Source organism: Macaca mulatta, chromosome X (genome assembly GCF_049350105.2).
Source record: "Macaca mulatta isolate MMU2019108-1 chromosome X, T2T-MMU8v2.0, whole genome shotgun sequence".
In the NCBI taxonomy this organism is placed as follows: Eukaryota; Metazoa; Chordata; class Mammalia; order Primates; family Cercopithecidae; genus Macaca; species Macaca mulatta.
In genome coordinates this window covers 82,104,137-82,248,315 of record NC_133426.1, presented here as the reverse complement: position 1 = coordinate 82,248,315, position 144,179 = coordinate 82,104,137, and the positions used below count along the sequence as shown (strand labels likewise).

The 144,179-nt window shown below is 40.5% G+C and overlaps 1 protein-coding gene, 1 long non-coding RNA gene and 2 pseudogenes across 2 annotated transcripts; 2 read left to right on the top strand and 2 right to left on the bottom strand.

Moving 5' to 3' along the window:
- Positions 1-3,245: 3,245 nt before the first annotated feature.
- MAGEE2 (MAGE family member E2) lies at positions 3,246-5,575 on the top strand. The gene is made up of 2 exons (XM_077989454.1): positions 3,246-5,418; positions 5,489-5,575. The coding sequence occupies exon 1, from the start codon at positions 3,449-3,451 to the stop codon at positions 5,018-5,020; it is 1,572 nt and encodes a 523-aa protein (XP_077845580.1). The 5' UTR covers positions 3,246-3,448; the 3' UTR covers positions 5,021-5,418; positions 5,489-5,575.
- Positions 5,576-25,624: 20,049 nt separating this feature from the next.
- LOC144338765 (uncharacterized) lies at positions 25,625-143,246 on the bottom strand. Its single transcript, XR_013413137.1, has 2 exons — positions 142,622-143,246; positions 25,625-27,629 (listed from the first exon to the last, which is right to left on the bottom strand). It is a non-coding gene; the product is annotated as an uncharacterized LOC144338765 (long non-coding RNA).
- On the top strand, positions 45,807-53,763 carry LOC704690 (E3 ubiquitin-protein ligase TTC3; annotated as a pseudogene).
- LOC704592 (serine/threonine-protein kinase B-raf-like) lies at positions 133,856-136,246 on the bottom strand (annotated as a pseudogene).
- Positions 143,247-144,179: the final 933 nt, after the last annotated feature.

The window sequence follows — 144,179 nt, the reverse complement described above, 5'->3', positions numbered from 1 at the left end:
AGACAGGACATAAACAAATGGAAAAACATCCTATCGTCATGGATAGAAAGAATCAATATCATGAAAATGGCCATACTGCCTAAAGCAATTTATAGATTCAGTGCTATTCCCATCAAACTACCATTGACATACTTCACAGAATTAGAAAAAAACTACTTTAAATTTTATATGAAATCAAAGAAGACCCCATACAGCCAAGACAACACTAAGCAAAACCAACAAAGCTGGAGGCATCATGCTGCCGAACTTCAAACTATACTACAAGGCTATGGTAACAAAAATAGCATGGTACAGGTACAAAGACAGACATATAGACCAATGGAACAGAACAGAGACCACATATGTAACACCATACATCTACAACCATCTAATCTTTGACAAAGATGAAAAAAAACAAGCAATGGGGAAATTATCTCCTATTCAATAAATGGTGCTGGGATAACTGGCTAGACATATGCAGAAAACTGAAACTGAACCCCTTCCTTACACCTTATACAAAAATTAACTGAAGATGGATTAAAGACTTAAATGTAAAACCCAAAACCACAAAAACCCTAGAAAAAACCTAGACAATACCATTCAGGACACAGGCATGGGCAAAGACTTCATGACAAAATTGCCAAAAGCAATTGCAACAAAAGCCAAAATTGACAAATGGGATCTAATTGAACTGCACAGGGCTCTGCACAGGAAAAGCAACTATCATCAGAGTAAACACGCAACCTACAGAATGGGAGAAAATTTTTGCAATCTACCCATCTGACAAACGTCTAATATCCAGAATTTACAAGGAACTTAAACAAATTTACAAGAATAAAACAAGCAACCCCATCAAAAAGTGGGCAAAGGATATGAACAGACACTTCTCAAAAGAAGACATTTATGTGGCCAAAATGAATATGAACAGACACTTCTCAAAAGAAGACATTTATGCGGCCAAAATGAATAGGAACAGACACTTCTCAAAAGAAGACATTTATGTGACCAAAACATATATAAAAAAAAGCTCAACATCACTGATCATTAAAAAAATGCAAGTCAATAAGACAATACCACAAGGAGATACCATATCTCACCACTCAAAATGATGATTATTAAAAACTCAAGAAACAATAGATGCTGGTGAGGCTGTGGAGAAATAGGAACACTTTTACACTGTTGGTGGGAATGTAAATTAGTTCAACCATTATGGAAGACAGTTTGGTGATTTCTTAAGGATCTACAAACAGAAATACCATTTGATCCAGCAATCCCATTACTGGGTATATACCGAAAGGAATATAAATCTTTCCAGTATAAATACACATGCACATGTATGTTTATTGCAGCACTATTTAGAATAACAAAGTCATGGAACCAACCCAAATGCCCATCAATGATAGACTGGATAAAGATAATGTGGTATGTATACACCATAAAATACTACACAGCCATAAAAAGGAATGAGATCATGTCTTTTGCAGGGACATGGATGAAGCTGAAAGCCATCATCTTCAGCAAACTAACACAGGGGCAGAAAACCAAACACTGCATGATCTCATTCATAAGTGGGAGTTAAACAATGAGAACATGTACATTCATTTGTGAAAACATTGATCTCTTTAGCCTAGTTTGACTAAATTCGTGGCCCTGAGCTACCTACTTCAGTACTGAAGAAAGCATCTGGGATGTAGACAATTTCAGAGGTGAGTAACCCCCACATATGAAGACAGTGGCCTCTGAAAGAATTCCAGGGCATAAGATTACTGAATGTAATATTCTGTGGAATGTAACAGTATTCATTACCATCAAGAATTTAAGGAAGAATTTCAGTTGTAACTGCAGATGGCAACCCTATATAAATCTTTTATCTTTCCAATGCCCCACTGAAAAATGCAACCATCATAGTCTTCAACTTGGTGACTGAAGTCTAGGATTACAGCTATATTTTAGCCCAATTATTTTAGTAGAGCTCTCAGAAAATAAAGCAGCTGACTCACCTCTTCCTGGATAAAGTGTTTGGATTATGCCTCCCCAAATACACATGTGTGCTGGCATGCATACACATACATAAACCCTCTGAATAAATAGCTTCTATTCTGATGCGGCCATTCCTGCCCTGTGGGGCCACAACAAACTTTGACATACTAAGTGAAGAATAGAAAATCCAGTCCTTACTGTCTAGCAACCTTCATCCTCATCTCCCACCCATTCTAGTGCACTCTGGCTCTAGTCACCCTGGAGAGTGGCTGTTACACAAACTTGTAACTACACTCCTCTAGGCCTTTCCTGTTGCTGTTACTTCGGGTTAGAATACTACTAAAACCCTTCCCATGTATTCATCACTTAGAGTTCAACTTCTTCTTGAGGCTTTATTGGAAACTGTCCACAATTTAACATACCCCAGACTAAGCTGTAATTAATTACTTACTTCTGCGTTTGTATCACATGTTAATTGACCCTCCACCAGAGCATCTATTTTATGAGTCATGTTTAATAAATAAGGTTAAAGATCAGATGGTGTGAGAGAAAGTAATATGCTTGAGACTGACAGACCTGAGTGGTCTCTTTCTTTTATTGCTGCTTGACTTTGGACAGGTACATTTACCTCCATGAACCAGTTTCCTCATCTGTAAAATAAGGATCATTAAGAGTAGCTACCTAATAGCTAGCATTATATGAATTAGTACGAGGAAAGTGAAGGACCAGAAACAGTGCCTGCACAGTCAGTGCTCCATAAGTGCTATCTCTCATTATTATTACCATTGTTTGAACCTATCTCAGAATGTAAGCACCACACAAAAAGGGAAAAATCACTATGTTTGTACTCTCATATACAGCACTGTGCCTGGCATGTGGCATGTGGTCAGTAAATATCTGTTGAGTGAATGGATGCTTTAACGAGTCTGTAAAATAATTCTCATCGTTAGCGTCCTCCTCCTCCTCCTCCCTTCCTCCACCTTCTGCTCCACCTCTTCCTCTCTGAATCCTCTACCACCTGATAGCATGGTGCTTTATGCCCCACAGAAAAACTTCAAGTGGAGGGAGCATCACTGAATGCTCCTCATCCCTTGACCCTTTTGCTGTATCTGTTACTCCCTTTCTTGAATTCTCTTCTCTAACAAGTTCAAGTTCAGCAGCAACCACTTCAACCAGCCTAGCCTGCCCTTCAGAGGTGAGGGGGAGGGAATGAGAGGCAAGGCAAGGAAGACAGGGAATGGGGCGTGGCCACTACGCTGCAAAGCCTGACTGCGCCTGCGTAGGCTGCGGCAAAATAACGTTCTGAGGCTTGCAGTCGTTGCTGGCCAGCGCTTGTGTAGAAAGATCGCTCTTCACACCAGATATCACTTTTGATCCTTCCAGCTCCAGGGTCTCGGGCTTCAGCTTTGTGCCGAGGCACCAACACTGCTACGGTCCTCTCTCCGACTGATCGCTGATCTCACCCTTCCCCCTCCTGTCTCCTGGAAACATGTCTCTGGTAAGCCAGAATGCACGCCGCTGTAACGCAGAGATCACTGCAGATTACAGCGACGGCAGAGGTGAAATACAAGCTACTAACGCCTCCGGGCCCCCCACCCCCATGCTAGTCGTTGATGTCCCCCAGTGCCCTCAGGCACCAATCAACCCTCAGTGTGTCAACACTTCCCAGGCCGTTCAGGACACGAATGACCTGGAAGTCCTGATCGACGAGCAGTCCAGACGTTTGGGGGCGCTCAGGGTCCACGACCCTCTAGAAGACAGGTCGATTGCTTTGGTGAATTTCATGAGAATGAAAAGCCAGAAGGAGGGGTCTATTCAGCAGTCCGAGATGCTGGAGTTTCTCAGAGAGTACTCAGATCAGTTCCCTGAGATCCTCAGACGAGCCTCAGCTCACCTGGACCGGGTCTTTGGGTTGAACCTGAGAGTTATTGATCCACAGGCTGACACATACAATTTAGTCAGCAAACGGGGTTCCCAGATCACCGATAGGATAGTGGAGTCCTTGGACATGCCAAAAGCAAGTCTCCTGGCCCTAGTCCTAGGCCACATCCTCTTGAATGGGAACCGAGCAAGAGAGGCATCCATTTGGGACCTGCTGCTAAAAGTTGATATGTGGGATAAGCCTCAGAGGATCAATAACCTCTTTGGGAACACAAGGAACCTCCTCACCACTGACTTTGTGCGCATGCGATTCTTGGAGTACTGGCCGGTGTATGGCACTAATCCCCTTGAATTTGAGTTCTTGTGGGGCTCTAGAGCCCATAGTGAAATCACAAAGATGGAAGCCCTGAAGTTTGTGTCAGATGCCCATGATGAAGAACCCCAGAGCTGGCCAGAAGAATATAACAAGGCCCTGGAAGCTGACAAAACCAAAGAAAGAAGCCTGACTGCTGGCTTAGAGTTCTGGTCGGAGGACACTATGAATGATAAGGCAAATGATTTGGTCCAGTTGGCTATTAGTGTCTCTGAGGAGTTGCTGCCTATACATCAGGATGAGCTATTGGCTCACACTGGCAAAGAATTTGAGGATGTGTTCCCAAATATCCTCAATAGAGCTACTCTAATTCTTGATATGTTCTATGGGTTGTCTCTGATTGAGGTTGATACCAGTGAGCACATCTACCTCCTTGTCCAGCAACCAGAATCAGAGGAAGAGCAAGTGATGCTAGAGAGCCTGGGGAGACCCACTCAAGAATATGTAATGCCAATCCTAGGTTTGATATTCTTGATGGGCAACCGTGTCAAAGAGGCCAATGTCTGGAACTTGCTTCGAAGATTTAGTGTGGATGTAGGGAGAAAGCATGCCATCACCTGTAAGCTTATGAGACAGCGCTATCTGGAATGCAGGCCACTGTCCTACTCTAACCCAGTTGAATATGAGCTTCTATGGGGTCCTCGAGCTCACCATGAAACCACCAAAATGAAAGTCTTGGAGTACATGGCCAGGCTCTACAGAAAGCGACCACAGGACTGGCCAGAACAATATAGGGAGGCTGTGGAAGATGAGGAGGCCAGAGCCAAATCTGAGGCAACTACCATGTTCTTCCTTGGTCCCATGTGAAGTCTAGGGAATATGTATCACTTCAGCTGAGTGGCATCCATTAAAGATGCCTTGGTAAAATTGGCACTGGGGCTCTAAATTAGAATCCGGGGAGGGATTGGGTGGGAAGTACACATTGTGCTTACTGTCTGTGTTCCAATTCTAGTAGTATTTCCTTCCTTTTAATATACCCTTGAATTAGGTTAATGATCAATATTTATAAATGGAATTTTTCATTTGCCATCCCTGTCTTGTTTCAGTATAAAAGTTCAGATATCTCTGTAAAATGAATTGATAATATTTACATCTTTGAAATAATCAGTAAAATGGTCTGGTACAGGAGTTAAATAACAATAACACACACACACACAAACACAAAACCACTGATCTGTGATTGCTTTCCCTTTGTGTCTACTGTCGTATACATATATACAACTATATATATAATATATATAACTATATAATATATATATATAACTATATATATAGTTATATACATATATACAACTCTCTCCATATATATATACATATAACTGTCATTTACCTGTATTTACAATAAAAGCATAATGAATTAGACACCATGCTTATGCATTCATTTATTCTATAAGCATTTATTAAGCACCTGCCATGCTCTGAGAACAGTGCTGTGTGCTGGGAATATAAGAGTGAAGAAGACCCAGCTGGGCTCCAGGGCTTAAGGGGGAGGGCTCATGGAAGTAAACCAGCAATTATATTATGCTATGGAAAGTTGCATAATAGGCATAAGCTCAGAGTTCTATGAGAGTCCACAGGAATAACTCCTGATTTTAAGTGCTGGGAAGGATAGTGGGAAGGTGATGGCATCTAAGAAAGTCTGGGGAAGGTGCAGAGGTGTCAAGCCTGGATGAGTGGGAAATTAGTCAGGAATAGTGGTGGGGAGGATGAAGTGGTATGGAGGGCTGGGGACAAGATGTGCTTAAGTGACGTCTATTGTAAGATCTGAGGTTGGGGAGAGGAAGTGAAGGACTGCTAGTGAAGACAGAGGCAGTGTGTAAAGCACCTATGAAGAATTTGAAATAGCTCAGAAAGACAATGACTTTAAGGGAGGAGTAGGAGAAATAAGTCTGTGGCAGAGGTAACAAGGGCCCATATCCTCAGAGTGACTCTTGAGAGCCAACAATGGCCTTGCACCTTCAGTCAGACTGAACAATATACCTGGAGGAACTCTGCAGGGGATCCTCTGCCAATGCAGTTTATTTCAGCACCCAAGCTGTTGAGTGTTCGCATTTAGGCTCTCTTCGTTCTGATCCCCCTTACCGCTTCTAACCTGGCTCATAGCTCCCCATAAGCGTTCCCTAGAGAGTCGGCAGGTAACAATTTCTGAGAGGGAGCCCTGGTAGAAGGATGAGTGTCATATGGAAAATCACTTATTACAGAGTGGGGGCTGCTGCCTACCGGTAGCGTAGGATCTATGTCTTCATTTCCTTGCACACGCCAGCTTTCTGCCTTTTTCATCCATCTGATCACCGGTGGCTACTCCCATCTGCTACCTCCTATCAGATGGGAGGGAGTTGGAAGACATTCCTCACATTTTCATCAGCCTCAGGAAGAGAACAACACAATCGTCTCGCTGGAGGAGTGGCAGGGAGAAGGAAGATATGTCCTTTTGTATCCAAAGTCTGGCCGGCTGAGATGCAGAAGCCTAATTAGAGCTGTCGGCTTGGGGATGCCACTGCGCAGGCGCACTCCGCGGTTGCTAGGGAATACAGCCCAGTCTCAGTGATCTTCCCATCAGTAGCATTCCAAAGTCTGAATGCTAAGGGCAGGGCTTCTAGCAACGAGAAAATGAGTAATTGGAGAGTCCCATCTGAAAGGGTTATTGAAAATGGGGTGGGGTGGGGTTGTCAGGCGGGAGAGTATCCAACTCAAAATCTGGGACCTTGGAGCAGAGTCTTGCTTGTGTGCTAAACAGCAATTCTCTCTTTTTTTTTTTTTTTTTTGTGACGGAGTCTCACTCTGTCACCCAGGCTGGAGTGCAGTGGCCGGATCTCAGCTCACTGCAAGCTCTGCCTCCCGGGTTCACGCCATTCTCCTGCCTCAGCCTCCCGAGTAGCTGGGACTACGGGCGCCCGCCACCTCGCCCGGCTAGTTTTTTGTATTTTTTAGTAGAGACGGGGAATTCTCTCATTCTTAACCTGTACATGCTTGTGAGACGGGAGAGGGGATGGAAGCAAGCACGTTAAGTTGCCAAGATTTTTTTACTCTGACTTTTTGGATTGGTGCAATTTCTGGGTTCACAAACATGTCAGCTCTTCTGGGGGGCTCCAGTAAAGAGAGACAGAAATCTGCCACGGGGAACGTGTAGCATCTGGACAACAATGATCAATGTAATGCTGCAAATTGTTTTAATACTAAATATGCGCCAGGCACTGTGCTGGGTTCTTCATGTTCTTAGATCTAATCTTTCCACCATTTCTCTAAGAAGCATTTTAATAGTCCCACTTAGCACTAAGGGAAACTGAGGCTTAAGTAATATGTCCAAGGTCACACAGCCAGTCAATGAGAGCTGGGCTTGGAGTCCAAGGAGCCCCACTCCAGGCCTGCCCAATGTTCCCCCTCAAATTTTCTGACTTTCGGGATATACAAAGAAAGGCTGCATGGTCAGAGTGGAGAGGCAAGATGATAGCACTCAGGAGAATGAAAGTGAAGCTGAAATTTCTCCAGGCTCTTCCTTGTTCCACCACTGGGGCTCCATGAGAGCTGTCTTGGTATAGAATATACATTTCTGTCCAATCTCCTTACTCTGCCCTATGAGTCTTCGCCAGCTGAACCTCTTCAAGCCTCCAGCCTTATCTGCTTATCTCATTCAGAGAGTGTCAAATATCATCTTTTCTGGAGCTCCAGAAGTGTTAAGTAATTTTTTTTGGAATCCTGAACAAACAATGACCTGAAAGAACTTCTGACCTGCCCGGGGTTGCTCAGAGTGCAAGAACAGAAGTGGGAAATAGTCCTGTGTCACAGAGACCACATGCAGTTTCCCAGAAGTGACAAGAGTGAGACTTGCAGGGCACATGCCTATGGTGTAGGAAAAGGTATAGTCTCTCTGTGGCCACAGCCATTCCTTTGAAGACCAAGAGAGATTTGAGTACTCCCATCCTTCAGGCACCAATTTAGAATTAACACCCACTAAGAAATATTTAGGGGTAGAAGTGAGTGTCTGGTAAACAAGACTTACAGAGGATGCTGTACAAATTACTACAATATAAGTCAGTCGCTATTAAGCCTTTAGAACACCAGACAAAATATCTTTCTTATCTTTGTGAACTCATTTGGAAGATGGAAAGGCCTGAGTTCATTTGCAGACTGTGGGCCATCAACATCCAACAAGTATTGAAGTTTTGGCCACATTGGCTTGCAGAATAGGTATTGGTTAGATATGGATTCATCATCCTGTATATATTCCATCCAGAGTCCTCTTTAACCTATGATTTGGATCATAGTTTTGATCCTTCTTAGAGAGATAAGATGGAGAATATAATCACTTTCAGTGATTTGGATCCTTCTTAGAGAGATAAGATGGAGAATATAATCACTTTCAGTTCCTGAGTCCCAGGAGTACCCTCTTTCAGGGATGAGTGGTTAGAAAAGCCTTGCCTGCACTTTCTCTCCATCCGCTTCTGTATACACACACAAGCCATCCAGAAATAAACATACAATCCAAGGAAAACCTGAGCTAGATTTCAAGGAAATTCCCCCTGCTCCAAGGATTGCTGCCCCTAAATCCTCCAATACTGACAATATAGACCAACTCATAAGTGTCTTTCATGTTCAGACAAGACCCCCACAGTCTCCTTCTTTCTTCCTAGAGGGGATCTCCAGACAGTAAGATTTCTCACTGAACAAGGTTTGTTTTCCATCTCAGTGAGTGCTCAACAATATCTTTAGGAATTCTCTGCAGGCAGGATTTGAAGCTAGTTGCCAAAAAAAAAAAAAATAGTTGCGAAAAAGTGTACCCTGAAATATTAATACCCTTGCTCTCTAGACACCATAGTAATAAACAAGCACCTGATAAAGATGGGACAATATATTTGGAATGGTTAAGAACTCTAGATCTGGACGGTACTTTTTCTGTCACTTACTAGCTGTGTGAACTTGGTAAAGTTACTCACATCTTTCTAAGCCACTTAATGCTGTTTTCAATAAATTGATAGAAAATCCCAGTCACACATCTACCATTTGATGATGTCGGAACTGTGACCCAAACCAGTTGTACCTTAGTCTAGTGATATTTCCATGCCATACAACTGCTTTTAAAACTACTACTTGTCAACACCTGGGTAGCTGAAGTCAAACAACTCCTGGGTTGTTAGAATCACTAGTCTTTGTTTTCTTTAGAAAATACTTCAGGCAAATGTTAACCCCAGGTGGTTATGAATTAGTGAGGTTTAGGTGCATCAAGAATATATTATTTGTAGACTCCAATACACAAGATATTTTTATGGACGCTTATGGGTGGTCTATTTAAGCAGACCTCAGTGTCCTACAGGAAACCACCTGCTTAGTTGCCACTCAGGGCATCAGTCAGTGAGGATGATTTCCTTTCTAAAGGGGAAGAGTTAGGGAGGGAGTTGGGAGCTGAGGCCTAAGGTCCAAGCAGCTTCTCTCAAACTGCTCTTCTCTTGAGAGCATCTTCTTTGGCATGGGCTAGACAGGATAAAGTTTCTGTCCTCTAAGTGTTCACTTCTTTTGTAATATAGAAGGGAAGGAGGATAGAGAAAGGGAAGACACAAGAATAGCCACTGTTTCTAAAGTTGACCTCTCTACTGAAGACTTGACCTGCTTAGGCCACAGTTCAGACAAATTTATTTTCCTGTAGAGTCTGCAGGAAAATGGTGCCCTGGCGAAGGACCAAGCCTGGATTGCCTCCTTCTGCAAGATAAAGAGGGCTGCTGTCCTGGAAGAAGGTATTTATCATTCCAGCTGGTAAAGGAGATCACCCTGAGATCCAGCTGTGGGGGCCAGGTGTGGAGAGCTGGTTGCACACAAGATTGCTCCCCTTTCTCTGGAATGTTGGGGGGTGGGGGTTGCAAAAGGCCTAGGAGGGAGGGACTAAGAAAAATAATCTTTGGCAGGTTGTTAACATCAACCATTTATATAATGTTTCCTCACATAAATAGAGCCATGGACATCCTTATAGTTTCTAACAGGGGAGAACTGCAGAACTCCTAGAACTAACACTTTTGTCCAAACCCCTGTAGTAGTAAGAGATCTAACTAAACTCTTGCATGTTTCTCACAGCCTAAGGCTGGGTTCCTATAATTGACCCCAAACCCCACTAAAATGACTGCCTGGGAAAGTTCAATGCTGCCAGGAAAATACACTGTTTGTTCTTGCCCAAATCTGATGATAAGACCCTGAACTCCCTTTTTTAGAGCACATAGTAAAAAGGGCTTATTACGGTGAATATGTATCTCTTACAATTCAGAAGTGACTCTCCCAAGGACCTGAGAGCCATTCCTTTGAAATGTAATCAAGAAAGATAGGAACTCTGTCTTCTAGTCTCTGTGGAAGGACAAATCCTAACTTTGATAACTGCCGACTAACAAACACAGCTGGCCTAAACACAGTGCATTTACACTGACCAATCTTTTGTAATTTTCACTTCTCTGACTCTACATAGCCCCCAACATCACTCTCCCTTTAAAACGCCCAAACCACCTTTGCAAAAATTGGAATGGAGCTCAGCTTTTTTCAGCATTGTTAGTAGTTACTGAGTAAGATCTGTTTTCACTACTTTAAGTATCTTTGACACAGGGAGGATGAATAGTAGCCAGACATGTGCGAAATGAAGAGAATTCACTCTCCAGCTCTGAGAGGGAACAAACTAGCTAGTCCCTGAGGTGAGTGATAAAGCCAATACCTCTTTTTCTAGATAGCCTTTGTTGCCTACTCCACCCACAAGGAACCATACCCAGCTCAGCTCAGCCCTCAGGGAGTTCCACTTGAGGCTGTCCTGCTCCCTGGAACCCCTATACACTGGAGAAGCCCAGAGATGTCCGGCCTATCTGAAGACCACTTACCCAGTTCTATTTAATAAGCAATTTTGAAACGCTTGTTATATGCTGGCCTTATTGTATTAGACACTGGGGTACAGGGATGAATTAGATGTGACCCCTGTCTAATCTGTGTTCTAACTCAATACTCAGCCTTGAGTCTGTCAAAATATATAAGCAATCTATTAATGGTTTTATTTCAATGCATACCTGTTTCATTTATAAATTTTCCAGTTGTTTCTTTTTTAAAATATACCTTTTTGTTAAAGAAGATTCCTGTTTCTGTCTTACAAATTATAGTCCCTTTTTCATCTCTTTCAATATTTAAATCAGATTTATCTTAAAGTTATTTTTACATTGATCTACTATTGCGCATTTCATTAATTGTGAATTCTGCCATTTGTTGATTCTGATAATTATCTAACACTTCAAACTATAAAACTACTACAAGAATAGGAACAGCTCCAGTCTCCAACTCCCAGCGCGAGCGACACAGAAGACCGGTGATTTCTGCATTTTCAACTGAGGTACTGGGTTCATCTCACTGGGGAGTGCCAGACGATCCGTGCTGGTCAGCTGCTGCAGCCCGACCAGCTAGAGCTGAAGCAGGGCCAGGCATTGCCTCACCTGGGAAGCACAAGGGGGAAGGGAATCCCTTTTCCTAGCCAGGGGAACTGAGACACACAACACATGGAAAATCGGGTAACTCCCACCCCAATACTGCGCCTTAAGCAAACAGGCACACCAGGAGATCATATCCCACTCCTGGCCGGGAGGGTCCCACACCCACGGAGCCTCCCTCATTGCTAGCACAGCAGTCTGTGATCTACCGGCAAGGCAGCAGCGAGGCTGGGGGAGGGGCGCCCGCCATTGCTGAGGCTTAAGTAGGTAAACAAAGCCCCTGGGAAGCTCGAACTGGGTGGAGCTCACAGCAGCTCAAGGAAACCTGCCTGTCTCTGTAGACTCCACCTCTGGGGACAGGGCACAGTAAACTATAACAAACGCAGCAGAAAACTCTGCAGACGCAAACGACTCTGTCTGACAGCTTTGAAGAGAGCAGTGGATCTCCCAACACGGAGGCTGAGATCTGAGAAGGGACAGACTCCCTGCTCAAGTGGGTCCCTGACCCCTGAGCAGCCTAACTGGGAGACATCCCCCACTAGGGGCAGTCTGACATCCCACAGCTCACAGGGTGGAGTACACCCCTGAGAGGAAGCTTCCAAAGCAAGAATCAGACAGGTACACTCGCTGTTCAGAAATATTCTATCTTCTGCAGCCTCTGCTGCTGATACCCAGGCAAACAGGGTCTGGAGTGGACCTCAAGCAATCTCCAACAGACCTACAGCTGAGGGTCCTGACTGTTAGAAGGAAAACTATCAAACAGGAAGGACACCTACACCAAAATCCCATCAGTGCATCACCATCATCAAAGACCAGAGGCAGATAAAACCACAAAGATGGGGAAAAAGCAGGGCAGAAAAGCTGGAAATTCAAAAAATAAGAGCGCATCTCTCCCGGCAAAGGAGCGCAGCTCATCGCCAGCAACGGATCAAAGCTGGACGGAGAATGACTTTGACGAGATGAGAGAAGAAGGCTTCAGTCCATCAAATTTCTCAGAGCTAAAGGAGGAATTACGTACCCAGCACAAAGAAACTAAAAATCTTGAAAAAAAGTGGAAGAATTGATGGCTAGAGTAATTAATGCAGAGAAGGTCCTAAACGAAATGAAAGAGATGAAAACCATGACACGAGAAATACGTGACAAATGCACAAGCTTCAGTAACCGACTCGATCAACTGGAAGAAAGAGTATCAGCGATTGAGGATCAAATGAATGAAATGAAGCGAGAAGAGAAACCAAAAGAAAAAAGAAGAAAAAGAAATGAACAAAGCCTGCAAGAAGTATGGGATTATGTAAAAAGACCAAATCTACGTCTGATTGGGGTGCCTGAAAGTGAGGGGGAAAATGGAACCAAGTTGGAAAACACTCTTCAGGATATCATCCAGGAGAACTTCCCCAACCTAGCAGGGCAGGCCAACATTCAAATCCAGGAAATACAGAGAACGCCACAAAGATACTCCTCGAGAAGAGCAACTCCAAGACACATAATTGCCAGATTCACCAAAGTTGAAATGAAGGAAAAAATCTTAAGGGGAGCCAGAGAGAAAGGTCGGGTTACCCACAAAGGGAAGCCCATCAGACTAACAGCAGAACTCTCGGCAGAAACTCTCCAAGCCAGAAGAGAGTGGGGGCCAATATTCAACATTCTTAAAGAAAAGAATTTTAAACCCAGAATTTCATATCCAGCCAAACTAAGTTTCATAAGTGAAGGAGAAATAAAATCCTTTACAGATAAGCAAATGCTTAGAGATTTTGTCACCACTAGGCCTGCCTTACAAGAGACCCTGAAGGAAGCACTCAACATGGAAAGGAACAACCGGTACCAGCCATTGCAAAAACATGCCAAAATGTAAAGACCATCGAAGCAAGGAAGAAACTGCATCAACTAACGAGCAAAATAACCAGTTAATAGCATAATGGCAGGATCAAGTTCACACATAACAATCTTAACCTTAAATGTAAATGGACTAAATGCTCCAATTAAAAGACACAGACTGGCAAACTGGATAAAGAGTCAAGACCCATCAGTCTGCTGTATTCAGGAGACCCATCTCACACGCAGAGACATACATAGGCTCAAAATAAAGGGATGGAGGAAGATTTACCAAGCAAATGGAGAACAAAAAAAAGCGGGGATTGCAATACTAGTCTCTGATAAAACAGACTTTAAACCATCAAAGTTCAAAAGAGACAAAGAAGGCCATTACATAATGGTAAAGGGATCAATTCAACAGGAAGAGCTAACTATCCTAAATATATATGCACCCAATACAGGAGCACCCAGATTCATAAAGCAAGTCCTTAGAGACTTACAAAGAGACTTAGACTCCCATACAATAATAATGGGAGACTTCAACACTCCACTGTCAACATTAGACAGATCAACGAGACAGAAAGTTAACAAGGATATCCAGGAATTGAACTCATCTCTGCACCAAGCAGACCTAATAGACATCTATAGAACTCTCCACCCCAAATCAACAGAATATACATTCTTCTCAGCACCACATCATACTTACTCCAAAATTGACCACGTAATTGGAAGTAAAGAACTCCTCAGCAAATGTACAAGAACAGGAATTATAACAAACTGTCTCTCAGAACACAGTGCAATCAAACTAGAACTCAGGACTAAGAAACTCAATCAAAACCGCTCAACTACATGGAAACTGAACAACGTGCTACTAAATGACTACTGGGTACATAATGAAATGAAGGCAGAAATAAAGATGTTCTTTGAAACCAATGAGAACAAAGATACAACATACCAGAATCTCTGGGACACATTTAAAGCAGTGTGTAGAGGGAAATTTATAGCACTAAATGCCCACAAGAGAAAGCAGGAAAGATCTAAAATGGATATGCTAACATCACAATTAAAAGAACTAGAGAAGCAAGAGCAAACACATTCAAAAGCTAGCAGAAGGCAAGAAATAACTAAGATCAGAGCAGAACTGAAGGAGATAGAAACACAAAAATCCCTCCAAAAAATCAATGAATCCAAGAGTTGGTTTTTTGAAAAGATCAACAAAATTGACAGACCACTAGCCAGACTAATAAAGAAGAAAAGAGAGAAGAATCAAATCGACGCAATTAAAAATGATAAAGGGGATATCACCACCGACCCCACAGAAATACAAACTACCATCAGAGAATACTATAAACACCTCTATGCAAATAAACTGGAAAATCTAGAAGAAATGGATAATTTCCTGGACACTTACACTCTTCCAAGACTAAACCAGGAAGAAGTTGAATCCCTGAATAGACCAATAGCAGGCTCTGAAATTGAGGCAATAATTAATAGCCTACCAACCAAAAAAAGTCCAGGACCAGATGGATTCACAGCTGAATTCTACCAGAGGTACAAGGAGGAGTTGGTACCATTCCTTCTGCAACTATTCCAATCAATAGAAAAAGAGGGAATCCTCCCTAACTCATTTTATGAGGCCAACATCATCCTGATACCAAAGCCTGGCAGAGACACAACAAAAAAAGAGAATTTTAGACCAATATCCCTGATGAACATCGATGCAAAAATCCTCAATAAAGTACTGGCAAACCAGATTCAGCAACACATCAAAAAGCTTATCCACCATGATCAAGTGGGCTTCATCCCTGGGATGCAAGGCTGGTTCAACATTCGCAAATCAATAAACATAATCCAGCATATAAACAGAACCAAAGACAAGAACCACATGATTATCTCAATAGATGCAGAAAAGGCTTTTGACAAAATTCAACAGCCCTTCATGCTAAAAACGCTCAATAAATTCGGTATTGATGGAACGTACCTCAAAATAATAAGAGCTATCTATGACAAACCCACAGCCAATATCATACTGAATGGGCAAAAACTGGAAAAATTTCCTTTGAAAACTGGCACAAGACAGGGATGCCCTCTCTCACCACTCCTATTCAACATAGTGTTGGAAGTTCTGGCTAGGGCAATTAGGCAAGAGAAAGAAATCAAGGGTATTCAGTTAGGAAAAGAAGAAGTCAAATTGTCCCTGTTTGCAGATGACATGATTGTATATTTAGAAAACCCCATTGTCTCAGCCCAAAATCTCCTTAAGCTGATAAGCAACTTCAGCAAAGTCTCAGGATACAAAATTAATGTGCAAAAATCACAAGCATTCTTATACACCAGTAACAGACAAACAGAGAGCCAAATCAGGAATGAACTTCCATTCACAATTGCTTCAAAGAGAATAAAATACCTAGGAATCCAACTTACAAGGGATGTAAAGGACCTCTTCAAGGAGAACTACAAACCACTGCTCAGTGAAATAAAAGAGGACACAAACAAATGGAAGAACATACCATGCTCATGGATAGGAACAATCAATATCGTGAAAATGGCCATACTGCCCAAGGTAATTTATAGATTCAATGCCATCCCCATCAAGCTACCAACGAGTTTCTTCACAGAATTGGAAAAAACTGCTTTAAAGTTCATATGGAACCAAAAAAGAGCCCGCATCTCCAAGACAATCCTATGTCAAAAGAACAAAGCTGGAGGCATCACGCTACCTGACTTCAAACTATACTACAAGGCTACAGTAACCAAAACAGCATGGTACTGGTACCAAAACAGAGATCTAGACCAATGGAACAGAACAGAGTCCTCAGAAATAATACCACACATCTACAGCCATTTGATCTTTGACAAACCTGAGAGAAACAAGAAATGGGGAAAGGATTCCCTATTTAATAAATGGTGCTGGGAAAATTGGCTAGCCATAAGTAGAAAGCTGAAACTGGATCCTTTCCTTACTCCTTAGACGAAAATTAATTCAAGATGGATTAGAGACTTAAATGTTAGACCTAATACCATAAAAACCCTAGAGGAAAACCTAGGTAGTACCATTCAGGACATAGGCATGGGCAAAGACTTCATGTCTAAAACACCAAAAGCAACAGCAGCAAAAGCCAAAATTGACAAATGGGGTCTCATTAAACTAAAGAGCTTCTGCACAGCAAAAGAAACTACCATCAGAGTGAACAGGCAACCTACAGAATGGGAGAACATTTTTGCAATCTACTCATCTGACAAAGGGCTAATATCCAGAACCTACAAAGAACTCAAACAAATTTAGAAGAAAAAAACAAACAACCCCATCAAAAAGTGGGCAAAGGATATGAACAGACATTTCTCAAAAGAAGACATTCATACAGCCAACAGACACATGAAAAAATGCTCATCATCACTGGCCATCAGAGAAATGCAAATCAAAACCACAATGAGATACCATCTCACACCAGTTAGAATGGCAATCATTAAAAAGTCAGGAAACAACAGGTGCTGGAGAGGATGTGGAGAAATAGGAACACTTTTACACTGTTGGTGGGATTGTAAACTAGTTCAACCATTATGGAAAACAGTATGGCGATTCCTCAAGGATCTAGAACTAGATGTACCATATGACTCAGCCATCCCATTACTGGGTATATACCCAAAGGATTATAAATTATGCTGCTATAAAGACACATGCACACGTGTGTTTATTGCAGCACTATTCACAATAGCAAAGTCTTGGAATCAACCCAAATGTCCATCAGTGACAGATTGGATTAAGAAAATGTGGCACATATACACCATGGAATACTATGCAGCGATAAAAAAGGATGAGTTTGTGTCCTTTGTAGGGACATGGATGCAGCTGGAAACCATCATTCTTAGCAAACTATCACAAGAACAGAAAACCAAACACCGCATGTTCTCACTCATAGGTGGGAACTGAACAATGAGATCACTTGGACTCAGGAAGGGGAACATCACACACCGGGGCCTATCATGGGGAGGGGGGAGGGGGGAGGGGGAGGGATTGCATTGGGAGTTATACCTGATGTAAATGACGAGTTGATGGGTGCAGCACACCAACAAGGCACAAGTATACATATGTAACAAACCTGCACGTTATGCACATGTACCCTACAACTTAAAGTATAATAATAATAAATAAATTAAAAAAAAAAACTACTACAAGAAAATATCACAGAAATTCTCCAAGACACTGGACTAGGCAAAGATTCGAGTAGTACCTCACAAGCACAGACAACCAAAGCAAAAATGAGATAATATCTAGTTAAAAGTCTCCAAAAGTTAGAGGCAAGGTGGCTCACTCAATGCAGCCAAGAGAAATATCTGCCACCAAGAGACTAGGACATTGGGAAGACGGGCACACTCCAAGCAGAACTTTGGAGGGAAGACAATGAGAACTGATGGAGGGAAGATGTAGATGCTGGGCTATAGAGAAAGGAAGCTGGGAACCCTTCGAGGGACTTCCATGCACTGGGAGTTTTTCCTGGCCACCAACCACTCCCAGGGAAAAGGTAAGCTGAGCAGGTGAAGAGCAACCCACCCACGCCATGGATCTCTGGAATTCTGGCAGCAGGAGACCCCATAATCTGCATGGACACTTGTACTGGCAGGCAGAGCTGCTTAGAGAAGTGGTAGAGGCAGAAGACCAGCCAGTGTGGAACCCAAAGGATTTGGTGTGAGTATCTTCAGTGGAGTACAGCCAGGGATGTCTATCCCCCAAGGTTCACCTTTACTCCCCTAGGAGACTTTAGCCTTAGGGAAACTGTTGGATCTGAACAGAGCAAGATGATCTTGCCTGTGAGTCAGGACTGGTCCAACCTGAGGAAACTCCTGTTTGCTGGGGCCTCAGGCTGGCTGCACATGCTTGCAGTGCAGCCTTGGGTGCCCAGCTGGAGTGCCTCCTGGAGACACACATCACAGCTCCTGCACTGACAGACCATGCCTGACCTTTGCAGAGCTTCAGCAGAGCAGCTCCTACTGGTACACACAAGTCCACCCACACATTCCCCCCACTATGGCCTCCTCTGTGCCCCTTTGATAGCACAAATTTGCCCACGGCTATCCCTGACATTGCTTTGTCAGTGCATGTGCATGCTGGTTGACCTCAACTCCCTTCCCTGCCAGCATGCATTTATGTGTGCACCCCACTATGCCACTACTCTGGATGTGAGCACACCCTGCCCACTCCTGCTGCACTGCCATTGCTTGCATGAATGTGTGCATAGAGACCAGCAGCCCTGGCCTCCACCCTGTGTTGCCACTGCTGCTTGTGTGAATGCGTGCATGGAGGGCACTAGCTTCCTATCTGCCAGTGTCATGCTTCCACACCAACATTGCCACCAACATGAATGCATGAATGGACATCAGCAGCCCCATCCCTCCTACATACTGTGCCACCACCACTGCTACTATAAATGCCCACATGGAAGCTGGCAACCCTGTGCCTTCCAGACCCCTTATCCAGCCAATGCTGTGATTCCACCACTGCTGGCATGTGGGAATTAGCATAGATTCCACTGCCACCACCAAATGAAGTGTTTGATTGGCACCACCCATTGGAGTGTTGTAACCCAGCAGCCTTGGAATACATCAACCCCTCTAGTACAGCAGGTTCCTAATATCAAGAAGCCAAAGAACAAAGGTGGGGACCTAATACCAGCCCCCCAGGGTTAGTACATGAGGCCCAGGAGTCCTGAGGTGAGCCTTGGCCTCCTAAAATCTTCCAGAAACAAAGTCTGTTGACTGAATCTACCACAGCCAAACCCCTAAGGACATCAAAGAAGACAAAAAAATCTACCCAATGCTTTCCAAAGAAACAGGAACATCAATTACTGAAGAAACATCAGCCCACAAAAATGAGAAAAAAAGCAGATCAAGAAGTCTGGCAACTAAGAAAGCCACAGTGTCTTCTTCCCTTCAAAACACTGCACTAGTTCCCCAGGAATGGTTCTTAACCAGGCTGAAATGGCAGAAATGACAGAAATAGAATTCAGAATAGGGATAGGAATGGAGATCCTTGAAATTCAGGATAAAGTCAAAACCCAATCCAAGGCTTCTAAAGAATACAATAAAATGGTAAAAGAGATGAAAGGCAATATGGCCACTTTTAGAAATAATCAAAGTGATATGATAAAACTTAAAAACTAACTTCAAAAATTTCACAATGCAATCACAGTATTAACAGCAGAATTGACCAAGATGAGGAAAGAACCTCAAGGCTCAAAGGCTGGCTCTCTGAAAACAAAATAAAGAAAAAACAATAAAGAAGTATAAACAAGCCTCCATGAAATATGGGATTACCTAAAGACACCAAAACTATGACCTATTGGTATCCTTGAAAGAAAGAAAGAAAAAGCTTGCACTTCCCCTTTGCCCATTGGATTCTGCTCAACAATATTCACATTTGGTCAAAATTAGTACAAAGTTCAGCCAGAAGCTTCTTTCACCCTGTGGCCCTTCCTTAATTTCAGTGGCTGTACCCCCAAGGAATCCTGTGAGATAAAGACAAGGATGAATTCCACAAGCTCAAGCTGGAAACCAGGAGTGCCTACAGGGCTCTTTCCACTACTTCTTCTACTTTTATATTTTGCTAAGCTTCCTAAATCCGTTTCAGCTCTAGGTAAGGTAAAATCTTTCTCCCAAGATTTATCACTTCTTTGGTTAAGTTAATTTCTAGGTATTTTATTTGTGGCTATTTTAAATAAGATTGCCTTTTCGATTTCTTTTTCAGATTGTTCACTGCTGGCATATAGAAATGCTACTGATTTTTGTATGTTGATTTTGTATCCTGCAATTTTGTTTACTAGTTCTAATAGATTTGGTGGAATCTTTACACTTTTCCAAATATAAGATTATATCAATTGCAAACAAACATACTTTGTCTTCTTCTTTTCCAATATAAATGCCCTTTACTTCTTTTTCTTGCCTGCTCTAGCTAGGACTTCCAGTACCATGTTGAATAACAATGATGAAAGTGAGCATCATTGTCATGTCCTAGATCTTAGAAAAAAATAGCTGGCAGGTTTTCCCTACTCAGTATGATACTAGCTGTGTGTCTGTGACATATGTCTTTTATTGTGTTGAGGTATGTTCTCTCTGTACCCAGTTTTTCAGGTTTTTTTTTTTTTTATCATAAAGGGATGTTCAATTTTATCAAATTTTTTCAGCATCAATTGAAATTTCATTCTGTTGACATGATATATCACAGTGATTGATTTGCATATGGTAAGCCATCCTTATATCCCTTGGATAATTCCAACAGGGTTATGATGAATAATTAATATGTCATTAAATTTGGTTTGCTAGTATGTAATTGAGAATCTTTGTGTCAATGTTCATCAAGAATACTAGCCTGTGGTTTTCTTTTTTTGATGTGTCTTTGTCTGGTTTTGGTATCAGGGTAATACTGTCCTTGTACTGTGCATTTGGAAGTATTCATCCCCCTATTTTTCAGAATAGTTTGAATAGGATTGGTATTAGTTCTTCTTTAAATGTCAAATTTCAGCAGCGAAGCTATCAGGTCCGGGACTTTTCTTTGCTGAGAGACACTGATTATGGCTTTGATCTCATTACTTGTTGTTGCTCTGATCATGTTTTGGATTTCTTCTAGGTTCAATCTTGGTAGGTTGTATTATCTAAAAATTTATCCACTTCTAGGTTTTCCAATTTATTGGCATACAGTTGCTCATAGTAGCCTCTAATGATCCTTTGAATTTCTGCAGTATCAGTTGTGATGTCCCCTTTTTCATTTCTCATATTATTCATTTGGGTTTTCTCTCCTTTTTTTAGGGTAAAGGTTTGAGAATTTTTTTATGTTTTCAAAAGACAAACTTTTCATTTTGTTGATCTTTTGTATTATTTTATTTGTTTCCATTTTATTTATTTCTGTTCTGATCTTTATTATTTCCTTTCTTCTACGAATTTTGAATTTGCTCTGCTCTTGCTTTTCTAGTTCTTTAAGATGGATCGTTTGGTTGCTTATTTGAAGTTTTTCTAATTTTCTGATGTAGGCACTTATAGCTACAATCTTCGCTCTTAATACTGCATGTGTGGTATCCCATAGGTTTTGTTATGTTGTATTTGCATTATCATTTGTTTCAGTAATTTTTGATTTCCTTTTTAATTTCTTTATTGATCCACTGGTCATTCAGAAACACATTTTTTAAATTTCCATGTATTTGCATAGTTTCCAAATTTCTCTAGTTATTGATTTCTAGTTTTGTTTCATCTCTGAAGTCAGAGGTGATACTTGATATAAAATTTAATTTTAATTTTTTAACACTTGTTTTTTAGCCTAACATACGATTTATCCTTGAAAATAATCCATGTGCTGAGGAGAAGAATGTGCATCTGCAGCCATTTGATAAAATGTTCTGTAAACATCTATTTGGTCCATTTGATCTATAGTGCAGATTAAGCCTGATGTTTCCTTGTGGATTTTCTGTCTAGATTATTTGTCCAATGATGAAAGAGGAAGTCAAAGTCTCCTGTTCTTATTATATTGTAGTCAATCTCTGCATTTAGCTCTAATAATGTTTGCTTTATATATCTTGATTCTCCAGTGTTGAGTGCATATATATTTACAATATCCTTTTGCTGGCTCAACCCCTTTAACATTATGTAATGACATTCTTTATCTCTTTTTACAGTTTTTGTCTTGAAATCTATTTTGTGTGATATATGTATAGCTACTCCTGTTCTTTTTTGGTTTCCAATGGTATGGAATATCTTTTTTTCATCCTTTATATTCACTCTATGGGTGTCTTTATAGGTGAAGTTTGTTTCTTGTAGGCAACAGATTCTTAGGTCTCTCTTTTTTTTAATCCATGCACCTACTCTTTGCCTTTTGATTGAAGTGCTCAGTCCATTTACATTGAATGTTATTATTGATAAGTGAGGTCTTACTTCTGCAATTTTGATTTTTTTTTTTCTGGTTGTTTTGTGATCCTCTCTTTTCTTTCTTTCCTTCTTGTCTTCTTTTAGAGGATAATTTTCCCTGGTGGTGTATTTCAATTTCTTGCTTTTGTGTGTGTGTGCATTGCTGTTAGCATGAGGCTTGCAAATACTATCTTATAACTCAGTATTTTAAACTAATTACAACTTAAAACTGAGTGCATAAAGAAACTAACAAGCAAAAAGATAACCAGTATCAACTACACTTTTTAATTTCATTCTTGGACTTCTTAAGTTTTTGTTCCTATTTATATCTTATTGAACTGTTTATGTCTTGAAAAGTTGTGGTGATTATTTTTTATTGCTTTAGTTTTAGTCTTTCTACTCAAGATATCAGTAATTTATACACCAATAATAGTGTTATAATATTCTTGCTTTTGTGTTTACTTGCTATTATCAGTGAGTTCTGTACCTTCAGATGATTTGTTCTTGCTCATTAACATCCTTTTGTTTCAGACTGAAAAACTCCTTTTAGCCGTAGAATTGTAGGACAGTTCTGCTGTTGGTGAAATCCTTTAGCTATTTTTTTTTTTTTTTTTTTTTTGGTCTGGGAAACTCTTTAAATATTTTTACTAGATATATTATTCAATGATGCATGATTTTTTTTCCTTTAGCACTTGAAATATGTTATGTTATGTCATGTCATTCTCTCATGGCCTATAAAATTTCTGCTAAAAAATATGCTGCTTGACATATTGGAGCTCCATTATATGTTATTTGTTTCTTTTCTCTTGTTTCTATTAAGATCCTTTGACTTTTGGGAGTTTGAGTATTAATTGCCTTGAGGTAATCTTCTTTGGGTTAAATCTGCTTGTACTTCTATTTAAATATTGATATCTTTCTGTGGTTTGGGGAAGTCTTCTGTTATCATCATTTTGAATGAACTTTCTATACCCATCTATTTCTCTACCTCCTGTTTAAGATCAATACCACGGGTTTACCCTTTTAAGGCTATTCTCTAGATCCTGTAGGTGTGCTTCATTCTTTTTTATTCTCTTTTCTTTTGTCTCCTCTGGCTGTGTATTTTCAAATAACCTGTCTCCAGGCTCACCATTTCTTTCCTCTGATTGATCAGTTTTGCTGGTAAGAGAGAGTGATGCATTCTTCAGTACTGCAATGGTATTTTTCAGCTCCAGATTTTCTGCTTGATTCTTTTTACTTATTTCAATCTTTTTGTTAAATTTATCTGATAGTATTTTGAATTCTTTCTCTGTGATATCTTGAGTTTTGTTCATTTTCCTCAAAACAATTATTTTTCATTCTCTTTCAAAGAGGTCACATGTCTGTCACTCTCTCTCTAAGATTGCTCCCTGGTGTCTTATTTAGTCTGTTTGGTAAGGCTATGTTTCCAGGATAGTCTTGATGTTTATGTATGTGGATATTCCATGATGTCTGGACATTGAAGAGTTGACTATTCATTTTAGTCTTTACAGACTGGAATTGTTTGTACCCATTCTTCTTGGAAAGTCTTTCCAGGTATTTGAAAGGACTTGGGTTTTGTAATCTAAGTTTCTGGCCACTGCAGCCATATCTGCATTAGGAGGTACACCAAGCTCAGTAATGCCGTGACTCTTGAAGAGTAGTAGATGTATCACCTTGGTGGTCTTGGGTACAATCCAAAGGAATTCTCTGTATTACAAGGCAAAGGCTCTTGTTCTCTTTTCTTACTTTCTTCCAAATAAATGGAGTCTCTGTCTTGCAGAGCTGCTTGGAGCTTGGGGAGGAGGGACATTAGAAACCCTGTGGCCACCATCACTTGAACTGTGCTTGCTCAAACCTGAAGCCAGCAAGGTGCTGGTTCTCTCTCAAGGCTCATGGTAACTATGATCTACCTACCACTTATGTCTGCTCAAATCTCTAGAGCTGTATAATCAGCAGGTAGCAAAGCCAGCCAGGCATCTGTCCATCCCTACAAGTTGGCAAGTTCTCATTCTCAGGCAGGTCCAGAATTGTCATCCAGGAGCCAGATCCTGAAATCCCCAATCTTAGGAATCGACCTGGTACCCTGGTTTACTGTGGCTGAGGTGGCACCCAAGCCACAAGAGAAAGCCATTCCTACCCTTCCATCCTCTTTTCACGAGAAGTGGAGTTTCTCTCTCTGGCCATCACCATCCCAGGACCATGGTGAGTACTGCCTGGACTGGAACCCTCTCTTCCAGGAAGTGAGATACTCTCTGTATAAGGGAAGTTTCATAAATGCCTTCCACAAACCAGTGCCTGGTATGTGAAACCCCAATTGCCCTCTTGGTGCTCTACCTCATTGTGTCCAAGCTGGTATCCAAGCTGCAATACAAAGTCCCCTTTACTTTTTTCTCATATTTCCTCAAGCAGAAAGAGTCTTTTCTGCATAGCCACCAGAGCTGGGAATGTGCTGGGTCAAATCTGAAGCTATTACATCTCTGTGTCTAACCCAAGGCCCATGGAAAGTACTGTACTGCCTGGATATTGTTGCTGATTACTCAGGGCCCAGGGGATCTTTACTTGGAAGGTGATTAATCCTGTCTCCACATTGTTTTCTAAGCTACTGCTATCTTCTCATGGAGACATATATTTACATTTTAAAGCTGTTCTATCATTTCTGCTTGTAACAGAAATGATATGTTTTAATGTTTTCATAATTTTGCAGGGTATCACTGTGATAAACATTACGAGAGTAAAAACTTTGTTCTCATAAACGACTATTGCCTTACAATAATTTCCACTAGACAATATCTTCAGGGTCAGAAGATATACAAAGTTTTAAGGTCGTAGCAAATATTTCCTAGGGCAAACCCAGAGTGATGCATATAAATTTGCATTTGAATCAACAGGATTTGAAAAGACCAGTCAGCAAGCCAATAGCCAGTGTAAAGGAAGATGATAATCTTTTATTCTTTTTTTTTTTGTATTTTAACTGCTTTATTGAGATATAATTCACATACTATATTACTGGCCTATTTAAAGTGTATAATTCAATGGTTATCAGTGTACTTACAGACTGGTACAACCATCATCACAATCTTATTTAGAACATTTTAGTCATTACAGAAATAAAACCCATATCCATTAACAGTCACTCCCCATTCACTTCTTTCTTGAGACCTAGGCAACCATAAGTATACTTTCTATATCCATAAATTATTCTATTCTAGACATTTCATATAAAAGGAGACATGCATTATATTGTCTTTTGTGACTGACTTCTTTTTTCTATATATTTATTTTTAATTTTTAAGTTGAGGAATACATATGCAGGCTTATTACATCAATAAACTTGGGTCACAGGGGTTTGGTGTACAGATTATTTCATCATTCAGGTATTAAGCCTAGTATCCATTAGTTAGTTTTCCTGATCATCTCCCTCCTACCAACCTTCACCTTCTGATAGACCCTAGTGTGTATTGTTTCCCTCTATGTGTCCATGTGTTCTCATCATTTAGCTCTCACTTATAAGTGAGAACACATGGTACTTGGTTTTCTACTCCAGCATTAGTATACTGGGGATAATGACCTCCAAATCCATTCATGTCCTTGCAAAGGAAGTAATTTTTGGGTTTTTTTATGGCTGCATAGTATTCCATGGTATATATGTACCACATTTTCTTTACCCAGTCTATCACTGATGGTCATTTAGATTGATTCCATATCTTTACTATTGTGAATAGTGACTGCAATAATATATATGCATGCATGTGTCTTTATAATAGAATGATGTATGTCTCTTTGGGTATACACCCAGTAATGGGATTGCTGGATCAAGTAGTATTTCTGTCTTTAGGTCTTTGAGGAATAACCAAACTGTCATCCACAATGGTTGAATGAATGTACACTCTTAGCAAAAGTGTATCAGCATTCCCTTTTTTTGCACAACCTCACCAGCATTGATTATTTTTGACTTTTTAATAATAGACATTCTAACTGGTGTGACATGGTATCTCATTGTGGTTATGACTTGCATTAATCTAATGATCAGTGATGTTGAGCTTTCCTTCATACAGTTTTTGTCCACATGTATGTCTTGTCTTGAAAACTGCCTGTTCATGTTCTTTGCCCACTTTTTAATGAGTTTGTTTTTTACTTGTAAATTTATTTAAGTTCCTTATAGATGCTGAATAGCAGATCTTTATCAGATGCATAGTTTGCAAACATTTTCTCCCATTCTTTTGGTTGTCTGTTTATTCTGCTGATAGTTTATTTTGCTGTGCAGAAGCTCATTCATTTAATTAGTTCCCATTTGTCAATTTTTGCTTTGGTTGTAATTTATTTTGTCATTTTTGTCATGAATTATTTGCCCATGCCTATGCCCCAAATGACATTGCCTATGTTGACTTTCAAGATTTTTCTTGTTTTCAGTTTTATATTTAAGTATTTTTAATACATCTTGAGTTAATTTTGTATATAATGTAAAGGAGTCCAGTTTCAATCACCTGCATCCACCTAGCCAGTTATCCCAGCATTATTTATTGAATAGGGAATCCTTTCCCCATTGCTTGTTTTTGTCAAGTTTGTCAAAGATCAGGTAGTTGTAGGGGTGTGGTCTTATTTCTGGATTCTCTATTCTGTTCCATTGGCCTATGTGTCTATTTTTGTGCCAGTACCATGCTGTTTTGGTTACTGTAACCCTGTAGACTAGTTTAAATTCAAGTGGTGTAATGCCTCAGGCTTTGTTCTTTCTGCTTAAAATTTCCTTAACCAGTTGTGCTCTTTTTCTTTCCATGTGATTTTTAAAATAGTTTTTTTTCTAGCTCTGTTCATGTGATTTTTAAAATAGTTTTTCTAGCTCTGTGAAGAATCTCAATGGCTTTAAAAAATAGGAATAGCAGTGAATCTATAAATTGCTTTGGTCAATATGGCCATTTTAGAGACAATGATTCTTCCTATCCACGAATGAATGAAATATTTTTCATTCATTTGTGTCATCTCTGATTTCTTTGAGCAGTGGTTTGTAGTTCTCCTTGCAGAGATCCTTCACCTCCCTAGTAAGCTGTATTGCTAGGTATTTTATTCTTTTTTGTGACAATAGTGACTGAAAGTTCATTCTTGATTTGGCTCTCAGCTTGACTCTTGTTGGTGTATAGGAATGTTAGTGATTTTTGCACATTGATTTTGTATCCTGAGACTTTGCTGAAGTCATTTTTCAACTTAAGAAGCTTTTGGGCTGAGATGATAGAATTTTCTAGATATAGGATCATGTCATCTGCAAAAAGGGATAGTTTGACTTCCTCCCTTCCTATTTTGAATGTCCCTTATTTCTTTCTCTTGCCTGATTGCGCTGGCCAGGACTTCCAATATTATGTTGAATAGGAGTGGTGAGAAACAGCATCCTTGTCTTGTGCTGGCTTTCAAGGGGAATATTTCCAGCTTTTGCCCATTCAGTATGATATTGCCTATGGGTTTGCAATAAATGGCTCTTATTATTTTGAGGTATGTTTTTTCAATACATAGTTTATTGAGAATTTTTAACATGAAGAGACATTAAATTTTATTGAAAGCTTTTTCTGCATCTATTGAGCTAATCATGCGGTTTTTGTCTTTAGCTCTGTTTATGTGATGAATTGTATTTACTGATTTGCATATTTTGAACAAACCTAGAATCCCAGGGATAAAACCTACTTGATCATAGTGGATAAGCTTTTTGATGTGCTTCTGGATTCAGTGTACCAGTGTTTTGTTGAGAATTTTTGCACTGATGTTCATAAAAAATACTGTTCTGAAGTTTTATTTTTTTGTTGTATCCCTTACAGGTTTTGGCATCAGGATGATGCTGAATATTGGTCTGAAGTTTTCAGACCAATAACATCAGTTAGGGAGGCCCCATAGCATGAGTTAGGGAGGAGTCCTTCCTTTTCCATTTTTTTGAATAGTTTCAGCAGGAATGGTACTAGCTCTTCTTTGTACACCTGGTAGAATTCAGCTGTGAATCTGTCTGGTCCTGAGCTTTTCTTGGTTTGTAGACTATTTATTACTGCCTCAATTTCAGGACTCATTATGGATTTGTTTAAGGACCCAATTTCTTCCTGGCTAAGTCTTGGGAGGGTGTATGTGTCCAGGAATTTATCCATTTCTTATAGATTTTCTGGTTTATGTGCATAGAGGAATTCATAATATTTTCTCATGGTTGTTTGCATTTCTGAGGTGCCAGTGGTAATATTCCCCTTATCATTTCTATTTATTTATTTATTTATTATATATATATTTTTTGAGACGGAGTCTCGCTCTGTCGCCCAGGCTAGAGCACAGTGGTGCAATCTTGGCTCACTGTCAGCTCCACCTCCCGGGTTCATGCCATTCTTAAGTGAGTCTTCTCTCTTCTTTATTCATCTAGCTAGCAGTCTATCCATTTAATTAATTTTTTCAAAAAAAAAAAAAAAAAACAGCTCCTGGATTCTTTGATCTTCTGAATGTTTTTTTTTTTTTTTTTTTTTTTTTAATGCCTATCTCCTTCAGTTCAGCTTTGATTTTGGTTATTTCTTATCTTCTGCTAGCTTTAAAATATGTTTTCTCTTTGTTCTTTAATTCTTTTAGTTGTGATGTTAGGTTGTTAACTAGAGATTCTTCTAACTTTTAACGTGGGCATTTAGTGCTGTAAATTTTCCTCTTAACACTGCCTTAGCTGTGTCCCAGAGATTCTAGTATGTTTTCTTTTTGTTCCATTAATGTCAAAAAACATATTGGTTTCTGCCTTAATTTCATTATTTACTCAAAAGTCATCTAGGAGCAGGTTATTCAATTTCCATGTCATTGTACAGTTCTGAGTAAATTTCTTAATCTTGATTTTGAATTTGATTGCGTTGTGTTCTGAGAGACTGTTATGATGTGAATTCTTTTATGTTTGCTGAGGAGTGTTTTACTCCTGATTATTTGATTGATTTTAGAGTAAGTGCAATGTGGTGATGAGAATAATGTATACTCTTTTGGTTTGAGGTCAAAAGTTCTGGAGATAACTATCAGGTCCATTTGATCCAGTGCTGAGTTCAAGTCCTGAATATCATTGTTAATTTTCTGTCTCAATGATCAAAGTAATATTGTCTGTGGGGTGTTAAAGTCTCCCACTGTTGTTGAGTGGGAGTCTAAGACTCTTTGAAAGTGTCTACGTACTTGCTTTATGAAACTGGGTACTCCTGTGCTGAGTGCATATATATTTAGAATGGCTAGATTGTCTTTGTCAACTGAACCCTTTACCATTATGTGATGCCCTTCTTTGTCTTCTTGGATCTTTGTTGTTTTAAATTCTGTTTTGTCAGAAACTAGGATTGCTTTTTTTGTTTTCCATTTGCTTGGTAGGTATTTCTCCATCCCTTTATTTTGAGCTGGGTGTGTCATTACACATGAGATGGGTCACTTGAAAGTGACATACCAATGGGCCTTGGCCCTTTATCCAGCTTGACACTCTGTGTCCTTTAGTTGGGGCATGTATCCCATTTGCATTTAACTTTAGTATTGATATGTCTTTTATCTTGTCATCATAATGCTGGCTGGTTATTATGCAGACTTGTTTATGTGGTTGCTCTATACTGTCACTAAACTGTGTACTTCAGTGTGTTTTTGTAGTGGCTGGTAACAGTCTTTCCTTTGCATATTGGGTGCTTCCTTCAGGAGTTCTTCTAAGACAGATATGGTGGTAACAATTTCCCTCAGCATTTGCTTGTCTGAAAAAGATCTTATTTCTCCTTTGCTTATGAAGTTTAGATTGGCCAGATAGGAAATTCTCCATTGGAACTTCTTTTCTTTAAGAATGTTGAATATTGGCCCCAAATCTCTTCTGGCTTGTAGGGTTTTAGCTGAGAAGTCCACTTTTAGTCCAATGGGCTTCCCTTTGCAAGTGACCTGAGCTTTGTCTCTAGCTGCCTTTAACATTTTTCTAATTCATTTTAACCTTGGAGAATCTGATGATTGTGTCTTGGGGATGAACTTCTTGTGGAATATCTTACTGGGGTTCTCAGTGTTTCCTGAATTTGTATGTTGGCCTTTCTAGCTACATTGGGGGTGTTCTCATGGATAATATCCTAAAATATGTTTTCCAAGTTGGTTCCATTCTCCCCATCTCTTTCAGGTACACCAGTCCGTCGTAGATTCAGTCTCTTTACATAATTCCATATTTCTTGGAGGCTCTGTTCATTCTGCCAGTAATACATGTGACTGAATTATAAAATTCTCGTAGTGTGTTTTTAGCTCTGTCAGGTCAGTTGTGTTCTTCTGTATACTGGCTATTTTATCTATCTGCTCCTGCAATGTTTTATCATAAGTTTTAGCTTTCTTGTAATGGGTTACAATGTACTCTTATAGCTCAATGAACTTCATTCCTATTCATAATCTGAAATCTGCTTCTGTCATTTCAGCCATCTCAGCCTCGCCTGTTGTGAACCCTTGCTGGACAGGTGACATGGTCATTTGTAGGAAAGAAGGCATTCTGGCTTTTTGAGTTTTTAGCGTTCTTGCACTGATTCTTTCTCATATTTGTGGGTTTATGTACCTACAATCTTTGAGGTTGCTGACCTTTGGCTGGGTTTCTTTTCCTTTATTGATGAGCTTGAGGGTTTGATTGTGGTACAAGTTCGATTCAGCCAAATGGCTTAATTTCTGAAAGCTTTTAGGGGGCCAGTGCTCAGTTCCCAACCCCTGGCCTGCATATGCTAACTCTGGGGTCCTGACTTTGTTCTCTGGCTCCATGAGGTTTGTAGTCCAATGTGCTGTGGGGCCCAAAGTGCAGCAGCTGCAGCAAGAGTGCTAGCAAATACAGGGGTACCTGCCTTCCTGCAGGCATTTACCACAGTGGCAGAGCCTAGGCAGCTGTGGAGGTGGGGAGCAGAAAGCCCCTGCTGAAGACTGTGCGCACTGTTGCAGTGGAGGTGGTACTGGCTAGGGGAAGGTTGCTGGCCAGCACAGGTCTGGGTGCCTTCTTTGTTCCCTGCAAGCAGGAGTGATCACTCGGGGTGTGGGAGGATACCTTGTTCTCTGTGCAGCATTAGCACAGGCGCTAGGTGCTGCTGGGGGTGGGGCTTGCTGGCTCTGTGCCCACTAAGGCTTCATCTTCAATGGTGTTCGGTGGAGGTGGTGGAGGTATACTGTAATCTCGTGTGTTGGCAGAGCATGTGAAGCAAAACCTACTCGTGCAGACAGGTGCCATCAAAGGGATGTGGAGAGTTGCCATGGACTTGAGGAAACCTGAAGTATGAGGAGGGAATATGCAGGCTGTGCAGTGCCATAGGGGCCACATTTTTGGCACTCTCCACTCATCAGGCACAGTCTACTAGTGCAGAAAGTATGGTGTGTGTCCCCAGGGCATCCAAGATTGCCCTGTAAGCTGGAGCGACCAGGCTGAAACCCTGAAAGAGTCCAGCAGACCAAGGAGTGCTCAGGTTGGATCAGCCCCATCTGGTGTGCAAGACTGCATGGCAGAGATCAGATCTGACCATTCCACTAGGTCTAAAGTCTCTTATGGGAGCAAGTTGAGGCAGGAGGGACGGCCGTCCCTGGCCATGCTCCACTACAGATGCTCCCACACTAAACCCTCTGGACTCCATGTCAGCTGGCTTTGTTTGTCTCCTGGGGGCTCCACCCCAGAGAAATGTGGGTCAGCAATTCTGCAGTGCAGTCATCCCAGGATGGAGAGTTTGTGCTGTGGGCCCAAGCCAGGGGTTCCTTGTCTGGTGATGAGCAGCAGGGGGTGTGTAGGACCCACTGGAGACAAACTGGCCTCCTCTTCTTGGGTCAACTGCAGCTTGTTGGAGGTGTGGATAAGGCACTTAGGTAGGGTCTTTGCTCCTTTGTTAGTCCGAGGGCAGCAAGGACAGGTCCACTGCAGAGGCAGTGGTAGAAAGACTTTCAGTTGCCCCTGGAAACTCTGTCCAGGGAGTTGTAAAGTTGCTACTGGCTCAGTATCTCTGGCAGGTGGACGCCCAGGCCTGGAAGACTTGCCTGGTGATGAGATATGGAAACAGATACCAATGTAACAGTCTAGGCATATTTTTGGTAGGATTGCTGTGGTATGCTGGATGCCCACTCCAGTTGCTAGTCACCTTGGAGTTTTTGGTACCTGGAGGTATTGCCACTGAAGGCTGCAAAACAGTAAAAATGGCAACTTGCCTCTCCCTCTGGGATCTCCATACCAGGGAGGTATGGACCTGTTGCCAGCCTGAATGCATCTGAAGGAGCTGGCTGGAGACCCCAGTTGGTAGGTCTCTTCCAGTGAGGAGGAATAGGATCAGAGACCTGCTTTAAAAATCAGTCTTGCCATGTTGTCATACGGCAGCTGTGCTGTGCTGGGGGTCTGCTTTAGCCTCTAGTCACCTCAGAATCTCCAAGTCCAAAGGCTGAAACAGCTAAGTTGCCCAAAGAGCAAAGATGGAGGCCTGCCCCTCCCCTTGGGAGCTCCAACTGAGGAAGCCTTCAAATCTCTGTTGGCCAAAGAACACCCTCAAGGGTGGCTGGAGGTTCTGGTTGGGAGGTCCTGCCTAGTGAGGAGGAACAGGATTGGGAACTTGTTTTAAGAAGGAGTCTAGCCATGTTTTTGTATAGCAGCTGTGCTGTGTTGTGTAATCCCTTTCTCCCCTGGTCAGCTTGGACTCTCCAAAACCTGAAGGCTGGAATGGTTGTCACACAAACAGCAAAGATGGTGGTTCACTTTCTCTCGGGAGCTCCATCCTAGGGAGGTTTCAAAACTATTTAGCCAGATAACAGTGGTGGGGGTGGCTGGAGACCCTCGTTGGGAGGTCCCACCCAGTGAGAAGGAATGGGATCAAGGACCCACTTAAAGAAGCAGACTGGCCACATTTTTGTAGAGCAGTTGTGCTGTACTTGGGAGTCCCTTCCACCCCAGGTTGGGCTGGACTCTCCAAAGCTCGAAAGTTGAAACAGCTAAGTTGCCCAAATAGCAAAGATGGAGGTTGGCCCCTGGCCCCTCTCCACAGGAGCTCTATCTCAGAGAGGTGTAACACTACTACCGGTGTCTGGCTGGAATTCCAAGCTACTGGGTCTTATCCTATGAGATGCCATGGAAGTGGGGCCTGTAGACTGTTGCTGCTTGGCCCTCTGGATTCAGCCTCTTTCCTAGGGCATGTACCGAGGTCTGTTCCTGCTTTGCTTGACTTGCAATTGCTTTTTTAGGGGAGCCCAGAAAGCCCAAATATCTAAGGCTCCTCGGTCTCTGCACATGCCTGTGCAGCTGCTCTGCATAAACTTCACCAGCTCTGTGTGTCAGACTGAAGACCCTGGTGGAGTGGGTTCACAAGGGGATCTCCTGACCCAAGGGCTGCAAAGATTTGTGAGAGAAGCATGGTTTCCCAGGGCCACACATTCACTCACTGCTTCCCTAGGTTGGGGACGTTCCTTGGCTCTGTGCTGCTCCCTGGTGGGTCATCATCTTACCTTGCTTTTCTCTGTTCTCTGTGGGTCAAGTTGTTTCCTTGATTAGTCCCAATGTGACTACCTTGATATTTCAGCTGAAGTTGTTGTATTTACTCACCCCTTCCATTCCATCCTGTGAGAGCCACCCATACTAGCTACTTCTTGTCTGATACCTTTATCCTCAATTATTTGTTTGTTTGTGTATTTTTTCTTGGAACTCTTAGTTTATCCAAATCTTAAATATTATTTTAAATAAAATTTCTTATAAATAGTAATGAGAATAAATTTATTCTAAATTTATTCTAAATTAGAATATAGAATAAATATATTCTAATTTAGAATAAATATCAGAAAATGTGACCCTGTGTGATGGCTCACACCTGTAGGCTCAGCACTTTGGGAGGCTGAGGTGGTTATATCACCTGAGGTGAGAAGTTCAAGACAAGCCTGGCAAACATGGTGGCACCCCATCTCTACTAAAAAAAAAAAAAAACAAATAATTAGACGGACGTGGTGGTGCATGCCTGTAATCCCAGCTACTGGGAGGCTGAGGCAGAAGAATTGCTTGAACATGGAGGGAGAGGTTGCACTGAGCTGAGATCATGCCACTGCACTCCAGTCTGGGCAACAAGAGCAAAAAGTCAGTCTCAAGAAAAAAAAAGGAAAGAAAGAAAAAGAAAATGCAAGTAAACATGAGATGATAAATAGCAATGGTATATCCAACTGCTATTAATCATATTTTAAATATATATAATTACTCTTTTTTTCTCTAAACTTGAGGTGGAGCAGAGAATGAATATTGTAGAAACACACACATGCACACACACACACACACACACTAATTATAATATGAATGAATAATTCTGCAACATATACTGCAAATATTATTTGAGAAGATACTACAAATATATGGATGTAAGAACAGGGAGAATTTTAAGTGATAATTTAGTTATTTGATACAGACCAAAGAAAAGTGGAATGGACATATCTGGAAACCAGAATAGTGATAAAATAAAAGATCTATTTCACAACGCACAGTAAATATGCAAAAAAAATTACACATGGGTTAGAAATAAATTTGGCTCTCAGCCAAAGGCTTCAGGACAGTTGTCTAAAGAGAAGTTGAGGCAAACTGAGTGCCAGGTAGATAAACTCAAGATAGGGTAGAAAATGGACTTTGAGAGTTCACTTATGATTTAGCTCTCTGTCTGTTATTGGTGTATAGGAATGCTTGTGATTTTTGCACACTGATTTTGTATCCTGAGACTTTGCTGAAGTTGCTTATCAGCTTAAGGAGATTTTGGGCTGAGATGATGGGGTTTTCTAAATATACAATCATATCATCTGCAAATAGGGACAATTTGATTTCCTCTTTTTGTAATTGAATACCCTTTATTTCTTTCTCTTGCCTGATTGCCCTGGCCAGAACTTCCAACACTATGTTGAATAGGAGTGGTGAGAGAGGGCATCCCTGTTTTGTGCCAGTTTTCAAAGGGAATGTTTCCAGTTTTTGCCCATTCAGTATGATATTGGCTGTGGGTTTGTCATAAATAGCTCTTATTATTTTGAGATATGTCTCATCAATACCTAGTTTATTGAGAGTTTTTAGTATGAAGGGCTGTTGAATTTTGTCAAAGGCCTTTTCTGCATCTATTGAGATAATCATGTGGTTTTTGTCTTTGTTTCAGTTTATATGATGGATTACGTTTATTGATTTGCATATGTTGAACCAGCTTTGCATCCCAGGGATGAGGCCCACTTGATCATGGTGGATAAGCTTTTTGATGTGCTGCTGCATTCAGTTTGCTAGTATTTCATTGAGGATTTTTGCATCGATGTTCATCAGGGATATTGGTCTAAAATTCTCTCTCTCTCTCTCTCTCTCTCTTTTTTTTTTTTTTTTTTTTTTTTTTTTTTTTTTTTTTTTTTTTTGCTGTGTCTCTGCCAGGCTTTGGTATCAGGATGATGCTGGTCTCATAAAATGAGTTAGGGAGGATTCCCTCTTTTGATATTGATTAGAATAGTTTCAGAAGGAATAGTATCAGCTCCTCTTTGGACGTCTGGTAGAATTCGGCTGTGAATCTGTGTGGTCCTGGACTTTTTTTGGATGGTAGGCTATTAATTATTGCCTCAATTTCAGAGCCTGTTATTGGTCTATTCAGGGATTCAACTGCTTCCTGGTTTAGTCTTGGGAGGGTGTATGTGTCCAGGAATTTATCCATTTCTTCTAGATTTTCTAGTTTATTTGCATAGATGTATTTATAGTATTCTCTGATGGTAGTTTGTATTTCTGTGGGATCAGCAGCCAACAGACACATGAAAAAATGCTCATCATCACTGGCCATCAGAGAAATGCAAATCAAAATCACAATGAGATACCATCTCACACCAGTTAGAATGGCGATCATTAAAAAGTCAGGAAACAACAGGTGCTGGAGAGGATGTGGAGAAATAGGAACACTTTTACACTGTTGGTGGGACTGTAAACTAGTTCAACCATTGTGGAAGACAGTATGGCGATTCCTCAAGGATCTAGAACTAGAAATACCATTTGACCCAGCCATCCCATTACTGGGTATATACCCAAAGGATTATCAATCATGCTGCTATAAAGACACATGCACACGTATGTTTATTGCGGCACTATTTACAATAGCAAAGACTTGGAACTGACCCATATGTCCATCAATGATAGACTGGATTAAGAAAATGTGGCACATATACACCATGGAATACTATCAGTCATAAAAAAGGATGAGTTCATGTCCTTTGTAGGGACATGGATGAAGCTGGAAACCATCATTCTGAGCAAACTACTGAAAGGACAGAAAACCAAACACCGCATGTTCTCACTCATAGGTGGGAATTTAACAATGAGAACACCTGGACACCAGGTGGGGAACATCACACACCAAGGCCTGTCGTGGGGTGGGGAGAGGGGGGAGGGATAGCATTAGGAGATATACTTAATGTAAATGATCAGTTAATGGGTGCAGTACACCAACATGGCACGTGTATACATATGTAACAAACCTGCACATTGTGCACATGTACCCTAGAACTTAAAGTATAATAATAATTAAAAAAAAGAAAATGGATTTTGAATCTTGACAGTTTATAAAACAGGAGTTCTGGGTCTGCACTGTCCTTGGCTTGTGAAATTCTCATAGCACTGTGCTGATCAGCAAAGGGCCCATAATTCTTCTTGGTTTCTGATTCTTAAGAAAGTGAAAAAATCAGGGATGGAAGCAAGACTTGGCACTGGACTATAAATTTGAAAGCATTCTATATATCAGGGAATTGAGGCAGCCTAAGTTCTAGGATTGGAAACGTAGGGTACTTGACTGATTGAAGAGTAAGGGTTGATAGAATTGTGTGTTAGGGATTTTAAAACTATCACTGTAAAGTGGTTGCAACTGGACTCAGTTCAAGGCTTCAGATGTCAAAAGAAAAACTGGAGGTAAGCTTGGATCATTAAACTGCAAAGCACTTTGCTGCTCAGGGATTGAGAATCAAAATTGCCCTTTGCTAAGGATATTGTCCTGAATATCAGAGTCCATTTTTCCAAAGCGTGGCTCTGATAATGCTGTGCACATGACTATCTCATTCTATTTGATGAAATGCCCATATTTCCATTGTAAGGTACTGAAAGAAAAATGTGAAAAAGCAATAAGAATACTTGAAAGATAGAAACAGATTATGAACCTCCTGATGTGATCTCTTTTGAGGTGGCTATTCTCAATAGGCCCTGACCCAAATTCTCAGCCCCAAGATGAAGCTCAAAATTACCTAAAGAATTGATGAAAAGCAAACATTTTCTGTGGTCCCACCTTGACAACTGTGTTTTTTTTTTTTTTTTTTACAAAGGGAAGGGAATAACTTTTATTGAGCTTCAGATGAATGTCAGTTCATTCCATACACATACATTATTGCTTCTTGCCCTAGAAGCAAATTATTGCTTTTGCATATTTGGGAAACAGAAACTTACTAAACTTCTTAGGAGATGCAGTAATGAAATAAAGCTTCCTTGCCCTTCCAGCTGGATTTTAGTCACTGGAAAGCTATTTTTTAACATATTAATCTTATAACTGGTCATTTACTGAACCTGTTTGTTGCAACTGTTTAGGGGAAGCTATAATGTGATGGGAGTCTGGACGTTTCTTTGTTTGGTATAGATATCAAAACTCAATTACTTGAAATGAAAGGCCACAAATAAATGTCTTCATGCAGACAGGGGTCTTCCAGGATCATTTGGGCTTGAGGATCCACAAATTAAAATTTGATGGGGAAGGAAGGAATGGAATATTTTTGTCCCCTCCTGAGTGTACTGCTACTTTTATTTTACTCTCAGAGCTCAGTATGACCATTATTATTATATCTCAACAGGTCACCAAAGGGGCAAAGTGCTAATCAGTTCATCCCTCAGTCTATTGTGCAGTGCCTGTTATGTAGAAAGTGCCTCATCAATTATGTGTTGAGTACACAAACAAACAAACAAACAAAAAATACATGTCAAGGAACAATGCAGTGTTGGATGGCATAGAGCCTGTGCTGGTGTTTGACATGGGAAACAGTTTATGCACCAGAGATTGAGGACAGGATGGACCATTGGTTAAAGTTCATAAGGCACTTCAAGATCATAGTGAGTCTGGGCTGTGTCTGGGAGTCAAGATCTGAGAGCATCTTCTTAAGTTATGACTGAGAGGTGCTCCATCTGGGATTTTGGTAAGACTTGTATACTGTATCCTGGAAATTCCAAAGCCCTCAATGAGGTGGTGAGAGTGCGTGAGAGGGTTGGGACTATGGGAGAAGCACCAGGCTTTATTGATTGTTGGTTGTAACTGGAACAGGCCCTGGCTAGGGGTAGGGAAGCATTCCATGCTCATTTCTTGCAATTTGAAGCAATTCTATGATAAGCCTTAAGGTTCAACAGGACCAGAGGCCAGAGGAATTTTACCTATTGGGAACAATGGTTACTTTGGAACTTGACTTGGAGACACAAACATCATTAGAGCTTAGAGAGTTGAGGCAAACGGATTCTTGCCATTCAGATGTCAATTAATATTTTTAATTTGTAACTCTTTGAAACTGTGCTTCATCTCCTCACCAATAATATTTTTTAAATGAGTCACTAAGTATTTTTTGTGTGTTTTTAAAACAGCAATAGAAAATAAATTAAGAGAATAAAAGGAGTCTGAAGTAAATGCCTTTGAAAACCTGAATTAAACAAATGATTATCTAGGAAAATCTTAACACTCGAGAGTTAAAAATTCTCAGTAAACAAATTGCCTGGAATAATTTGTGGGATTTATTAAAGATCTAACTTCTCCTATCCACCAACATACCCCACTCCCTTCAAGATTTTAGCATTTTTCAAACTGGAATCTGTTTATCTGTCATCACTTCTGCTGGAAACTGAACTCCTTCCAGAGAGAAGAAAGGAGTTTATGTAGTGAGAGAGGGGCAAGCTACAAGTTCAACTCGTTACCTTTAACCAGCACACTACTGCAGGTGAGTTATACAATTGTCTCACTGAATGAAGGCAGGTGTTGGGGGTCTTTCCCAACCAGAAAGTTGTTAATGCAGGACCTGATGCTATCTTTTGCTTGGATAAATTTCTTCAGCCACCTATGTGAAGGCCCAAGTGGTTTCCATTTTGACAACCACAATCCCATGTTACACACCTTCAACTGGCTAAATAAAAACTTATGTTGTGACTAATAGCTTCTAGCAGGGTGAATGTCCAAGGCTTTGCAAGACTGCTAGGGGGTTTCCTATGAAACAATGCTTTACTAGTTCCAAGAATGTTAGACCTGCATGAAACCTTTGGAGATCATATAGTATAATACTGTCTCCCCACAACCCTAGTTCTCTCATATTACAAGTGAGAAGACCAAGACTTCGGGGAGTGAAGTGAAATGCCTGAGGTCAAAGGGTATGAGAGTCGAAGCCTTAGGACTCAAACCAAGACTCCTCATTCCCATTCTATTGCTTTTTCCAGCCACAGCTTCTGACGCTAATAGTCTAGGTCCGCTGGTCAGTTACAACAGCATAGTGAGAAGAGGAGTGGGGATTGGGACCTTTGCCTTGAAAGCAATAAAAAAGTGGAGCTTAGAATATACAAGACAAGTTGTCTGGGCTGGTTTCAGCCTTTGTTGTAAAAAGACCTTCATACCACTGCCATCTCTGGTCTGACCCCAGGTTTCTTTAACTGTATAGGTGGTAGGAAAACTCACATCATAGCATGATTTATCTTGAAGACAAGTTTCATTTGCTCTATAGTTTTAAAGATTTTGAAAATGAATGCCTGGGCAGTCAACCACAGTGCTCACCACTCCCTAATGTCTCATACCAGGCCAACCTGAAGAGTAAAGAGTGTGACTGTGTTGGCAGGCAGCAGCTATATGTGTTCTTGTGCTTCCATGTATGTATATATCCTGATATTTGTGCATAAAACCTGCATCTAACACCATATTAGGCTCCCAAAATAGGCTCCCACAAACTTGCATATGGTTTTAGGAGAATGTTTCCCTCTACACATGTAATCATACAATTACCTGCGTGCAAGGTTATGAATAAAAAATGTCTGTATGTATCTGTAAGTGTGAAAGTTAGCAGCTGGTTGGTTTTTGGCAGACAATTGTCATGATTTCACTAAGGTTGTTCATGTAGGTAAGTGTTAAGGGTGGAACCCTCCAATGCATGGCTATCCCTACCTCTGGAGACCAGGCTCTTGAGCAGAGTGTCTCAACCAGTCAGATCTTTCCTCACCACACCACTCCCTTTGGACAATGTGTGCAATAAGACTTGCCCTGCCTCTGGATTTCAGGGGAGCACAACTGTCAGCACCGGGTCCATGGTAGTCCCTTTTCCCTCTCTGCTTGTTGTGTTCAGGAAACTGCAAGATTGCTAGTGTAGTTGGAGACTTGTGCAGGAAAGATACCATAACAGGAGATGAGATTAAAGAGTGAATGTGATATAATGTTTGGCAGGTCATAGGGTGTGTGCAACAGGAAACCACTGTAGGGTTCTAAGCAGAGAAGTGGCATAATTTTGCATAAAAGTCCATTCTGGTGCATCAAAGAGAGATTATAAGGGGGCAAGGCAGTAACAGAGGGTCCAGTTAAAAGCTATGATGATAACAGAGGTGAAAGAGGGTTACCAGTGTGATACATATGAAGGGGAATGAGAAGTGTGAGGGGTCCCAGTCCCTTTTGAAAGTAGAAATGACAGTATCCATGAATGTGGTATGAGAGTGAGAGGAATCCAAAGATGTTTCCAAAGGTTTTGGACTGAGCAAGGGAAAGGATAGAGTTGACATTTCCTGGGATGGGAAGAATTATGGGAGGAATGGCTTTGAGGGAAAGGGAATCAGGGACTTAGTTCTGTATCATGAATTTGAATTTAAGATGACTTTCAGAGATCCAGGTGGTGATGTGGAGTATGCATGAAACATGAGCCTGGAGTCCAGAGAGAGGACTGACCTTGAAACATTAATGTGTGATTCCTTTATTTGCAGGTAAAATCAAAACATAGGTAGAACTGTGTATGATTCTTAGAAAGTGAGCACAGGTGAAGATAACATTTCTGAGAAGCCAACTCTAGAGCACTGCAATGCAAAAAGTTCAAAGCAGTGAGGAGTAACTAGCCATGACTCTGAAAAATAGCAGACACTGAAGCAGAAGCACAGTCAAGAGACAGAAATGTCCTGTAAATTAAGTGAGGAAAGTATTACAAGGAGGAGGAAGTGATCAATTGTGTCAAATTTTACTTTTCAGTCAAGTAAGACCAGAACTGAGAAATAATCACTAGGTTTAACAATACGCAGGTTAGTTGGGGACCTTGAGAAGAGCTATTTCCATGGAGTGGTGGGGATAAAAGTTTGACTAGGGTGGGTTAAAGAAAAAAATGGGATTAGCATAAGTGAACAAATCAAGACCACATAATGATTTTTGAGGAATTTTGGTGTACAGAGATGATGCAGTAGATGGAGTGGGTTGTACAGTTAAGGTGGGGTGTTTTGTTTCTTTCTTGTTGGTTTTGTTGTTGTTGTTGCAGGGGAGACTTTGTGGAATGTTTGTGTACTGATGGGAATCATCCAGTAGATAAAGGTAAATTGATGATGTGGCAAAGAGCACGGACAGCATTGCTGGGACCATGCACTGAATAGTCAAGAAGGGGTGTAATCTAGTGGCCAACGGTAGGGATCGGTTTTCATAGGAATGTAGAGAGTTTATGCATAGTGATGAAAGGGAAAGCAGAATATCGAGTTGCGATGCATGGAGGTGAGAAGTTTTTTAAGGCCATTCCTTTACTTTCATGTTCTCAGTGTCATCAGTTGAGACTGGGTGATATGGTTTGGCTGTGTCCTTACCCAAATCTCATCTTGAATTCCCACATGCTGTGGGAGTGACCTGTTAGGAGGTAACTGAATCATGGGGGCAGGTCTTTCCTGTGCTGTTCTTCATGATAATGAATAAGTCTCACAAGATCTGATGGTTTTAAAAAGAGAAGTTTTCCTGCACACGCTCTCTTCTCTTGTCTGCCACCACGTGAGATGTGCTTTTCATCTTCTGCTGTGATTGTGAGGCCTCCCCAGCCACATGAAACTGTAAGTTCATTAAACCTCTTTCTGTTGTAAATTGCCCAGTCTCAGGTATGTCTTTATCAGCAGCATGAGGACAGACTAATACAGTAGGTATTCCAGTAGTAAATGGAATTCTTCAAAGGATAAGGTGTGAACTGCAATGCCTAACATGGAGTGAGTAGACAGGGGAAGTGCATGAAGTTGTACTACCATATTCTTGACACTATTCTAGGCACAGGAGATGCAGTCATGGGAACACACATTTGGAGCATATATTCACTCATGGGTGTTAGTTTGATAACAAGGTGGGGTTGGAGGAAGTATCTGGTACCTGGTTCCCCTGACCGGCTTCAGGGCAAAGGATACATATTCTGGTAAAACACAGGCCTTGGCCTCCAGATAAAACAAAATTCATTCTAACTACCCCTCACCTGGAGGCACAGGGATGGAGGATGGGGAGGGGATGGTGTTGGAACACTGAGGGGCCTAGTGGTCTATTTCTCTGCAGCTGAGAGTTAAGGTATTTTGCTCCTAAGAGTCAGCCCCTCTCCAACAGATATTCCACTAACCTTTGCTGTCAAATGTCTGGCTCACCCTCCTACTCTGTCTGGCTTCTGGTTGCTATGGCAATGTGTCCAGGAACACTGCTCTCCCAGCGTAAATGAGTGGGAGCCTGCTAACGTAGACAGGGGTGCATTATGGGACCAGGGGAAAATCCTTGAAGGCAAGAATAGCCTAATACACTTAGGTACTTCAGTGACTAACAGCTTCCAAAGCCCCTCCACCAGGCATTTACACCACCACTCCCAGAAGGCAGGTGAGATAAATTGCCAACAGGGAGCCTTAGAGCACATAGCAGAGGCTTTCATTGGTGTCATTTCCCAGAAAAATCCAGTGTGTTAGGAAATCTTCACTTGCTCATGTTCCAAGGTAGTCTCAGTGTGCTCTCACTAGTAGTGCACTGTCTTACAGAACTGCTGAGCACCAAGCACTATGAGAACCTTAAGTATATGCCAGGTAATTTAATAGGAACTAGGGATACTCAGTGAAAATGACATGCTCACAGGTGTGGGTTTGTGGCCATGGCAGGGTTTAGCCTAAGGGAACAAGTTCTGATGTCAACCCAGACATTCATCTTTAATAGGTGACAGCCTTCCTCATTCTCACTCTAACTTTTTTCTTCCATGAAGCACACAGGGGCAAAGATAAAGGTAGGGCTGAGGTTTGTGTGAAGTTCGTTCTGAGGTGCTCATTTTCCCCTTCTCTCTAGCTGAGACCCTCTTTGTCTTAACTCCATCAGTCTTGCTTAGCCATGCAAGCTTCCAGACCCATAATCAGCTTTGAGTATCAGTGTCCAGATGTACAATAGCCTAGTCTGCCTGGTGGCTGGTTTCTATGGCAATCCTGCCAAGAGCTTTTCTCCCTAAATGAAATAAAAAGAGAGAATAAAAGAAGGGCAGGTGGCTGCCCATGTGGAGAATGGAAAAGAATTAAAATTTGAATATCCTAATTAGACTAACTGATAGACTTTTGAATTTAACAGGCCACAAATACAGGCCAAGGCAGCAGGGGAAGTGACTGGGAAAAGAGAGCTTCAAACAAGAAAAAAAATTAAAAGGCCTGTTTTCATTCAAGAAACTTCTATGGAGAGTTGAAAGATAAGGAAATTAGGAGTAGGACTCAGGATGAACTCAGTCATTGGTACTGCCTATTGAAAAATCCAGATTCAAATCCATCTACTTGGAGCATGTTGGTAGGGAGGTGTCCAGAATTACTTCCCTGGGAAGAGAATGGGCCTGGTGCCCCTCCCTCTGGTCTGGTGGCTGAGGGCACAAGCCAAGGTGTTGACACCCAGGTCCACAGCGCCCATGGCATCCAGGTCGGGGATAGTTTGAAGCACTCAGCTACTCTGTTGCCCACTTGTTTGCAGGTTAAGATCTGCCTCATTTTCCTTCTTTCAGCCTCTCTTCTCCAATTAACATTCTGGACTCTATAATCAGCTTAGGTGTCCAATGACTCCATCATAGCTTAAAAGGTCCTAGCTGCTGGTTGCTATGGTGATGCAGCCAGAAGCTCTGCTCACTAAGTTAAAATAAGAAAGAACCTGAGGTGGGTAGGGGACAGTGCATGGAGAGGGTCAAGATTGAAGCTGACAATAAGCTAATTACACTAATTGATAGCTTTTGCTAACTAAAATATCCATAAATACATGCCCCAGGACAAAGGTAGAGGGAGCTTACCTGGGAAAATAAAGTATCAAGCACAAAAGAAGAGGCTTTCACTATAGCCATTTCCAAGAAGCAATCCAGAGGCTAAGAAAAGGCTCTATCTGCTCAAGATCAGAGGATATGGGTCTTATGAACACACAAGCATGTTAGGGGATCAAGGTCCTCATTTGTGGCAGTCTAAGACTCCTCCATTGTCAGTCGTGGCTGCTTAGATGGGGAACTGAGGCTCAGAAGTGGAAAGGGACTAAAACTAAATCACATGCTAGGTTAGCAGCAGAGCTGTGAGTGGAGTTCAAGGCCCTGCATCACCATGTCAGAGCTCTCTCTCTGACTCCAATCGGCATCCAGATAGAGCCCAGGATGGTCAACCCCCTTCCCCCCATTTTATAGATGAAGAACTGAATTCCAGAAAAGGGAAGAAAACTGGCCAGGGTAACACAGTTTCTTCTGAAATGAGAACACAGCTCTCCTGGCTTTTAAAGTGGATCAGGTAAATGGCCAGTCAGTCAAGAATTAGGTCAGAGACAATGGAAATAGACAAAGGAGCACCATACTTTACAGGAATTCTACACAATTTATAAGCCAGGGTAAAAAAAGATTCTCAGTGATTCTAAGTGATGGGAAGAAATGGGTGCCATTAAAAGAGAGAGAGGGGAAAAGGAACAAAGGAGAAAAAGGGACACAGAAAAACTCCCCTGTATATGACTGTTATTTTCTTTGGAAAGAGTCCCTTCCTTGAGCAACAGGTGGAAATAAGATTCACAGGTTTTCCTCCCAGAATATTTTGCTACAGAACCTAGGGGAGTGTGATGCTAATTTGCAGGTTTCTGAGCGGCCTCTCATCAGTGTGTAGATTTAAAAAAAAATAGTGCATCAGAGTGAAGAAATGACATCCCTAATATCAGACCCTGCGTTAGTGGTCAAAGCTGTTAGTGGATCCCAGCCCTTATGATGACCTTGGCAGGGCTCTTCTAGCAGGAGTGTAGGCAGCAGGAAGAGCACTCTCTATGTGCCTGGCACTTCCATGCGGAGATTATGATTACACCTGGGAGTCAGGGGACATGATGAGAGAGAGGCATCCCCCATGCACTTTCCTGAAAGGACCTGGTTCCCCTTCCTCTGGCCTGTGGGCAAAGGATACATGGCTTCGACCAGTAAGACTTTAAAGTGCAGCGGGAGAAAATAGTAACTGTGGTCAGTATTGACATAGAAAGAGTTAAAAGGAACCGCTCCCTCCCGCCGTCGGCTGACGTGGAGGGCCGGAGGTGGTTGCCGGGGCGACGGCGGCTGCGGCGCAGCGCGGCAGCGGCGGCAGCGGCAACGGCAGCGGCGGCGGCGGCCGGGGCGGCGGCTGCGGCGGCCGGGGCGGCGGCGGCCGGGGCAGCGGCGGCCGGGGCGGCGGACGATCGCATCCGAGGCTCGCGGGCGGCGGGCCCGGGTGAGTGCACACCCGGCGCGCGGCCGGGCTCCCGGATGTGTCACCTTGTCCCGCTGCAGCCGAGATGCTGGGGGAGCGGGGCCTTCCACATCGCTCCGTGTGTGTGTGACTTGTGCATCATGGACAATTTTGCTGAGGGAGATTTCACTGTGGCAGATTATGCCTTGTTGGAAGACTGCCCTTATATGGACGATTGTGTCTTTGCTGCTGAATTTATGACCGATGATTATGTTCGTGTGACTCAGCTTTACTGTGATGGGGTGGGTATGCAATATAAAGATTATGTCCAAAGTGAGAGGAATTTAGAATTTGACATCTGCAGTATATGGTGTAGTAAACCAATTTCTGTCCTGCAAGAGTATTGTGATGCCATTAAAATAAACATTTTCTGGCCACTTCTGTTTCAACATCAAAACAGTTCTGTAATATCACGATTGCATCCCTGTGTGGACGCCAGCAATTCACGTGCTTCCGAGATAAATTTGAAGAAATTACAACATCTTGAGTTGATGGAAGATATTGTGGATTTGGCAAAGAAAGTTGCTAATGATTCATTCCTTATTGGAGGCTTATTGAGAATTGGTTATAAAATAGAAAATAAAGTATTGGCAATGGAAGAAGCTCTGAATTGGATAAAATATGCAGGCGATGTAACAATTCTAACTAAATTAGGATCAATTGACAATTGTTGGCCTATGTTAAGTATTTTCTTTACTGAATACAAGTACCACATAACTAAAATTGTAGTGGAAGACTGCAATTTGCTTGAAGAACTTAAAACCCAAAGTTGTATGGATTGTGTAGAGCAAGGAGAACTAATGAAAATGAAAGGAAATGAAGAGTTTTCCAAAGAAAGATTTGATATAGCTATTATCTATTACACCAGAGCCATTGAATATAGACCTGAAAACCACTTTCTTTATGGTAACCGAGCTCTTTGTTTTCTTCGTACTGGACAGTTTAGAAATGCACTTGGTGATGGAAAGAGAGCCACTATTCTGAAGAATACTTGGCCAAAGGGTCATTATCGTTATTGTGATGCTCTTTCTATGCTGGGGGAATATAACTGGGCTCTGCAAGCAAACATAAAAGCTCAAAAACTCTGTAAAAATGACCCTGAGGGAATCAAGGATCTAATTCAGCAACATGTAAAGTTACAAAAACAAATAGAAGACCTACAAGGTCGAACAGCAAATAAGAATCCAATTAAAGCCTTTTATGAAAACAGGGCCTACACACCTAGGAGTCTGTCAGCACCTGTATTTAGTACTTCACTTAACTTTGTGGAGAAGGAAAGAGATTTCAGAAAATTTAATCACGAAATGGCCAATGGTGGTAATCAGAATCTAAAGGTGGTGGATGAGGCATCGAAGGTAGATGATTGTGACTGTCATCCTGAATTTTCACCACCATCAAGTCAGCCTCCAAAACATAAAGGAAAACAAAAATCTGGAAACAATGAATCAGAGAAGTACAGTTCTAGTTCACAATTGACTTTACCAGCAAATTTGAAGAACATCTTGGAGAAACAGTTTTCTAAATCTTCCAGAGCTGCACACCAGGATTTTGCTAATATAATGACAATGCTGAGAAGCTTAATTCAAGATGGCTATACAGCCTTATTGGAGCAGCGTTGCCGCAGTGCCGCACAGGCCTTTACAGAGTTGCTGAATGGTTTAGATCCTCAAAAAATAAAGCAATTGAACCTGGCCATGATTAACTATGTCTTGGTTGTCTATGGACTTGCCATTTCTCTCCTTGGAATAGGACAGCCTGAAGAACTATCTGAAGCTGAAAACCAGTTTAAGAGGATTATTGAACACTACCACAATGAGGGACTTGATTGCTTGGCCTACTGTGGAATTGGAAAAGTATATTTGAAAAAAAACAGATTTCTAGAAGCTCTCAATCACTTTGAGAAAGCAAGAACCTTGATTTATCGTCTTCCTGGAGTGTTAACTTGGCCCACAAGTAATGTGATTATTGAAGAGTCCCAGCCAGAAAAAATAAAGATGCTGTTAGAGAAATTTGTTGAAGAATGCAAGTTCCCTCCAGTGCCAGATGCCATTTGTTGCTATCAGAAGTGCTGTGGATATTCTAAGATCCAGATATATATAACTGATCCAGACTTTAAGGGTTTTATACGTATCAGCTGTTGCCAGTACTGTAAAATAGAATTTCACATGAATTGCTGGAAGAAGTTAAAAACTACAACCTTTAACGATAAAATTGACAAGGATTTTCTACAAGGAATATGTCTTACCCCTGACTGTGAAGGTGTTATTTCTAAGATTATCATCTTCAGCAGTGGTGGTCAAGTTAAATGTGAATTTGAACACAAGGTCATAAAAGAAAAGGTTCCTCCAAGACCTATTCTGAAACAGAAATGTTCTAGTCTAGAGAAACTAAGACTGAAAGAAGACAAAAAATTGAAGAGAAAGATCCAAAAAAAAGAAGCAAAAAAATTAGCACAAGAAAGAATGGAGGAGGACTTAAGAGAAAGTAATCTACCCAAAAACGAAGAGCAGAAAGAAACTGTAGACAATGTTCACCGCTGTCAGTTCCTTGATGACAGAATTCTACAGTGTATAAAGCAGTATGCTGACAAGATTAAATCCGGCATATGGAATACAGCCACGCTTCTCAAAGAATTGCTTTCTTGGAAAGTTTTGAGCACAGAAGACTATACAACCTGTTTTTCAAGCAGAAATTTTCTAAATGAAGCAGTGGACTATGTTATTCATCATTTGATTCAAGAAAAGAGCAGAGTAAAGACAAGAATATTTCTGCATGTTTTGAGTGAGCTTAAAGAAGTGGAGCCCAAATTAGCCGCCTGGATCCAAAAACTTAATAGCTTTGGCTTAGATGCCACAGGACCTTTCTTTTCTCGGTATGGAGCATCTCTTAAACAGCTTGATTTTAGCATCATGACTTTCCTCTGGAATGAGAAATATGGTCACAAACTAGACTCTATAGAAGGAAAGCAACTTGATTATTTCTATGAGCCAACATCATTGAAGGAAGCCCGTTGTTTAATATGGCTGCTAGAAGAACACAGAGACAAGTTCCCAGCATTGCATAGTGCTTTAGATGAATTCTTTGATATAATGGACAGCCGCTGTACTGTGTTAAGGAAACAAGACAGTGGCGAAGCACAGTTTAGTTCTACCAAGGTGAAAAACAAAGGCAAGAAAAAGAAGCTAAAGGATTCAAAACCTATGTTAGTTGGCTCTGGAACAACTTCAGTAACTCCAAATAATGAGATCATCACTTCAAGTGAAGACCATAGCAATCAAAATTCAGATACTGCAGGCCCATTTGCAGTGCCTGACCATCTTCGGCAAGACGTAGAAGAATTTGAAGCTCTCTATGACCAACACAGTAATGAATATGTTGTCCGCAATAAGAAGCTATGGGACTTTAACCCAAAACAAAAATATTCAACTCTATATGATTACTTCTCTCAGTTGTTGGAGGAACATGGTCCCTTGGACATGAGTAGCAAGATGTTCTCTGAAGAATATGAGTTTTTCCCAGAAGAAACTCGACCAATACTAGAAAAAGCAGGAGGTTTAAAATCTTTTCTCTTGGGATGTCCTCGTTTTGTTGTGATTGACAACTGCATTGCATTGAAGAAAGCTGCATTACGGCTCAAGAAAAAAAGAAAGAAGAAAAACATTAAAACAAAAGTAGAAGACATTTCAAAAGCAGGAGAGTATTTACAAGTTAAACTACCACTGAATTCAGCTGCTAGGGAATTTAAACCAGATGTAAAGCCTAAACCAGTGTCAGATTCATCTTCAGCACTACCTTCTGAAGATGTGAAGCCCAAACCTGCGTCTGCTAATTCTCCCAAGCCAGCTTGTGAAGATGTGAAGGCTAAACCACTATCTGGTAATTCTTCTAGGCAAGTTTCTGAGGATGGGGAAACCAAAGGGGTTTCTTCTAATTCTCCCAAACCAGGCTCTGAGGATGCAAATTACAAACAAGTCTCCTCTAATTCCCCTAAACCGGTTCTTGAGGATGTGAAACCAACTTATTGGGCTCAATCCCATTTGGTCACAGGATACTGTACGTATCTTCCTTTCCAGAGATTTGATATCACCCGGACACCACCAGCATACATAAATGTGTTACCAGGTTTGCCCCAGTACACCAGCATATATACACCCTTGGCCAGCCTTTCTCCTGAATATCATCTACCAACATCAGTACCAGTGGTGCCGTCTTTTGTAGCCAATGACAGAGCAGATAAAAATGCTACTGCCTATTTTGAGGGTCATCATTTGAATGCTGAGAATGCTGCTGGTCACCAGATTGCCTCCGAAACACAGATCCTTGAGGACTCTTTGGTAACATCTGTAAAGTCACAGTGCAGCACAGGTGATGCTTATATGGTCCTAAGTGAGTCTGACAGAAATGATGGGCATTGTGGAAATTCTAACAACAAATGTGAAGTAATTCCAGAAAGCACCAGTGCAGTAACAAACATTCCACACGTGCAGATGGTTGCCGTACAGGTATCTTGGAACATAACACACCAAGAAGTCAATACTGAGCCATATAATCCTTTTGATGAACAACAAGGGGAAGTTTCACGGATTGAAAAGGAGTACCAAGTATTACAAGACCAACTTAAAGAAGCGTGTGAAAATTATGAGCAGATAAAACTTAAGGGCTTAGAAGAAACCAGGGACCTGGAAGAAAAGTTGAAAAGGCACTTAGAAGAAAACAAGATGTCAAAGATGGAATTAGATTGGTTCCTTCAAGATCTGGAAAGAGAAATTAAAAAATGGCAACAGGAAAAAAAAGAAATCCAAGGAAGACTAAAGTCACTGAAGAAGAAAATTAAAAAGGTTTCAAATGCCAGTGCAATGTATACCCAGAAAAATGATGGAAAGGATAAGGAACATGAATTACATCTGGATCAGTCCCTTGAAATCAGAAACACACTTACAAACAAGAAAATGAAAATAGAAGAGTGCATAAAGAAAGGGAAAGAGGATTATGAAGAGAGTCATCAGAGAGCTGTGGCTGCAGAGGTATCTGTACTTGAAAACTGGAAGGAGAGTGAAGTGTATAAGCTACAGATCATGGAGTCACAAGCAGAATCCTATCTGAAGCAGTTGGAGCTGATTAGCCATGATCCTGCAGCATATCCTCACATGCAGTCTGATATATGTTCATGGGAATTGTTTCTTTCTCATGTTACAAAAGAAATTGAGAAAGCAAAGTCTCAATTTGAAGAACAAATTACGGCAATTAAAAATGGTTCTCGGCTCAGTGAACTTTCTCAAGTGCAGATTCCCAAGCTTTCATTTCCTGCCTGTAACATGGTTCATCCTGAGTTACTCTCTGAGTCTTCAGGCCACGATGACCAAGGGCTTATGACTTCTGCAAGCTATGTGACTGGAAACCTCGCAGCACTTCACAGGGATTCCAGTGTGTTCTCTGCCAGCGGTTCCCCAGGGGAGGCTCCTTCTGCGCTGTTGCCAGGACCACCCCCAAGTCAGCCTGAAGCCACTCAGCTGCCAGGGCCAAAAAGGGATGGCCAGGCAGCTCTGTCAGAGCAAAGCCCTGTGGCTGATCGGAAGCAGCCTGTTCCTCCAGGACATGCTGCACGTTCAAGCCAGTCTCCAAAAAAGCCGTTCAATAGTATTATTGAGCACCTGTCAGTGGTATTCCCATGTTACGATAGCACTGAGCTTGCTGGTTTTATTAAAAACGTGCGAAGCAAAAACAAGAGCTCACTTTCAGGATTGAGTATTGATGAAATTGTCCAAAGAGTGACAGAACACATTCTAGATGAACAGAAAAAGAAAAAGCCAAACCCAGGAAAGGACAAGAGGACTTATGAGCCCAGTTCTGCTGCCCCCGTGACCAGGTCCTCCCAGGACCCACCCTCGGCGGTTATTGCACCATCACCCAAAACCAAGGGGCAGAAAGCAGAAGATATCCCTGTGAGGGTTGCACCGGGTGCAAGTTCCTGTGAAATATGCCACAAGATGTTCAAATCAAAAAACGTGTGTGTGCTCAAATGTGGGCACAAGTATCACAAAGGGTGCTTTAAGCAGTGGCTTAAAGGGCAGAGCGCTTGCCCAGCCTGCCAGAGTCATGATCTCCTGTCAGAAGAGTAGCCTGCACCTTCTGGAAGAGGCTGGCCCAGTGAGAAATGGGAGCTGCCTTCCTGCTCCCCTAGGTAGTCACACTTCACTAAAGCGTCATCCACCGGCATGCTGAATTGGAAGAATGACAATTTCCTATCACTGGTGTAAAAAGCAAACATTTGAATACCCTTTTTCATTGTGTGTCACAAAGCTAAATTCATGGAAATCGTTAATATCACTGATATTAAGTAATTTCCCCATTTCGAGTGAATACTTTGATGATGGCCAAGCAGTGGCTAATAAAATGCCAGCTACCACACTCATGGGTCGCTGGGGCTGTGCAGGGCTCTTTGAGGTGGGTGGCTTCTTTTGGAAAGTACTGTGAGTGCCTTGAAGCAGTATTCTAGTGATAAGAATTCTTAACATATTCAAGCGCCCCACGTTTGTTCCCCTTTTGTGTTTGAAAAACCTGTTCTAGTAGCTCCGCAAGAGAGATGATACTGACTTTTAAAATTTTTCACAAGAGTCTGTATTCCTGAAAATATGTCTATATTTTTCCTCAAAGATTCTGCATTTTAAGAATGGGCATAAGCAAACTACATTTTAATAATTTATAATGTTAAAATATTGGCTGATTTAGACCAAAAGATTCAAATCTCCTCTTTGTGAAATCCCATCTGCATTTGATTTTTTATTATTTTGTGTTCCCCCCAATGGATTGTTTTAAGTGTTTACTTTTTGTCTTTTATAGATGTAATCTGATTTTCAAAAATCACTAATAGTTTTTAATCAGTATGGACTAAGACTTTTCCCCCTGGAATCGAGGCTGTGTGTCCATCATCCCAGCCCCCAGTTGGAGCCTGCTCTTCAAACTCCGCTGCCCTCCTCAGCAGCTTCTGTCCTCTTTTGTGAGTCAGTCAGCAAGTGCTTGGGATCCACATCCAGCTGTGCTGAGCACACAACAGGCTGTGTGTGGAAACGGCCACCATCATTATCCTTCCCTACCCCCGCCCCACAAAAAGAGAAGCTGTGTCTTTAGACAGCCCTAAGGTGTCTGTGTAACAATCGTTCTGTGTTTGACATTTGTGTAAAGTAATGCATGCAATCTTGTATTGTGGCCTAAGAACAAAACTGTAACTGCATTTGAAACCATGAAAAAATTGGATATTGTTTTGTGACTTTTAGACAGTGGTAAATATAGAACCATGAATTCTGGACACATTCCATTTCTCTCAAACATGAAGGATCAAAAAAAATGCTTTTTGATGTGTTGTTTGTTCCACTGGAAACTTAGAGTCATGAGTTTATGAGCTGATTTGGTCACCTTCCTCTGCCTTTGTTCACCGTGAGTTCTGATGTCTTAGTGACTTAGTTCATAGAAGCTCACGCCTTAGTTTGAAACAGATTCTCCACGGTGGTCCCCAAAACATTGTCTGCATATCCACAAGAACTGAGTGCTATGGGTGTTAACATGCATAAAGATCAGTTTGCAGCAGCAAGTGCAAAAGGAGAAGAGGAACATCTGTTGAATGAGTATGTTTTATATACAACTTCAGATACTTGTGAACATGCCTTATATTTGTCCAACAACTGTCAGAATAAAGAACATTCTAAAACGAGCAAAAAAAAAAAAAAAAAAAAAAGAAAGAAAGAAAGAAAAAGAAACAGTTAAAAGCAAAACGTAGTAAGTTACCAGAGGTGCCTTGTAAAGAACTTGACTGATGTGTGCAAAGGACCAGAAGGTTTACAATGATTACTTTAATAAAAATATTGGGAACATTTGAGGTTGGGAAAATCATGGAAACTGGTTCAGACTGAGGAGACTTAGAGTCAGCCAGAAAAATGATGACCACAGAAAATAAGAGACATAATGCAGGAAGGACTCTGCAAGGATTAGCTGAATATAGATATCTGGAGGGGTGGGGATAGCTAGAAGAAGGCCCTATGTGGATAACTCCAAGAGGGTTGGGGATGTTAACAGAGAATGAAAAGAGTAAAAGAGAGAGGAGGAAGAAAAAGAGAGGAAGAAGGTAAAAGAGAGAGAGAAGAAAAAAAAGATTAAGACAAAGACACAAAGATGACGAAGAAGAAGAAATAAAGGATAAGGAGAAAGGAGGAGGAGATAGAGGTGAAGGAAGAAAGAGGAGAAATGAAGGGCAGGAAAGTAGACAGAACCTTGTCCATCACTGTGATACTTGTTTGAAAAATACCAGACACACAGTATGGTCTACTTCCACAGCAGCTAGAGCTAATCTACAGCTGTATATGTGTGTGCACACACATGTGCACACTGCCATAGAAACGTGGTTGACAACCTGGATGTTACTTCTGTAGTTGAAAAAAGACACCTTCCCTCCATCCCTTGATCCCCTCTCCTGCTCCAGTTATAGCCTCTTTCTAGAAATCTTTCTAGGTTTCTGGCCTATCCTCCTCCTGGTGGGCAGTACTATTCCTTTTGTACACAAAGCAGAGCCATCCTGGAAAGGCAGTTCTGGAGAGTCCCATGAACAGGTGTGCAAACCAGGACCAGACAGATCTGGAAAAAGCAGATAGATAGAGGTTGGTGCAAGGGGTACAGGCAGGTAAGCAGGGATGGTTCACCAGACCAAAGGCAGGAGCTGCCTTCCCCTTTTTTACTTCAGCACAGCTCAATAGCCTCACTCTTCAAAACCAGAAACAAACTGTCCATTTCAGTCCTTTCTTTTGGGAAGTATGATATGAAAACAGTCAAGACCATGGTGACAGGAGATCCTCTTTCTCTCTAACTTGCAAATAGGGAAGAGATAGACATGGTCAGTATGAGGCAGGACAATATGTTTAAGTGAGAACTTATGAGGAACAGTCCCACGTTGCCTTTAAAATTCTGACACAAAGTTGTCCCATAGGCCTCTGTGTTTCAACATTATTGTCATCTGTGATAGTCTACTTTTCTCCCAAGGGCCTTCAGTTGTCTGTAAATCAGAGCTTAGGAGAACACTGGCTACCCTTAGAATTGTCAGTGAGGTTTTGGTGCACTGAGTGTGCATTCATAAAGGATGGTTTGCTCCCACAATCTGGACCTTAATCTCTTGATTCTGGTTCCTACGAAGGCATGGAGGAAACTCTCCTGCAGGCATTCCCAGTGGGGTATCTGCTCTATCTATTCCAAGAGTGAGGCCCATGGAAGGTTTTCTCTCATGCAGGGTGTAGAGTTGGAGGACCACACAGGGGCAGGAGTGAGGAGATCAACTTGTAAGAAAACAAGCTTCTCCCTTGTCACCTGGAGAAACTTTTGCAAATCAGTTTGCCATCTATTAATTTGCCATCACACTTCATATAAAAAAGCATCTTCTGTGGGTTAATACAGCATCAGTGGGCATCGTTAGAGAGAAGCTGGGTGTGTGAGTAGCACTCATGAACCCAGGACTATCTCTGTATAGAACACAAGAAGCAATTTGTTAGCAAAACCTCTTGCAACATCTTGTAACAGAGAGCAATGATAGTGCAAGATGGAAAATCCAGGAAAAGCAGTTTCATGTGGTTCAGAGACAGAGATAAGCACAAAGAAAATTAACACAGAAGTAGCATTCAGCACATTTAAAGAAAAAAGATGAACTATGTGGCTCTAAGGTAATCAAACCTATATCATCTGAGAAGCTACTTGCCACTTAGTCACTTAGCAGCCTTCTTGGTTATCAAATCAACAGATCAAAAAAGATGAACTTCCAGTTACAAAATGGCAGCATAGAAGCAACCTGGCTTCATTCACGCTCCCTCCCTGAGAAAGCCTAAATCAAACATAAAGTGTTGAGACTGTCACCAGCAACATCTGAGAACTCAAATATGAAGATTAGGCAGTTCCAGGGGCACAAAGAAGTAAAAAAAAAAAATCCAAGTAGACAGTAAGAGAATTGGATTTCTATATCTGCAACACATCTACTACAATCTGCCCTGCACCAATGATGCAGAAAAATTTCCCCAGACTTATGTGTTCTACACTGGAATACCTGAGATCTAGGTGGACAACCAGCTTCTCCACCATCTTGAGTTCTTGGCAGGAGACCCATCCCTGCCTTAACCCACAGGATGCATCACGAGTGCCCATAAAAAGAAATCTCCCTGAGGACAGCCAGGCACAAAGGGTGGAAGTGGGACATTATCACCCACAGCCCTGAGAACTCTGCTCTGTTACTCAGACAAAAAGGAAACCATTCAGAGTGGCTATTCAGCAGCACTATGCTGTAAGTGGTTCATTCCACGGGCCCGCTGGGCACAACCGCCAGCCAACCTTCCCATACTATCAGGTTATCCCATTTAGAACCTCCTCCACTGGGGATGAGCGGTGCTGGGCTCTGTTACTAAAGCTTAGGCAAACCTGGGCTTAAGGCATCATCTAATGCCAAAAAGGAGGTAGCAACACAGTGGCGGGGTGGGGGAGGGGCAGGTGTACAGAGAAATAAATTGAAAAACTAAAACAAATCTCTAGCAAACAAATGCAATAAAAACCAAAACAAGCCAGACAGAGAAGGGCATAAATAACTAATCTATCAATGCAAAGAAATAAATGTACATTCACAGGAAACAAAAGAAAACAGGGAACCGTGACCTCCACAGTCAAAGCAAGGATCTGGTGACTGACCTTAATGTGAGCTCTCTGACCAAAAATTCAAAATAGCAGTCTGAAGGAAACTCGATGATCTTCAAGATAACACAGAAAAGCAATTCAGAAACTTATGAGAAAAATTTGACAAAGAGATTGAAATCATTTTTTAAAAATCAAATAAATTGTGGAAGTAAGGAATGCATTTTTGCTGACCTGAAAAATTCATTAGAGGTCCTTAACTGCAGAATGGATCATGCAGAGAAAGAAATCAGTGAGCTAAAACCTCCTATTTGAAAATACAGTCTGAGGGCAAAAAATGTAATTTAAAAAATGAAGGTGTGCTGCTGTCATGGAACGGAACAGAAAAAGTGAGTAAATACAGCACCTTTAACTGAAACATCCAGGTACATGCATTGGGACCAATCAAGGAAACAACTCTACTCACGAAGAACAGAGAAACTTAAGGCAGGCCAATTGCCCACCTGGGAGTGACAGAGCCAGGAGAGCCTCCCCTGCACAGGGAAGCAGTAAGTGAGTGAGAAATCCTGGGAACCCACACTTCTTCCATGAATCTTTGCAACTTCTAGTTCAGGAGATTCCCTAATGAACCCACTCTGCCAGGGCCTACAGTCTGACATTCACAGCTATGTGGAATCTTGGCAGAGCAGCCACTCAGGCACATGCAGAGCCCCAGAAACCTCAGATACCCATGCTTCCCAGCAAAAGCAACTTAACTGTGGCATAGACCCCCATACATATATACCCTTAGAAAAGGGGTTGAATCTAGGGGACTGAGCAAAGATTGTCTGCAGGTCCTGTTTTCATGGCACCTCACAGGATAAAACCCATTGGCTCGGAACCCCAGTCAGCCACCACCCTGAGCTCACAAAGGGCACTATCATGGCTGGGCCAAAATGATTGCTGATGATAAGCCAGACACAATGGTATGCAGGACCTACCATCACTGTTAGGTGGGACTACGTGCTGTAACTCTGCAGGGCCATCACCAGGAATCTTTCAGTCCACTATGTGCATTCGTCTGAGCCAGACAGACCTGCACCGGTGTTACACCTCCCTGAGACACATCTCCCAGGGTAAGGAGTGGGCAACCATCTTTGCTGCTTCACAGCCTTAGCTAGTACCTTAGGGTTCTAGGGAGTCTGAGTCAAATAGGGACTGGAGTGGTCCTCTGGCACAGCCAAGTGGCTAAATAGAGAAGCAGTCAGACTGCTTATTCACATGGGTCTCAAATCCTGTTTCTCTTCACTGGGAAGAATCCCTGATTGAGGTCTCCAGTCATCCCTGCTGGTGTTTTGTGGCCATCAGCCGTTTTAAACCTCCCTGGAATGGAGCTCCCAGAAGGAGGAAGAGGCTGCCATCTTTTCTGTTTGGCTACCTTAGCCATTCTTGCCTTCAGGATTTGGAGCATCTGAGACAACTGGGGGCTAGAGCAGATCCCCAGCACAGCACAGCTGCCCTATGAAAATGTGGCCAGTCTACTTCTTAAAAGCAGGTCCCCAATCCCATTCCTCCTCACTGGGTGGGACCTCCCAACCAGGATTCTAGCTACCCTGGAGATGTCTTCCAGCCAGCAGCAGTTCAAACTTCCTTGGGATAGAACTCCCAGAGGGAGGGGAATGCCGCCATCTTTGCTGTTTGGCAGCCTTAGCTGTTCTCGCCTCTCAGCTTTGAAAAGTCCAAGGTCACTGGGAGCTAATGCAAATCCCTAGCACAGCACAGCTGTTGTATGAAAATGTGGCCAGATTGCTTTTTCAAGTGGGTCCCCGATCCTATTCCTCTTCACTGGGTGGGACCTCCCAACCACAGTCTCCAGCTACTCTCACCAGTGTTTTCCAGCCAGCAGCAGTTCCAAACCTTCCTAGGGAGAAGCTCCCAGGGAAAAGTTTGGGCCACCAACTTTGCTGTCTGGCAGTCTTAGCTGTTCTTGCCTGTGGGCCTTGGAGAGTCTGAAGTGACTAAGGGATTGAGTGGAGTCCCATGACTCCAGACTTCTAGTTCAGAAGTCTTTCTATTTTATGAAAGAAATAAATTATTAGAATATGGTGAACTCAGAGGCACCAACTTTTAGCAGTAGAGGGTTTAAGAAGGTAAGGTTCTCATTGCTACTCCTTACTTTCAAGGCTCCTGGGTTTCTTATCCAAACCTGGGGAAAAAAATAAAAGTTGTGGGCCTGATGAGGAAAATCCACAGATCCTAGGAATGAGACTGTAAGTAGAAATTACAGGGCACTGATAAATGACCATAATTTATAGAGTATTCTTCCATAATGCACTCTTGTAAGCATCCAGAAGTGGGTCTAGGAACTCACAGAACTGGGAGTAAAAGAGGACTTAAAGTAGAAAAGCTTAGAACCCCTTACATACCATAAGATCCAAACAAGAGAGCAGTATACCTTTGTTCTTATCTTCAGGAGAAATAGCAGAGCCATCACTTGGGTCTGGAACCTAGATCACTGTCTGTAATTCAGCTCTTCAGAGCACCATCCTGGGGGTTAGCAAACACTGAATCATCCAATAATGAAGTATATAAATAAAATTATTTTACTTACCCCTCTGTGTACAGCTTATCTGAAAATCTCATGGGGATACAGGAGAGTTAGGGTAGGAATGTGAAAGCTCTGCATCCCCAGTCAAAATATCAACTAAAAACTTAAAAACCTGACTCTTCCCATCCGACACAGAAAGATACCTAAATGTTTTTTGAGTAGTCAATACAGGTAGAGAAGAGGAGACAATAAACATAAGGAAAACTAAACTTTTAAAGGAATAAAAGACTGAATAAACTAGATGTTTTTAGAGAAGATTTCAAGACATCCTGAGGGTACTAGCCTTGCCCTCATGGATATGTAATGGCTGATTATAGAACAACTTCCTTCCTTCAGAAGGTAAAGCTTGCCCTAGAGAAGCCCATACCTTATAATCCCTGTTTTAAGAACCACGTAAGGTTTTTTTTTCTTTCCAAGATATGAGATTAGAGAATTTTAGCATGCCTAGCCACTTGGAAATAGCAAGATAGTGCATAAAGATCACCTCTGTGAATTTTAATTAAAGGAGGAAAACAAAAATACAATGGAAAAATGAAGTACACCCCAGATCCTGGGGAAGAGAATGCTGGCAAACAGTCCGCAGGTAAACACTGATAAAAGTGAGTGAAACTGCAGTACATGAGAGAGGCTGAGAGGCTGAGAGCCTCCCTCTGTTACTATATTTTCTACTGCAGATCTGAGCAACTCAAACTGAGGGAGAGTATTTTGTTCCTCCCAAATCCTGGGGCTAACTTGGGAAGAGGACAGGAGATGCTGTGAGGAAAAAAACACCATGAAAATGTGCAGACATGTTCCCAGATGCAGGACTGAGAGCAGAATGCCATTTATAATCAAAGCACATCAAGAGTCAGCCATTCTTTGCTGACCTGGATGCATGGTCATGCAAGAATTTTAGTGTTGGGCCAGGAACTTGAAGAACTGCTCTGGAGTGAGGTAAGGGCCTCCACAGCAAGAACCATGAATAATGCTTCAACAGTAGGTGGTGAAGTTGTGTTCTCCCCTGTCACAGGCCTGGGGAAGGAGGAGAGCTGCTACAGCTAAAGTTTCTCCTGGGCAAAGAGACTTGAAGCCAGGGTCAGCATGGTGACATGGAACCAATCTGTGTGTGCCATTGCTGGGTGCCCCAGTCTGTTCCTCTGAGATTGTGGTGCAGTGAGGCCCTCTCTGCTCCACCCCCAGAGAGTAATCCAGGCATTCGGAGAACCCACTTGCTGGCACCAGCAGCCTGAAATGCCCCACCCTCCATGAACACAGATTGTGGTGCAGCAGAGCCCTCTCCACTCCATGCCCAAAGAAATCTCCAGGTATTCAGAGAACCCCTTCACCTAGATCAACAGCCTGACCCAGTCCACGTTTCTTGTACACAGATTGAGGTGCAGTGGGGACACTCTGTATTCAACCTGCAGGTGGATCTCCAGGCACTTCTACTACTCACTTGTGTAGACTAGCACTCTAAGTTGCCCTATCCTTCTTGGACATAAATTGTGGTGAAGGGGTGTCCTCTGTACTCCACATCCAAGCAGATCTCCAGAAATCTAGAGCACCCACTGTCCTGGATTAAGAGTGTAGTCAACCACAATCCCCATGCAGAGAACTTGGGGATGAAGAAGTTTCACAGCTCCATGCCTAAGCACATCTCTGGGCACTTGGCAGTCACCCACTGGATTCTCCCTTGGTGCTGGTGCCTATGCCTGCCTTAGGGGGACCAGTAGGCAAATGTGCCAAGACCAGCCTCAGCCATCTTGTCCCCCAGTTTCCCCTAAGGCCCAGCACAAGAATTCTGAAACCGAAAGAAATCTGAATGTAGTAACACCACCAAAAAATTGCAATAGCTCTCTAGCAATGCTACCTAATCGAAATGGAAACTAAGATATATCAGATAAAGAACTCCAAGCATGGATCACAAGGAAACAAAACAATATCAAACACAAGGTTGAAAATCAACACTAAAACATTTCTAGAGCAATCTAGGAAATAAAGAAAGAGATAAACATCTTAAGAAAAAAATAAGTCAGAGCATCTCGAGTTGAAAAACTCAGGGAATTTCAAAGTACAATAGAAAGCTTTAGCAATAGAATGAATCAAGCAGAAGAAAGAATTTCAAAGGTTGAAGACCAGTTTTTTAACTAACCCATTCAGACAGAAAATTATGAAAAAAATATTTAAATGAAACAAAGTCTTTGAGATATACGAAAATATGTAAAGCAACGAAGCCTATTAATTATTGGCATTCCTGAAAGAGAAGGAAGAAAAAGTAAAGAACATTGACACTCTGAAAACATATTTGAGAGAGTAATTCAGAAAACCTTCCCAAATCTTGCTTGAGAGGAAGACATCTAGATATAAGAAATTCAGATGACACTTATGATATGGTTTCGATCTGTGTCCCCACCCAAATCCTGTCTCAAGTCCCATAATTCCCACTTGTTGTGGGAGGGACCTAGTGGGACATAATTTCAATTATGGGGGTGGTTAACCCCATACTGTTCTCATGGTAGTGAATATGTCTCATGAGATCTGATGGTTTTATCAGGGGTTTCCACTTTTGCATCTTCCTCATTTTTTCTTGCTGCTGCCATGTAAGAACGCCTTCTGCCTCCCATCATGATTCTGAGACCTCCCCAGCCTTGTGGAACTGTAAGTCCAATTAAACTATTTCTTCCCAGTCTCAGGTATGTCTTAATCAGCAGTGTGAAAATGGACTAATACAACTTGCAAGATACTATACAAGGCAAACATCACCACGGAATATAGTCACCAAACTGTCCAAGATAACTCCTAAAAATAAAAACTTGAAGGCAGCTAGAGAAAAAGTTCAGATCATGTACAAAGGGAACTCCATCATACTAAAAGCAGACTTCTCAGCAGAAACCTTACAAGCCAGGAGAGACTGAAGATCTACTTTCAGCATCCTTAAAAGAAAGAAATTCTAACCAAGAATTTCATATCCCACGAAACCAACCTTTATAAGTGAAGGAGAAATAAAATCTTTTCCAGACAAGCAAGTGCTAAGTGAATTTATTAACACTAGACCAGCCTTCCAGTAGATCATTAAGAAAGTTCTAAACATGGAAAACAAAGAACACCCAAGAAAAAAAACAAAAAAACACTTAAGTACCTATTAAGTACCTAGCCCACAAACCCTATAAAGAAACCACATAATAGAAACTACAAACAAACCAACAAAGTAACAACTTCATGATAGAATCGAAACCTAATATATCAATATTAACACTGAATGTAAATGATATAAATTCCACCACTTAATAGGCACAGAGGGGCAAATTGTATAAAAAAATGAAGATCCATCCATCTGCTGTCTTCCAGGAATAAATCTCACATGTAATGACACATGTATTCCCAAAGTAAAGGGAGGGAAAAAGTTCTAAAGATCTACCATGCAAATGAAAACAAAATAAACAGAGATCACTATTCTGATGAATTCTTATAAAACAGATTTCAAACCAACAACAGTAAAAAAGATAAATGTTTCAATTCAACAAGAAGACATAAACATACTCAACATATATGCACCCAACATTGAAGTACCTAAATTCATAAGAGAAGTACTACAAAAAGACTAAGGCAACCACATGATAAATTTGGGTGACCGCAACACACCACTGACAGCATTAGACAGATTTCTAGGGCAGAAAACTAACAAAGAAGTTCTGGACTTTCAATAAAATCTGCCATCTTTTCATGATAAAAATTCTCAACAGACTAGGCATCAAAGAAACATACTATAAAATAACAAAAGGCATCTAAATAATAAAACCCAGAGTGAACATCATACAGAGTGGGCAAAAACTGGAAGGATTCCCCTTGAGAACTGAAGTAAAACATAAATGCTCACTCTCACTACTCCTATTCAATATAGTATTGGAGGTGCTAGCCAGAAAAATCAGATCAGAGAAAGAAATAAAATGCATTCACATAGTAAAGGAAGAGATAAAATTATATATCTTTACAAAGGGTATGATTCTATAACTAGAAAACCCTAAAGGCTCAGTCAAAAGACTCCTGGAACTGACAACTTCAGCAAAGTTTAAAGATACAAAAGCAATATCCAAATATCAGTAGCATTTCTACATACTAATAACATTCAAGCTGAGAGTCAAATCAAAAATGCAATCTCATTTACAATAACCACAAAAAAATTCATAGGAATACATCTAACAAAGTAGGTGAAAGATTTCTACAAGGAGTTTTACAAAATAATGTTGAAATAAATCATAAACGACACAAACAAATTGAAGAACATTTAGTGCTCATAGACTAGAAAAATCAATATAATTAGAATAACCATACTGTCCAAAGCAATTCACAGACTCAACACTATTCTTATCAAACTACCAAATGTCATTTTTCACATAATTAAAAAAAAAGTATTCTAAAATTCGCATGGAACCTAAAAAGAGCCCAAATACCTAAAAAGAGTCCAAATAGCTAAAGCAGTCTTAAGATAAAGGAAAAAAAGCTGGAGGTATCACATTACCCAATTTCAAGCTATACTGTAAGGCTATAGTAACCAAAACAGCATGGTACTGGTACAAAAACAGACACAGACCAATGGAACAAAATTAATAACCCAGAAATAAGCTGCACACCTTCAGCCATCTGGTCTGTGACAAAGTTCACAAAAAATAAGCAATGAGGAGTGAATTTACTATTGAATGAAAGGTTCTGGAATAACTGGCTATCAACATATAGAAGAATTAAACTGGATCCCTACCTTTCACTATATACAAAAATCAACTCAAGACCTCAACTATAAGAATTCTAAAAGCAACATTATAAACACCATCTGTATATTAGTCTTAGAAATAAATTTATGACTTACTCCTCAAAAGCAATTGCAACAAAAATAAAGATTGACAAATGTGACCTAATTAAAAAGAGCTTCTGCACAGTAAAAGAAACAATCTACAGATTAAACAAACTGAAGAATGAGAGAAAATATTCACAAGCTAACAAAGACCTAATATCTAGAAACTATAATGAACTTAAACAAGTGAACAAGCAAAAAACAAAGAACCCCATTAACAAGTAGGCAAAAGACATAAACACTTTTCAAAAAAAGACATATAAACAGCCAACAAACATATGAAAACATGCTCCACATCACTAATCATCAAAAAATGCAAATCAAAACCATAAAGAGATACTATCTTACAACAGTCAGAATGGCTACCATTAAAAAGTCAATACCAACAAATGCTGGTGAGGTTACAGAGAAAAGAGAATGCTCATAAACTGTTGGTGGGAATGTAAATTAGTTCAGCCATTGTGGAAAGCAGTTTGGAGATTTGTCAAATATCTTAGAAGTATCATTCAACTCAGCATTCCCATTTCTGCGTATATATCCAAAAGAAAATAATTCATTCCACAAAAAAGACACAAGCAACCACTACCGCAACATGGATGCAGCTGGAGGCCATTATCCTAAGCAAATTAATGCAGAAACATAAAACCAAATACCGCATGGTCTCACTTTTAAGTGGGATGTAATTCATTGGGTACTCATAGATATAAAGATAGCCACAAAAGAAATTTGCCACTACTGAGAAGAGAGAGAACTAAAGGGCTACGTATTAGAAAACTAATTATTGGGTACTATGCTAAGCACATGGGTAATGGGATTACTCATAACCCAAACTTCAGCACCATCCTATATACTCATGTACCAAACCTGCATGTACCTTCTGAATAAAAGTTAAAATTCGGTTTTCTAAAAATAAACCATGTAAAGACCTCAAGAATGGGAAATGTAAACTCTTCAATAACCAGTGCTGAAAAAAACTGAGTATCTGTAAGTAGAAGAATAAAACAAGATCCCTATCTCTTGTCATATGCAAAAATCAAATTAAATGGATTAAAGACTTAAACCTAAGATCTGAAACCATGAAATTAGTAACAGAAAACATTGGAGAAATGCTCCAGGACATTGGTCAGAATAAAGACTTCTTGAGTAAGACAACAAAAGTATCGGTAATCAAAGCAAAAATTAACAAATGGAATCATAGCAAACTAAATGATTTCCACATGGCAAAGGAAAGAACCAACAAATAAACAGACGGCCTACAGAACAGGAGATAATATTGGCAATCTACTTATCTGACAAGGAATTAATAACAGAATATATAAGTAATTCAAACATCTCAATATAAAAACAAATAATTTGATTAAAAATGGGTAAAGAACTTGAATTGACATTTCTCAAAAGATGACATAAAAATAGTCAACAGGTATATGAAAAAATGCTCAACATCACTAATCATCAGATAAATGCAAATTAAAATCACAATGAGCTATCATCTCACCCCAGTTAAAATGGTTATTATAAAAAATAGGCAATAACAGATGCTGACACGGATGTAGATAAAAGGGAACTCTTGTACACTGCTGGTAGGAATGTATATTACTAAAACCACTTATGGTATGAAAGTTCCTCAAAAAGCTAAAAATAGAATTACCATATTTCAACCAAAAAGCAGGTTAGTGGCTTACCACATGTAGTGTCCAATGAACAAGGGTGAGTACTGATACAAAAAAAGAAATTCATTTCCAAAATTTGCTTGGAAGAAGCATCACATTTAAAGTGTCCTGCTGGAAATGTGCTGCTTTGCCTTTGGAGCAAAAAGTAGACATTTTTACAAGGTAGGGGAGGAAATGAGCAAGGGCAGGGGTTCCCTGCTAGCTTGTGCCTTATCTACCAGAAAGTTGAGTTGACTCCTTCCTGGGCAGAAGTAAGTTGTAAAAGTGGCCAAGTGGGCATGCTTTTGGCATGCTCTCCTGAGGTGACCCCCTGGATATGGGAGTTCCAATGTGGAGCACATAGATGAACTTTCCCTGGAGGGAATGTTCAACAAAGCTGACAAAAACAAGCAATGGGGAGAGGACTCCCTATTCAGTAAATAGTGCTGAGGTTACTGGCTAGGTATATGCAGAAGAATGAAAGTAGATCCTTACCTTTCACCATATACAAAAAATAACTCAAGATGTATTAAATATTTAAATGTAAGAACTCAAACTAAAAATTCCAGAAGCAAACCTAGGGAGTACCCTTCTTGATATTGGCTTTGGCAAAGAATTTATGGCCAAGTGCCCAAAAGCAATCACAATAGAAACAAATTGACAGGTAGAGCCTAAATAAATAAAAGAGCTTCCGCACATTTAAAAAAAAAAAAAAAAGAGAGAGAGAGAGAAAGAAAAAGAATGAAAGAAAGAAAGGAAAAAAAAGAAAATCAATAAAAATCAGAAAACCTACAGAACGGGAGAAAATATTGACAAACTATGCATCTGACAAGGGTTTAATATCCAGAATCTTTAAGAAACTTAAGCAAATCACAAGTAAAAAACAAATAACCACGTTAAAAGGTAGACTAAGGACATGAAGAGACACTTCTCAAAAGAAGATATACAGGCGGCCAACAAACCTGAAAAAATGCTCCTCATTACTAATCCTCAGAGAAATGCAAATCAAAACTACAATGAGATACTATCTCACACCCTTCAGAATGGCTACTATTAAAAAGTGCTGCTATAAAGACACATGCACACGTATATTTATCACAGCACTATACACAATAGCAAAGACTTGGAATCAACCCAAATGTCCATCATACAGAAGAAAATGTGGCACATACACACCATGGAATACTATGCAGCCATAAAAAAGGATGAGTTCGTGTGCTTTGTAGGGACATGGATGCAGCTGGAAACCATCATTCTCAGCAAACTATCGCAAGAACAGAAAACCAAACACCGCATGTTCTCACTCATAGGTGGGAATTGGACAATGAGATCACTTGGACAAAGGAAGGGAAACATCACACACTGGGTCCTATTGTGGGGAAGGGGGAGGGGGGAGGGATAGCATTAGGGGATATACCTAATGTGAATGACCAGTTAATGGGTGCAGCACACCAACATGGCACATGTATACATATGTAACAAACCTGCACGTTGTGCACATGTACCCTAGAACTTAAAGTATAATGAAAATAAATAAATAAATAAAAATAAAAAACAAAAAATAAAAATGCTTATCTTCACAAAAAATAAAAAAAGAAAAGTCAAAAGACAATGCCGGTGAGGCTGTGGAGACAAGAGAATGCCTATGCACTGTTGGTGGAAATGTAAATTAGTCTAGTCTCTGTGGAAAGTAGTTTGGAGATTTCTCAAAGAACTTAAAATGAAGCTACCACTCCACCCAGCAATTCCATTGTTGAATGTAAACCCAAAGGAATATAGATAATTATACCAAAAACACACATGCATTCATATGCTCATTGCTATGTTATCATCCACAATAGCAAAGACATAGAATCAACCTAGGTGCCTATCAATGCTGGATTGGATAATGAAAATGAGGTACATATATACAATGCAATACTACATAGTCATAAAACAGAATAAAATCATGTCATTTGAAGCAACATGGACGGAGCTGGTGACTATAATCCTACGTGAATTAACACACGGATAGAAAACCAAATATGTATATTCTAACTTATATGTTGGAGCTAAACATTGAGCACACGTGGACATAAACGTGATAACAATAAGCACTGTGGACTACTAGTTGAAGGAGGGAGGGGGATGTGGGTTGAAAAACTACCTACTGGGTACTATGTTCACTATCTGGATCCAATATGCCTATGTAACAATCCTACTTATGTACCCCTTATAACTAAAGTAAAAGCTGGAGATAACGGATAACCCAGTTACCTTAATTTTATCATTACAAAATGTATACTTGCATCAAAATTTCACATAGACCCTATATATATGTACAACTATTATGTATCCAGAATGACTTTTTAAAAATTTAAAGAGTGAGATATGTAAAACAGATAAGGGAATTTTTTTTTTATAATTTATTTATTATTATTATACTTTAAGTTGTAGGGTACATGTGCAAAACGTGCAGGTTTGTTACATATGTATACTTGTGCCATGTTGCTGTGCTGCACCCATCACCTCGTCATTTACATCAGGTATAACTCCCAGTGCAATCCCTCCCCCCTCCCCCCTCCCCATGATAGGCCCCGGTGTGTGATGTTCCCCTTCCTGAGTCCAAGTGATCTCATTGTTCAGTTCCCACCTATGAGTGAGAACATGCGGTGTTTGGTTTTCTGTTCTTTTGATAGTTTGCTAAGAATGATGGATTCCAGCTGCATCCAAGTCCCTAAAAAGGAATCAAACTCATCCTTTTTTATGGCTGCATAGTATTCCATGGTGTATATGTGCCACATTTTCTTAATCCAATCTGTCACTGATGGACATTTGGGTTGATTCCAAGTCTTTGCTATTGTGAATAGTGCTGCAATAAACATACGTGTGCATGTGTCTTTATAGCAGCATAATTTATAATCCTTTGGGTATATACCCAGTAATGGGATGGCTGGGTCATATGGTACATCTAGTTCTAGATCCTTGAGGAATTGCCATACTGTTTTCCATAATGGCTGAACTAGCTTACAATCCCACCAACAGTGTAAAAGTGTTCCTATTTCTCCACATCCTCTCCAGCACCTGTTGTTTCCTGACTTTTTAATGATTGCCATTCTAACTGGTGTGAGATGGTATCTCATTGTGGTTTTGATTTGCATTTCTCTGATGGCCAGTGATGATGAGCATTTTTTCATGTGTCTGTTGGCTGTATGAATGTCTTCTTTTGAGAAATGTCTGTTCATATCCTTTGCCCACTTTTTGATGGGGTTGTTTTTTTCTTGTAAATTTGTTTGAGTTCTTTGTAGGTTCTGGATATTAGCCCTTTGTCAGATGAGTAGATTGCAAAAATTTTCTCCCATTCTGTAGGTTGCCTGTTCACTCTGATTGTAGTTTCTTTTGCTGTGCAGAAGCTCTTTAGTTTAATTAGATCCCATTTGTCAATTTTGGCTTTTGCTGCTGTTGCTTTTGGTGTTTTAGACATGAAGTCTTTGCCCATGCCTATGTCCTGAATGGTACTACCTAGGTTTTCCTCTAGGATTTTTATGGTATTAGGTCTAACATTTAAGTCTCTAATCCACCTTGAATTAATTTTTGTATAAGGAGTAAGGAAAGGATCCAGTTTCAGCTTTCTACTTATGGCTAGCCAATTTTCCCATCACCATTTATTAAATAGGGAATCCTTTCCCCATTTCTTGTTTCTCTCAGGTTTGTCAAAGATCAAATGGCTGTAGATGTGTGGTATTATTTCTGAGGACTCTGTTCTGTTCCATTGGTCTATATCTCTGTTTTGGTACCAGTACCATGCTGTTTTGGTTACTGTAGCCTTGTAGTATAGTTTGAAGTCAGGTAGTGTGATGCCTCCAGCTTTGTTCTTTTGACATAGGATTGTCTTGGAGATGCGGGCTCTTTATTGGTTCCATATGAACTTTAAAGCAGTTTTTTCCAATTCTGTGAAGAAACTCATTGGTAGCTTGATGGGGATGGCATTGAATCTATAAATTACCTTGGGCAGTATGGCCATTTTCACAATATTGATTCTTCCTATCCATGAGCATGGTATGTTCTTCCATTTGTTTGTGTCCTCTTTTATTTCACTGAGCAGTGGTTTGTAGTTCTCCTTGAAGAGGTCCTTTACATCCCTTGTAAGTTGGATTCCTAGGTATTTGATTCTCTTTGAAGCAATTGTGAATGGAAGTTCATTCCTGATTTCGCTCTCTGTTTGTCTGTTACTGGTGTATAAGAATGCTTGTGATTTTTGCACATTAATTTTGTATCCTGAGACTTTGCTGAAGTTGCTTATCAGCTTAAGGAGATTTTGGGCTGAGACAATGGGGTTTTCTAAATATACTATCATGTCATCTGCAAACAGGGACAATTTGACTTCTTCTTTTCCTAACTGAATACCCTTGATTTCTTTCTCTTGCCTGATTGCCCTAGCCAGAACTTCCAACACTATGTTGAATAGGAGTGGTGAGAGAGGGCATCCCTGTCTTGTGCCAGTTTTCAAAGGGAATTTTTCCAGTTTTTGCCCATTCAGTATGATATTGGCTGTGGGTTTGTCATAAATAGCTCCTATTATTTTGAGGTACGTTCCATCAATACCGAATTTATTGAGCGTTTGTAGCATGTAGGGCTGTTGAATTTTGTCAAAAGCCTTTTCTGCATCTATTGAGATAATCATGTGGTTCTTGTCTTTGGTTCTGTTTATATGCTGGATTATGTTTATTGATTTGCGAATGTTGAACCAGCCTTGCATCCCAGGGATGAAGCCCACTTGATCATGGTGGATAAGCTTTTTGATGTGTTGCTGAATCCGGTTTGCCAGTATTTTATTGAGGATTTTTGCATCGATGTTCATCAGAGATATTGGTCTAAAATTCTCTTTTTTTGTTGTGTCTCTGCCAGGCTTTGGTATCAGGATGATGTTGGCCTCATAAAATGAGTTAGGGAGGATTCCCTCTTTTTCTATTGATTGGAATAGTTTCAGAAGGAATGGTACCAACTCCTCCTTGTACCTCTGGTAGAATTCAGCTGTGAATCCATCTGGTCCTGGACTTTTTTTGGTTGGTAGGCTATTAATTGTTGCCTCAATTTCAGAGCCTGCTATTGGTCTATTCAGGGATTCAACTTCTTCCTGGTTTAGTCTTGGAAGAGTGTAAGTGTCCAGGAAATTATCCATTTCTTCTAGATTTTCCAGTTTATTTGTGTAGAGGTGTTTATAGTATTCTCTGATGGTAGTTTGTATTTCTGTGGGGTCGGTGGTGATATCCCCTTTATCATTTTTAATTGCGTCAATTTGATTCTTCTCTCTTTTCTTCTTTATTAGTCTGGCTAGTGGTCTGTCAATTTTGTTTATCTTTTCAAAAAACCAACTCCTGGATTCATTGATTTTTTGGAGGGTTTTTTGTGTCTCTATCTCCTTCAGTTCTGCTCTGATCTTAGTTATTTCTTGCCTTCTGCTAACTTTCGAATGTGTTTGCTCTTGCTTCTCTAGTTCTTTTAATTGCGATGTTAGAGTGTCAATTTTAGATCTTTCCTGCTTTCTCTTGTGGGCATTTAGTGCTATAAATTTCCCTCTACACACTGCTTTAAATGTGTCCCAGAGATTCTGGTATGTTGTATCTTTGTTCTCATTGGTTTCAAAGAACATCTTTATTTCTGCCTTCATTTCGTTATGTACCCAGTAGTCATTCAGGAGCAGGTTGTTCAGTTTCCATGTAGTTGAGCGGTTTTGATTGAGTTTCTTAGTCCTGAGTTCTAGTTTGATTGCACTGTGGTGTGAGAGACAGTTTGTTATAATTTCTGTTCTTGTACATTTGCTGAGGAGTGCTTTACTTCCAATTACGTGGTCAATTTTGGAGTAAGTATGATGTGGTGCTGAGAAGAATGTATATTCTGTTGATTTGGGGTGGAGAGTTCTATAGATGTCTATTAGGTCTGCTTGCTGCAGAGATGAGTTCAATTCCTGGATATCCTTGTTAACTTTCTGTCTCGTTGATCTGTCTAATGTTGACAGTGGAGTGTTGAAGTCTCCCATTATTATTGTATGGGAGTTTAAGTCTCTTTGTAAGTCTCTAAGGACTTGCTTTTTGAATCTGGGTGCTCCTGTACTGGGTGCATATATATTTAGGATAGTTAGCTCTTCCTGTTGAATTGATCCCTTTACCATTATGTAATGGCCTTCTTTGTCTCTTTTGATCTTTGATGGTTTAAAGTCTGTTTTATCAGAGACTAGTATTGCAACCCCTGCTTTTTTTTTGTTCTCCATTTGCTTGGTAAATCTTCCTCCATCCCTTTATTTTGAGCCTATGTATGTCTCTGCGTGTGAGATGGGTCTCCTGAATACAGCAGACTGATGGGTCTTGACTCTTTATCCAGTTTGCCAGTCTGTGTCTTTTAATTGGAGCATTTAGTCCACTTACATTTAAGGTTAATATTGTTATGTGTGAACTTGATCCTGCCATTATGATATTAACTGGTTATTTTGCTCGTTAGTTGATGCAGTTTCTTCCTAGCCTAAATGGTCTTTACATTTTGGCATGTTTTTGCAATGGCTGGTACCGGTTGTTCCTTTCCATGTTGAGTGCTTCCTTCAGGGTCTCTTGTAAGGCAGGCCTAGTGGTGACAAAATCTCTAAGCATTTGCTTATCTGTAAAGGATTTTATTTCTCCTTCACTTATGAAACTTAGTTTGGCTGGATATGAAATTCTGGGTTTAAAATTCTTTTCTTGAAGAATGTTGAATATTGGCCCCCACTCTCTTCTGGCTTGGAGAGTTTCTGCTGAGAGATCTGCTGTTAGTCTGATGGGCTTCCCTTTGTGGGTAACCCGACCTTTCTCTCTGGCTCCCCTTAAGATTTTTTCCTTCATTTCAACTTTGGTGAATCTGGCAATTATGTGTCTTGGAGTTGCTCTTCTCGAGGAGTATCTTTGTGTTGTTCTCTGTATTTCCTGGATTTGAATGTTGGCCTGCCCTACTAGGTTGGGGAAGTTCTCCTGGATGATATCCTGAAGAGTGTTTTCCAACTTGGTTCCATTTTCCCCCTCACTTTCAGGCACCCCAATCAGACGTAGATTTGGTCTTTTTACATAATCCCATACTTCTTGCAGGCTTTGTTCATTTCTTTTTCTTCTTTGTTCTTTTGGTTTCTCTTCTCGCTTCATTTCATTCATTAGATCCTCAATCGCTGATACTCTTTCTTCCAGTTGATCGAGTCGGTTACTGAAGCTTGTGCATTTGTCACGTAGTTCTCGTGTCATGGTTTTCATCTCTTTCATTTCGTTTAGGACCTTCTCTGCATTAATTACTCTAGCCATCAATTCTTCCACTTTTTTTTCAAGTTTTTTAGTTTCTTTGTGCTGGGTACGTAATTCCTCTTTTAGCTCTGAGAAATTTGATGGACTGAAGCCTTCTTCTCTCATCTCGTCAAAGTCATTCTCCGTCCAGCTTTGATCCGTTGCTGGCGATGAGCTGCGCTCCTTTGCCGGGGGAGATGCGCTCTTATTTTTTGAATTTCCAGCTTTTCTGCCCTGCTTTTTCCCCATCTTTGTGGTTTTATCTGCCTCTGGTCTTTGATGATGGTGATGTACTGATGGGGTTTTGGTGTAGGTGTCCTTCCTGTTTGATAGTTTTCCTTCTAACAGTCAGGACCCTCAGCTGTAGGTCTGTTGGAGATTGCTTGAGGTCCACTCCAGACCCTGTTTGCCTGGGTATCAGCAGCAGAGGCTGCAGAAGATAGAATATTTCTGAACAGCGAGTGTACCTGTCTGATTCTTGCTTTGGAAGCTTCCTCTCAGGGGTGTACTCCTCTCTGTGAGGTGTGGGGTGTCAGACTGCCCCTAGTGGGGGATGTCTCCCAGTTAGGCTACTCAGGGGTCAGGAACCCACTTGAGCAGGGAGTCTGTCCCTTCTCAGATCTCAACCTCCGTGTTGGGAGATCCACTGCTCTCTTCAAAGCTGTCAGACAGAGTCGTTTGCGTCTGCAGAGGTGTCTGCTGCGTTTGTTTAGTTTACTGTGCCCTGTCCCCAGAGGTGGTGTCTACAGAGACAGGCAGGTTTCCTTGAGCTGCTGTGAGCTCCACCCAGTTCGAGCTTCCCAGCAGCTTTGTTTACCTACTTAAGCCTCAGCAATGGCGGGCGCCCCTCCCCCAGCCTCGCTGCTGCCTTGCCGGTAGATCACAGACTGCTGTGCTAGCAATGAGGGAGGCTCCGTGGGTGTGGGACCCTCCCGGCCAGGTGTGGGATATGATCTCCTGGTGTGCCTGTTTGCTTAAAGCGCAGTATTGGGGTGGGAGCTCCCGATTTTCCAGGTGTTGTGTGTCTCAGTTTCCCTGGCTAGGAAAAGGGACTCCCTTCCCCCTTGGGCTTCCCAGGTGAGGCAATGCCTCGCCCTGGTTCAGCTCTCGCTGTTCGGGCTGCAGCAGCTGACCAGCACCGACCGTCCGGCACTCCCCAGTGAGATGAACCCAGTACCTCAGTTGAAAATGCAGAAATCACCGGTCTTCTGTGTCGCTCGCGCTGGGAGTTGGAGACTGGAGCTGCTCCTATTCGGCCATCTTGCTCCGCCCCCCCGGGATATGTTTTTAACACTTCAGGTTTACCATAATACATTTTCATGAGTAAAAGAGATACTGAGGCTCTTTTTTCAAATTCTTTCTTTTATTATTATTATACTTTCAGTTCTAGGGTACATGTGCACAACGTGCAGGTGTGTTACATATGTATACTTGTGCCATGTTGCTGTGCTGCACCCATCAACTCGTCAGCACCCATCAACTCGTCATTTACATCAGGTATAACTCCCAATGCCATCCCTCCCCCCCTCCACTCCCCATAATAGGCCCCGGTGTGCGATGTTCCCCTTCCAGAGTCCAAGTGATCTCACTGTTCCTTTCCCACCTATGAGTGAGAACATGTGGTGTTTGGTTTTCTGTTCTTATGATAGTTTGCTGAGAATGATGGTTTCCAGCTGCATCCATGTCCCTACAAAGGACACGAACTCATCCTTTTTTATGGCTGCATAGTATTCCATGGTGTATATGTGCCACACTTTCTTAATCCAGTCTGTCACTGATGGACATTTGGGTTGATCCCAAGTCTTTGCTATTGTGAATAGCGCTGCAATAAATATACATGTGCATGTGACTTTATAGCAGCATGATTTATAATCCTTTGGGTATGTACCCAGTAATGGGATGGCTGGGTCACATGGTATTTCTAGTTCTAGATCCTTGACGACTTGCCATACTGTTTTCCACAATGGTTGAACTAGTTTACAATCCCACCAACAGTGTAAAAGTGTTCCTATTTCTCCACATCCTCTCCAGCACCTGTTGTTTCCTGACTTTTTAATGATTGCCATTCTAACTGGTGTGAGATGGTATCTCATTGTGGTTTTGATTTGCATTTCTCTGATGGCCAGTGATGATGAGCAGTTTTTTCATGTGTCTCCTGGCTGTATGCATGTCTTCTTTAGAGAAATGTCTGTTCATATCCTTTGCCCACTTTTTTTTTCTCGTAAATTTGTTTGAGTTCTTTGTAGGTGCTTGATATTAGCCCTTTGTCAGATGAGTAGATTGCAAAACTTTTCTCCCATTCTGTAGGTTGCCTGTTCACTCTGATGGTAGTTTCTTTTGCTGTGCAGAAGCTCTTTAGGAGTTATACCTGATGTACATGACGAGTTGATGGGTGCTGACGAGTTGATGGGTGCAGCACACCAACATGGCACAAGTATACATATGTAACAAACCTGCATGTTATGCATATGTACCCTAGAACTTAAAGTATAATAATAAAAAAAAAGAAATGAAAAAAGCTTCTTGCAGGTGGCATGACTTCAATGGGATTTCCGTTCTTCCCTATCATTGGATTTTTCTTTAAGGGCAATTTACTTAAGATTTGCTTATTGAGCCTCTTCAGCTTCTTCTGAATAACTGATTCATCCACCTAGGTCATTTGGAACACTGAATCTTAAAGTGATAGTTTCCAAAATTTTATGGATATTTTAACGTGAAAACTTTAAAATCTTCTGACACTTGTATCACGCTCCATGTATATTAAATATATATATGTGTGTGTGTGTTTTTAAAAATAGACAATTCTATACCATTAAATATTAAACTGGCTTTGACGTAGCTAGTTGGTCAAATAATCTAAATCTTTGTAATTGGATAGTAATAGAAAAGAAGGAAGGGAAAGAGAATATGCATGTTTACAAAAGCCTAGGCTTTGGCTGTGGTGAGGACAAACATCTCTGAGATGTCCTTAATTTTATCCACTTCCAATGAATGTTATTTGCATTCACCCCTTGTGCAAAATAAGAACCAAACGGGAGTCTTTCTTGTTATCTCCCTTTCCTCTACATCTATACATAATGTCTATTGTGCCCCCAAGAGCTCTTCTAAGTTTCTATAACTCCACAATAATCAAAGAGACATGATTTTGCCATCACAGAGCTACATTCAGATGGCAAACACACAAAGGTTTTAAAGAGATAATTTTAGTGGCTTGTTTAATGGGACTTAATCTGAAAGGATGCAGTAAAACCAGAGGAGGTTGATATCCCAGCACCTAACCTATATAGGCAGAAACATCCAAATATAGGTGGGAAGAAATTTGACATGAACTAGGCCATGCTAGCAGGAAACGATGTGAAGGACCAGATTTTAAGATAGAAGCATAGTAGTAGGATTTCCGCAGTCTGTGGATCAGTAGATTCCCTCATGTGCCTACAGCATCAGGGCCCTGGGTTTCAAGAACAAAACTGGGCAGCTATTTGGGCAGGCACCGAGCTGCAGGAATTTTATCATACTCCAGTGGCACCTGGAACTCCAGTGACAAAGAAGAACCATCCACTCCCCTGGAAAGAAGGCTGAAGCCAGGGAGCCAAGCAGTCTCACTCAATGGGTTCCACTCCCATGGAGCCCAGCAAGCCAAGAAACACTGACTTGAAATTCTCACTACCAGCACAGCACTCTGGAGTTGGCCTAGGATGATCGAGTTTGGTAAGGGGAGGGGTGACCACCATTCCCACAACTTTAGTAGACAGTTTTCCCTGAGAGCGCTAAGGAGACTGGGAGGTTTAGACTGGGCGAAATTCACCACAGTGCAGCAAAGCAGCTGTGTCCAGACTACTTCTCTAGATTTCTCCTCACTGGGGAGGGCATCTCTGCAGGAAATCCGGCAGCTCCCATCAGGGGCTAAAAGACAAAACTCTGATCTCCCTGAGACAGAGCACATGGTGGGAGGGGCAGCTGCGGTAGCAGGTTCAGTAGACTTAATCTTTCCTGCCTGCCAGCTCTAAAGAGAGTGGCTGATCCTGACAAGCAGGATACTCCCAGCACAGGACACCGCTCTGCTAAGGGACAGACTGCCTCCTCAAGCAGATTCCTGACCCCTGTGCCTCCTGACTGAGAGAGACCTCCCAACAGGGGTTAACAGACACTTCATACAGGAGAGCTCCAAGTGTCATCGGGCTGGTGTCCCTCTGGGATGAACTTTCCAGAGGAAGGAGCAGGCAGCAATCTGCTGTTCTGCAGCCTCCACTGCAGACCCAGGCAAACAGGGTCTGAAGGGGACCTCTAGCAAACTGCAGCACACCTGCAGAAGAGAAGCGTGACTATTAGGGGGGAAAAAACCAAAACAACAATAACAACAACAACAACAAACCCAGAAAGCAACAACAACATCAACAGAAAAGAACTCCCCCCCATACACACACACATAAACCTCATCCAAAGGTCACCAGCCTCAAAGATCAAAGACAGATAAATCCACAAAGATGAGGAAAAGCCAGCATAAAAACTGAAAACTCAGAATGCCTCTTCTCCTAATGGGTGCAACACCTCTCCAGCAATGGTGCAAAACTGGACAGAGAATGAAACAGATGAACTGAAAGAAGTAGGTTTCAGAAGGTGGGTAACAACAAACTGCTGAGCTAAAGGAGCATGTCCTAAGCCAATGCAAAGAAGCTAAGAACCTTGATAAAAGGTTACAGGAGCTGCTAATGAGAATAACCAGTTTAGAGAGGAACATAAATGGCCTGATAAAGTTGAAAAGCACAGCATGAGAACGTCATGAAGCATACACAAGTATCAATAGCCTAACTGATCAAGAGGGAGGAATGATATCAGAATTTGAAGACCATCTTGCTAAAATAAGGCATGCAGACAAGATTAGAGAAAAAAGAATGAAAAGAAATGAACATAAAAAGTCCAATAAATATTTGACTATGTGTAAAGACTGAACCTATGATTGATTGGAGTACCTGAAAGAGATAGGTAGAATGCAACCAAGCTGGAAAACACACTTAAGGACATTATCCAGAACTTCCCCAACATAGTGAGACAGGCCAACATTCAAATTTAGGAAATACAGAGAACACCACTAAGATACTCCACAAGAAAATCAACCCCAAGACACATAATGATCACATTCTCCAAGGTCAAAAAAAAAAAAAAAAAAAAAAGGAAAAGGAAAAAATATTAAGGGCAGCAAGAGAGAAAGGTTAGGTTACCTACAAAGGGAAACCCATCAGACTAACAGTGGATGTCTCAACAGAAATCCTACAAGCCAGAGGAGAGTAGGGACCAATATTCAATATTCTTAAATAAAAGAATTTTTAACCCAGAATTTTATATCCAGCCAAACTAAGCTTCATAAGCAAAAAATAAATAAAATCCTTTCCAGACAAGCAAATGCTAAAGAATTTTGTCACTACCAGGTCTGCCTTGCATGGGCTCCTGAAATAAGCACTAAATATAGAAAGGAAAAACCAGTACCAGTCACTACAAAAACACACCAAAATATATAAAGACCAATGACACTATGAAAAAACAGCATCAACTAGTGTGCTAAATCACCAGCTAGCATCACGATGACAGGATCAAATTTACACATAACAATATTAACCTTAAACATAAAGAGGTTAAATGTCCCAATTAAAAGACACAGATTGGCAAACTGGATAAAGAGTAAACACCCACATGTATGCTGTATTCAGGAGACACATTTCACTGCAAAGACACACATAGGCTCAAAATAAAGGGATGGAGAAAAATTTACCAAGCAAATGGAAAGTAAAAAAAAAGCAGGGGTTGCAAGCCCAGTCTCTGATAAAGCAGACTTTAAACAAACAAAGATCAAAAATGATGAAGAAGGGCATTACATAATAGTAAAGGGATCAATGCAACAAGAAGAGCTAACTATCCCAAATATACATGCACCCAATAAAGGAGAACTCAGATTCATATAACAAGTTTTTAGATACCCACAAAGAGGCATAGACTCCCATGCAATAATAATGGGAGACTTCAACACCCCACTGTTAAAGATCAATGAGACAGAAAATTAACAAGAATATTCAGGACTTGAACTCAGCTCTGGGTCAAGTGAACCTAATAGATAGCTAAGGAACTCTCCCCCAAAAATCAACAAAATATACACTCCTCTCAGTGCCACATGACACTTATTCTAAAATTGACCACATAATTGGAAGTAAAACAATCCAAAAATGCAAAATAACTGAAATTTTAACAAACAGGCTCTCTGACAACAGTGCACTCAAATTAGAACTTAGGATTAAGAAACTCACACAAAACCATACCACTACATGGAAATTGAGCAGCCTGCTCCTGAATAACTCCTGGTAAATATTGAAATTAAGGCAGAAATAAAGCAGTTATTTGAAACCAATGGGAACAAAGAAACAATGTACTAGAATCTCTGAAACACAGCTAAAGCAGTATTAAGAAGAAAATTTATAGCACTAAATGCCCCCATCTGAGAGCTGGAAAGATCTCAAATCAACACCCTAACATCACAATTAAAAGAACTTGAGAAGCAAGAGCAAAAGAATCTAAAAGGTAGCGGAAGACCAGAAATAACTGAAATTGGAGCAGAACTGAAGGAGACAAATACATGAAAAAAACACTTAAAAAATGAATCCAGGAGTAGGTTTTTGGAAAAAAATAACAAAATACACAGAATATTAGCTAGACTAATAAGGAAGGAAAGAGAGCAGAATCAAATAGACCCAATAAAAAATGATAAAGGGGATATTACCACTGACCCCACATAAATACAAAATACCATCATTGAATACTATAAACACCTCTACACAAATAAACTAGAAAATCCAGAAGAAATAAATTCCTGGACACATACACCTCCCAAGACTAAATCAGAAAAAAAGTCAAATCCCTTGATAGTCCAATAACAAGTTCTAAAATTGAGGCAGTAATTAATAACCTACCAACCAAAAAAAGCCCAGAAGCAGATGGATTTACAGCCTAATTCTACCAGAGGTACAAAGAGGAGTTGGTACCATTCCTTCTGAAATTATTCCAAACAATTGAAAGGAGGAATTCTTCAGTAACTCATTTTATGAGGCCAGCATTATCCTGATATGAAAACATGGCAGAGACAAAACAAAACGAAAACTTCAGGCCAATATCTCTAATAAACATCTATTTGAAAATCCTCAGTAAAATGCAGGCAAACCGAATCTAGCAGCAATCAAAAAGCTTATCCACCATGGTCAATTTGGCTTCATCCCTGGGATGCAAGGCTGGTTCAACATATGCAGATCAATAAACGTAATTCATCACATAAACAGAACCAATGACAAAAACCACATGATTATCTCAATTGATGCAGAAAAGGCCTTCAATAAAATTCAACATCACTTCATGTTAAAAACTGTCAATAAACTAGGGATTGATGGAACATATCTCAAAATAATAAGAGCTATTTATGACAAACCCATAGCCAATATTATACTGAATGAGGAAAAGCTGGAAACACTCCCTTTGAAAACCGGCACAAGACAAGGATGCCCTCTCTCACCACTCCTATTCAACATAGTATTGGAAGTTTGGGTCAGGGCCATCAGGCAAGAGAAATAAATAAGGTGTATTCAAATAGGAAAAGAGGAAGTCAAAATGTCTCTGTTTGCAGATGACATGATTCTATACTTAGAAAACCCCATCATCTCAGCCCCAAAACTCCTTAAGCTGATGAGCAACTTCAGCAAAGTCTCAGCATACAAAACCAATGAGCAAAAAACACAAGCCTTCCTTTACACCAACAACAGACAAGCAGAGAGCCAAATCATTTATTAACTCCTATTCCCAATAGCTACAAAAAGAATAAAATACCTAGGAATACAGCTTATAAGAGACGTGAATGAACTCTTCAAGAAGAACTACAAATCACTGCTGAAGGAAATGAGAGGACACAAACAAAAATTCTATTGTCATGGATACGAAATCAATATCATGAAAATGGCCATACTACTCAAAGTAATTTATAGATACAATGCTACTTCCATCAAACTATCACTGATATTCTTCACAGAATTATAAAAACCTACTTTCAATTTCATACAGAAACAAAAAACAGCCTGGATAGCCAAGACAATCCTAAGCAAAAAGAACAAAGCTGGACGCATCACACTACCTGACTTAAAAATATACTACAAGGCTACAGTAATCAAAACAGAATTATACTGGTACCAAAACAGACATGTAGACCAAGGGAACAGAACAGAGACCTCAGAAATAACATCAAACATCTACAACCATCTGATTTCTGACAAACCTTGAGAGAAGAGAAAAACCCTCTCATATTGTTTTATATCGTTTTATACTCAATGTCTGTCTTAAAAAAAAAAAAAAAAAAAAAAGAAGCGAAACAAAAGGCAGGTAGCCTGGTGCCAAGAACCAGACCCGAACCAGGCCTGGGCCTGCCTGGCCTAAGCCTAGTAGTTAAAATTCAACCCCTGACCTAGCCACTGATGTTATCTATAGATTCCAGACATTGTGTGGAAGGACATTGTAAAACTTCCCGCTCTGTTCTGTTTCACTCTGACTACCAGTGCATGCAGCCTCTGTCACATAGCCCCTAGCTTGCTCAATCAGTCACAACCCTCTCATGTGAAACTTTTAGCATTGTGAGCCCTTAAAAGGGACAGAAATTGTGCACTAGGGAACTCGGATTTTAAGACGTTAGTCTGCCGATACTTCCAGCTGAATAAAGCCCCCTCCTTCTACAACTTGGTGTCTAAGGGGTTTTGTCTGTGGCTTGTCCTGCTACATTTCTTGGTTCCCTGACTGGGAAATGAGGTGATTAACCGATGGATGATCATGGATGATCGAGGCAGTCCCTTAGGTGGCTTACACCTGCCCTGTGGAGCATCCCTGCGGGGGACTCTGGCCAGCTTGAGTGACAAGGATCCTGAGAGGGCTCCTGGGTAGGCCTTTGCCCCAGTGGAATGCCTCATCAGAGCAGTGCAAGGCAGGCCCCTATGGAGGATCAATGCAGTGGCTGAACACCAGGAAGGAACTGGCACTTGGAGTCTGGACACCTAAAACTTGGTAAGACTGATCTTTGGAATTTGCCCACTCCATTTGAGTGGAAGTGTGGCCTGATCACCCATGATGTGCCTGTACCAGCATTTTGGTTTTTGTTTTTGACTTGACTTAGATTGCTTGATACTATGGTTTTGATTTTGACATGGCTTGTTTTCTTGATACTCTGATTTTGGTTTTGATTCTGGTTTGGTGTAAACTGTAAAAGTGTGTGTGTGCCCTTTTTACCCCTTGTTTTGTGGTGTGCATGTGGTGTGAGCATGGTGTTTTTTTCTTGAGGAAGTATGGGGCTATTCTGTTAAAAAAAAAAAAAAAAAAAAGATGATTTAACATTAACCACTGAAAATTCCCTTAACCCAGCAGGTTTCCTAACAGGAAATCTAAATCTTAATTACCATACAAAGGCCTGCCCAGACCTAGGAGGAATTCCCTTCAGGACAGGAGGATAGATGGTTCCTCCCAGGTAATTGAAGGAAAATAAAAAAGCCATCTATACCAATTCTAAGTTAATTTGGACTAAACAAGGTCTTATTAATAGCAAAGGATAACTGAAATCTCAAACTTACAAGGTTTTCAACAAAAGTAATGTTTGCTAAAAGTTAACAGTGTAACATGTATTATAGTAACTTCCAATCTTGTCTAGTCCACAGGCATAAAGAAGTTCTCTTTGGAAAAGAATGGTTATCTTCGAAAAAAGGGGAAAAAAAAGGGAGGGCAAGATTTATGTAAAAAATAATGTTACATGGTAAATTCTTATCCTGAAATAAATTAACTGGTTGTTTAAAGAAAAAAATGTTTGTAATAAGTCAGAAAGTTAAAGCATGTCAAAGCATTGCCTGTAAAAGACATGAAAAGAAAAGTTATAAAAAATGTGTGTTAGAAAAAGAATTTATGCAAGAAATGTTGTATAGTTTAAAAATAATTAGGCTTCCTTAATGTAAAACTATTGAAGAGACAGTTTATGTGCAAGGTGTATAAGAAAAGTAAAGTATACCTTTGGTAAAGGGATTATAAGGAGGCATAAGAATGTGGATTTTTACCTACATTAAAAGGTTAAAAAATTGTTTTAAAGGTTTAAGCAAGTTTTAAAACATTAATTGTGTGTAAATTCTGTGTGTAAACATATTAGCTAAAGTTAAAGGGGTATCATCCAGTTTTTCTGTGAACTGGACATTAAAGTAAAAACACAATGGGTTTTTCTTAAAGCACTAACCTGCTCTTCAACAAAGATTATAAAAGTTTAAAAAAAGACCTATAAAAATCTTACCTTATGGTCCAACATTAAAAATTCAATAAATATGTCTACAATGTTAAAACTAAGTTTAATGTTAATAACACTAATATAAAGGTGAAATTTAGCTTATCTGGTACAAAAATCATACAAAAAGCATTATTAAATATAAAATGGTGTTTGGCTTTCTTTGGTTTAAAAACTAATAAAAACAGGTGCTAAAGGAAATTTCTCAGTAAGAAGGCACCAAAGATTATAAAGTCCACTGTTGATGTCCCCACATTTAAAACAAAAGGTCAGTTTCTTAGAAATTACACACTTGGTTTATCTTCCACTTTCCTTTCCCTCAAAACTAAAAGTCCTGTAGCACAGGTACCACCCCTAGAATTTCCAGTAAACCAGTGCCAGCCTGAAGATCACCTTTTCATCAAAGGGAGGAAAGAAGAAAAACTCGAGCCAGCCTAGGAAGAACCCTACCTTGTGCTGCTAACCACCGAGACTGCTGTTCGTGCAGCCAAAAAGGGATGGACTCATCATGTCCGAGTCAAAGCGCCACCCCTTTCAGAGTCGTGGGCCATAGTCCCAGGGGAAAAGCCTACCAAACTAGAGCTAAGAAAAATTTAACTCTTTCATCTATTCTATTACTTTCTTCTTTCATCACTCTATTGCTGACCATCTAGTTATTAACATAACCAAGTCAATTTTGCCTCAAACTATGGCATTTAATGCTTGCCTTGTTATACCCTGTGGTGACTTGCCAAGTCAAAGACAGCCCTCTACATCAGAAAAGTACCCCTGTCCCTCCTGACTCTTCTCAGACTGGGCATTAGTAAATTAGGACCATTTAATCTAGGAAAATTTTGATAAAGACTCCAGTGTCAACCAGGAGTCTTGCCCCCCAGTGTAGAGTTTTTATGCCGTAGTTGGTCCAACATTCTGTGGACCACTAAAGAGCAAGGATGGACTGCCCCAACCACTTTTTGTAATTTCCTAAAATCATACATTCATTTTACTAGAGGATCATAGAAGTCAAAAACTTAAAACAAACTTTGGCAATTAAGACAAGATACCAAGATGCAAATGCCTGGTGGGAGTGGATCAAATATTCCATCCGCACATTAAACAAAAGCAATTGTTATGCTTGAGCATATGGCAGGCCAGAGGCCCAGACTGTCCCCTTTACACTAAGGTGGTCCTCCAGTCAACCAGGTGTGGGCTGCATGGTAGCCCTTTTCCAGGATTCTAAAGCCTGGAGTAATAAGTCATGCCAAGCTATCTCTGCTATATCCCAAAGTCTGGCACCCTGCAGGTCAGCCCCTGAGGGCTATCCAGCTTCCGTCTCCCAACACTAAGTTCACTTTGTGTCTCTCACAACAGTGAGGAAACTTAGCTTTCCTTGCATACTTGAAGGGATGCAGTGAGCTTAAGAATTTTCAAGAGCTTATGAATCAGTCAGCCCTTGTTCATCCCCGAACGGATGTGTGGTGGTATTGTGGTGGACCTTTACTGGGCACTCTGATGAATAACTGTAGTGGCACTTGTACTTTAGTCCAATTGGCTATCTCTTTCACCCTGGCATTTCAACAACTGGAGGGAAGAAAAATAAGACATCATAAAGCGAGAGAAGTCCCTTATGGGTCTTTCGACTCTCACGTCTATTTAGACGCAATTGGAGTCCCACAGGGAATACCAGATCAATTTAAAGCTTGAAATCAAACAGCTGCAAGATTTGAGTCAATATTTTGGTGGGTGACAGTTAATAGAAATGTAGATTGGATAAACTACATCTATTACAACCAATGGCAACAAGCTTTTCATGAGTTAAAAGAAAAACTCGTGTCAGCCCCAGTCCTGGGGCTACCTGACCTGACAAAACCCTTTACACTCTATGTGTCAGAAAGAGAAAAAATGGCAGTTGGAGTTTTAACCCAGCCCATGGGTCCCTGGCCAGGGTCAGTGGCCTATTTCTCAAAACAACTAGATGGGGTTTCCAAAGGCTGGCCCCCATGTCTAAGGGCCCTGGCAGCAACGGCCCTGTTAGCACATGAAGCAGATAAACTAACCCGTGGGCAAATCCTAAACATAAAGGACCCCCATGCTGTGGTAACTTTGATAAATACCAAACGACATCATTGGTTAACAAATGCTAGATTAACCAAGTGCCAAAGCTTGCTATGTGAAAATTCCTGCATAACCATTGAAGTGTGCAACACCCTAAAGCCCACCACCTTGCTCCTGGTATCAGAGAGCCCAGTTGAACATAACTGTGTAGAGGTATTAGACTCAGTTTATTCTAGTGGGCCCAACCTCCGAGACCATCCTTGAATATCAGTAGACTATGAGCTGTACATGGATGGGAGCAGCTTCGTCAACCCCTGCAAAGTGACTGAAGAAGACAACAAGCCCTGCTCCAGTCACACCCAGAAGCTGACTGGTCCACGCATGGCCGAAGCATGAGAAAACTCATCACGGGACTCATTTTCCTTAAAATTTGAACTTGTACAGTAAGGACTTCAACTGACCTTCCTCAGACTGAGGACTGTTTCCAATGTATACATGAAGTCACTGACGTAGGACAAAAGGTTGCTACAGTCCTATTATTTTATGGTTATTATAAGTGTACTGGAACTCTAAAAAGAACTTGTTTGTATAATGTTATTCTATACAAGGTATGTAGCCCAGGAAATGACCAACCTGATGTGTGTTATGACCCATCTGAGCCTCTCATGACCACAGTTTTAAAAATAAGATTAATGACTGAGGACTGATGGGGGCTCATAAACTATATGAGTAAAGTGTTAGCCAAAACAGAAGAAAAAGGGGTGCCCAAACAAGTCACCTTAAAATTTGATGCTTGTGCTGTCATTAATAGTAATAAGTTAGGAATAAGATGTGGTTCTCTTAATTAAATAAGAAGCTATATGGCAGAAAATAAGTACATTTGTGATGAATTAGGACTGTGTAAAAATGAACATGGATACTGGTCTTGTATCATTTAGGCTACTTGGATAAAAAATGAAAAAAATCCTGTCCGCCTTCAGAAAAGGAAAGGTGGCCCTCTCCTGAGCAATATTTCAAACCTTCTATGATGAACTGAATGTGCCAGTACCAGAAATTCCAGGAAAAACAAGAAGTTTGTTTTTGCAATTAGCCGAGAATGTAGCCCAGTATCTCAATGTCACTTCATTTTATATATGTGGAGAAACTGTAATAGAAGATCAATGGCCATGGGAAGCCCAATAATTAGTACCTACAGACCCAGTTCCTGATGAATTCCTGGCCCAAAAGAATCATCCTGATAATTTCTAGGTTTCAAAAGGCTCAATTATTGGACAATATTGCATAGCTAGAGAAGGAAAAGAATTCAGTCATCCTGTAGGATGACTTAGTTGTCTGGGACAGAAACTGTATAATAGTACCATAAGAAAAAAAAACAAAAACCAAAAAAACAGCCACCTAGTGGAATTCAAACCACACTAAGAAAAATCCATTTAGTAAATTTCCAAAGTTGCAAACCGTGTGGACCCACCTGGAGTCCCACTGCGACTGGACAGTCCCCACTGGATTACACTGGATATGTGGGAACAGCGCTTATGCCAAATTACCCAACCAGTGAGCAGGTAATTGTGTTATTGGCACTATCAAACCATCTTTCATCCCACTGCCCATAAAGACAGGCAAACTCCTGGGCTTCCCTGCCTATGCTTCACACACACACACACACACACACACACACACACACACACACACACAAGCATAGCTATAAAAAAAATTAGAAAAATAATGAATGGCCCCCCGAGAGAATCATACAATATTATGGGCCTGCTACTAAGGCTCAAGATGGCTCATGGGGATACCGGACCCCCATTTACATGCTCAACCAAATCATATGGTTACAAGCTGTCTTAGAAATAATCACTAATAAGACTGGCAGAGCCTTGACTATTCTGGCCTGGCAAGAAACTCAGATGAAAAATGCTATCTATCAAAATAGATTGGCTCGTGACTACTTGCTAGCAGCTAAAGGAGGGGTCTGTAGGAAATTTAATCTTACTAATTGCTGTCTACACATAGATGATCAAGGACAGGTAGTTGAAGATATAGTAAAAGACATAACAAAACTGGCACATGTGCCTGTATAAGTGTGGCATGGATTTGACCCCGGGGCCATGTTTGAAATGTAGTTCCCAGCACTAGGAAGATTTAAAATTCTAATAATAAGAATTATAATAATAATAGGAACCTGCTTACTGCTCCCTTGTCTACTACCTATACTAATTCATGTAATAAAAAGCTTTATTGCTACCCTAGTTCACCAAAATGCTTCAGCACAAGTGTACTATATGAATCACTATCAACTATCTTACAGGAAGACATAAGTAGTGAAAATGAAAGTGAGAACTCCCACTAATAAAGTGAGTGAGAGTCTCAAAGGGGGGAAATGAGAGAAGAGAAAAACCCCCTCATATTGTTTTATATTGTTTTATACTCAATATCTGTCTTTTTTATAAAAAAAAAAAAAAAAGGGAAGCAAAACAAAAGGCAGGCAGCCCGGTGCCAAGAACCAGACCCGAACCAGGCCTGGTCCTGCCTGGCCTAAGCCTAGTAGTTAAAATTCAACCCCTGACCTAGCCACTGATGTTATCTATAGATTCCAGACATTGTATGGAAGGACATTGTGAAACTTCCCACTCTGTTCTGTTTCACTCTGACTACCGGTGCATGCAGCCCCTGTCATGTACCCCCTAGCTTGCTCAATCAATCATGACCCTCTCATGTGAAACCTTTAGCATTGTGAGCCCTTAAAAGGGACAGAAATTGTGCACTCGGGAAGCTCGGATTTTTAAGACACGAGTCTGCCGATGCTTCCAGCTGAATAAAGCCCCTTCCTTCTACAACTTGGTGTCTGAGGGGTTTCGTCTGTAGCATGCTCTGCTACAACGTGACAAAAACTAGCAATGGAGAAATAATTCTTAAATAAATGGTGCTGAAAAAACTGGCTAGTCATATGCAGAAAACAGAAACTAGACCGCTTCCTTACAAAAATTAACTCAAGATGGATTAAAGACTTAAATGTAAAATAAGAAACCATAAAAATCTTAGAAGAAACCTAGGTAATACCATTCAGGACACAGACATGGGCAAAGACTTCATGATGAAAACACTAAAAGCAATTGCAACAAAATCCAAAATTAACAAATGGAATCTAACTGAACTAAATTGCTTCTTCACAGCAAAAGAAACTATCATCAGAGTGAACAGGTAACCTACAGAATGGGAGAAAAATTTTGCAATCTATCCATTTGACAGTGTGGTGATTCCTCAGGGATCTGGAACCAGAAATCCTATTTGACCCAGCAATCCCATTACTGGGTATATTCCAAAAGGATTATAAATCATTCTACTATAAAGACACATGCACATGTATGTTTATTGCAGCACTATTTACAATAGCAAAGACATGCAACCAACCCAAATGGCCATCAGTGACAGACCGAATAAAGAAAATATGGTACATATACAGCAGGGGATCCTATGCAGCCATAAAATAAAGAATGAGATCATGTGCTTTGCAGGGACATGGATGAAGCTGGAAGCCATCATCCTCAGCAAACTAACACAGGAACAGAAAACCAAACACCACATGTTCTCACTCATAAGTGGGAATTGAATAATGAGAACACATGGAAATGGGGAGGGGAACATCACATTGCAGGGCCTGTTGAGTGGTGGGGGGCAAGGGGAGGGAGAGCATTAGGACAAATACCTAATGCATGTAGGGCTTAAAACCTAGATGACAGGTTGATTGGTGTAGCAAACCACCATGGAACATGTATACCTGTGTAACAAACTTGCACTTTCTGCACATGTATCCTGGAACTTAAAGTAAAAAACAAAACAAAACAAAATCAATTGATCACATGTGTTATGTCTATTTCCAGACTCTCTATTTTGTTCCATTAATCTATGTGTCTATCCATTCACCAATATCATGAAGTCTTGAATAAGTACGTCTTTAATTCAAGTGCTGTGATTCATCCAACTTTATTCTATTTTCCCCCAATTTTCCTGACTATTCTAGTTCCTTTGCCTCCCCATAAAAAAATTACAAACCAGCTTTCTATATTTAAAAGGAATACTAATGACATTTTAATGGCAATAATGTGAAATCTGTATATAAATCTACAAAGAATTGACATTTTTACTATGTTGGTTCTTCCAATCCATGAACATGGGTATGTTTCTCCATTTATTTAGGTCTTCTTTGATTTTTTTAATCAACATTTAATACTTCTAAGCATAAAAATTCTTTACGTTTTATTAGATTTATACATATTTTGGTCTCTTTGAGCATATTTGAATGGTATTGTAATTTTAATTTCAGTTTCCAATTGTTTACTGCTCATATATAGAAATAAAGTTGATTGAGACCTTGTATCCCAAGTTACTAGGCCTACCCCTTATGCAACCTTATCTCAGCTGTTTTCATGACCTCCAACAACCCCTGGCTATCACTTGTGGTCCTCTACAAGGAATCTTCAGGATCAAAATAAATAGTTTGGGGGACTGTCACCACCAAGCTGTCCTCTCTCAGCAGGCACACCTCCCACTATGTCTAAATAAACTGGCATCCTATTTATAACTTAGTTTCCCATAAAACTTCCCCAACCTGCCCAAAGGAAAAAAAAAAAAAATGTCCTGATAAGGCCATTTCTTACCTGACACAGCAGCTACCACGAGAGCCTAAGATTTGATCATTTATAGTTATTACACCCCAGAGGCCTAAAGATTGAGCCATAGGCCTATCACTCAGTTCCCGAATCAGCAACGAATACATTAGAGTACAGTCTGGCCATATAGACAGACACATAGGCAGCTAGGACTATCTAATAAATAGAGAAAATTAATAAGATCTAATATTTGATAGCACAACAGAGTAACTATAAATAATAATTTAATTTTACACTTAAAAATAACTAAAAGTATAACTGGATTGTTTATAACACAAAGAATAAATACTTGAGGTAATGGGAAGAAAATAAAATCGATAACTTCTCAGGGAAATGGTGAGAGGCATCATCAAGAAAATATAGAATAATCAGGCTATTTTAAAGTCCTTTAATTCCCCCATAAACTAAGGAAAAATATACAGGAAATATCTTTAGCTCCCATACTCTATGTTGGTGAAGGCAGGAGTATATTGAATGTATCATGTCTCAGAAGTTCTGATTTTCCTCTCCTTACACTGCTTCTACATAAGGAAAAATGTCCTTAGAGACTCTGAGTCTGTGTATATATTAGTGAGGGAAAGGTTATGTAAAGGAAGGGCCTATTCTTAAAACTACAAGAGAACCACTAAGGCAAACTGATACAAGGCAGGAACCTTTGGGGTCTAATAATCTCTCATTCAGTCTCCCCTAAAATTGGTGTGGTAATTTGTAGGAAGACAAGGTACACAGGTGACAATTGCTGTTTTGTGGCCTACTACATTTATTATCCTAGAAGATTGAACTTGTACAGGCTCCGCCCAACAATCTCAGCACCTAGGCAGCTAGAGGACAACAGACTTTGGGCCCAAATATAAAGTAGCTATCTTTACCCTCAAGGGTCAGTGTGTGCCTGCTCATGACTGGGCCCTCCACACATCACTCAGTATTCACAAAATGTCCAGTCTCCATCTTTTGCACCCTGACTCCTACATTATCATGGCAGAGCCAACCATGGACAGTGCCATAATATAGTTTGGATATTTGTCCCTGCCCAAATCTCAGGTTGAATTGCAATACCCCATCCTGGAGGTTAGGGCCTGGTGGGAGGTGTTTGGCTCATAGGGATGGATCTCTCGTGACTTGGTGCTGTCTTGGTAATGGTGAGTTCTGACAAGCTCTGGTCATTTAAAAGTGTCTGGCACCTTCCCCTCACTCACTATCTGTTGCTCCTGCATTCACTACATAATATGCAAGCTCCTGCTTAACCTAATGCCATGAGTAAAAGCTCCGTGAGGCCTCCCCAGAAACCACGCGATGTCAATTCTATACTGCCTGTACAGCCTGTAGAACTGTGAGCCAATTAAACCTCTTTTCTTTATAAATTACCCAGTCTTAGGTATTTCTTTATAGGAACACAAAAACAGAGAATTTTGTCGGGATCAAGGGACTAGATTGCAACTCTGGACACAGCATCATGTGGAGGCTTGTATTGTGCATTTTAGCTCCAGGTCAACAAACGGGCAATCCTGAGAGGACCCACAGACCCTCTCAAGGAAGCGGACTGCTCCTGCAGGACCCAGGAGACACCCCAAATACAGTGAGTGCCCCAAATGTGGAAGTAGGAAAGGGAGACCCTCCTCTCCCGAACACACATCACCACTGGAGAAGCTGAAGGTCTGTTTGCAAGAGAAATTTCTGACTTTACCTGGAGCTGAGTCAAGTTAGAGTGCCAAACCGAGTGAAATACAGGGGTAGAGGAAGCAGCAGAAAGGCCCCAGGAGCTCGCGAGATCCCTAAGCAGCCCATTCCTGCCTGGCACCACAGGGATCCATTAGGAGGGTAGCCAGAGAAGCAGGGAGTAAAACTCTACAGGAAGAAGGAATTCTCTAGCTGAACTCTGTAACAATTTGAAAGGGTGAGAAGCCTCCTGGCCAGAACTCCGAGGCAGGGGACAGAGGCACAAATCTGGCTTGCAGACTTCACAGGCGGTGGAAGAACTAAAGCCTTTTTCTTTTGCAATTGGGAGGCAGAAAGTATCCAGCAAGTTTTCAAGCCTGTCTTACCCTCTGCCTGGAAACAGATTGGGGCTGTTGTGGGCTGCAGAGTGGGACTGAGAATGGCCCTCTGGTTTGCGTGGCAGCTGGGTGAGGCCTGTGACTGCTGATTTTCCTCCACTTCCCTGACAACCTGCATGACTCAGCAGAGGCAGCCACAATCCTCCTAGGTACACAATTCCTGTGACCTGGGAATCTCAACCCCATCCCCCACAGCAGCTTCAGCAAGGCCAGCCCAAGGAGACTCTGAGCTCAGACATGCCTAGCCCCACCCCTACCTAATGGTCTTTCCCTACCCACCCTGGTAGCAGAAGACAAAGGGCATATAAACTTGGGAGTTCTAGGGCCCCACCCACTTCTGGTTGCTCTCCACACTACTACAGCTGATGCCACCTGGAAAGCACTACCTCCTGGCAGGAGGCCAACCAGCACAATAATAGAGGATTAAACCACCAAAGCTAAGGACCCTCACGAAGTCCACTGCACCCGCTGCCACCTTCACCAGAACAGGCACTGGTATCTACAGGTGAGAGACCCACAGACAGTTCACATCACAGGACTCTGTGCAGACCCCAGTACCAGTCTGGAGCTGGGTAGACTCACTGGGTGGCTAGATCCAGAAAAGAAACAACAATCACTGCAGTTCAGCTCACAGGAAGCCACATCCACAGAAATAGGGGGAGAGTACAACATCAAGGGAACACCCCGTGGGACAAAAAATCCTGAACAACAGCCTTCAGCCCTAGACTGTGAGGCCTCTGAGCTGAAGCTCAGCCATTGTAACCCCTGTGACCTGCACATATACGTCCAGATGGCCTGCAGGAGCCAAAACGTCTGGGGCAACACAAAACTACGAAAGAAGCAAAACAGCCAGCTCCTGTATTAACTGATTGACCCACCTTACAACATTCCATCATGACTTGTTCCTGCCCTGCCCCAACTGATCGATTGACCTCATTACATTCTTCCTCTGGGCAATGAGTCTTACGATCTCCCCACCATGCACCTTGTGACTCCCTCCTCTGCTGACAATAGACAACCACCTTTAACTGTAACTTTCCACTGCTTACCCCAGTCCTATAAAACTGCCCCATCCCTATCTCCCTTTGCTGACTCCTTTTTCGGACTCAACCCGCCTGCACCCAGGTGAAATAAACAGCTTTATTGCTCACACAAAGCCCGTTTGGTGGACTCTCTTCACGTGGACGCACATGAAATTTGGTGCCGAAGACCTGGGATAGGAGGACTCCTTCGGGAGACCGTTCCTGTCCTCGCCCTCACTCCGTCAGGAGATCCATCTAGGACCTCAGGTCCTCAGACCAACCAGCCCAAGGAACATCTCACCAATTTCAAATTGGGTAAATAGTCTTTTCACTCTCTTCTCCAGCCTCTCTTGCTACCCTTCAATCTCCCTCTCCTTCCAATTTCAGTTCTTTTTCCTCTCTAGTAGAGACAAAGGAGACACATCTTATCTGTGAACCCAAACCTCCGGTGCTGGTCACAGACTTGGGAAGACAGTCTTCCCCTGGTGCCTAATCACTGTGGGAACCCCTGCCTGATTGTTCACCCTCATTTCAGAGGTGTCTGATCACCACGGGGACACCTGCCTTGATTCTTCACCTTAGTGGCAAGTACCACCTCCCTTGGGTGGCAAGTACCAGCACCACCCCCCCTCCATGTCTCTACCCTCTCTTTTCTCTGGGCTTGCCTCTTTCACTATGGGCAAACTTCCACCCTCAATTCCCCCTTCTTCTCCCTTAGCCTGTGTTCTTAAAAACCTAAAACCCCTTCAACTAACACCTGACCTAAAACCTAAATGTCTTATTTTCTTCTGCAATACTGCTAGGCCCCAATACAAAATCAACAATGGTTCCAAATGTTCAGAAAACAGCACTTTTGATTTCTCCATCTTACAAGACCTGGATGATTTTTGTCAAAAAAATGGGCAAATGGTCTGAGGTGCCTAACATCCAGGCATTCTTTTACACATTTGTCCCTCCCTAGTCTCCACTCCCAATGCAACTCATCCCAAATCTCTTCTTTCTCTCCTGTCTCTTCCTTCAGCCTCCACCCCAAGCTCTGAGTCCTTTGAATCCTCCTTTTCTATGGACTCATGTGACCTCTCCGCTCCTCCCCAGGCTGCTCCTTGCCAGGCCGAGCCAGGTCCCAATTCTTCCTCAGCATCTGCTCTCCCACTGTATAATCCTTCTATCACCTCCCCTCCTCACACCCAGTCCAGCTTACAGTTTCATTCTGTGACTAGCCCTCCCCCTAACTGCCCAACAATTTCCTCTTACAGAGGTGGCTGGAGCTGAAGGCACAGTCAAAGTTAATGCTCCTTTTTCTTTATCTGACCTCTCCCAAATCAGTTAGTGTTCAGGCTCTTTTTCATGAAATATAAAAATCCAGCCCAGTTCATGTCCTGTTTGGCAACAACCCTTAAATGCTTTACTTCCCTAGACCCAGAGGGGCCACAGGGCCACCTTATTCTCAATATGCATTTTATTATCCAATCTGTTCCCAAAATAAAGCTCCAAAAATCAGATTCTGGCCCTCAAACTCCACAACAGGACTTAATTAACCTCGTCTTCAAGGTGTACAATAATAGACAAGAGGCAGCCAAGTGGCAACGTATTTCTGAGTTGCAATTACTTGCCTCCCTTGTATAAGAAACCCCAGCCACATCTCCAGTATGCAAGAACTTCAAAACACCTGAACTGCAGTGGCCAGGCATTCCTCCAGGACCCCCTCCCCCAGGATCTTGCTTCAAGTGTTGGAAATTTGGCCACTGGGCCAAGGAATGCCCACATCCCAGGATTCCTCCTAAGCTGTGTCCCATTTGTGTGGGACCCCACTAGAAAATGGACTGTCCAACTCACCCGGGAGCCACTTCCAGAGCCCCTGGAACTCTGGCTCAAGGCTCTCTGACTGAATCCTTCCCAGATTTTCTTGGCTAAGAGGCTGAAGACTGACACTGCCTGATCGCCTTGGAAGCTTCCTGATCCATCACAGACAGTTTGGGTAACTCTTACAGTGGAGGGTAAGTTCATCCCCTTCTTAATCAATAAGAAGGCTACCCATTCCACATTACCTTCTTTTCAAGGGCCTATTTCCCTTGCCTCCATAACTGTTGTGGGTACTGAGAGCCAGGCTTCTAAACCTCTTAAAACTCCCCAACGTTGGTGTCAACTTGGACAATATTCGTTTATGCACTCCTTTTTAGTTATCCCCACCTGCCCAGCTCCCTTGTTAGGTCGAGACATCTTAAATTATCTGCTTCTCTGACTATTCCTAGGCTACAGCCACACATCATTGCCACCCTTTTCCCCAGTTCAAAGCCTCCTTTGCATCTTCCTCTTGTATCCCCCCACCTAAACCCACAAATATGGGACACCTCTACTCTCTCCCTGGCAATCTATCACACACCTATTAAATCCTAATCACCCTTACCCCGCTCAATGCTAATACTCCATCCCACAGCAGGCTTTAAAAAGGTTAAAGCCTGTTATTATCCGCCTGTTACAACATGGCTCCTCTTAAAGCCTACAAAATCTCCTTACAACTCACCTATCCTAACTGTCCAAAAACTGGCCATTCATACAGGCTGGTACAGGATCTTCGCCTTATCAACCAAATTATCTTGCCTATCCACCTTGTGGTACCAAGCCCATATGCTCTCTTATCCTCAATAGCTCCCCGCACAACCCATTATTCTGTTCTGGATCTCAATTATGCTTCCTTTACTATTCCTTTGGATCCTTCATCCCAGCCTCTCTTTGCTTTTACCTGGACTGACCCTGACACCCATCAGTCCCAGCAGCTTACCTGGGTTGTACTGCCACAAGACTTCTGGGACAGCCCTCATTACTTTAGCCAAGCTCTTTCTCATGATGTACTTTCTTTCCACCCCTCTGCTTCTCATCTTATTAAATATATTGATGACCTTCTGCTTTGTAGTCCCTCCTTTGAGTCTTCTCAACAAGATACCCTTCAGCATTTATTTTCGAAAGGATATCGGGTATCCCCTCCAAAGCTCAAATTTCTTCCACATCCGTTACCTACCTCGGCATAATTCTTCTTGAAAACATGCGTGCCCACCCTGCCAATCATGTCTGGCTGATCTCTCAAACCCCAATCCCTTCTACAAAGCAACAACTCCTTTATTTCCTGGACATGGTTGGATACTTTCGCCTTTGGATACCTGGTTTTGCCATCCTAACAAAACCATTTATAAACTCACAAAGGAAAACCTAGCTGACCCCATAGATCCTAAATCCTTTCCCCGCTCCTCTTTCCATTCCTTAAAAACAGCCCTAGAAGCTGCTCCCACACTAGCTCTCCCTAACTCATCCCAAACCTTTTTCATTACACACAGCCAAAGTGCAGGGCTGTGCAGTCTGAATTCTTACACAAGAGCCGGGACCGCGCCCTGTAGCCTTTCTGTCAAAACAACTTGACCTTACTCTTTTAGGCTGGCCTCCACATTATTCCTGATACCACACCTGACCCCCATGACTGTTATCTCTCTGATCCAACTGGCATTCACTCCATTTCCCCATATTTCCTTCTTTACTGCTCCTCACCCTGATCACATTTTGTTTATTGATGGCAGCTCCACCAGCTCTAATCGCCATTCACCAGCAAAGGCAGGCTATGATATAGTAATTTATACACTTATCATTGAGGCTACTGCTCTGCTCCACTCCACTACCTCTCAGCAAGCAGAACTCATGGCCTGAACTCGAGCCCTCACTCTTGTAAAAGGACTGTGTGTCAATATTTATACTGGCTTTAAATATGCCTTCTGTGTCCTGCACCACCATGCTGTTATATGGGCTGAAAGAAGTTTCCTAGTGAGCAAGGGTCCTCCATCATTAATGCCTCTTTAATAAAAACTCTTTTCAAGGCTGCTTTACTTCCAAAGGAAGCTGGAGTCATTCACTGCAAAGGCTATCAAAGGGCCTCAGACTCCACTGCTCAAGGCAACAATTACACTGATAAGTCAGCTAAAGAAGAAGCAGTATTCCTACTTCTGTCCCTCACGGCCAGTTTCTCTCCTTCTCATCAGTCACTCCTACTTACTCTCCCACTGAAGTTTCCACCTATCAGTCCCTCCCCACTCAAGGCCAATGGTTCTTAGAGGAACCATTCTTAGAGGAACCAAGGAAAATACCTACTTCCAGCCTCACAGGCTCATTCCATTCTATCGTCCTTTCATAACCTCTTCCATGTGGGTTACAAGCCACTAACCCATCTCTTAGAACCTCTCATTTCCTTTAAGACATTTGCCCTGCATTTCACTCTATCCCTGGCTACCTTCCCCCTGTTGTTTGGACTCTCCTCCTAGCCCCTCCACTTGCTTGCTTATAACCAGCCCCATGAATAGCAGTGAAAGGTTACTCATAGACACTATGAGCTGTCTCATACACCATAAAAATTGAACCTCCCCCTCTACCCAGTTGCCCCATCAATCCCCATTACAACCTCTAACAGCTTCTGCTCTCGCTAAATCCCTAAGAGTCTAGGTGCAAGACACCTCTTTTGGTGCTTCCTCTCATCTTTTCACTTTACATTTCCAGTTTTGCCTTACAAAGGTCCTTCCTTACTCTGCAGCTCCTCCACCTACATGTGTCAACCTGCTAATTGGATAGGTACATGTACACTGGTTTTTCTTGTTCCAAAAATTCAATTTGCAAATGGGACTGAACAACTTTCTGTCCCCTGCATGACACCAACCAGACAAAAATGAGTTATTCCTCTAATCCCTCTACTTGTAGGGTTAGGACTTTCTGCTACCACTATTGCCCTTGGAGCTGGAATAGCAGGCATTTCAACTTCTATTACAGTCTTCCGTAGCCTTTCTAATGACTTTTCTACCAGCATTACAGATAAATCACACACTTTATCAGTCCTTCAGGTCCAGGTTGACTCCTGAGCCGCAGTTGTCCTCCAAAGTCACTGAGGCCTTGAACTACTCACTGCTGAAAAGGAGGACTCGGTATATTTTTAAATGAAGAATGTTGGTTTTATCTAAAACAATCCAGCCTGGTATATGACAACATAAAAAAGCTTAAAGATAAGGCCCCAAAACTCAGCAGCCAGGCAAATAATTACACTGGACCCACCTGGACACTTTCTAACTGGGTGTCTTCACTCCTCCCTATTCTTAGTCCCCGGTGCCTGTTTTTCTCCTTTTCTTATTTGGGCCTTTGTCTTCTGTTTAGTTTCTCAATTCATACAAAACCGCATTCAGATCATTACCAATCATCCTATATGACAAATGCTACTTTTAACAACCCAATGGTACCATCCTCTGCCCCAAGATCTCCCCACAGCCTAAATTCCTATTCCTTGTAACTCACTATAAAATTTTTTTAAGGTGTCCATGCAGTCCCTGGTCACACTTGAAGCAGACCTGAGAAACATCGCCCCTACGCCAATAATCCCCAGTAAAACCTATATTTTCTTTATCTTTTATTATAACTTTATATTTTATAAATAAAAAGACAGAAATGTCAGGCCTCTGAGCTGAAGCTCAGCCATTGTAACCCCTGTGACCTGCACATATACGTCCAGATGGCCTGCAGGAGCCAAGAAGTCTGGGGCAACACAAAACTACAAAAGAAGTAAAACAGCCAGCTCCTGTCTTAACTGATTGACCAACCTTACAACATTCCATTATGACTCATTCCCATCCTGCCCCAACTGATCGATCGACCTCGTGACATTCTTCTGGGCAATAAGTCTTATGATCTCCCCACCATGCACCTTGTGACTCTCTCCTCTGCTGACAATAGATAACCACCTTTAACTGTAACTTTCCACTGCTTACCCCAGTCCTATAAAACTGCCCCACCCCTATCTCTCTTTGCTGACTCCTTTTTCGGACTCAGCTCTCCTGCACCCAGGTGAAATAAACAGTTTTATTGCTCACATAAAGTCTGTTTGGTGGACTCTTCTTCACATGGACGCGCATGACATAGACCTTACCTCTGACAGGGCCTACCCAAATGAAAAGGAACAAAAAAACCAACTCTGGTAATATGACAAAACAAGGCTTGTTAACACCGTCCCCCCCCCCCCCCCACCAAATCACACTAGTTCACCAACAATGGATCCAAACCAAGAAGAAATCCTTGATTTACCTAAAAAACAATGCAGGAGGTTAGTTATTAAGCTAATCACAGAGGGACCAGAGAATGGCAAATCCCCATGCAAGGAAATCCAAAAAATAATACAAGAAGTGAAGGGAGAAATATTCAAGGAAATAGATAGCTTAAAGAAAAAGCAATAAAAAATTCAGGAAACGTAGAATACACTTTTAAATATGCAAAATTCTCTGGAAAGTCTCAGCAATAGAATTGAACAAGTAGAAGAAATAAATTCAGAGATCAACGACACTGTCTTTGAATTAACCCAATGCAACAAAGACAAGGAAAAAAGAATAAGAAAATATGAACAAAGCCTCCAAGAAGTCTGGGATTATGTTAAATGACTAAACCTAAGAATAATTGGTGTACCTGAGAAAGAAGACAATTCTAAAACCTTAAAAAACCTTTTTGGTGGAATAATCAAGGAAAACTTCTGTGGCCTTGTTAGAGACCTAGACATGCAAATACAAGAAGCCCAAAGAACACCTGGGAAATTCATTGTGAAAAGATCTTCACCTAGGCATATTGTCATCAGGTTATCCACAGTTAAGACAAAGGAAAGAATCTTAAGGTCTATGAGACAGAAGCACCAGGTAAACTATACAGGAAAGCCTATCAGATTAGCAGCAGATTTCTGAGCAAAAACCCCACAAGCCAGAAGGGATTGGGGCCCTATCTTCAGCTTCCTCAAACAAAACAATTATCAGTCAAGAATTCTGTACCCAGTGAAACTAAGCATCATATATGAAGGAAAGATACAGTCATTTTCAGATAAACAAATGCTGAGAGAATTTGCTATTACCAAACAATCACTACAGGAACTGCTAGAAGGAGCTCTAAATCTTGAAACAAATCCTGGAAACATATCAAAACAGAACGACCTTAAAGCATAAATCACACAGAACCTATAAAACAAAAATACAAGTTAAAAAGCAAAAACAAACAAACAAAACAAAGTACACAGGGAACAAAGAGCATGATGAATGCAACAGTACCTCACATTTCAATACTAACATTGAATGTAAATGGCCCAAATGCTCCACTTAGAAGATACAGTACCAGAGAATGGATAAGAACTCACCAAACAACTATCTGCTGCCTTCAGGAGACTCACGTAACACATAAGGACTCACAAAAATGCAAAGTAAAGGGGTGGAAAAAGGCATTTCATGCAAATGGACACCAAAAGTGAGCAGAGGAGCTATTCTTATATCAGACAAAACAAACTTTAAAGCAACAGCAGTTGAAAGAGACAAAGAGGGTAATTATATAATGGTAAAAGGCCTTGTCCAACAGGAAAAAATCACAAACCTGAATATATATGCACCTAACACCGGACCTCCCAAGTTTATAAAACAATTACTAATAGACCTAAGAAATGAGATAGACAGCAATACAATTACAGTGAGGGACTTCAATACTTCACTGACAGCACTAGACAGGTCATCAAGACAGAAAATCAACAAAGAAACAATGGACTTAAACGATACCTTGTAACAAATGGACTTAACAGATATATACAGAACACTTTATCCAACAACTGCAGAATACACATTCAATTCAACAGTGCATGGAACTTTCTCCAATACAAACCATATAATAGGCCATAAAAGGAGCCTTGATAAATTTAAGCAAATTGAAATTATATCCAGCACTGTCTCACACTATAGTGGGATAAAACTGGAAATAAACTCCAAAAGGAACCTTCAAAACCACACAAATACATAGACATTAAATAACTTGCTCCTGAATGAGCATGGGTTCAAATAAAATCAAGATGGAAATTTTAAAAATTCTTCAAACTGAATGAGAATAAGAACACAACCTATCAAAACCTCTGGGATACAGCTAAGGCTGTGCTAAGAGGAAAGTTCAGAGCCCTAAATGCCTGCAACAAAAAGTCTGAAAGAGCACAAAGAGACAATCTAAGGTCATACCTCAAGGAACTGGAAAAACAAGAATAAACGAAACCCAAACCCAGCAGAAGAAAGGACATAACCAAGATCAGAGCAGAACTAAATGATACTGAAACAAACAAACAAACAAAAAAAACCCCACAAAATATAAATGAAACAAAAAGCTGGTCTTTGAAAAGATAAATAAAATGGATAGATCATTAGCAAGACTAGCTAAGAAAAGAAGAGGGAAAAATGCAAATAACCTCACTAAGAAATGAAATAGGAGATATTAAAACTGACACCACTGAAATAGAAAACATCATTCAAGGCTACTAGGAACACCTTTATGCACATAAACTATAAAACCTAGAAGAGATGGATAAATTCCTGAAAAATACAATCCTACTAGTGTAAATCAGGAAGAAATTGATACCCTGAACAGACCAATAACAAACAGCAAGATTGAAATGGTAGTTTAAAAATTACCAACAAAAATACGTCCAGGACCAGACAGATTCACAGCAGAATTCTACAAGACACTCAAAGAAGAATTGGTGCCAATCCTTTTGACACTATTCCACAAGACAGAAAAAGAGGGAACCCCCCCTAAGTAATTCTATGAAGCCAGCATCACCCTAATACCAAAATTAGGAAAGGACACAACTAATAAAGAAAAGTACAGACAGATGTCCTTAATGAACATAGATGCTAAAATTCTTAACAAAACACTAGCTAACCAAATCCAACAACATATCAAAAAGATAATCCACCATGATAAAGTGGGTTTCATAACAGGGATGATTTAACATACGCAAGTCAATAAATGTGATATACCACATAAACAGAATTAAAAACAAAAATCACATGATAATCTCAATAGATGCACAGAAAGCATTCAACAAAATCCAGCTTCCCTTTATGATTAAACCCTCAGAAAAATCAGCATGCAGGGGATATAACTTAATGTAATAAAAGCCATCTATGACAAACCCACAGCCAACATAATACTGAATGGGGAAAAGTTGAAAGCATTCCCTCTGAGAATGGGAACAACACAAGCATGCTCACTCTCACCACTCCTCTTCAACATAGTACTGGAAGTCCTAGCCAGAGTAATCAGACAAGAGCAATAAATAAAGGGCATCCAAATTGGTAAAGAGGAAGACAAACTGTCCGTCTGCTGATGATATGATTGTTTACCTGAAAACCCTAAGGACTCCTCCAGAAAGCTCCTAGAACTGACAAAATAATTCAGAAAAGTTTCCGGATACAAGATTAATGTACACAAATCAATAGTTCTTCCATACACCAACAGTGACCAAGTAGAGAAGCAAATCAAGAACTCAACCCTTTTTACAATAGCTGCAAAAAAAAAAAAAAAAAAAAAAAAAAAACCTCAGGAATATACCTAACCAAGGAGTTGAAAGACCTCTATAAGGAAAACTACAAAATACTGCTGAAAGAAATCACAGACAACGCAAACAAATGGAAACACATCCCATGCCCATGGATGGGTAGAATCAATGTGAAAATGACCATACTGCCAAAAGCAATATACAAATTCAATGCAATCCCCATCAAAATAAAACCATCGTTCTTCACAGAGCTAGAAAAAACAATTCTGAAATTCATATGGAACCAGAAAATAGCCTGCATAGCCAAAGCAAGATTATGCAAAAAGAGCAAATCTGGAGGCGTCACACTACCTGGTTTCAAACTATAATATAAGGCCATAGTCACCAAAACAGTGTGGCACTGGTATAAAAATAGGCACATAGACCAATGGAACAGAAGAGAGAACAAAGAAATAAACCCAAATACTTACAGCCAACTGATGTTTGACAAAGGAAACAAAAATATAAAGTGGGAAAAGGACACCCTTTTCAACTAATGGTGCTGGGATAATTGGCTAGCCACATGTAGGAGAATGAAACTGAATCCTCATCTCTCACCTTATAAAAAAATCAACTCAAGATGGATTAAGAACTTAAACCTAAGACCTGAAGCTATAAATATTTTAGAAGATAACATTGGAAAAACCTTTCTAGGCATTGGCTTAGGCAAGGATTTCATGACCAGGAATCCAAAGCAAATGCAATAAAAACAAAGATAAATAGTTGGGACCTAATTAAACTAAAGAGCCTTTGCACAGCAAAAGAAACAGTCAGCAGAATAAACAAACAGCCCACAAAGTGAGAGGAAATCTTCACAATCTATACCTCTGACAAAGGCCCAATATCCAGAATCTACAATGAAGTCAAACAAATCAGCAAGAAAAAAAAATCTCATCAAAAAGTGGGCTGAGGACATGAATAGATAATTCTCAAAAGAAGATATACTAATGGCCAAAAAACATAAAAAATGCTCAACATCACTAAAGATCAGGGAAAAGGAAATCAAAACCACAATGTGATACCACTTTACTCCTGCAAGAATGGCCATAATCAAAAAATAAAAAAACAGTAGATGTTGGCATTGATGTAGTGGTCAAGGTACACTTCTATACTGCTGGTTGGAATGTCAACTAGTACAGCCACTATGGAAAACAGTGTGGAGATTCCTTATAGAACAAAAAGTAGAACTACAATTTGATCCAGCAATCACACTACTGGGTATCTACCCAAAGGAAAATAAGTCATTATTTGAAAAAGATACTTGCACACCAATGTTTACAGCAGCACAATTCTCAATTGCAAAATCGTGGAAACAACCCAAATGCCCATCAATCAGCGAGTGGATAAATAAATTGTGGCATATATATATATATATATATATATATATATATAGAGAGAGAGAGAGAGAGAGAGAGAGAGAGAGAGATCTACTACTCAGCCATAAATAGGAATGAATTAGCAGCATTTGCAGTGACCTGGATGAGATTAGAGACTATAGTTCTAAGTGAAGTAATTCAGGAATAAAAAACCAAACATTGCATGTTCTCACTGATACATGGGAGCTAAGCTATGAGGATGCAAAGGCATAAGAATGATACCATGGATTTTGGGGACTTGGGGGAAGGGTGGGAAAGGTATGAGGGATAAAAGACTACAAATATGGTACAGTGTATACTGCTCCGGTGACTGGTGCACCAAAATCTCACAAATCACCACTAGAGAACTTACTCATGTAACCAAACACCACCTGTACCCCAATAACTTATAAAAAGAATTTAAAAATAAAAATAAAATAAAATAAAACAAAAAAACAAAAACAAAAAAAGACAAAAGAAAAAGAAACAAAACAAAACAAACAGCCTAACACAGTCACATAACAAACAGAACACCTGTTTGGAAAAAATGTAGAAATTTTATGAAATAGGCTTCAAGTTCTACCAAGGAAAAAAGGAATATAGTAATACACAGTGTTGTTTCTCCCACAATTATCCCCCATCATTCCCTTTCTTGTTAATGGCACCACTACCTTTTAGCATTGACTGTGAAACCACTCTCCCCACCTCACAATCCAGTAAGCAAATCATATAGATCATAAGTCTGTAATGTCTCACTGGCTAATACTTCCACATTATTATGTCTTACCTAGAATTTTAAAAAGCATTTCATCTACTTAGCACTTCTTACTCCCTCCAAGGCATCCTTTAAAATATATCATTCTCAAACTGACATTTTTAAACCACAGATCTAAGATATAATGTATCTTTCACTCTCTTACCCATAATCCTTTGACCAAGAGATAAACCGGAAAATATCTCTGCTGAGCATACATTGGCCACAGGTTCTGATTCCCACCTATTCTTTCAAGCACAAAACACAGCTCCACACCATTCATGCTCCTTCCAGAATGACTATGACTTCCTCCCCTAAAAAGGGCCCCCAAGTCACAATGAACCCTCTGATTGGAAATTCTCACACTCCACTCAATTATCATGTGATTAATATGGCCTATCTTCTTTCCTACTATGACATCAGAGGTCATTTTCCTGAGCTTTAGTGCTTTTTGTGGCCTTTGCATAGATTCTTCCCTTGTGCCCCAGGTTCTGGCACTTAGAAGCTGGACATTTATCCCCGCAGTCTCTGAGTGATAAGAATGTAGGAGGCAGCAAATCCTGGATGAAAGGGGAAGCTGGATTAAGTACCACTAGGAATAAATGCAGAGGAAAAAGCAGATCACTGACTGGGAGGAGCTTTTGGTCTTCCTAGATATGTGAACAATCACTCTTTTACAGACATAAGAATGAATATGATCTCTTTTCCTGGTACTTTACCCTCACTAAACTTTGTGGGGGGAAGTCTTCCTGTTGCAACATACACAGTTTTGGTCTTTTTACAGATATGTGAACAATTATTCTTTTACAAACATAAGAATGAATATGATCTCTTTTCCTGGCGCCTTACCCTCACTAAACTTGGTGGGGAGAAGTCCTCCCATTGCAACACACACAGAAGATGTAGTCTCCGTCCTACTCTCTTAGTCTGACATTGAGGGTCTGGCTATAGAAAGAATGACAGTTTTGCCCCCGAGACCTTGCATATGGAAGAGCTGTATATGGTAATTTAACTTTTTTCTCCACTCCCTCCAGCATCTGTGACAACAAACAAGAGGACAGGTATATTAGACCACAAAGCTTCACAAATGAAAATGTTCGTACATGTCTGCACATCTGACATCCAACACCCCTCATAATGCACCTGTCTTTGGGTCCTGCCACACAACCAGGCCTGATTATAAACCACAGCCTGACCAGCAACACCAACGGCAGAGGCATGAACCCCAGTTATGCTGCCAGGGCTATGCCACTCTATACACCAGCTCCAACACTGGGGTTTGTATGGTATGGAAGCATGGAAGCTCCGACACCCAACTTAAAGATTCCTCAATTTCCTTCAATGCCCAGACTGAACATAAGCACTGTAGCCCCACCCAATCTTTATTTGAAATGGTTTCTGCACCTGTCTTTTATACACAACCTTGAGCAGACCCAGCTGTTTCCTGAATACCACAATAGCCAGGATAAAGTCCTGAAACCTGACTCTGCATCTGTCTCAATTCAAAACAGGAAGATGTAACCAGGCCTGTAAGTAATTGGCTTCTGCCCCTGAGATATGGTTTGGATAGATTTACCACCTAAATCTCATGTTCAGTTGTAATCTCCAATGTTGGAGGTGGGAAGGTGATTAGATCATGGGGGTAGATTTCTCATAATGGTTTAGCACCATCACCTTGGTGCTGTTCTCATGATAGTGAGTCAGTTCTCATGAGATCTAGTTGTTTAAAAGTGTGTAGCACCTCCTTTGCCCTCTCTCTTTTGCTCCTGCTCCTGCCATGTAAGACCTGCCTGCTTCCCCTTTCCCTTCCACCATGATCCTAAGTTTCCTGAGTTTTCCTCAGAAGCCAAGCAGATGCCAGCACCAAGCTTCCTGTACAGCCTGCAGAACTATGAGCCAAGTAAACCTCTATTCTTTATAAATTACCCAGTCTTAGATATTTCTTTATAGTAATGTGAGAACGGCCTAAGACATCCTGTCAATCTGCACCTGGGCAGTGCCTTCATAATTCAAGGTACAGTATAGCAATTCTGACACTGGAGGCTGTGTTGCCTAACAAATAATCATAAGAGCCAGAATTATTCAGGAAATATCTGAGACTGGCATTTATCTCTAAGAGAGAATGGAAAGAAGATTTCCAATAAATATTACAGTTAGTGGCAAGGAGTTTTTCCCTCTTTCTCCTCTACATCCTGGTTTATTCCCTCTGTTGATGCCTCCAGATCTACTCCCAATCACTGGACACAGTCACACACAAACACATAATGCACAGCAATCCACTTCTACACAATCTGACTGACGATATTTTCAATGTATGCTGTATTTTTCTGAACATAACCCCATCATACACAGAAAAGCTACTGAAAGTTGAGAAATTGTAAGTTGAGTCATCATAAGTCAGGGACATCTGTCTATTTTACCTTACGATGCTTCTCATGGCAAATCAAGAAGTCTCCTAATTTCTCTTCCCAGTTCCACTTTCTGGTTTTCTCAAAAATCCATTCTCAACATTGTAAAGAAATGGCTCATCAATCCATCAACAACTGACTAGAAACTTGTAATGAATTCGCAAAGAGGTGCATGGAGGAATGAAATGGGTAGAGGTCTTGTTATACATATTTTAAATTAATATTTACTGTTTAAACTATAGTTGTAACATGCAGTTGTAAGAAATAATTCAAAGATTACATAGAGATCTTGTGTACCCTTTATTCAGTTTCCCCCAATGGTAAAATTTTGCAAAACTACAGTACAATATCACAACCAGGATATTCACATTAATAGTGAGATGCAGAATATTCCATCGCCAGAGGGATACTGCCTGTTGCTCTTTTATAGCAATACTCACTTCCTTCCTGCTCCCACCCCTTCCTTAATCCCTGGCAAGAACTAATCTTTTCTCCATTTCCATAATTTTGTCATTTCAGGAATGTTATATAAATGGAATCACACATCGTGTAATCTTCGGAATTGGCTCATTTCACCCAGCATAATTCTCTGAAGATTCCTCCAGGTTGCTGGTCGTTGTGTGTTCATTCCTTTTTAATCCATTGTATGGAATGGTTCAACAGTTTGAAGACGACGTGATCGTGGTGGATAAGCCACGCTGGATGTTGCTGGATTCAGTTGGCCAGCATTTTATTGAGGATTTTCACATCAGTGTTCATCAGGGATATTGGCCTGAGATTTTCTGCTTGTTGTTGTTGTGTCTCTGCCAGGTTTTGGTATCAGAATGATGCTGGCTTTATGAAATGAGCTAGGGAGGAGTCCCTCTTTTTCTATTGTTTGGAATAGTTTCAGAAGAAATGGTACCAGCTCCTCTTTGTATCTCTGGTAGAATTCGGCTGTGAATCCATCTGGTACTGTGCTTTTTTTGGCGGGTAGGCTATTAATTACTGCCTCAATTTCAGAATTTGTCATGGGTCTATTCAGGGATTCAACTTCTTCCTGGTTTAGTCTTGGCACGGTGTATGTGTCCAGGAATTTATCCATTTCTTCTAGATTTTCTAGTTTATTCACATAGAGGTGTTTATAATATTCTCTGATGGTAGTCTGTATTTCTGTGGGATCAGTGGTGATGTCCCCTTTATCATTTTTTTTATTGTGGCTATTTGATTCTTCTCTCTTTTCTTCTTTATTAGTCTGGCTAGTGGTCTATCTATTTTGTCGATCTTTTAGAAAAAATCAGGTCCTGGATTCATTGATTTTGGAAGGGTTTTTCGTGTCTCTATATTCTTCAGTTCTGCTCTGATTTTAGTTATTCCTTGTCTTCTGCTAACTTTTGAATTTGTTTGCTCTTGCTTCTCTAGTTATTTTAACTGTGATGTCAGGGTGTCAATTTTAGATCTTTCCCACTTTCACCTGTGGGGGGTTTAGTGTTGTAAATTGCCCCCTAAACACTGCTTTGGCTGTGTCCCAGAGATTCTGGTACGTTGTGTCTTTGTTCTCATTGATTTCAAAGAACTTATTTATTTCTGCCTTAATTTCACTATTTAGCCAGTAGTCATTCAGGAGCAGGTTGTTCAGTTTCCATGTAGTTATGCAGTTTTGAATGAGTTTCTTAATCCTGAATTCTAATTTGATTGCACTATGGTCTGGGAGACTGTTGGTCATGATTCTCTTCTTTTCCATTTGCTGAGGAGTGTTTTACTTCAAATTATGTGGTCAAATTTAGAAAAAGTGCAATGGGTGCTGAGAAGAATGTACGTTCTGTTGATTGGGGTGGAGAGTTCTGTAGATGTCTATTAGGTCGGCTTGGTCCAGAGCTGACATCTCCATATACACAATCAATATGCAAAAATTACAAGCATTCTTGTACACCAATAAAACACAGAGAGCCAAATCATGAGTGAACTCCCATTCACAACTGCTACAAAGAGAATAAAATACCTAGAAATACAACTTACAAGGGATGTAAAGGACCTCTTCAAGGAGAACTACAAACCACTGCCCAAGGAAGTGAGAGAGGACACAAACAAATGAAAAAACACTCAATGCTAACGGGTAGGAAGAAACAATATCGTGAAAATGGCCATACTGCCCAAAGTAATTTATAGATCCAATGCTATCCCCATCAAGATATCATTTGCTTTCTTCACAGAGTCAGAACAGAAACTACCTTAAATTTCATATGGAACCAAAAAACAGCCCGGATATTCAAGACAATCCTAAGCAAAAAGAACAAAGCTGGAGGCATCACACTACCTGACTTGAAACTATACTACAAAGCTACAGTAACCAAAAGAGCATGGTACTGCTACCAAAACAGATATACAGACCAATTAAACAGAACAGAGGCCTCAGAAATAATATCACACATCGACAACCATCTGATATTTGACAAACCTGACAAAAACAAGTAATGGGGAAAGGATTCCCTATTTAATAAATGGTGTTGGGAAAACGTGCTAGCCATATGCAGAAAACTGAAACTGGACCCCTTCCTTAAACTTTATACAAAAATTAACTCAAGTTGTATTAAAGACTTAAACATAAGACCTAAAACCATAAGAACCCTAGAAGAAAACTTAGGCAATACCATTCAGGATATAGGCATGGGCAAAGACTTCATGACTAAAACACCAAAAGCAATGGCAACAAAAGCCAAAATTGACAAATGGGATCTAATTAAACTAAAGAGCTTCTGCACAGCAAAAGAAACTATCATCAGAGTGAACAGGCAACCTACAGAATGGAAGAAAACGTTCACAATCTATCCATCTGACAAAGGGCTAACATTCAGAATCTACAAAGAACTTAAACAAGTTTACAAGAAAAAAACAACCCCACCAAAAAGTGGGCAAAGGATAGAAATAGACACTTCTCAAAACAAGACATTTATGTGGCCAAGAAACATATGAAAAAAAGCTCATCATCACTGATCATTAGAGAAATGCAAATCAAAACCACAATGAGATACCATCTCATACCAGTTAGAATGGTGATCATTAAAAAGTCAGAAAACAACAGATGCTGGAGAGGATGTGAAGAAACAGGAATGCTATTACACTGTTGGTGGGAGTGTAAATTACTTCAACCATTGTGGAATACAGTGTGGCGATTCCCCAAGGATCTAGAACTGGAAATACCATTTGACCCAGTAATCTCATTACTGGGTATATACCCAAAGGATTATAAATCATTCTACCAGTAAAGACTCATGGACACATATGCTTATTGCAGCACTATTCAGTATAGCAAAGATTTGGAACCAACCCAAATGCCCACCAAGATAGACTGGATACAGAAAATGTGGCACATATACACCATGGAATACTATGCAGCCATAAAAAAGGATGAGTTCATGTCCTTTGCAGGGACATGGATGAAGCTGGAAACCATCATTCTCAGCAAACTAACACAGGAACAGAAAACCAAACACCACATGTTCTCAGCCATAAGTGGGAGTTGAACAATGAGAACACATTGATATAGGGAGGGAAACATCACACACTGGGGCCTGTCAGGGTTAAGGGGCTAGGTGAGGGTAGCATTAGGAGAAATACCTAATGTAGATGACGGGCAGCAAACCACCATGGCACGTGTGTACCTGTGTAACAAACCTGTACCTTCTGCCCATGTATCCTAGAACTTAAAGTATAATAATAATTTAAAAACAACCTTTATAAGGTCTAATTGTTCAATTTTTTCCATTTACAAATTGTGCTATTGATGTCAATGCTTTCAAGATTTTTTCTCTGTCTTTCGTTTTCAGAAGTTTGACTATGATGTATCTTGGTTTGTATTTTTTGTTGTTTTGTCCTGTCTGGGGTTCACTCAGCTTCTTGAATCTCTAGGTTTATGTCTCTTGCCAAATTTGGAAAATTTCTCACTATTTATTTGAATACGTTTTCAGTCCTACCTTCTTTCTTCTTTCCTAGAAAAGACAGGAATATTACATAATATTCCTGATGACAAAAATATTAGATCTCTTGCCACATCTCTACTGGTCTCTGAGGCTCTGTTCATTTTTTTAGTCCATTTTCTCAGCCTTTTTCAAATTGGTTAACTTATATTTTTCTATCTTCTAGTTCACCGAGTCTTTCCTTTGTCTGTTCTATTCTGTTATGGAGTCCATCCACTGAGCTTTTAATTAGGGTTATTATACCTTTCAATACTAAAATTTGCATTTGTTTCTTCTTTATATTTTGTATGTATTTGCTGAGACTATTTTTATGTGTCTCGAGAGTATAATTGCTTATTTAAACATTTTTATCAAGTCAAAAACAACAGACGCTGGTGAGGTTTCAAGGAAAAAGGAATGTTGTTAAGTTGTTAGTGGGAGTGAAAACTAGTTCATCCATTGTGGAAAAAAGTGTGGCAATTCCTCAAAGACATAAAGGCAGAGATGTCATTTGACCCAGCAATCCCATTACTGGGTATATGGCCAAAGAAATATAAATCATTCTATTATAAAGACGCATGCACACATACGTTCATTGTAGCACTATTCACAATAGCAAAGACATGGAATCAACCTAAATGCCTATCAATGATAGACTAGATAATGAAAATGTGGCACGTATACACCATGGAATACTACACAGCCATAAAAGGGAATTAGATCATGTCTTTTGCAGGGACATGAATGAAGCTGGAAGTCACTTTCCCCAGCAAACCAATGCAGGAACAGAAAACCAAGTACTGCATGTTCTCACCTATAAAAAAAAGTGCAAGCTAAATTATAAGAACACGTGGACAAATTACGGGTGGAAGGACAACACACACTGGGGTCTGTTGGAGGGCAGAGCGTGGGAGGAAGGAGAGGATCAGGAAGACTAGCTAGTAGTGCTGGGCTTAATACCTGAGTGGCGGGATGATCTGTGCAGCAAACCACAATGGCACATGTTTACCTATGTAACAAACTTGCACTTCCTGCACCTGTAGCCTTGAACTTAAAATAAAAGTTGGAAATTTTAAAAAATAATAAAAAAAACCATTTTTATCATGTCTGTTTTAAAATTTTTGTCAGATAATTCTAAAAGCTCTCATTTCAGTGTTGGCAAGTATTGATTGCCTTTTCTTCATTCAGTTTGAGATCTTCCTGGTTCTTGGTATGATGAGTGATTACCAGTTAAAACCTGCACCTTCTGGATATTATGTTATGAGGCTCTGAATCTTATTCAAATATTCAACTTTAGCTGGGTTCCTCTGACACCACACCAGCATAAGAAAGGGGAGTGGCAGCAGCTTGTTATTTTCTGGTGTGGGTAAAAGCCCAGGTTCTCCACTTGGCCTCTATTGATATCTGATGGGAGTGAATGGAAGTTACAGCTCCTTACTCGCCTCCCCTGATACTTCCCAGGTTGGGAGGCATACTTGTGCCTTGTTACTGTTACTAAACTTAATATCTATTAACACCTAGTAGGAGAATGGCTCATTAGCAATGGGCTATGGTGAAAAGCCCTGAACCTCCATTTGTCCTCTGACACCACCCTAGAAGGGAGAAGGAAGGGAAGGGGTGCCTCATTACTGCCTGCCAGCTGGCAGTGCCAGTCCAGGCTCCCCACATGGTCTACATTAACACTGTGGAGTGAAGACTTTGTTACCTCATAACAGGGACTAAAGTCTCAGCTCCCCACTTGGTCTTCTCTAACACCATTCTGGCAGGGAGGAAGAGGGATGCCTCATTATGACAGGGTGCAGGTGTAAGTCCAGGCTCTACACACAGTGTCCACTGACACTGTGGTGGTGTGGAAGCAGATGTTACTCAATATTGCCTGGCCAGAATGAAAGTCCAATCTTCCTACTTGACCTTATCAGATACCACCCTGGCAGAGAAACGTATATGCCTTTTCACAGCATTCTGAGGTTGGAAGTACAGGCTCCCCACTTGGTCTTTTGTGACATTGATGGGTGGGGCCACAGTTTTGTCTGTGGGGTTTGTCTGGAGTAAAATGGTTATTGTCTAAAAGTTTCTGTCTTGCTAGCCTGTCCCTTCCCTGGTGACTTTGGCTAACGAGAGCAGAATTTTTGTAGGGCTTTATTTGGTCTGCATGCATTGGCATATCCAGGTTGCCAGTTTCTTCAGCTCCAAGTCCTGGATATTTGAGGCAAAAAAGAAACCCAGCAAACTACCTACCATTTTTTCTTTGGATCCCAAGATCCCTAGCTGCTATGCCTTCTTCTTGCTACCTTTCAGAATCTTATATTTGTTTTATATATAATATCTAGGGTTTTAGTTGTTGCTGTTGTTGTGGGTTTTAGTTGTCGTTGTTACTGTTGTCGTTGCTGCTGCTGCTGCTGTTGCTCTACTTAACAAGAAGAATAAAGTATGTCTGCTCCATCTTCCCAGAAGCAAAAGTCTTTTACATACATATCTAACCCTGTGAACACTCCTCATATGTGTGACTATCTGCCTTTTCCCCTCAAAAAAAGTCCTAAAAATCTCAGGATATCACCTCCAACTTGAAATTATATTCACTTACATTTTTGTTATTCAAATTTGTGCTGAAATTTGAGCATTTCTATCACCTCCAGGTTGCAAATTAGTTTACTAATCCCTATGTTCTCACTGAAGCCTCTATTTTGGTGAGTAAAACTGTCACCCTCTTCCTTTAATTACGGTCACCTGGATATGTTGGCACCTGCTTCACACTGAACTTTAGAGCCCTGGAAGTTGGGTATTTTCCCTCTTTCTCCCACTCCTCCTTCTCCAGATGTGGGCCTCCCTCTGTTAATGGCCCAAGATCATAATCAAAAACTAAATCTTACCTCTTCCTGAAGCACCTCACAAACTACGAACAGTCAGGTCCCAGAAATGACACCATAGTTAATACCCTCCAACAACACCAACACAGTCTCACCTAGGTTCCCTGCCTCATTCTATTCCACCCTCCAATCTATCTAGGTAGAACGCTTAGCCAATGAGCTCATCATCCTTCCACTGTCCTGACCAGGGTAAGAGTCAGTTAGACATCAATGTCAGTCAGTTAAATCAGTTAGTCAAGATGTCAGTTAGACATAAATAAGTTATGATTAACAAATGCAAGCTCATCCACCTAAAGGAACATTCTATATGTATATGAGTGAACTATAGCACAACTTCCAGCATACCTGGTACTTCAGTCTCCTGGCTGAAGCTATGCCTGGCTACTTCATTAATATAGGCCCTACACTTGTAAGGACCACACCTTTCTTCATGCTGTCAATTCCATCTGTAAGCAGTTTCCTCAACACAGCCCATAGAGCTCTGCAAAGACATAACACACAGCCTTAGAATATTCACTTTATGGTAATTTGTGTTAAGTGCCATTATACCCTCTAGTGGAATAATTGAGTATAAAAATAAGATTATTTCAGACATTGGTAAAGTCATGAGAAGAAAATAACACAGGGAAGAATGATACAGAGTTATAGAGGGTGCGGGAGGGACCAGTTGAGGGGAATTTACTTCAAGAAAAAAGGTCAGAGAGAATCTCTCTGACAAATAAAAATCAGGAGGTAGAAGCAATAGCTAAGAGAAGATCTTTGGGAGGAACTTTCATGGAAGAGTGAAGAGCAAATGAAAGACTTGGGTACAGAGGCTTTCTTATGAATAAGTGGGTATACTCACAGGGGAGTGTAACAAGTGGCCCTAGTGCTGTGACCTGAAGCAGCACTATGGTTGAGAAGGCTCGTTCACATAGACATTACTGTACCAGGCAAGGCTACTGAATTCTTTGTCCCTAATCCAGGCAGGGGACAGTCTATATTAACTCTATCTCTAAAATAAGAGTCTAGTTTCCCTGATGACTGATTCACAGTCTTCATTCAACCCCCTACACTGCTGTCCCAGTTATTTTTTTCAATCACAAATCAACATCATTCAGCATTGTACCACAAACATACTTAAAAAATTTTAATCCCATTAACCACAGAATATACTGAAATCTCTGATGAACATTTGACTTTTTCCAGAAAATAGAACAGCATTATCCTACTTGCTAGTTCCCGACATATCCCTCACACATTTTACTACTTGGCTATTGGCTCTTCTCAGAAAGATCCTGTACCTGGAAAAAACTTCTTCCCATATTTCACATGAATTCTTCAGTCCATGCTGAAATCCTTTCCCCTGGATGAGGCATTCAGAGATACCCTGAAGTTGAACTTTACATTATTCCAGACTTATTATTATTTTTCCTTTTTTATGAGCAGATAAAACTTTTAGTTTTTATAAGTAACAGTAAATGAATAATATTACCCAGGAATACTCCCTTGGAAGGAGTTCAAAAACATAACATCTTACAATTTTAATTTAGAGCTTATCTTATAAACATTATCAGACCCTAGCTAGGCCTATAAAAACATTTGAATGAATGGTTTTACAAGGTAAATTTTTTTTAAAAATTATAAGAGTGACCATAATAAAAGTAAGAAACTTCACTTACCTTTTTTCATATTAAATACTTACCATTTTTTCTTTCTGTCTAACTGTAACTTGGTACCCTTTGACCAATATCTCCCCATTTACCCTACCCCCACCCTCTGAGAACCACCATTCAACTTTCTGCTTCTATGAGTTCAATTATTTTAGATTGAACATATAAATGAGAACATGCAGTATTTGTCTTTCTGTGCCCAGCTTATTTCACTTAGCATAATGTCTTCCAGGTTCATCTATGTTGTGGCAAATGGTAGAATTTCCTTCTTTTTTAAGGCTAAATATCAATAATCATTTTTTCTGAAGCACTGATCTGACTTTTACTTCATTCCTAGGCCCAAACCTATTTGCTTCCTCTAAAGTACCTACAAAATCAGCTTGGAATCCCCTGAGCTGAGCATATTAGGACCAACAGGTTCTAGCTCCCATCCACTTTTCAAAAGCAAAACCTTTCCTAAAACACTTCATGATCCATCCATTGTGGACTATTTGTTGTGTCCCTAAAAAAAGCCCTATACATTCTCAGATTAGCTCCTTCAACCTGATCTATTTGTCCCCCATTATTATATCATTCAAAGCTGTGCTCACATCTTACCACTGACATAAGAAATTTGTGACTTCCCTAAGCTGAAATTTTTATCACTCCCATTTCTGTCACTGAAGGCAGTATCTCTCATAAGGTTCTCATCATTAGCATTATTATATGATAGTCAGTTATATGCATATGGATTTTGAGACAACACACAGCAGGGACTGCATTATTTTCTCAACTGGGCACCCTACAGATACATACAAATACTGCAACATACAAACTGGAAATTCAAAGCACATCTACTTTTACTTTACAGAGAGAAAACCGGAAATCAGAGATGTTAAAGAATTTGTTCAAGGACACACAATTGTTTAGTGGTAGAAAGCAGACCAGGATCCAGGTCATCAGGCTCCAAGTCCAGCAGTCTTTCCTTTTTATGTGTGCACTGTTCATTATACCAGAGACATGGGATTCAAATAATATGAGTGCAAAGACGGCGAGAAAGGAGAAAACGACCTTTAGACTCATCTGTTTCCTTGGGACCTTGGTCTCACATGCAAATAAGGGGAGACAAGGAGAAGGCACACCCCTCCTACTACCTCTGGCAGCCAATTCAGGGCCTTTCTTTTAGTCCATTATTGTAGCCTTTGTGAATCAATTTCCAGGCCACCAGTTCCCCCTTCCCCTAACTCATCCAGTCTTTCCCTGGTTTTCTCAATGATTTTTCCATACAGGAAACAAACATAAGGAAAAATTTCAAAGGAACTTCCCATGTACTAAAGAATATACTAAACTTATCTTTGATAAATGTTCAAAACTTTTCAGGAAATAGAACATCACCACTGGTACTTCCCTAACACATCCAGCATCCTAACATTTCTGACATCTGGCTAATGGCTCTTCTCTAACCAGAGTCTGTGCTAGAAAGACCTTACCCCAGTCTTTCAGTATAAGCTCAAATCTTATACATTTCACACAATTAATATCTCTTATATCAATTAAACTTCCTACTAACTTGGTTCCCCACTATCTATCTGACTTAAATCTGTAGAAAATAATTCCCAGGCTTTACATACCATTTCCTTCACTCTTGACAAGCATTACAAAATCCATATATTTTCTTTTTTTTTTTTTTTTTTTTTTTTTTTTTTTTTTTGAGACGGAGTCTCGCTCTGTCGCCCAGGCTGGAGTGCAGTGGCGCGATCTCGGCTCACTGCAAGCTCCGCCTCCCGGGTTCACGCCATTCTCCTGCCTCAGCCTCCCGAGTAGCTGGGACTACAGGCGCCCACAACCGTGCCCGGCTAATTTTTTGTATTTTTAGTAGAGACGGGGTTTCACCGTGGTCTCGATCTCCTGACCTTGTGATCCGCCCGCCTCGGCCTCCCAAAGTGCTGGGATTACAGGCGTGAGCCACCGCGCCCGGCTCCATATATTTTCTTTAACTTGCAGAATTTTTGTGTTTCTATGACCTTTGCATCAGCCAAATCACACAGCCAAGAACACAATCTCTCACCTCTGCTTGCCCGTGCAATGACTCTTCATGCTTTAGGTTTCAGATTGGATGTTATTTCCTTCTAGAAGCTGATACGGAAACACAAGTCCAGATCAGGTGGCCCTCTCATGAGTTTCCAGTGAACCCAGTGCAAATATTCCATTTTTATTGTATATCAGACCACACCATGTTGTACTTTCCAACTTCCTGTGGTGCCAGCATTTTTAGTGTCTAGCATAGTGGTTGGATGGAGTAGGTTGGCTCTTACAGAGTAAATGAATAAATGAAAAAACTAATAAATGCGAGGGATATAGGTATGTCTGTAGACCACAATATACCTCCACACCCCCTTCACTCCTATCTCTTCCAATTATTGGCAGATTCACCCAGATCAAACCCTTCCATACCCATGACCTCACATTTCATCTGCATTAAGTCCATAATACATGAGACTATCTTCTCCAACTTATTTTTAAAATGTGTTGTCTGAGACTTCTCTGTCAGCAGCATGGCATCCCTTTATTGTCCATATTCCACATAACTTACAGCATACAATACTCAAGGACCTGGGAGCATGACATAAGGATGGGTGTGGGGGTGAGGGTGCTGATCTAGGAAAGTGGACCAAGCCTCAGTGGACCACTGAGGCTTGAACACTAATAAGGCAGCAAGCCTCAGCAGAACTTCTAGATCATGTATCATCCTTGGGACCTTGTTTTATGAACTCTAGCTTACCTCAATAGTGTGTTGTGCTTTTGGTATAGAAGCCTGAAGAAGGTGGAGAAATTTGGAAACAATTCTTATGGGAAATGGATAAGAGAACTCATCAGAAAAATGGAGGATGAATAGGCTAGGCTGGAGGCCTTACCTTTCCCACAGTGGGGAAAATGACAAAAGCTAAAAAGAGATGTAAAGGGAGTTTTCCCAGGTCACACACACCTTAGTGGTCTGATCAGGAGTAGAATCAGGAATAGAGCCATGATGCTATAACTGGAGTCTTGGTTCATTTCACGTTGCTTCTTCACAGGAAAAAGTACCCAGCTGACTGTGGGCCAATGTGTGGGTTATGAAGGTGAAAGGACTACATAATTATAATTAAAGTCTTATTAGAGAATATGGATAACTTGTTGAAAAAGACCAGTAAGACAAGAATGTTTTGAGCTTAAAAGATCCCCAACTTGTCTTTACTTACTTTCTTATGTACATTTGGAAAATCAAAAGCCACCAATCCTAACTTAATATATGTGGACTAGGATATTTAGAGTGAAAAAATAATAATAACACATCTTGACTATTTCCACCTCACTCAACTAGCTAGGCCTTAATGTATACACCAATCATACTCATGGTGCAAACCAGGAGAAGAAAAGTACCTCCTGGGATCATGAATTGCAGCACAGCAATTGACCAAGTCTCTGCATGTTTATAAGTAAAGGAAAATGCACAAAGGTCTCTTTTGTTCAATGGTGTTTCTGGTTATCATAAAGAAAGATCAGTGAAACGATCAGAAATACGTCAGCTTTTGGACGCATTACAGAGCTCCCATGCTTCATAGTCCCTGGATTCTAGCTCTTGAATTCTAATCAATGGTGGTATGAGGAGGCCAAATTCGAACAGTAACATATCAGTGAAAGATGCCTGAAATGCCAGGCAAAGTACTGTGTTGGAGAAATGTACAAGGAAAAGCAGGTACCTGTCTTGGAAGAGCAATCATCCTAGTCTGAGAAACCAATCATTTATGGATAAATACAAAAAACAACAATAGGGGGGAAAATCCAGCTTGACTTTGGTTCAGTGGACTCGACCCTGAGAAAGTCCTCCTTTCTTTAGTCTTATTTTACAAGAATTTGTAGATATTTTAAATATTTGCATATGAAGGAAATTTGACTGTGAAAAATAAGGAAATTTGAAAAATACCCAGTTCCAGAATGAAACACATGATGAGGTGACCTTTGTTTTAAATATTCAATGGTGTCTTGATGCCAACATACTCCTCTAATGAATCTGAAGTCCACTTCTGATTGAGTATGGTAAGCACCTTCTTTGCTCACATGGTCTTTGGCTTTCCCTATTTGAAGACCTACCCCACCTTATTGTGAACTGCAGAGACAGTATGGCCTAACTATAGAGATCCTGGCCAGAAGTCCTAGAGGAGGTTTTTGGAATATGCCTTAAGGTGTAGCAGGAGAGAGAGTGGCCCTTGAAAACAAATCTTGGGGTAAAAGCAAGGTGGGTTTCTTCCCACTTTCACCTCTTCTGCTCACCTTCATCCTCTCCACTCCAGTTTCTACTACTCTAGGAAACATATTCCACCTGTCAGTCTCTGAGGCCGAATACTAGCCATTACACCCACCCGACTTTTACCCAGTTCTACACTTTTGACCTCTAGAAGGCCACTCCACTCAGTCAACTCTTTACTTACACATCCCATATCCTGGTGTGGGCCCTGATTGTATCTCACCTGAACTGCTAGGAGAGCCTCCCAAATGACATTCACATCAGCAATCTCTCTCCTCTGAATTCATCAGCAAGGTTTTATCATTCCCAGAGTAATCTGTCTAGTGTGCAATATAAACTCTATTTCATTCCATTGTCCCAACTATCATTCATTCACTTGTAACATACATATAATGTATATACATATATATACATACACACATATATGTGTATATATATACATATATGCATATATATAGTATATATACATATATATGCACATATATATATATGGGTGTGTGTGTGTGTATATATATATATTTAGTGTCTACTATGAGCCAGGCCTCTTCTGAGCATTTGAGAAAACCAATACTTGTTTAACTTCTCCTCCAACAGGAACCTTCAGGTTCAGCCCTAGGGAAAATTTCTGCAGAGAAAACCCCTCAATTAAACAGACAGGGACATCAGGAGAGGGAGAGGGTCTGAACCCTGCTTGTTTCTAGCCCAGAAGACACCTCAAGAGCATATGTTTCACCTACAACTGACTCTTGAAGCTCTAGCATCCATCTTCAATAGTATCTACAAAAAGTGTATCAAAACTTTACCTAGTCACCTACCATTTCTCTGTATAGAAACATAACTAACTACCATACACTGTTCTAAGATATTTATATATGTTAACTCATTTAATCATAACAAATTACCATTTTATCCCCATTTTATGGATGATTCTAAATCATATAAATATCACAGCTGGTAAGTAGTGACACTTGGATTCAAACCCAGGAAGTCTAGCTCCAAGGCTTGCTTGCCCAGTGATCCAAGAATCAAACTCAAGCCTCTAACATGAAGTTATCTTCCCTTATATTCAAATTATGGTCACTTCTCACCTCATCCTAAAGTCTCCACAGATGTCATGGGTTAGAATTAAATCCTCTCTCACTGAATAAGCTCTTTTCTTCATCCTCTCCCTCTTCTTTACTCTCCCATTATTGTGAACTCATGATATCTCTGTATTCTCCCACAGGAACACTGGGAACTAGAAAAGATGTGTTCATGGATTTGAAGGTATTTCCAATGGATTTCAGGTATCTCAGAGCTCATCTGGCTCTACCCCCTTGACAAAGGTGAGAAAACCAGACATCGGACATATTAAGCAATATTCCCCATGACATTAAGATACATTCCCCATGACATTAAGATGGTAAGCTTCAACTCCTGTCTAGAAGAAGCTTTTCACAACTCCTGTTCTAGAATTCTTTCTAGTTTACATGTTGGTTCTAGATTACCCCAATGAATACAACGTACCTACAGTCAACAATACTGTATTGTAGGCTTAAAAATGTATTACAACTATAGATCACATGTAAAAATAACATAAAATTAATAAAGTAAAAAAATGTCCATTAGTGATGGGGTTACCAGATTGAGAGGACTTAGATTCAGGAAAGAGGGAGAAGAAAGAAGGAAATAGTGAAAACAGGAAAAAAAAAAAAAAAAAGAAGTGGGGAGGGCAATCCCACTTGCTACTCACGTGTGTCCTAGAACTGTTACCTCTTTAGGAAATTTCCACGCAGGGACGGGAGCCATCAGCCTTTTGAGTAACAAGATGATAAAATCTGTGCATGAACACATTCAATCTGCAAGAAACATATTGACACAATTGTAACTAGTCATTATTTATTTAATTGTTCCATGCCAAAATAATTAGAGACTGAAAGCAGAACAAAAGTAGACCTACCTCATTATACTCTTTTCATTTACACTTTGAATTTAATCCCCATGATGTGTAGCTCGTGGCTGCCTGCCATTCCTGGCTCCTTGAGGCTAGTGACAAAAGATAGGCCAGTCTATAACTTGAAAGGGCATAATGGAGGACTGTGCACTGAATTGACACACTCAGTGTGTGTTCAAGGTTGGGATTAAAGACTTTTGGTTGAGAATTACAGCTATCCCCTGGAAAAGTAAGGGCAGCCCTGGGGACTAAGACATCTAGGCTTCTACATGATAGGGGTGGTGCTTTGCACAACCGGGACTGGATCTTGACTTGGCATATTCTTGTGCTTTCACATCCTAACAAGGCTTCAACCGGAAGGCAGCTACCCTGGCCTTGGAGGATAGGCAAAGGATGACAAAGAGGGGCAGTTCATAAATTCAGTAGTTCCTGCCCCAGACCACCCATGAAAAGTAACCCTCAAAACTCATTAAGGTGTTATTCTTAGTCCATGGCATTGTAGATATGGCAAAGCTGGAGGCAGTTTCTTGAAAGAAGATACTATTTTTATATCTGACATTTATATGAATTAGCCTCATAAGGCAAAAAAAAAAAAAAAAAAAGACACCAGGTCCACCCTCCACAGCCTCTCCTAATAAGCAGACTTTACCAGTGTATTTCTGGTGAAAGTGTACCTGGTCATCTATATCAATTTTGGCAAAGAAGGAAAAACTGTCTCAGCAATGTGATCTTTGCAATTGTGTTTCTTTAGCCCTCCTCAAGAAATCTTGTCTATCAGATTGTGATGCTGCCATATAGACACTAGGGGCACTGTTGCCTAAGAAATACAGGTCCTGGAAGACCAGCCCTAGGGAAAATTTCTGCAGAGAAAACTTTCTGCAGAAAGAAACGTAGCAGTCATTTCAAACAGAAATAACAGAAATGGGAGGGTATTTCTTCTATTTTTTGGTACTATGTTCCTCCCTCTGCCCTCTCATTTTCTCAGAGTTGGAAATCCTCCCTTCTCAACATACACATGCATACACACACACACACACACACACACACACACACACACACACACTTCAGTCAAATCCTGGAAAACCTATCTTCACTGGCACCTCTAGATGCTAATCCCTTTTATCTACTTGCTCTCAGTGCTCGCTAATTCTTTTTTACCCTGTTTTGATTTCTCTGGTCCCTGAATCTAGATTTCTTCTTCTCAGTGCTTCCAAATGTCTCTATCTAAAATGCAAATTTAATCTCTTAGCATTTCCCTGCACAGAACCCTCCAATAATACAGGATGCTCCATCTCATACACCAAGGGCTAGCAAAATACTTCTGCAAAGGGCCAAATAGTAGGTATCTTAGCCTCTGTGGGCCATATGGTCTCTATTGCAACTGCTCAGTTCTGCTGTCATCACACAAAAACAGCCACAGACAATACATAAGTGAATGGACATGCTGTGTTCCAATAAAATTTTATTTATAAAAACTGGTAATGGGCTAGATTTGACCAGCTGTCTGTAGTTTTCTTGACTTACTTTAACATGCATAGCCTCCCTTCAGCGAAACTTGCTCCCTCTTCCTGGTTTTTGACATTTGTCTAGCACGAAGACAAGACATCCTCATTCCACATACCCATGAACTAACTCATATAGAAAGCCTGTTCTGTTTATCCTAGCAGTCCATCAGCCCCACTCACTTTCTGACTCTGAAATATGCAAGCATAGAGTTTCATATCAGGATAAACTAGTAGGAAGACTCGCCAAGCGCCACCTAAAATACTTACAATAGAGGCAGGGATGTGAGGACTACTAAGAAGAGATTTCCTACCAAGTGACTGTGAGGGGAGTGTTAATGAGACAGGAGTATTTAATCATAGGCAAAATAACAATAATAGTAGGTAACACAGAAAGAAGAAATGATTGAAGGGAAGTAGTCAAGGCAGAGAAAGCTACTAGTAGTTTTTCTCTTTCTACTCACCTTCTTTCAAGGATCTTTGGCTTCTTATGAGGTGTCACAGCATAATATTCAAGAGCCTTGGCACCGAAGTCAGGCTACCTAAGTTTTCAATATTGGTTCAATCACCTACTTTCTATATGAATCTTGGACAAGTCTGTGTCTTAGTTACTACATCTCCAAACAGAATAATGGTATAATCTCTGAGAGTTTTTAACATTATTAAACAAACAGTGCACAGAAAGCACTTAAAACAGGGCCTAGCACATGGTAAGCAGTCAGTAAGTGTCGGCTATTATTACTGTGAGAATCTGGGGACAGAGCCAGCACTCACAGAACAGTTAGGTGGTGATGAGTCTGCAGACTTTGGCATGGCTAGTGGTGTCCCAGGGTCTGCATTCCAGAACTTCCATTCTGACACAAGACAGAGTGTTGCCTACCAAATGTATACTCAAAGTCCCGCTGTTCTAGAATTTTATAAAGTTGGGCTCTTAGCCACAACACAGGAAGGAAGGAGCCTTTGAAATAAAGAACTTACTAACAAAGCATTTTTTTCCTGCCAATCAAATCAGTGATGATTTATCATAATGTGTAACAAATCTAGACCTCACCAAACCTTTTCTTCTTGCTCTCCTTTTCCTACTTTTAGATGTTTATTATCTCTCATACAGAATATCTCCAGTTTTCTGTTTCACTTCTTTCCATCTATTGTCCACTTTTCTCAAAGTGATATTTGTATAAATCAGATCCCAATAGACTTTTCGCTGCTCAACTTAAATGTTCATTTCCTCACCACTACTTTATGAATAAATCCCCAACTCCTCTGCTGAATACTTAAGGTTCACTGTATTAGCTCCATTCCACTATTTTGAGTGGTTTGCATCCATACTTAATTAACTACATGGTCAGTATTTTTATATTAAATTTATTTTAAATTCAGTTTTTATAATAAAGCAAAATGATATTTTTGGTCTACAGTTCCATGAATTTTTACACAGGCATAGTTTCGTATAACACTATCATAATCATGATAAAGAACAGCTACAGTATCCAGAATACTCCCTAATGCTATTACTTTGTAGTCACATCCTATCACCACCCTTAACTCCTGAGACCCACTAATATGTTTTTTGACACTTTAATTTTGTCTTTTTGAGAATTATTTATAAATGGAATAGTATTCTATGCAACATTTTGAGACTGGCATTTAGTATAATGCCTTTGAGAATTGTCCAACTTGTATCTATGTATAGCTTATTCCTATTTGATTCTGAATAAGATTCCATGGTATAAATGTACTGTAATTTGTTTATTCATTTACTGGTTAAAGGCATCTGGATTTTTCCTACTTTTTAGCTGTTATGAATAAAGCCACTATAACATTTGTGGACAAAGTTTTGTGTGGATATATGTTTTCTTTTTTTTTTCTTGGTTAGAAAAAATAATGTTTTTATTTGGAGAATATATAAAACAAAACCCAAGAACAAATACAATTAAACCTAAAAGGGAAACATTTAATTCTACTGCTTCCTATTTCTCCAGATCCATGTTAGCTACACATGTCACCTGTTACATTTTTAATGTCCTTTCACTAACATTTCTGGTAGGCTTAAATTGGAAGGGAGAGTAGAATTACTCTGTGAAAATCTGGAGGCATGTATTACGGCTACAGGATGGGACAATGAGTTTCTGAGCAGCTCTACAGAGCTTAGCCATGTCCCACTGCAAAGGAGACTGGCAAACAAAGAAAGGAAAGGCATCAGATGCAGATGATGGGAGCCAAGGCAGGATGGCATTGAGAAGAAAAAGAGAGTGAAAAATGAAAGGAAGGTAACAGTGAGGCAGGTATGCTGGGAAGTTATAGAAAGAGCTCTATCAATAAAGCCTGTGCCTCAAAATGGCCAAACTTTTGGAGTATTTCACAGACACGATTTTTTTTTCTTTTTCTTTTATTATTATACTTTAAGTTCTAGGGTACATGTGCACAACGTGCAGGTTTGTTACATATGTATACGTGTGCCATGTTGGGGTGCTGCACACATTAATTCGTCATTTACATTAGGTATATCTCCTAATGTTATCCCTCCCCCTCCCCCTCCCCACAATAGGACCGGGTGTGTGATGTTCCACTTCCTGTGTCCAAGTGATCTCATTGTTCAATTCCCACCTATAAGTGAGAATATGCAGTATTTGGTTCTCTGTTTTTGCTATAGTTTGCTGAGAATGATGGTTTCCAGCTTCATCCATGTTCCTACAAAGGACACGAACTCATCCTGTTTTATGGCTGCATAGTATTCCATGGTGTATATGTGCCACATTTTCTTAATCCAGTCTGTCACTGATGGACATTTGGGTTGATTACAAGTCTTTGCTATTGTGAATAGTGCTGCAATAAACATACATGTGCATGTGTCTTTATAGCAGCATGACTTATAATCCTTTGGGTATATCCCCAGTAATGGGATGGCTGGGTCAAATGGTATTTCTAGTTCTAGATCCTTGAGGAATCACCACACTGTTTTCCACAACAGTTGAACTAGTTTACAGTCCCACCAACAGTGTAAAAGCGTTCCTATTTCCCCATATCCTCTCCAGCACCTGTTGCTTTCTGATTTTTTAATGATTGCCATTCTAACTGGTGTGAGGAGTTCTTTGTAGGTTCTGGATATTAGCCCTTTGTCAGATGAGTAGATTGCAAAAATTTTCTCCCATTCTGTAGGTTGCCTGTTCACTATGATGGTAGTTTCTTTTGCTGTGCAGAAGCTCTTTAGTTTAATTAGATCACATCTGTCAATTTTGGCTTTTCTTGCTGTTGCTTTTGGTGTTTTAGACATGAAGTCCTTGCCCATGCCTATGTCCTGAATGCTATTACCTAGGTTTTCTTCTAGGATTTTTATGGTTTTAGGTCTAACATTTAAGTCTCTAATCCATCTTGAATTAATTTTCGTATGAGGAATAAGGAAGGATCCACTTTCAGCTTTCTACTTATGATTAGCCAATTTTCCCAGCACCATTTATTAAATAGGGAATCCTTTCCCCATTTCTTGTTTTTGTCAGGTTTATCAAAGATCAGATGGCTGTGATGAGTGGTATTATTTCTGAGGGCTCTGTTCTGTTCCATTGGTCTATATCTCTGTTTTGGTACCAGTACCATGCTGTTTTGGTTACTGTAGCCTTGTAGTATAGTTTGAAGTCAGGTAGCGTGATGCCTCCAGTTTTGTTCTTTTGGCTTAGGACTGTCTTGGCAACGCGGGGTCTTTTTTGGTTCCATATGAACTTTAAAGAAGTTTTTTTCCAATTCTGTGAACAAAGTCATTGGTAGCTTAATGGGGATGGCATTGAATCTATAAATTACCTTGGGCAGTATGGCCATTTTCACAATATTGATTCTTCGTATCCATGAGCATGGTATGGTCTTCCATTTGTTTGTGTCCTTTATTTCACTGAGCAGTGGTTTCTAAGTTCTCCTTGAAGAGGTCCCTTACATCCCTTGTAAATTGGATTCCTAGGTATTTTATTCTCTTTGAAGCTATTGTGAATGGGAGTTCATTCATGATTTGGCTCTCTGTTTGTCTCCTACTGTTGTATAAGAATGCTTGTGAATTTTGCACATTGATTTTGTATCCTGAGACTTTGCTGAAGTTGCTTATCAGCTTAAGGAGATTTGGGGCGGAGATGATGGGGTTTTCTAAATATACAATCATGTCATCTGCAAACAGGGACAATTTGACTTCTTCTTTTCCTAACTGAATACACTTGATTTCTTTCTCTTGCCTGATTGCCCTAGCCAGAACTTCCAACACTATGTCGAATAGGAGTGGCGAGAGAGGGCATCCCTGTCTTGTGCCAGTTTTCAAAGGGAATTTTTCCAGTTTTTGCCCATTCAGTATGATATTGGCTGTGGGTTTGTCATAAATAGCTCTTATTATGAAATACGTTCCATCAGTACAGAATTTATTGAGAGTTTTTAGCATGAAGGGCTGTTGAATTTTGTCAAGGGCCTTTTCTGCATCTATTGAGATAATCATGTGGTTTTTGTCATTGGTTCTGTTTATATGCTGGATTATGTTTATTGATTTGCATATGTTGAACCAGCCTTGCATCCCAGGGATGAAGCCCACTTGATCACGGTGGATAAGCTTTTTGATGTGCTGCTTGATTCGGTTTGCCAGTATTTTATTGAGGATTTTTGCATCAATGTTCATCAGGGATATTGGTCAAAAATTCTCTTTTTTTTTTTTGTTGCATCTCTGCCAGGCTTTGGTATCAGGATGATGTTGGCCTCATAAAATGAGTTAGGGAGGATTCCCTCTTTTTCTATTGATTGGAATAGTTTCAGAAGGAATGGTACCAACTTCTCCTTGTACCTCTGGTAGAATTCGGCTGTGAATCCATCTGATCCTGGACTTTTTCTGGTTGGTAGGCTATTAATTATTGCCTCAATTTCAGAGCCTGCTATTGGTCTATTCAGGGATTCAACTTCTTCCTGGTTTAGTCTTGGAAGAGTGTAAGTGTCCAGGAAATTATCCGTTTCTTCTAGGTTTTCTAGTTTATTTGCATAGAGGTGTTTATAATATTCTCTGATGGTAGTTTGTATTTCTGTGGGGTCGGTGGTGATATCCCCTTTATCATTTTTTATTGCGTCTGTTTGATTCTTCTCTCTTTTCTTCTTTATTAGTCTTGCTAGCAGTGTATCAATTTTGTTGATCTTTTCAAAAGTCCAGCTCCTGGATTCATTGATTTTTTGAAGGGTTGTTTTGTGTCTCTATCTCCTTCAGTTCTGCTCTGATCTTAGTTATTTCTTGCCTTCTGCTAGCTTTTGAATGTGTTTGCTCTTGCTTCTCTAGTTCTTTTAATTGTGATGTTAGCATATCCATTTTAGATCTTTCCTGCTTTCTCTTGTGGGCATTTAGTGCTATAAATTTCCCTCTACACATTGCTTTAAGTGTGTCCCAGAGATTCTGGTATGTTGTATCTTTGTTCTCATTGGTTTCAAAGAACATCTTTATTTCTGCCTTCATTACGTTATGTACCCAGTAGTCATTCAGAAGCAGGTTGTTCAGTTTCCATGTAGTTGAGCGGTTTTGATTGAATTTCTTAGTGCTGAGTACTAGTTTGATTGCACTGTGGTGTGAGAGACAGTTTGTTATAATTTCTGTTCTTGTACATTTGCTGAGGAGTGCTTTACTTCCAATTATGTGGTCAATTTTGGAATAAGTGTGATGTGGTGCTGAGAAGAATGTATATTCTGTTGATTTGGGGTGGAGAGTTCTGTAGATGTCTATTAGGTCCGCTTGGTGCAGAGATGAGTTCAATTCCTGGATATCCTTGTTAACTTTCTGTCTCCTTGATCTGTCTAATGTTGACAGTGGGGTGTTAAAGTCTCCCATTAGTATTGTATGGGAGTCTAAGTCTCTTTGTAAGTCACTAAGGACTTGCTTTATGAATCTGGGTGCTCCTGTACTGGGTGCATATATATTAAGGATAGTTAGCTCTTCCTGATGAATTGATCCCTTTACCATTATGTAATGGCCTTCTTTGTCTCTTTTGATCTTTGATGGTTTAAAGTCTGTTTTATCAGAGACTAGGATTGCAACCCCTGCTTTTTTTTGTTCTCCATTTGCTTGGTAGATCTTCCTCCATCCCTTTATTTTGAGCCTATGTGTGTCTGTGCATGTGAGATGGGTCTCCTGAATACAGCAAACTGATGGGTCTTGACTCTTTATCCATTTTGCCAGTCTGTGTCTTTTAATTGGACCATTTAGTCCATTTACATTTAATGTTAATATTATTATGTGTGAACTTGATCCTGTCATTATGATATTAGCTGGTCATTTTGCTCATTAGTTGATGCAGTTTCTTCCTAGCATCGATGGACTTTACATTTTGGCATGTTTTTGTAATGGCTGGTATCTATTGTTCCTTTGCATGTTTAGTGCTTCCTTCACAATCTCTTGATGGGCAGGCCTGGTGGTGACAAAATCTCTAAACATTTGCTTGTCTGTAAAGGATTTTATTTCTCCTTCACTGATGAAACTTAGTTTGGCTGGATATGAAATTCTGGGTTTAAAATTCTTTTCTTTAAGAATGTTGAATATTGGCCCCCACTCTCTTCTGGCTTGTAGAGTTTCTGCCAAGAGATCTGCTGTTAGTCTGATGGGCTTCCCTTTGTGGGTAACCCAACCTTTCTCTCTGGCTGCCCTTAAAATTTTTTCCCTCATTTCAACTTTGGTGAATCTGACAATTATGTGTCTTGTAGTTCCTCTTCTAGAGGAGTATCTTTGTGTTGTTCTCTGTATTTCTGAATTTGAATGTTGGCCTGCCCTACTAGGTTGGGGAAGTTCTCCTAGATCATGTCCTGCAGAGTGTTTTTCAACTTGGTTCCATTTTCCCCATCACTTTCAGGCACACCAATCAGACGTAGATCTGGTCTTTTCACATAATCCCATATTTCTTGAAGGCTTTGTTCATTTCTTTTTACTCTTTTTGCTCTACACTTCTCTTCTCGCTTCATTTCATTCATTTGATCTTCAATCTCTGATAATCTTTCTTCCAGTTGATTGAGTTGGTTACTGAAGCTTGTGCATTTGTCACGTAGTTCTCCTGTGACGGTTTTCATCTCTATCAGTTCTTTTAAGGTCTTCTCTGCATTGATTATTGTAGTTATCCACTCATCCATTCTTTTTTCAAGTTTTTTAGTTTCTTTGCACTGGTTACATAGTTCCTCCTTTAGCTCTGAGAAGTTTGATCTACTGAAGCCTTCTTCTCTCAACTTGTCAAAGTCATCCTCCGTTCAGCTTTGTTCCGTTGCTGGCAATGAGCTGCAATCCTTTGGAGGGGGAGATGCGCTCTGATTTTTTGAATTTCCAGCTTTTCTGCACTGCTTTTTCCCCATCTTTGTGGTTTTATCTGCCTTTGGTCTTTGATGATGGTGACGTACTGATGGGGTTTTGGCGTGGGTGTCCTTTCTGTTTGTTAGTTTTCCTTCTAACAGTCAGGACCCTCAGCTGTAGGTCTGTTGGAGATTGCTTGAGGTCCACTCCAGACCCTGTTTGCCTGGGTATCAGCAGCAGAGGCTGCAGAAGATAGAATATTGCTGAACAGCGAGTGCTGCTGTCTGATTCTTGCTCTGGAAGCTTCGTCTCAGGGGTGTACCCTGCCGTGTGAGGTGTGAGGTGTCTGTCTGCACCTAGTGGGGGATGTCTCGCAGTTAGGCTACTCAGGGGTCAGTGACCCACTTGAGCAGGCAGTCTGTCCGTTCTCAGATCTCAACCTCCATGCTGGGAGATCCACTGCTCTCTTTAAAGCTGTCAGACAGCTGTCTGACTCCTTGATCTGTGGTGGGCTCCACCCAGTTCGAGCTTCCCAGCAGCTTTGTTTACCTACTTAAGCCTCAGCAATGGCGGGTGCCCCTCCCCCAGCCTCGCTGCTGCCTTGCAGTTACATCTCAGACTGCTGTGCTAGCAATGAGGGAGGCTCCGTGGGTGTGGGACCCTCTAGGCCAGGTGTGGGATATAATCTCCTGGTGTGTCATTTGCTAAGACCCTTGGTAAAGCACAGCATTAGGATGGGACTTACTGATTTTCCAGGTGTTGTGTGTCTCACTTTCCTTTGGCTAGGAAAAGGAATTCCCTTCCCCCTCGCACTTCGCAGGTGAGGCGATGCCTTGCCCTGCTTCAGCTCTCGCTGGTCGGGCTGCACCCATGGAGCAGCACCAACTGTCCGACACGCCCCAGTGAGATGAACCTGGTACCTCAGTTGAAAATGCAGAAATCACCCATCTTCTGTGTCACTCACACTGGGAGCTGGAGACTGGAGCTGTTCCTGTTCGGCCATCCTGAGCGCGCTCCCCCACCCCCCCGCCCAGTCAATTTTTTTCAAACTCTGTTAGTTACATGCTTGCTAGTCTTCTATTTTGAATGAGTAAAGCCCTATGTAACAATTACTAATAATCATATATTTAATGCCACTTAAGGCTTTAAAAATCATATGCTTTGATATTTTCCAATAGTTACATTTCTTTATTCCTTTCTTAGTCTCATTTTTTAAAATATGAGAAATGCTCCTTTTCATTTTCTTAACTAAACTGAAAGTCATGAAACAATTCTGAAGTAATAATGGCATTACTTATCTTAAGTTACCCAAATGAGGGGCTAACGGTTTGCTGTAATTATTATTAAGTGATTTTCCTGGATGACATCTAACTATTCAAATAAAGAAAATGTTTCAAAAATGTATTTGTGGGTACTTAAAAACTAAATTATCATTAAAGTCTTCTCAATTTTCTTCTTTATTGACTGCAAAGAAGCATTTATACAGATGTCTGTTCACTGGAAGAATCTCGAACTATTGGCTACATTTAAAAATCATGACAAAACCAAATTGAGTAAGTGAAGATATAGTTAAGAGGCTGACAATGAAGTAGAGATGGCCAAATCTTTGATAGGACCACATGCTGTTGCTTTCTACTTTTTATTCCCTGAATCACAGTTAAGAATGCACTGACCATCACATTACAGTCATTTTCTACACAACAAAGTGTAAGTATTAGAGAACACTAAAAAATACTTCATACTATGGAATGCAAAAAGGAGAATAGCATTCATTCATCGTAAGTAGAATCTTGCTGGGCAAAGAATATAAGGAGAACAGAAATTTCATGAGACACAATGATAAGGTGATTGCTAAAATATGCATAATAAGAGGTAAGAATAATTCAATAACAACTTTAAAATATCTGTTAACTGGTGTTTGGAAACCAGAGTAATCTCAAAGAAAAACACACCTAAAAGTTCTCACAGAATTCTGTGAAGATTTTTTGCAGGGGAGGAATTGGCTGTGAAGGGGGCAATGCATTTGCAATGAAATTTGACTTCTACATGAGCAAGACATCCTTAATGTATTTTTTTTTTCCGAGACCGAGTCTTGCTCTGTCGCCCAGGCTGGAGTGCAGTGGCACGGTCTCGGCTCACTGCAAGCTACACCTCCTGGGTTCACGCCATTCTCCTGCCTCAGCTTCCCAAGTAGCTGGGACTACAGGCGCCCACCACCACGCCCGGCTAATTTTTTGTATTTTTAGTAGAGGCGGGGTTTCACTGTGTTCGCCAGGATGGTCTCGATCTCCTGACCTCGTGATCCGCCTGCCTCAGCCTCCCAAAGTGCTGGGATTACAGGCATGAGCCACCGCGCCCGGCCCTTACTATATTTTTTAAAAAGTTATTTAAAAGGAACTTCCAATTTATAACATTTTCTCACTAAAAATCCAAAGTTAAGTCATTTTACTCATGTCAAGCATGCCACTCCTCAGCAATATTTTTGGTCACCTACACTCACAATTTATAAAAAGAAATTTAGTTTATTGCCTCAAGGAAATAAAGGATATCCACATTTTCCAAATTGTTGTAAAAAGAAATCATTATAGAAAAAGTGTTAAGGGCTAGACGTAGTGGCTCACGCCTGTAATCTCAGCACTTTGGGAGGCCAAGGCAGGCAGATCACGAGGTCAGGAGATCGAGACCATCCTGGCTAACACAGTGAAAACCCATCTCTACTAAAAATACAGAAACAAAATTAGCTGGGTGTGGTGGCAGGCGCCTGTAGTCCCAGCTACTCTGGAGGCTGAGGTGGGAGAATGGCATGAACCTGGGAGGCAGAGCTTGCAGTGAGCTGAGATTGCACCACTGCACTCTAGCCTGGGCGACAGAGCGAGACTCTGTTTCAAAAAAAAAAAAAATTATTAAATTCTAGTGACTTCCTAAATCAGATCTATTCAGTTTGCCTTATCTAACCCAGGTTAACCTACTGCCAACTTCCCACCTGCAAACACAGGCACAGGTATGGTCTTCTGGAGTCCCTAGTGGACAAGTGATAGCTAGTGACAAAAGCTGCATGAGAAAACTGAAGTTTAATACTTAAAATAACCAAGTGAATGAAACAAACCCAGAACAGAAAGTAAAGCAGGCACTGCCAAATTTTAGCAATGTCTATGTATTTTAACCCTTGGATGTTCAAAATCCCATGTTAAGTATAAATACTAGTTTGGGGAAAAATTATATCTAGTCTTTAACCACAAAAGTTTTCTTTGGTTCACCTTAAAAGAAGAACATTTTATTCAATTTAACATATAAGCAAACATATGTTCATTTATTTTCCTTTTGTTTCTACTCTCCTGCACTCTCTTACTTGTTTCTATAGACAAGAAATGCACCATATCCCCCCGCCTGGATGGGTGTTTTTGCCAAAGAACAAGCATATAGACTAAAATCCTCTGTTTGGAAATCAGCCCAATTCAAAGAGAGTTCTGATGCACTGCGGTGAATTTTTGGCAATGAGCGGGTCAGCAGCTCAATAGAGGTGAGAATTTGGGGAAAGAGTGGTCTCTCATCTCTTTTCTTTTTAAGGCACTCTGCCATTAATCTGTTCATGGCTTTTTGACAGTTACTCTGTACCTTACTGAGATCTGGAGATAGGTATCCTCATCCCACCATAATAATTATCTGGTCCCTGTTGTTGATGTTTGAATAAGGTAACTGTCCAGTCATCAGTTCATATAGAAAAATCCCAAATGCATATACATGTGACTGAAAGCTGTATGAATTTTTATCTCGCATTCTGATGACTTCTGGTGACATCCACAAAAAGGATCTAGACAACTGTTCAAACTGATGGGACCCACTCCATCGAGATTTCACTGTGGCTAGACCAAAATCACCCATTTTCACTGTGAGGTCTTCATGAAGAAATATATTATTACTCTTGAGGTCTCTATGGATGATTGACTTGGCGTGTCAGTAATCCACGCCCTGTGCAGTCTGTCGTGCAATATCCGTAAGTTTGATCATCTCAAATTTGGTCTCGATGATACGGAGATGGTAATACAAGCTGGAGCCTTCACACCACTGGGTAACAATAGCCAGTTGTGGTTTTGTTGAATAGCCCATGAAGAGTAGGATACTCACATATTATGTTTTCCTGAGCACTCCTCCTTCATTTTTGAAGGCTTATAACTGCTGAGGTGTAGGTGCTGTCACATTCAACATTTTCACTGCCACATCACCATGCCACTTTCCCTTGTAGACTGTTCCAAATGATCTAGATCCAATTCTTTGTCCCACTGTAATTTGCCCATCAGGAATCTCCCAATCATCGTTCCAGTCCTGTCTACCAAGCATTTTCATTTGATTCCTGTCTTCTGAGGATGCAGATGACTTCCTTTCTCACTGAGGTCCTGGAGATTTCTGTAAGGCTTTCACGTTAGTGAGTGACCCAGGCAGGGGGTGTGGCAGACAAACCTGTGGTTGATCCTCCATCACCACGAAATGCTTGGTCTCTAATCAAGTCATCAATATCGACAGGTTCTACTGTGCTTATATGCATATTGGGAGCTGATGAGGACCGGTTTCGCCCAAATTGATTTCGATGATCTTCATCTGCTGGTCGGAAGGGCTGTAGAAATGGAATGGATTTTAAAGGAGACAGATTGGTGAGAATTTGGGGCCCAGTAGAGTCTCAGCGGGGTGCGGAAGGGGATGATCCAGATGTAAGGGCAGTCTCTGCTACGGAGGACTCTTCCTGTGGTATTGAATGGCGTTCAAAGAACTTGGAGAAAAACAACAAATCAAGTTGGTCATAATTAACACATATCGGGGAACCTCTGTACTACAATGCTGGTGAAATTTATAACCACATGTTTGACAGTAGAAACCCTGGAAAAGCAGCTTTTGACAAAAGTCACAAAATGCTAAGGTGAAAAATGTTTTTCGTATAAAGTTGGGTGTTGTAAGTGGAACATTCTCCAACACTTCCACATTCAATTCTTCTCCAGTAAGCCAGGAAATACCAGTGTCCTAGCCAATTGGCTTCTTGTCTCCATCCTGAATTATGTAAACAGCACAGCACTCTGGGATTAGACCTCTCATCATCAGTGCTTTCTTTAGACTGTCTCCGACTGTAACTCCATACCTTGCAGACACCACTGTCCTGTTTGTTGGGCAGGAAGACTCTAACAATAGGTTTTTGTGGTGACTTGGGGTTGCTCCAGGCCACATCTGTGGAATTTTGAAAAACTGAAAGAGATAAAGGTAGCACTGAAAGGCTAAAAGAGGAAGAAGATTTAACAGTGTCCATTGATGCAGAGTTAGAAACAGAAAAATCAGTTCCGTTCCCCAGAGATTCCAATAACTGTTGTTGTCTTTGTTGGAGTGTATCTAGCTTGCTGGTGTATTCCTCATAGGCCTGCAGATATATTGATGGTGGATTATGTTCCCTACCAAATTTGTCTAATAGGGCCTCTATATGTTCCTGTGTTAACTTAATCGATTATTTGTTTGATATTCCACACTTTATGCTATTTGTCTTACTGGTTCTTTCTTTTCTTCACTTCTTCGGGATTAATTTTTATTAATTATTTGTTCTCTTCTGTTGGTTTAGAAGTTAAAAGTATGGTTTCTACATTTTTGGAGGATAACTTCCTCGGGAATGTCAGAGTCTGCAGCCGAAGAGGCCGCGGCGCTGGCGCCGGCCTCAGGCTCCATGTCCCCATTGAACAGAGCCTCGCCGGGCTCCACACCACTGCCATCGCCACCGCCACCGCCACCGCTCAGCGCCGCCATCTTATCATGTTTTCATTTATCTGGGATAAATGCCCCCAAATTCAGTTACTGTGTCATGTGGTAATTGCATGGTTAGTTTTTAAAGAAACTTTCAAGCTGTCAAGGACAAGGCAGGTGAAGGTAGTCAAGGGCAAACCAATAATACCAATAATAATAATAATAATGATAAAGTAGACTCACTCCAAAAGGGTGAATACTAAGGATGCTAGACAAGGTCTTAAGAGTGGCACAGTTACAAGACAAAACAAAAGCTTTATAGCTTTTTTCTTAAGCTGATCAGCAGTGCAGCTTAAGAAGAGTGAAGTTAAACAGAATGGTGAAACTCCTTTACTACTCCTCCCCATGCGCTGACTACCAAAGCAAGATGACTTGCTATCTCAGTAACTATGATTCCACCTTTACTTATTAGCATTAAGGATGGCCTAATAGATTGCAACAGAGATATTAGGTTCTTCATTTTGTAGGGCTGGCGCTATAGAGAAAAATAAATAGCAAAGAGTCTTAGAAACAAATACTTCCCCAAATCTCCCAGAATAGGCTATCCAGCTGTACTACCTACCTCCATTTTCCCAGAACTGGTAGAGCTTCAAGAGAACATGGCTTGAAACATGCCCCTAAATAGTAGGTTTTAAGGGCCTATACTACATTTAAATCATTCTATGATAAGTATTTGAGCCATTTACAATTACAGAAGTTAGAAAAAGTGAGTTTAAGTGGATAAAGTGCCAAAGCAGAAAGTCAATGGAGTATAATGGTTAAGGATATGGATACTGACAGACTATGGCTGATATTCCTAATATACAAAGAACTCTTAAAAATTGAGTGAATAAAACCAAAAACCCAATAGAAGAATGGGGAAAATATATAAACAGACAATTCACACAAAAGGTATAAAAACTATCCTCAAACATATGAAAAGATGTTCAAACTCAGAATTAGAGAAATGCAAAGTAAAAATACACTGAGATACAATTTCTCACCTATCAGACTGGCAAAAAAAAAATGACAACATATTCTGTTGGTGAAGCTGCGAGGAAACAGGCACTCTCATATGTTCATGGTGAGAAAGCAAACTGCTGCAACACTTCTGGTGGCAAATCTGCAATACTTAATAAATCTACACACGTTCTTACTTTTTTTAAAAAAGTAACACCTTTTTTGAAATAAAATTTACCTACTATACAATTCACCCATTTAAAGTATACAATTTAATGATTTTTCATAAATTCACAGAGTTGTATAACCACCACCACAATCAGTTTTACATAATTTTCATCACCTCTAAAATAAATTGCATTCACAGTAGCAGTCGCTCCTCATTTCCCCTCACAACTCTCCCCACCCCTATCACTGGGGTGCGGAGAGCAACCACTAATACCTACTTTCTGTCTCTAAATAGCAGAGAGGCATATGGGAAGATATAAGACTGAACATTCGCAGCAACCATGGGGAGAATACTAGACTTGCACAGGTTATAAAATTGAGGATTCAAGCTATATTTACCTAAATTCCCAGGGAAAGGGAAGTTCTAAGTGACATCTCTGTTAAAAGTGAATGACACTCTTGATTTTAGACCAGGTACACCACTCTCCCTTCTAGGTCAACCTCGAGAAATTTGCTTTCAAGAATAAAAGAGAAGCTCTTGAACTATGCCTGTTGAGCCGTGGCATCCACATGATTCCAGAAAGAATATCAGAAGTTCTATACCAAGAAGCGCTCCAGATAATCAAGGAAGTTTAGCAGCTCTGGAGTTGCTAGATTAATGACTACTCCATTAAATTACTTTTCCAACAAAAGGAAAGAGTTATACAGAAAACAGTTATGCACTCCAGGAGCTAAAAACTATTTCTCTCATAATATTGGCCTATGAATATCCAACCATTTACCCTGGCAAATTATTTCTCTACTACTAATTTTCAAAAAAGGTTGGTCATGGCTAAAGGCAGCTACCCAATGTGAGAAAAGAAAGTTGATGATCAAGGCCATTATTGAGACATGGATATACCACATTGAAAAATCCCAAAATTCATGGAGGTCTAATGTAGCTATCACAACTTACAGCATCAGAGGCCAGAAAAACTCAGCCTACACCAAGTAATGTAGACTTTCTTTTATAGATAACTTTCCTTTTTCCTATTTTCGTGAAGTTAAAACAGGCCCCAAATCTTAGGAGGTAGCAGAGGAATACGATTCTGAAAGATTATCTGGCCTGAGAACATTCTGATTATCAATTTCAGCTATAGCACAGTAGATAAATGGTGTGCAATAAAGATTTAATTTAGCAGGCCTGAGACTGCTATTCTTAGAAGGGCCTAGTTATAAGGTTGGCCCTTGGTTGACATCTTCAGCCTTGGTTCTGGAGTATTCTCAGTCAACAGATAACTTATTAGGGAGGCACACTGTAGATTATATGTGCAAGCTATATTGATTTATGCTGAACACCTACTTTCCTGCTGGGAATCCGGCATTTTGGCATGTGCCAGGCAGGGAGTGCTTGTGTGATTAGTCCCCAGTAAAAATCTTGGGTGCTGAGTCTCAAGTGGGCTTCCATGGTAGAAATCATTTCACACATGTTGCTGCATTTTCATTGCTGGGCCAAGCATGTGCTCTGTGTCACCCCTCATTAGAGAAGGAGAGCATGCAAGGCTTGCACAGAGATTTCTGCAGACTTCAACTGTGTCTTTTTCCTTTATAATCTAATTGTGTATCCTTATTGCATCACTAGAATAACTCCTAACCGTCCACAAAATTATGTGCAGGCAAGATGATGGAATAGAAAGCTCCACCAATCATCCCCACCACAAGGACACCAAGTTAACAACTATCTATACAGAAGAAAAAAATACCTTCGTAAGAACCAAAAATCAGATGAGCACTCATAGTACCTGGATTTAACTTCATATTGTTGAAAAAGAGGCACTGAAGAGAAAAAAGTCCTGAACTGCTGATGCCACCCCTCCTCCACTCTGGCAGCCACAGAGTGGTGCAGAGAGCTTCTCTAGGCACTGAGGGAGAAAGAACACAGCAGTTATGACACAATGAACTCAGTGCTGCCCAGTTAGAGCAGAAAGGAAAACCAGACCAAACTCAGCTGATGCCCACTTATGAAGGGAGCATTTAAACCAGATCTTGCCAGAGGAAAATTATGAATCCTAGAAGTCCAAAATTGAGTGCCTGCAAACCTCACCACTGAAGATTAGAGCATCCTGCGTCTCCAAGTAAACCTGAAAAGCAGTCTAGGACATAAGAACTGCAACTCTTAGGTGAGTTCTCGTGCTAAATTAGGCCTGGAGACAGTGAACTGAGTGAGCGCATGACATACTAAGATCAGCTGGGGCAGCCAAGGGAATATTGCCATCACCCCTCCATAACCTCAGGCTGCACAGCTCATGGCTTCAAAAGAGACCCCTTCCTTCCACTTGAGGAGAAGAGAGAGAAGAGTGGGGAGAACTTTATCTTACATCTAAGTTACCAGCTAAGCCACAGCAGGATAGGGCACTGGTCAGAGTCCTAAGGGCCCCATTCCAGGCCCTAGATCCCAGACAACATTTCTAGACACACCCTGGGCCAGAAGACAACCTGCTGCCTTGAAGGAAAGGACCCAGTCCTGACAGCATTTATCACATGCCAACTGAAGAGCCCTTTGACCCTAAATAATGAGCAGTGACACCCGCCTTGGGTGAGTGGCTGAGACTTGTTCGCTTCAGGTGAGACTCATAGCATGTGACCAGCTGTGGTGGCTACAGGGCAAAACTCCATCTGCTTGAGAAAAGCAGAGAAAAAAGGAAAGGGGACTTTGTCTTTCACATTAGGTACCAGCATGGCCACAGGGGGGTAAAACAATTCCAGGACTTGAATCTTGGATGGCATTTCTGGACCTGCCCTGGGCCAAAGGAGAGAATACTGTCCTGAAGGGTGAGTCCCAGGCCAGGGAGCATTCACAACAAGCTGACTTAAGAGGCTTTGGGCATTAAGGGAATATAAGCAATAGTCTGGTAGTACTCTTTGTGGCCTGGGGTGGCAGTAGCTAGGAAATGAGGTTCCTTTGCCTTTGAAAAGGGGAGGGAAGAGTTTTTAAAAATGTGTTTTGTGGTTTGACTGCCAGAGCAGTCACAATGCAATAGAACACTTGGTAGACTTCAAAGGAATTTGACTCTAGTCTGTAAATTCCAAACAGCACTTCTGGACCCACCAGGCAATTGGGGGACCTTGCCTCCCTGAAAGGAAGGACACAGTCTAGACTGGCTTTGCCACTTGATGACTGTAGAGTTCCAGGACCTTGAGTGAGCACAGGAAGTAGCCAGAGAGTGGTCACAGCAGGCCTTAGGTTAGACCCAGCACTGGGCTGGCTTCAGGTCTGATCCAGCACAGCCATAGTGGTCGTGGCCACAGGGTTGCTTGTGTCACCCATTCCCAGCTTTAGGTGGCTTATAATAGAAAGAGAGATTCTTTGTTTGGAAGAAAGTGAGGGAAGAGAACAAGTCTCTACCTGGTAATTCAGAGAATTCTTCCCCATCTTGTCCAAGACCATGAAGAGGATACCTCTATAAGTCTGTGAAAACCACAATATTACTATATTTGTGGTGTCCCCTAGAGCAGAAGCAGCTTAGATCATGATACCCAAGTCCTTTCAAATACCTGGAAAACCTTCCCAAGAAGGGTGGCTACAAATAAGCCCAGAGTGAAGGCTAAAATAAATACCTAACCTTTCAATGCCCAGACAAAAAAGAACACCTACTAGCATCAATATCAACCAGCAAAATATGACTTTATCAAATGAAGCAAATAAGAGACCAGGATGAATCCTGGAGAAACAGATATATGACTTTTCAGACAAAGAATTCAAAATAGCTGTGTTGAGAAAAATCAAATAAAAAAGCATTTTGAGGTTAGATAATAACCTCAAAAGGACAAACTAAGAGTTATTGGCCTGAAAGAGGAAGTAGAGAAAAAGATAGGAATAGAAAGTTTATTCAAAGGCATAACAACAGAGAATTTTCCAAAACTAGAGAAAGATATCAATATCCAAGTACAAGAAGGTTGAAGAACACCAAGCAGATTTAACCCAAAGAAAACTACCTCAAGACATTTAATAATCAAGCTCCCAAAGGTCAAGGAAAAAGAAAGGATCCTAAAAGCAGAAAGAGAAAAGAAACAAATAACATACAATGGAGCTCCAATACATCGGGCAGCAGACTTTTCAGTGGAAACCTTATGGGCCAGGACAGAGTAGCGTGACATATTTAAAGTGCTGAAGGAAAAAAAACTTTTACCCTAGAAAGGTATAGCCAGCAAAAATATACTTCAAATATAAAGGAGAAATAAAGACTTTCCCAGACAAACAAAAGCTGAGGAATTTCATCAATACCAGACCTGTCCTATAAGAAATGTTAAGAGGAGTATTTCAACCAGAAATAAAAAGACAATAATGAGCAATAATCATCTGAAAGTACAAAACTCACTGGTAGTAGTAAGTACACAGAAGAACACAGAATATTATAACACTGTAACTGTGGTGTGTAAACTACTCGTATTCTAAGTAGACAGATTAAATAATGAACCAATCAAAAATAATGACTACAACAAATTTTCAAGACATAACCAATACAATAAGATATAAATAGAAACTACAACAAAATATTAAAAAGCGAGGGGACGAAGTTCAACCGTAAGGTTTCTACTTGTTTTCTTTTGCTCATTTGTTTGTTTATGCTAACAGTGTTAAGTTATCAGGTTAAAATAATGGGTTACAAAATAGTATTTGCAAGACTCATGGTAATCTCAAACCTAAAAACATACAATGGAGACATAAAACATAAAAAGCAAGAAGCAAAATCATATCACCAGAGAAAATCCCCTTCACTAAAGGAAGACACGAAGGAAAGAAGGAAGAAAGAGAAGACCACAAAACTACTGGAAAACAAATAACAATATGGTGAGAATAAGTTTTACTTACCAATAATAACATTGAATGAAAATGGACTAAATTCTCCAATCAAAAGACACAGACCAGCTAAATAAATAAAAAGACCCACTGATGTGTTGCCTTCAAGAAACACACTTCACCTATAAAGACACATATAGCCTGAAAATAAAGGGAGAGGAAAAATGTATTCCATGTCAATGGAAACAAACAAACAAACAAAAAGCAGGGGTAGCTATACTTACGTCAGCCAAAATAGATTTCAAGACAAAAGCTTTAAGAAGAGACAAAGAAGGTCACTACATAATGATAAAGGGGTCAATTCAGCAAGAGGACATAATGAATATAAATATATGTGCATCCAATACTGGAACACTCAGATATATAAAGCAAATATTACTAGAGCTATAGAGAAAGATAAGACTTGGTACAATAATAGCTGAAGACTTCACCATCCCATTTTCAGCATCGGACAAAGCTTCTAGACAGAAAAATCAACAAAGAAATATCAGACTTCATCTGCATTATAGACCAAATGGTTCTGATAGATAATTACAGAACATTTCATCCAATAACTACAAACTACACATTCTTTTCCTCAGCACATGGATCATTCTCAAGGATAGACCATATGTTAAGTCACAACTCATAATATATTCAAAAACACTGAAATAATATCAAGTAGCTTCTCTGAAGATAGTGGAATAAAACTAGAAATAAATAACAAGAGGAATTTTGGAAATGATACAAATATATGGAAATTAAACAATATGCTCCTAAATGACAAGTGGGTCAATGGAGAAATTAAGAAAAAAAATGAATAATTTCTTGAAACAAATAATAATGGAAACACAACATATCAAAACCTATGGGACACAACAAAAGCAGTACCCAGAAGGAAATTTATAGCTATAAGTGCCTACATCAAAACAGAGAAAAAACTTCAAACAAAAAATTTAATGATGCGTCTTAAAGAACTAGAAAAGAAAGAGCAAACCAAACTCAAAACTAATAAAAAAGGGAAATAACAAAGATTAGAGCAGAAATAAATGAAATTGAAATAAAACAATACAAAAGGTCAATGAAACAAAAAGTGGCTGTTTTTGAAAAGTTGAACAAAATTGACAAAGTTTTACCTAGACTAAGAAAAAAAGAGAGGAATTCAAGTAAATTAAATCACAAATGAAAAAGGAGACATTACAACTGATACTGCAGAAATTGAAAAGATTGTTAGAAATTCAAAAGATTGTTAGTGGTTACTAGGAGTAACTATATGCCAATAAATTGGAAAATCTAGAAGAAATAGACAAATTCCTAGATACATACAAGCTACCAAATATTTAAAGAAGAACTAATACCAATTCTACTCAAACTACTCCAAAAAACAGAGGAGGAAATACATCCAAACTCATTCTATAAGGCCAGTAGTATACTGATACCCAAACCAGACAAAGACATTAAAAAAAGAAAAAAACTACTGGACAATATCTCTGATAAATATTGATGCAAAAATTCTCAAAAAATACCATCAAACTGAATTCAACAATACAGTAGAAAGATCATTCCTCATGACCAAGTGAGATTTATCCCTAGGATGCAAAGATGGTTCAATACACACAAATGAATCAATATGGTATATCATATCAACATAATAAAGGATAAAAATTATATGAGCACTTTAATTTATGCTGAAAAGTTGATAAAATTAAACATCAACTCAGGATAAAAACCCTTAAAAAACTGTACAGAAGGAGCACACCTCAACACAATAAAAGCCACGTATGACAGACACACAGCTAGTATCATACTTATCCTAGCTAGATCAGACAAAAGAAAGATATAAAGAGCATCCACATTAGAAAGAAAGAATTCAAATTATCCTTGTTTGCTGATGGCATAATCTTATATTTGGAAAATCCTAACACTCTGCAAGAAAACTATTATAACTGAAAAACAAATTCAGTAAAGTTTCAGGATACAAAATCAACATACTAAAATCGGTAGCATTTC

Coding starts and splice junctions, on each gene's coding strand:
- MAGEE2 (XM_077989454.1), top strand. CDS start 3,449: ATGTCTCTGGTAAGCCAGAATGCACGCCGCTGTAACGCAGAGATCACT.